General features: G+C 52.1%; 9 protein-coding genes across 14 annotated transcripts; 6 read left to right on the top strand and 3 right to left on the bottom strand.

The window, feature by feature from the left end:
- The first annotated feature begins 28383 nt into the window (after positions 1-28383).
- LOC114107430 (CD209 antigen-like protein C) lies at positions 28384-31603 on the top strand. Its single transcript, XM_027954841.2, has 8 exons — positions 28384-28436; positions 28584-28664; positions 28754-28852; positions 29235-29297; positions 29543-29620; positions 29839-29990; positions 30453-30565; positions 30917-31603. Exons 1-8 carry the CDS (start codon positions 28397-28399, stop codon positions 31056-31058), a joined length of 768 nt encoding a protein of 255 aa, XP_027810642.2. The 5' UTR covers positions 28384-28396; the 3' UTR covers positions 31059-31603.
- An 8067-nt stretch (positions 31604-39670) lies between these two features.
- Evi5l (ecotropic viral integration site 5 like) lies at positions 39671-66869 on the top strand. Of its 2 annotated transcripts, XM_071603251.1 has the most exons (20): positions 39671-39771; positions 51110-51293; positions 52489-52678; positions 53016-53240; positions 53344-53418; positions 54103-54228; positions 55603-55746; positions 55928-56017; positions 56850-56947; positions 57034-57094; positions 60095-60148; positions 61114-61146; positions 62188-62328; positions 62966-63094; positions 64191-64331; positions 64465-64620; positions 64726-64872; positions 64951-65046; positions 65138-65233; positions 65382-66869. In XM_071603251.1, the coding sequence occupies exons 2-20, from the start codon at positions 51157-51159 to the stop codon at positions 65658-65660; spliced, it is 2418 nt and encodes an 805-aa protein (XP_071459352.1). In that variant the 5' UTR covers positions 39671-39771; positions 51110-51156; the 3' UTR covers positions 65661-66869. The 2 variants fall into 2 exon arrangements, with proteins under 2 accessions (XP_071459352.1, XP_027810650.1); XM_027954849.3 differs by lacking the exon at positions 61114-61146.
- A 2437-nt stretch (positions 66870-69306) lies between these two features.
- Positions 69307-73458, bottom strand: Prr36 (proline rich 36). The gene is made up of 4 exons (XM_071604936.1): positions 73191-73458; positions 72201-72337; positions 70247-70640; positions 69307-70114 (listed from the first exon to the last, which is right to left on the bottom strand). The coding sequence occupies exons 1-4, from the start codon at positions 73456-73458 to the stop codon at positions 69603-69605; spliced, it is 1311 nt and encodes a 436-aa protein (XP_071461037.1). The 3' UTR covers positions 69307-69602.
- A 6500-nt stretch (positions 73459-79958) lies between these two features.
- On the top strand, positions 79959-87084 carry Lrrc8e (leucine rich repeat containing 8 VRAC subunit E). Its single transcript, XM_027954986.2, has 3 exons — positions 79959-80032; positions 83047-83189; positions 83898-87084. Exons 2-3 carry the CDS (start codon positions 83052-83054, stop codon positions 86145-86147), a joined length of 2388 nt encoding a protein of 795 aa, XP_027810787.1. The 5' UTR covers positions 79959-80032; positions 83047-83051; the 3' UTR covers positions 86148-87084.
- A 1720-nt stretch (positions 87085-88804) lies between these two features.
- On the top strand, positions 88805-98380 carry Map2k7 (mitogen-activated protein kinase kinase 7). 3 transcript variants are annotated; one of them, XM_027954845.2, is made up of 12 exons: positions 88806-89007; positions 90756-90803; positions 93676-93817; positions 93997-94063; positions 94181-94294; positions 94382-94501; positions 94654-94761; positions 94852-95031; positions 95125-95205; positions 95308-95450; positions 96041-96086; positions 96196-98380. In XM_027954845.2, the coding sequence occupies exons 1-12, from the start codon at positions 88884-88886 to the stop codon at positions 96328-96330; spliced, it is 1308 nt and encodes a 435-aa protein (XP_027810646.1). In that variant the 5' UTR covers positions 88806-88883; the 3' UTR covers positions 96331-98380. The 3 variants fall into 3 exon arrangements, with proteins under 3 accessions (XP_071459341.1, XP_027810646.1, XP_027810648.1); XM_027954847.2 differs by lacking the exon at positions 90756-90803 and having other exon boundaries at positions 88807-89007; XM_071603240.1 differs by lacking the exon at positions 90756-90803 and having other exon boundaries at positions 88805-89007; positions 93997-94294.
- A 548-nt stretch (positions 98381-98928) lies between these two features.
- Tgfbr3l (transforming growth factor beta receptor 3 like) lies at positions 98929-102122 on the top strand. Its single transcript, XM_071604891.1, has 7 exons — positions 98929-99035; positions 99520-99805; positions 99884-100192; positions 100936-101074; positions 101157-101315; positions 101455-101527; positions 101660-102122. Exons 1-6 carry the CDS (start codon positions 98929-98931, stop codon positions 101520-101522), a joined length of 1068 nt encoding a protein of 355 aa, XP_071460992.1. The 3' UTR covers positions 101523-101527; positions 101660-102122.
- An 815-nt stretch (positions 102123-102937) lies between these two features.
- On the top strand, positions 102938-105671 carry Snapc2 (small nuclear RNA activating complex polypeptide 2). 2 transcript variants are annotated; one of them, XM_027954956.3, is made up of 5 exons: positions 102938-103177; positions 103848-103958; positions 104091-104159; positions 104513-104783; positions 104879-105671. In XM_027954956.3, exons 1-5 carry the CDS (start codon positions 102995-102997, stop codon positions 105208-105210), a joined length of 966 nt encoding a protein of 321 aa, XP_027810757.1. In that variant the 5' UTR covers positions 102938-102994; the 3' UTR covers positions 105211-105671. The 2 variants fall into 2 exon arrangements, with proteins under 2 accessions (XP_027810757.1, XP_027810758.1); XM_027954957.2 differs by lacking the exon at positions 102938-103177 and adding an exon at positions 103424-103589.
- Positions 105672-106951: 1280 nt separating this feature from the next.
- Positions 106952-108521, bottom strand: Ctxn1 (cortexin 1). 2 transcript variants are annotated; one of them, XM_027954911.2, is made up of 2 exons: positions 108396-108521; positions 106952-107985 (listed from the first exon to the last, which is right to left on the bottom strand). In XM_027954911.2, exon 2 carries the CDS (start codon positions 107963-107965, stop codon positions 107717-107719), a length of 249 nt encoding a protein of 82 aa, XP_027810712.1. In that variant the 5' UTR covers positions 107966-107985; positions 108396-108521; the 3' UTR covers positions 106952-107716. The 2 variants fall into 2 exon arrangements, with proteins under 2 accessions (XP_027810712.1, XP_027810713.1); XM_027954912.2 differs by having other exon boundaries at positions 108408-108521.
- A 624-nt stretch (positions 108522-109145) lies between these two features.
- Positions 109146-123699, bottom strand: Timm44 (translocase of inner mitochondrial membrane 44). The gene is made up of 13 exons (XM_027954909.2): positions 123590-123699; positions 121781-121876; positions 118399-118569; positions 116932-117012; positions 116219-116368; positions 115982-116121; positions 115636-115721; positions 114892-114984; positions 114672-114796; positions 113526-113576; positions 111184-111273; positions 110034-110144; positions 109146-109702 (listed from the first exon to the last, which is right to left on the bottom strand). The coding sequence occupies exons 1-13, from the start codon at positions 123632-123634 to the stop codon at positions 109583-109585; spliced, it is 1359 nt and encodes a 452-aa protein (XP_027810710.1). The 5' UTR covers positions 123635-123699; the 3' UTR covers positions 109146-109582.
- Positions 123700-137105: the final 13406 nt, after the last annotated feature.

The following is a 137105-nucleotide window of genomic DNA, read 5'->3' as shown; positions in this document are numbered from 1 at the left end:
GCCCTGGATTCAATCCCCAATGCCACAAAAGTAAATAAATAAAATAAATCACAGTGGCAGAAAGGAAAGGGCTATATTAAAAGCATAAATTGGACCACTGTTACATGGTGACTCCTGGAGTGGAATGATTGTATTTTTTATTGTGAGAAAGATATGAGTTTGGGGGTGGGGGGCAAAGCAAAATGCTATGATTTGAATATGGTTTGTTCCCTCCAAAATTCATACTGAAATCTGATTGCAGGTAGCAGTGTTGGGAAGCAGGATCTTCCAGAGAAAACACTAGAAATGCTGCATGTGTCTTTTGGCAATAGTAAGATTACCCATCTGTACCATAATATCCATGAAAATCTCAAAGCTCCCCACAATGGGAATGGATGTGGTTGTTACCAAACCAGGCCCATTTTGCCCACCAAGCAGTATGCTGATAATTGAAATGTGGAATTTTGCAAGAAAGGATTTATTCATGAGGCTGCCAAGCATGGAGATGGGAGGAAAAAATCTCAACTCCGCCTCCTCATGCAAGCAGTTTGGGGATATTTATGGTCTGAGAAGCAGGGAAAGGCGGTTGGAGCAGGCATCATCCGACTGCATCAGCTGCTACCATCATGACCCACACGTCGGCAGTGTGGTCCATGCCTCTAAAACTCGAGATGGTTCAAGTCAAGTAAAAACAAGTAGCTAAGAACAGGTGAGGTGGGTTAAATCTAGAGAGTTTATGCGGGTTAGTTTTCCTTGGTTTCATTAATGCCACTCTTGAGGGACTGGTTGATTCTTCTGGGACTGAGTTCTCTCATGGGGCTGGATTCGTTACTGAGAAGTCAAGTTATTATACAGCAAGGTCACCCTTGCATTTTGCCTCTTCTACACACTGCTACACATCCACTTGTCCGTCATGTTCTGAGGCCTCAGGAGGCCCTTGTCGAATGCTACCTTCTTATCTTGGACTTCCAACCTCCAGAACCATTAGCTTAAATAAACTCCTTTACTTTGTAAATCACCCAGTCTTTGATATCCTGTAATAGCAACAGAAAGTGAACAAAAATGATGTTTGAATCAATGAGACTGTCTTGGGGCTAGGATGTAGCTCAGTGGTAGAGCACTTGGCTCGCATGCATGAGACCTTGGTTTCCTCCCCAGCAACACACACACACACACACACACACACATATACACAGAGCCAATCTTTAAAATGCACAGCTCCTAAGAAAGGTAAAAACAGAAAGAAAGAAAGAGATCTAGAAGCATATAGGGGAAACTCAGCACCCTTTAAGACAAAAGAGGATCACAAAATTGGATGTTGTTCAACTCATCCCACCACTAATAAAACATTCATCCTACTACCAATGAAACATAATCCACTAAAATAAGTTGATGCTGTATTGACAGTAGAGGGCGCCATGAAACCAGGTATCTTACATAACACCCAGGTTTTTAAAAATTAACATAAGAAAAATGGTAGGACTGGGGGTATAGCTCAGTGTTAAGCACTTGCCCAGCCTGTAAGAGGCCCTAGGTTTGATGCCAGGGGTAGGGGGATCCATAGAGAGTCACTGCAGAAATTCAGTAAAAAAAAAAAAGTCCACACCAATCAACTAAAGGAAAGTACCCCACCTCCACCCCAAAAGGAATCATAAAACAGAACACTGTAAGTCAACAAACAAATTATAGTCAAACAACCTGATAAACTAAGTACTGAAGTGAGCAGAAAAGAAAAGTACTGAGGAATGAGAGAGTTGAATCAATTCAGTAAAGAAATGAAAGAAAAAGACAAAATTATCTGAGATGCAGAATAAAAGGTAGAGGTTCCATATCACTCATGCAACACCCCCCAATGCTCTGTTTAAAACTTTCCAATATGTTGAAAGGTTATATCCACACAGAGACCATCACATGGATGTGTTTATAGCAGCTTTATTCATAACTTCCCAAAGTTGGAAGCAACCAAAATGTCCTTCATTTTGTGATTCTGTTTGTTTCGTTGGTAGCAGGATGGAAAAGAAACTCTTATTTCATTATTTTCTTTCCAGAAAATTAAAAAGAACAGGTTTCAGACTATGGATAGACATAGAGGAGCTTAAATGCATATTATTAACTGGGAAAAAACAATCTGAAAAGGCTACATCCTATGATTCCAACAGGGAATTTTCAATATGTTGTATGATGCCATTCTGCGAAAAAAAAAAAAAAACAACTGTGGAGATAGTAAAAATATCAATGGTTTTTAGAGGCTAGTGGGCAGAGCACAGAGGATTTTTAGGGTAGTGAAAATATATTATTACACATTTGTTCAAAGCCACAAAATGTGCAACACCAGGAGTGAGCCTGATGTGAACTGTAGACTTGGGGTGATAATGATGTGTCAATGGAGGTTCGTTGATTGTAACATACCTGACAATCTAAGGTGGGATGCTGAAAAAGGTGAATGCTATGTCTGTGTGGAGGCACAGAGCATATGAGAAATTTTTGTATCTTCCATCCCATTTTTATGTAAAATCTTCATTTATAAGTACTATTCTCTAATAAAGTAAATGAGAGCTCATTGGAAATACGATATAGCCAGACTTCAGGATGAGGGCCAGGAGCAGTGGTGACCCCCTCCCTGACCACCTAATGGGATGGCAGAGATCAAGGAGCAGAGCCGGGGCAGAGAAAATACAAGATGAATCTAGCGTGTTAGAAGGACACAGGAAATGATGGTGGAATGTAATGGACATTGTTATCCAAAATACCTGTGTGAAGACATGAGTCGGTGTGAATATGCTGTTTATATAATCAGAGATATGAAAATTGTGCTCTATATGTGTAATTAGAATTGTAATGCATTCCTCTGTCACATTAATTTAAAATTAATTAAAAACAAAAGAAGAATGCATGAGCCAACCTGATGGAGTTCCCAATGGCCAAAGCTGGAATATTTGAGCAAGAAAATAATGTTGTATTGGATTATAAGCCATGGGATAAAATGAATATCTTGAGTACACATTGATCTAAATAAATAAGTAAATACATATATATATTATTATATAAATAGTATATATATATGAATTATTATATATATATATATATATATATATATATATATATATATATATATATGAATGCCTGGATCATTAACTTATTTCATTACTCACCATTATTTCTTGTCATTCATCAAATGATTCAAATTTCTAAGTAGAAAGTCATGCTAACTGAAAAATAATGACTGATTTATCTTTTCCTTTTCTTTCCTTTTATTGTATTGTGTTGGGTTTTCTTACTTTATTGAATAGTCTGACACACTAAGAAAAGTTCTCAAACACATTTCTTCTAATTCTTAGATACTTTTTCCAAATTAACTCACTGATATGATACATCTATAAAAATCACCATGAATGAGGGAGTTCTAGCAGTGTGGGCATGAGCAGTAAGACCCAAAGGAAGATCAGACAGACCAAGGTTTCTGGGTTCAGGGGAAACCTATCCTTGATCATTCCCAGTCTTACATTGTAGGAGTTAGAAACAAGGCAAAAAAAAAACCTATCTCAATAGAGAAACCTCCACTTGAAAGAGGAACAGAAGGCATTGCCCTGCCAGATATATGTCTGCAGCTACCTGAAGAAGACACAGGGTGGGAGCAGGGGCTATCAGAGAGGAGCACAGAGCTGCTGCCAGGAACAAACCCAACCCCTCTGCAGAGTGCTCATTGGGACATGACCTTAAGGGTCTTGGGAATACACATGTAAGCATCTGGGGAAAACATTTCAAGGGAAAGACTAAGATAAGTAAGTGGATGCCACAGTCTGGCTGGGCACAAATGCCGCAGTCTGGCTGGGCACACAATCACGAGCCACCACACAGCTTGTAGATTCAAACAGCAACTCTTTATTCCCGAACTCACACCAGCCGTCTACAATCACGTTCTGGGGAAATCCACGTTCTCTGCCCAAATCCACGTTCTCTGCCCAAATCCACTCCACTGGGCTTCTGTCTCCCAAAAATACTGTCTAAATCCCGTGAGAACTCAAGGGGAACTCAGGCAGCAGGATACGCCCTATTCCCAGGAGGAATAATCTTAAACCTTAAACCTGGAACCTAAACTGGGAACGCCCTAAACACGATTATCTTAAACCCGGAACACCCTAATCCTCCCTGGTCCTTGAGCAAGGTCACCTACATTCAATGTCACTGCAACATGGGGTACGCTGGCAAGGAAATTGTCATACCTACTTACTTGGCTAATGGCTCCCAGCAAGTGGAAGCTCAAAGATGTGAGATTTGGTGTGAATAAGACCAGTTTAGGTTCACCGGCAGGAGTAAACTGTACCTTCCTCCAGCCAGCCCCAAACCCTTGGTCATGCCCATCTGGTTAGGAATGGAGATATCAAGGATCTCCATAGCCACTGAAGCAATACAAGAACATGTTTGCAAAACGTTAGGTCAGCAACGTTCTCAGTGTTCTCATACTTCTTGTTGATCTAGTCTCTCATGTGAACATCTTCTGCCACCTGTCTCCACAGACTCACACTCACCAGATAGGTGAGTTTTCTGCTCTGCTACAGGACCCATCAGTCCTCACAGGTAAAGACCCAGGGCCATTTGGGGGACCTTGGTGCCCTGGAGAACTGGAGCATAACTCAAGTGGAGGTCCTGGATGCCGAGGTGCTAGATATGAGAAGTCTCCAAAGCTGTCAGAACTTGGATAAACCGTAACTTCTTGGAGTGCTGAGGTCATCAAAGGGTCAGGATTCTGGTCCTATCAGTCCTACCAGACTTCAGAATCAGGGCCAGGAATGGTCGGAACCCCCTCCCTCCTTACCAGGTGGGATGGCACAGATCAGAGAATGGGCAGAGTTTCCTCGGAACATTTGGTATAAGAGAAAGGTAAGTTCCTTCCCTTTGCAAAGGGAAATCTTGGAGAGGAGGAGAGGGGAAGATGCCTGCGCAGGGCCGTGGGAGAATCTGGGACCTCAACACCCTCTGGGGCCCCAGTGAGGGTGCTGGTTCAGAGTCTGGGGTGGAGGGGCCAAGAGTCATCTCAAGTCTCCAAGAGCCTCTGCCTGAGCTGGGGGAGCTGTTGGGGATCTGAGAGGGCCTGGGCTCTCATATTTCTTGTTGATCTAATCTCTCATGTGAACATCTTCTGCCACCTGTCTGAGGAGGTGTGTAGAAGCACTGAGCAGTTTTGTGTGTGTGTGTGTGTGTGCACATGCATGTGTCTGTGTGTACCTGTGTAGGCGTGTGTATTGAAGGCTGAAGGGTGTTTTGGACTAAGAGGACGGGTTGCAAAGAAAATGCCTGAGATGGGAAATGATGAGGCTCAAGGATTTTTTGCAATGAGGAGTTGTTGGGATGTTCCAGGAGGCTTGGGGTGGGATGTCCATGGGTTTTAGGGAGTCCAAGGGGACAGGCTAGGTGGAAAAGGGGAAGCAGAGCCGGAAGTCCCAATGCCTTCAGAAAAGGTGACATGGGAGTTTCTCGGTTTTGCCTCGTTATTTCACGAAAGCACAATGCCTTCAAGTTTCATCTACGTTGTGCCATGAGCCAGGTCTGTGTTCCTCTTTAAGGCTGGATGACATTTCATTGTATGGGTGGACCCTGTGTTGCTTATCCATTCATCTTTTATTGGGAACTTGGGTTGCTTCTGCCTTTTGTCCATTATTAATGATGCTGGCACGAACCTAGGTAAACATCTGTTAGTGCTCCTGTTTTGGATTCTTTAGGTGAGGGTGGAATTGCTAGATCACATGGAAATCTCATGTTAGATAGGAGCCACCCACCTCTTTTCCATGGTGGCTGCCCCTTTTTACGTCCTCACAAACAGCACCAGTATTCCAGTGTCTCCACTTTCCCACCAACATTTGTCACTCTCCGTTTGTCAACTGATGGTCATCCTAGTGTCTTAGTAGGATTTCTGTTTGCGTTTTTGTGATAACTAGTGATGTTGAGCTCTCTTCATGTACTTACTGGCCATTTGTTTATCTTTTTTTTTTTTTTTTCAATCCTGGGGATTGAACCCAGGGGTGCTCTACCACGGAGCTACTTTCCAGCCCTTTTGATTTTTATTCTGAGACAGGGTCTCACTCAGTTGCTGGCCTCAGACTTGCCATCCTCCTGCCTCAGCCTCCCAAGTCTCTGGGATTTAAGGTGTGCACCACCACACCCTGTTTGTGTATCTTCTTCAGAGAAATGTCTATCCAAGTCCTTTGCCCACTTTTCAACTGGGCTTTTTATTGTGGAATTATAGGCCCTTGCCCTTCTGAGTTTGACTTATTTCTCTTAATCTTCTCAAGTTTCATTCATTTTCCTACAAATAACATAATTATATTTTTATTTTTGGCTGAATAAAACTCCACTGTGTATACATACCACATTTTCTTTATCCATTCATCCGTTGACAGACACCTAGGCTGGTTCCATAGTTTGGCTACTGTGAATTGGGCTGCTATAAACATGAGTAAGCATTTATTGCTATAGTATGATGGCTTTATATTTAATAATTCTTTAGTATAAACACCAAGGAATGATATAGTTAGGGCACATGGTGGTTCCATGCCTTGTCTTTTGAGTTGGGTTTTGTTTTTTAATCCATTCTGCCAGCCTACGTCTTCAGTTGAAGAGTTGAGACCATTTACATTCAATATTATTATAGAGAAGTTTATTAATTCCTGCCATTTTGATTTATTTTTAGTATTTAATTTGGTTGTTTCTCATTTGCTTAGTTACTCTTCAAATGATATTGGTTCATTTTTGAAGTCAAGTTTGTTTTTTTTTTTTTTTTTTTTTTTACTTCTATGTGGAGTATTTAAGTATTTTCTGTAGTGCTGGCTTGATAGTCATGAATTCTTTTAGTTTTTGCTTATCATGGAAGGTTTTTATTTTCTCTTCAATTCTGAAGGATATTTTGCTGGATATAGCAATCTTGGTTGATAGTTCTTTTCTTTCAGTGCTTGGAACCCATCAATCCAAGCCCTCCTGGGTTTAGAGTCTGGGCTGAGAAATTGAAAGTCATTCGGATTGACTTGTCCCTCAATATGACCTGATACATTTCTCTTGAGGCTTTTAAAATTCTACCCTTGTTCTTGTATGTTAGGCATTTTAATTATAATGTGTTGTGGGGAGATTTTTTTTTTATCTTGTCTATTTTGGATTCTGAATGCCTCATGCATTTAGATGTCCATCTCATTCTCAAGATTTGGAAATTTTGCTGTTATTATTTCCCTGAAAAAAGATATTCATTCCATTTGCCTGAGTGTCACAACCCTCCTCAATTCCAATGATTCTTACATATGGTCTCTTAATTGTCCCATAATTCTTGTCTCTTCTGATCACATTTACTTATTTTCTTTTTTTAAAAAATACTATCTGAATGTTCAAGGCTGTTCACTTTGTCTCCAGAGCTGAGATTCTGTCTTCAGCATGGTCTACTCTCTTAAAGAGACTTTCAAACTGAAATTTTATTTGATTTATTGCATTTTTTCATTTCCAAGATCTCTGTTTGCTTCTTTCCCAATATCTCTATCTCCTTATTGAATTTCTCTTTCATATCCTGTACTGACTTCCTTAATTCATTCTGTTGTATTTCTGTATTCTCTTGGAATTTGCTGATCGTTTTTATAATCATTCTTTTTAATTCTTTATCCGGTATTTCATTCATTTCAATATCTTTGGAGTCAGTTTGGACAACATAGTGAGACCCTGTCTCCAAATAAAATAAAAATGTCTGGGAATCTAGCTCAGTGATAGAGTGGTCCTGGGTTCAATCCCCAGTAACCAAAAAAAAAAAAAAAAAAAAGTGCTGGGCGCTTCAAATTAGGCTAATTAACATATTACCTCATGTACTTATCTCTTTGTAGTGGGAATATTTAAAACCTACTCTTGCAACAATTTGGAATCACAAAAGAAATGGGAAGGAAGATGAAGAAGAATCTACTAACTTTAAAAGCACCAGATGGTTTTATAGGTTTTAGTTTCAAGGACCAGTCTAGACCTTTACATTTGGCTGACTGGACTGTGGTTGGTTTCTCACTCAGTTCCTGGCCTGGCTCCTTCCCCTGACTGAGCTGCTCCTGCACCCTAGGGCTGGCTCCACCATCAATCTAATCCTGGCTGTTTTGGGGGGGCGGGGCAAACTATATGTGCCTTGACCAGACAAACTCCATTTTACCCCGAGACTCCATTCCATATAAGAAATGCTTCTCCCATGAGAAAATTCTGCCTCTGCCACCTCCTGCTAAGCACGCCCTGTTTGGCAAAATGCACGTTTGAAAAATGTGACTATTATCGTTATTCAATGGATTATTAAGAAACGCTTTTGTAAGATGTTCTTCATTTAGTTCCCATTTTTCTTGGGCAGTGTACTGTGCCCTGAACTGGGTCATTCTGACCCATTTCCTACTATGGTTTTGACTTACCGGTAGCTTGAGATTTTGGGCTATAAAAGAGATACCCTGCTTTCTTCAAGGGGTTGAAGTGTGCAGAGGTGACTTGCCTGCAGCCCTTTCGTCCCAAAGGCAAATAAAAGTTCCATGTCTTGCTCTAAGACTGACCCAGTGATTTATTTCAAACATGTCACAGCACTGCCTGTGCTCCTCGCCCTTCCAACAGCAGGAGATTTACATTGTAAAGACTCAAAAATGACAGCAGTTTTCAAGGTCAGGCAGAAGACCAAGAGTCCATGAGGGAGATGGGGTTGGCGGGGAGCATCCAGAGAGTTAGGAAGAGAAGCAGGAGGGGAGGACATCAGGGGAGTCCTGGGAGACAGGAGTTTCAAGCAGAGGGAGAGAGTAGCCACCCTGGACATGAAGGAAGACAGAAGAGAGACCAGGGTGTGTTGGTTTCCACAGGTGATGGTAGATATTACACTCTGTTGGTCATTTAGGAGAGTGATGGGTGGGAGAAGGTGTGGGGAACAGGTGCAGGCAGGAGTGAGGAACCCTTTTTCAGGAAGTTTGGCGACACCTAGAGGACTGAGAGAGGATTTCCCCTAAGAAGCAAAGAGCTCACCTGGGTTCCTAGAAGTCTCAGGAATGCCAAGAGGTGAGGCTCAGCCCTCTGCCTCAGCAGGGAGTGGGGCCTTTGGGGCTGTGGCCACAGCTGGCTCTGGAGCCAGTGTTCCTGCAGGGCGACGCTGTGCGGGACACACCCTCCTTCCCAGCACTCTCAGGGCTGCTGGGTCGAGGGGGGCTGAGGCTGGATGTGAGGGACGTGAGCAGATCTAGCTGACAAAGATGTGTCTCTCCAGACTATGGAAAGTGTTGGGCAGATGGGGAGGGGCACCCAGCTGGGCACAGGCCCAGATACTCCTGAGGCCGGGAGGCAGGAAGTGGGGTCTCTGCCCTGTCGGTGTGTGGCTGAAGTCACCTTGGGGGTCTGGTGGTGCTGTCCAGCCTGGTAAGAACCAGGGGGCTGCCCAAGGCCACCTCCTGCACATGGCCCGCCGTGGTCCGTGCTGAGAGCAAATGAGGGGCCAGGGAGCATCGGCATCTTGGCTGCACACAGATGTCTGGTACAAGCCCAGGGAACAGAGGACTCCTGTGCTTGGCACACCCGAAGCCCTCAGCCTCCTCCCCACACTGGGCCCCCGCAGGCTGCCCTGTGCCTGGTCTGTGGACATTAGCAGGAGAGTGGCGGGCGGCAGGACAGCCAGGAGAAGGTGGGGGGCAGGGGCAGGCAGGAAATCTGCTCTGGGCAAGTTCCTCGGATGCCCCCCCATCCTGTTCCACGTCCCAGAAGGAGAGGCTGAAGCCTCAAAGCAATTGACAGTGAGAGGCTGAGCCATGGACAGGTGACCTGAGACAGATCCTCGTGGGGAAATACACCTGTTCTGAGATCAAGTCTCACAGAGTGTGACAGGATCTGTGCCGCCCGAGAAGTTTGGAAGGGACTCCAGGTGGGAGGGGAAGGAAGGCTGCCTGGAAGAGGTGGGGTTATGTCAAGGTGTGGGATTTGTAGTGGCAGACGGAGTTGAGGCCGTGGGCAGGGATGCAGGCAGAGTAGACGAGTGTGTCTGTACGGTGCGCAAGTTGGACGGGCCACGGAGTGACCATTTTACTCTCTGGCTTCATTTTTTTTTATTGGACTTTTGCTGAACACCTACTGTGTACCAGGAACTGTGCTGGATATCAGGGCTACAGCATGAACCACCCCAGCGTCATCACCCATGTGGAGCCCAGGCTGGAGGGGGAGATGGTCCGAGAACAGGGAGGTTCTGGCCAGCCTCCGCACAAGTACTGACTGGCAGGGTCCCAAGGAGGCCCACGAGCCAGTAGCGTGGCATGTGGATGGGGACAGGGGACCCGGATGGTTACCTGAAGAAGGTTACAGCCTGCTTTGGGGGGAGAAAGAGGGTGGGGTTTTTTTATTTTGTTTTTGTAGAGTTTTTGTTGTGGTTGTTGTATTCATTTGTTCATTTTTGGTGTGTCTGACACGGTGGCTCTCAAACTCCTGGGCTCAAGCCTCCTCCTGCCTCAGCCTCCCGAGCAGCTGGGACCACAGGTGCACACCACACCCAGCTGGAGGGCACTTTCTGAAGGATGGTTGCAGGAGCGGAGATGGAACGGGATGGTGGAGGAGAGGATATTCCAGTTACAGGGATGAGCGAGCCAAGATCAAGAAGTGAAAAGACCATGACCTTCCAGAGGAACTGAAAGTCACTTGTCCAGACCCCAGGGCCCTGGGACGGAAGACTGGAGGGCTATTCCTGAATCCAACCACGAGACAGCCACTGCCAGGAGGAAGATTTAATGACTAGAAGGGTGAGGGGAACACCCCACCCAAGAGCAAGCATCCTGTTTGCTTTCCTGGGAGGGTGGCCATCTGGTTCTGTTGATGTGTCAGGGAAGTCCCACCCTTCAGGAAGCCCAGCTGAGCACAAAGGGCACATCAAGGCTGGAGGATCTGGTTTCCCACCCCTGCTCTGCCTCTCACCAGATCACGTGAGCAGGTCAATGCAATGCCACGCCTCAGCTTCCCCATCTGTGAAATGGGGGCACAGTTACCTCACAGGGCTGATGTGAGAAAAAACATTGCGTGGGTCTCTAGGCACCAAACAGCTGCCCCTCTCTTCACCCTTAGGGACCAAGAGCAGCGCCAGCAGATCTGCCACCCATTCCCAGGTCGGACCTCACGTGACTGTTCAGCCATTCCACCCAAATGGGTCACTGTGGATGTGACAACCGCTTCTCTATCATGAACACCCAAGCAATGATTATTTATTCATTCCTTAACTAACAAGGACCGAGAGCCTGCCACACGCTGGATGCTGTTCTCGACACTGGGGGTGTGGGAATGATGGGGGGGGGACTCCGTTTCTTCCCTGGAGACAGCCTGCCCCTGTTGTTTTTGTGGATGGTTTTTCAGTCGTGTGTTGCCTAATGATGAAGATAATGTTCTGAGAAATGCATCATTAGGTGATTTCATGGCCATGAGATCACAGGCTGCAGACACACAAACCAAGGCAGCAGTATGTCACTGGATGACATCATCTTAGGGGACCCAATGTCATCTATGTGGTCATCATTGACTAAAATGTCATTATGTGACATGTGACTGTATTTACAAATAATGGCAGTTTTAAGCCCATGCATTTACATACTGTCTGTAAAGCTTCCCTGCTCCAATGGTAGAGTTGTGCAGAGACCATAGGATCTGCAAGACCTAAACAGTTGTTATTATTTGGCCCTTTCCAGAAAATGTTTGTCAACCCTTGGTCTAGAAGGTCACACTCTGGGAGAGACAGATAAACAGATGGCTGAGGCTGAATCAGTCTCCACTCACCCTCCTTCTCATTTAGGAGAAGCAATGCCCTCCCCCCACACACCTTTTCTTTTTTGGCAGGGGATGAGGGAGCACTGGGGATTGAACTCAGGGGCATTTGGCCACTGAGCCACATCCCCGGCCCTATTTTGTATTTTATTTAGATCTGACTTTCTAAGTGCCTCGCTCTTTTGCTGAGGCTGGCTTTGAACTCGTGATCCTCCTGCCTCAGCCTCCTGAACCAACCGCTGGGATTACAGGCATGCGCTACCCTGCCCAGCCCCCCTTTTTTTTCTTGAGCTGGTTTGAGCCGGGAGCATGAGCTCAAATGAAAATGAAGTGCTTCTTTTTGCTTCCACAGTTTGGAACTCAGTTCCAGTGTTTTTAAGCTGATGGGCTGTGGACAGGTGACAGAATATTTGAGCTGCTGTTCATTCAGAGGTAAAAATGGAAACAACAGTAGCCGTGTCATGGGGATTTGTTGAGATACCTGCAAAAAGTACTCAGCACAAAATAGGTACTCAAGGCTGCTGGCAGGACTGCCACTTCTGGCTAGAATGCTCAAGAACTCCAAAGACTCGTTTCCTTGGTGACAACTAGAAAAACTTGGCCCCGTATCTTTCAACAGGGCTAATTAAGATATGGAGTCAATCAAGGTATCTGCCAATGATCGAATGGATAAAGGAAATGTCACACTCACTCACACACACACACACACACACACACACACACAGAGCTGTGTAAAAGAATAAAATATTGTCATTTGCGTCGACGCAATGGAACTGGAGGACTTCATGTTAGGTGAAATAAGCCAGGCGCAGAAAGACAAATTCTATATGCTCTCACTCATTTGTGGAAACTAAGACATTGGTCTCATAGAAGAAAAGAGTGGACATTAGAGACTAGGAAGGGTAGATCAACAAAAAAACACACAGGTACCAATGCTGCTGGGCAGGAGGATGTCCTGGTGTTCTGTAGAGCACAGCAGGGTGACCATAGTCTCCACCATCCAGGATATGTTCTCAAATAACCAGAGAGTCTGAAAGGCTCCCAACACAGGGAAGTGATAAAGGTTTGAGGAGACGGAAATGCTGGTTCCCCTGACCTGAGCTTTACACCTTTACTCGCCTCCAATTATACTGAGCCCCTTCGGTGTGCACGGACGTCGTGTGAACTTACGGGAAAGCGCGAGGAAGGCCAGCCCGTCTCTGGGCTGAGTTGCAGAGATAAAATGAGCCTTCCCAGGTGACTGCAGGTGACGAGCTGTTCCACCCAGGGTCGGGGTGGGCGGCAGGCAGGCATGGCTCTCAGTATGGGTGGGTTTGCACAGAGTCTGACAGGGACAGACTGAACCAACCAGTTTGGGGGTGACAGGGCAGGTGTTGAGAGGAGAGCATCTGCACGGAGGGGTGCCCCACACAGGATGTCGGAGCCCAGGGAAGCAAACGAGGACCACAGAACCAGGTCTGTCCGCCTGGTGTGAGGTGCAGATCTAAGCAGGTGAGAAAGGCATCCACAGGGTGGGAACAGAGGAAAAGGGAGCTGGTCCTGGCCAGCCGGGTGGGTGAAATTCATACACGTGTTAGGAAAAGTGGCAGCCAGGATTGTCACTGTCAGAGGAAGGCGTTACAAATATTAAAGGCAGAAAAACTAGACTGAGCCCTGTGGTACTGAGTTGGACATGTTGGTGTGGATTTTTGATTTTTGAAATGGGTAGATACAGAAGTGTGCATATGTGTGTCTGTATGGGTACGGGCATGTGTGCTGATTGTGTGTGTGTGTGTGTATGGGTACAAGCACTGTGTAAATGAATGTGTAAGCAAGTACACATGTATGTATTGATATGCATATACTGTATACATGTGTGTGTGGATACATGTGTATGTATATACATACGTGTATGTTTATGTGTGTGTGTGTGCACATATGTGTGGGGGTGAGTGTGTATGTGGTTGTCGTGTGTGTGTGTATACCTGTGTTCCTATGTGTATAAGAGAGTGTGTATGGACGTGTGTGGCTGTGTGGTGTGTGTGTGCTCCCATTTGTCCACCTGAATGCCTGGAAACTGCAAAGCCCCACTAACCATCAGTACACCTGACACCCAGGTTCAGAGAGCAAGAAAAACTGGTCAACAAAAAAACTGATAGGGATGTGTGTCGTGATGGGCTAAAGCTGCGACTTATGCCATCGAGGGGGAGAAATAAAGAATATCCTCACGCCTTTGCCCTTTTCAATGCTTTATTCATTCACTCAAATCACTCAACACAACTTCACTCTATAGGTTCTTAATCAAGAAAATGACAATCCTCAATGCTAGGCACTGCAATAGACCGAATCAACTTCACAGCAAACAATTCTAGATTAATTCTAAGCACTGCAGACACACTTAATCATGACAGGCTCATGACAGACATTCCCTCTGCATGCTAAGCTCAAGTGTCACGTCAAAAGTCTCAAGCCTTAGGCTCTGAGTCCAGCAGATGCACATACCCTCAGACCATGGTATTCAGATCAGGAACCAAGGCAGGCTTCTCCTGGGGTGGGGCTGACGGCCAGCAGAGGAGGTGGTCTTAGGGAGAAGTCCTGTTCTCACCAGAGTCCAGAGGCTGCTGTAGAGTTTGAGAGTGGTGAGAACAACACAGAGGATCAGGCAGAGGAGCAGAGTGGGATGTCGGTCCAGTCCCCATCAGGCTCTCTGGCTTATGTGCACCAATGTCAGCTGGCTGAATGTCGCTTCATTTGCTCCATCATGTATACAATTTTGGGGGCTTCTGGCCACCCTTTCAATCCCTATCAGCTGCTGCTACCGGATTCCTCAGTGACATCATTCGTCCTGAGTTAAAGCGTCTGGTCTGGTGTCCCCACCCTGACTTACTTGCCTTCCCCTCTTATCAGGGAGAGCAACATGCCAGAGACTTCACTCTGAGTTTGTCAGGGTGTGGAGAAGTTTGTGCCTGAGGGCCACACTGGAGGGCTCCTTAGTTGTGCCTGGTGAGACTGCAGGTTCCAAACTGGAGTTTTAAAATGGAGTTGCCTAGGCTCAGGCCTAAGGCCATCCGGACAATAGGTCAAAAGGACACAAAAAAACAGCATGAAAGGTTTCCCCTGTCCAAATTAGTCAATAAGTGTATCAAAAAAAAAAAAAAGGGAGGAAAAGAGAAATGTCAGCAAAATGGCGGGGTCAAATTTGCCTTTCTACACAAATGAAGGAAAAAAAAAAATGGCAAGATTTGACAGAATCAGCATTTTTCAGAATGCTGGAAATTAACCAAAACTTACAGAAGTTTTAGGAGCATTTAGTAAAAAAACAAACGAACAAACAAAAGCTCCATGGAATTTTAACTAACCCTCATTCTCTTCTCTGAGCCCCTGGAGCTGAAGAAGCCTTTACAAAGAGCAGGGCTGGGTGCAGCGGACCCACGTGGAGATCCAGGGACCTGGGAAGCTGAGGCAGGAGGATGGCTTAAGCCCAAAGCCCAGGCGTTCAAGGCCATCCTGGGCGAGACCCAGTCTCAAACAAACAAAAGAAGCAGTCTGTTTCCTAGATACCAGAGGGAGAGCAGAACTGCGGCCCACAGGGACTCCTACCCAAGAGCAGTTAGGATTGGACCGGTCCATGCTCACCTGGAAACCCTGCTCTGAAGGTTCGTCTTCCTTTGAACTCACTGGGACTGGCCCCAGGCTAAAGGCCTCTCTGGTGGGCCCCCCCCCCCTTTCCAAATGCTTTACCCTGCACAAAAGCTAGCCTAAGCAGAAATCTTCTTTTCTTTTCTTAACACATTTTAATTATACGTATCAGTGAGTTCTGTGGGACACTTCCCTACACAGGCAGCTTGCAGTGACCAAATCCAGCCTTTATCTCCACTTCCCCTGCAGACGCGTCTCCAATGATCAACTAAAAAAACGTGTCTCTAATGATCAACTAACTATTCTGCTTTCAAGTTCACTTTTTTCACTTCCACATACGAGAAAGAACATGTGCTGTCTTACTGATTTAACGTGATGTCTTCCAGTTCCCTCCATTTTTACGACAAGATTCAATTCTTCTTTTTTTTTTTTTAATGTTTATTTTTTAGTGGACACAATACATTTATTTATTTATTTTTATGTGGTGCTGAGGATTGAACCCAGGGCCTCCCATGTGCTAGGCAAGCTCTCTACTGCTGAGCCACAACTCCAGCCCCCAAGATTCAATTCTTCTTTATGGCTGAATAATATTCTATTGTTTTATATGTACCCCATTTTCTTTCTCCATTCAACAGTTGATGAGCACCTAGACTGGTTCCATATCTTAGTTATCGTGAATACTGCTGAGATGAGGATTCAGGATAAAGAGAGAGAGAGAGAGAGAGAGAGAGAGAGAGAGAGAGAGAGAGATTGAATCTAAAGGAAATTTCCCAAGCCATTGAGATGCAGAAAGCACAGTTGTAAATCTTGAGCAACATGCCCTTGGCCCATGCCCTTGGAAAATGGAGTAAATACGCCAAGTACAGGGAAAACTGGTTAGAAATTATGCACCTCCACCTCCAGTCTGGCCCCCTTCTATGAACATCGGACCCCCAGCCCAAGGCAGGGCTGCTCCCCACTCTCGAGATAGCCTGCATTCTCCCTTGAATGGGTATAACCTTCCTAAATAAACCTCTGCCTGTGCCTCTGTCTGACTGTGCTGAAACTCTTTTCCATCACATATGCCAAGAATCCCACTGGTCCCCAGTCAAGTTCCCGCTCTCCTCTGGGAACTCCAGGATCCATCCCTGGAGACATTGACAGTGCCACACTAAACATGGGCCTGCAGGTATCATTTTTGTAGGCTGATTTCATTTTCATTCTAGCCAAAAATCTTAAAAAGGAAAAATGAAGGAATGAGATGTCTTTAGAGATTTTGAAAAGTTCTGACAAATTCTTGGGAATCTTGGAAATCACTGGTGTGCATGTTCTAGAAAGATCTTAGAAAGCCAAAGCTCTCAGCTCTGGCTCACTTTGAGGTTCTGACCTAGCAGGAAGTGAAGGCTAAGACAGAGTTGCGAGCCCCCTTAGTGGGAGGTAAAGGTGTGCTCCAATAGGCACACACCACACCTTAGCAAACAGCCAGAGAGACTTTTGCTTTTGGCACTCAGGGAAATTTCTGTCCAATCATTAGCTAATCACTAAGGGAATCAAGTACAGACTTCAGTGACTCTGATGGGAAACATATATTTACAGAGTTCATTTAAAAGTCTTTTAACTGTACCAATCAGCAGCAACAACAGGGTGGAGAATGTGATTTTCATAATTGTTATGTTGGGGGGGGGGCTGGGGTTGTGACTCAGTGGTAGAGTGCTCACCTAGCATATGCAAGGCGCTGGGTTTGATCGTAGGCACCACATAAAAATAAATAAATAAATAAAATAAAGGTATTGTGTCCAAATACAACTAAAAACAATTTAAATAAATAAAGCAAAGTTTAAAAAAAATAATTGTTATTTTTTATTGTTTGAAATATCCAGTTTTCAGGAAAAAAAAAATATGAAACATGCCAAGAAACAGGCAAAAATTGCCCAAACACAGGGGAAAAAATTACATGGCAACTATCCAGGTATCTCTGAGAGAACACAGATGTTGGGCTTAACAAAGACTTTAAATCAACTAAACAGAGCTAACAGAGGTTTAGGTATGTAGTTCTGTGGTGGAGCACTTGCTTAGCATGTGCAGGACCTGGATTCACTCCCTAGTACCACACACACACACACACACACACACGCACACACACACGAACCTAACGAAAATTATATATAAAAACTAAAGGAAAGTATGAGAACAGCATTTCACTAAGTACACACTATCAATAAAGAGATAGGAATTACAAAAAGGAACCATAAAGAAATTCTGGAGCTTGAAAGTCTAATACATACACATATCATGAGCTCATAGCAGAGGTGAGCAGGCAGAAAACATATTCAGTGAATCTGAAGATAGATCAATTGAGCTTCTCCGGTCTGAGGAACAGGAAAAAAATAGAACAAAGAAAATTTAAAAGAGTCTCAGAAACTCTAGGACACCATTAAGAATGCCAACATACCCACATTAGAAGTGTCAGAAGGTAAAGAGGGAGGAGAAGGTGCAGAAAAGAATTTGAAGAAGTCATGACCAAGGGCTGGGGTTGTGGCTCAGTGGTAGAGCGCTCAACTCGCATATGGAAGGCACTGGGTTCGATCCTCAGTACCACATAAAAATAAAATAAAGGGATCCTGGGGTTGTGGCTCAGCGGTAGATCCCTTGCCTAGCATGTGTGAGGCACGGGGTTCAATTCTCAGCATCACATATAAGCAAATAAAGGTCCATCAATGACTAATAAAAATATCATTTTAAAAAATAAAATAAAGGTATTGTGATCATCTACAACCAAAAAAATATTTAAAAGAAAAGAAGTCATGACCAAGAACTTTGCATGTGTGATGGTAAGTTGCCGCAGTCTGGCTGGGCACAAAATCACGAGCCACCACACACCTTGTAGACTCAAACAGCAACTCTTTATTCTCGAACTGTCACCGGCACTTTACACACACGTTCTGGGGAAATTCACATTCTGGGCCAAATCCACGTTCTGGACCAAATCCCAAAAATCTCTGAATCCCAAGGAGCGGGCACACCTGAGGCAGCAGGATACGCCCTATTCCCAGCAGGGTACACCTTAAACCTGGAACTGCCCTAAACCCAAGGAGCGGGATACTCCCTAATCCCAGCAGGATACACCCTAAACCTGGATCCGCCCTGGTCCTTGAGCAAGGTCACCTTACATGCAATGTCACTGCAAATGACCTGGGTCCAATATGGAGAGTCCTTCCTCTAAGCAACATTGGGTAGGCTGACAAAGAAATTGCCATGGGTCATTCCTACTTGGCAATGGCTCTCAGCATCTCCCCCCTTCTGATTAATAAAACAACAAGCAATGTGGCTTAAGGACCATGCCTGGTAGGTTGTCCAATTCAACATATGGTCCTTACCCGTCATGGGAAAAACTGACCTCTAGGCGTCAGCCTCCTGTCTTAGGTTGGTACCACTGCAACTGGATCATACCCGTCACTGACTACCGGTCCAGCATACAGCCATACTTGTGGATAGGCCTATGCACCAGTGTGGGGGGGGTGAGGTTCTTGCCTCACCTCTGTTGGCCCCCAAATTTGGCCTTGGTGCCAGTGGGGGGGTGAGGTTCTTTGCCTCACCTCTGTTGGCCCCCAAATTTTAGACCATCACTAGCAGAAGGGAGGAAGATACAGAAATGCCACGACACCAAGCCAATTGACGGCTCCTTTGGAAAAATTGGATCACTGGTGACACCATCAGCAAAGATATGCCAGCACTATCACAATTTGCTGCACCAAACGATAGTTACATAGTCCAGGCAAGTTCTGCAAGCAGTTCAAAGCGGAGGAGTCTATCAATATGTCCATTTCCTCCCAAAGTAAATCGAGTCCTTGATTGAGCATTACTTGTTGAGTTATATTCATTGATGCATCAGTTTATACAGTTTACTGTGATAGCTATCATAGAAGCTGTAGTCTGGTTTTATCTTAGTCTTCACCGGCACTGGGATGGAGATGGGAATTCTGGCAATGATGCTAAAGAGACATTATCCTGAACAGAATTATTAAATATAATGAAAAGGAAAGGTGAAAGTAAACAAACAGATCTGTTTTAACCTCCTTTAAAAACAATCCTTAACAGCTGTTTACCTAATTTAAATTAAACCATTTAAATCACGTGAATAAAAAAAATTTGGATCCATTTTTTCATGAGCGCTCCTCATATATGATCTATGGACATACGCACATATAGACATACAACACAAAACAGAAGTGTGCACACATGACATACAACACATAAGACAATAGTAAAGGCCTTGTAGCTTTACCTAGGTGAAATCTCCATTGCAATGTTTAAAAACTCCACAGTCAAAAAATAAAACTGATCAGAAAAACATTAACCTAGGTTTGTATGAGCTCAAAAAATAAAATAGAACTTTATGATGTGGGAAAAGGCAATAATAAAATAGATATTGAAAAAAGCATCCTGGTTAATCACTGTCGCAGATGTAAGAATAGCCAAACTGGAGCTCTGGATATCAGCTGTTATGGATTTGAGTCAAATCATCTTCTTTTTGGTCTGTAGAAATTGTTTTGGTTAATCTCTCTGGAATCCAAATCGGCTGCTGTTCTCCCTGTGGAAATACACAAACAGAACCCCGACTCCAGACAATCACTGGGTCAGGACCTTTCCATTGTCCTGTTAGAATATCCTTCCAAAGTACCTTAGGCTTATGTACATTTTTTGGATACATATGTCTTTCCGCAGCACTAAGTCCTGATGAATCCAAATTTAAAAAGTTTAGAGTAAAAAGGGTTATTTTAAGTTTATCTTTGGGGGATATATACCCCTTTCCAATTCCCTCTTTTTGTTTTAATAAGTACGTTTTAATAGTTTGATGAGCTCTTTCAACTATGCCTTGTCCTTGTGGATTGTGTGGGATTCCTGTTATATGAGTAATACCAAATGATGAACAAAATTGTTTAAAAGAGGTAGAGGTATAGCCAGGACCATTATCAGTTTTTAACTGTTTAGGAACGCCCACAGTGGCAAAATTTTGTAAGCAATGAGCTATAACATCTTTAGTTTTTTCTCCAGTATGAAGGGAGCCCATCAAAAATCCGGAAGAAGTATCAACTGTAACATGTAAATATTTTAATTTTCCAAATTCTGGCAAGTGTGTGACGTCCATCTGCCAAATATGGTCAGGTATCAGTCCTCTAGGATTGACTCCAAGATTAACTTGTGGTAAAAAGGTCACACAATTTTGACATTGTTTTATTATTTGTCTAGCTTGTTCCTTAGTTATTTTAAAACGCTTTTGTAAAGTATTAGCATTGACATGGAACCTTTTATGAAAATGTGTAGCTTCTTCTAGTGTAGAGAAAATATGTATGTCATGTGTAGTTTTATCTGCTAAATTGTTGCCCAAACTAAGAGCTCCAGGCAATCCTGTATGTGCTCTGATATGTCCTATAAAGAATGGATCTTTTCTGTCCCAGATTAGACTTTGTATAGCAGAAAACAAAGAGAAAACAGTAGAGGAAGGGGAAATCCTGCCAGCATCTTCAAGGGATACTATAGCATTAACTATATACTGACTATCAGAGAATAAATTAAATACAGAATCTTTAAACATCACAAAAGCTTGTAAAACTGCATTAAGCTCTACCTTTTGAGCTGATTGTTTGGGTACTAAAAATGTAAAAGTTTGATCAGGGGTAACTACTGCAGCTGTACCATTATTTGACCCATCAGTGAATATATTTGAAGCATTCATGATAGGGGTTTTTCTTGTCATTTTTGGAAAAACTACAGGATGCTTAGACCAAAAAGACAACAAAGGATTAGATGGTAAGTGATTATCAAATGTAACATTAGATTTACACATGATTATTGCCCAAGTATTTAACTCATTAGCTAACTCATCAATTTGATCCATAGTATATGGAGTAATAATTTTATTGGGAGAAATTCCAAACACTCCCTTCACTGCTTTTATTCCTTTGAGTATTAATTGTCCTACAGCCTCAGGATACCTAGTAAGAATAGTGTTAGGAGAATAAGATAAATGTATCCACAATAATGGACCTTCTTGCCAAAATACTCCTGTAGGAATATTTTTTGTTGGTAGTACAATAAATAATAAAGGCAAACTTATATCAATTCTATCCAAATGCATATTTTCCATATATGTTTCAATAATTTTTAATGCCTTTCTTGCTTTAGGAGTTAACATGTGGGGTGAATTTGGATCTGATGGACCTTTTAGAATATCAAATAAAGGTCCCAACTCTCCTGTTGGTATGCCTAGATAAGGCCTTATCCAATTTATGTCTCCCAATAACTTTTGAAAGTCGTTAAGTGATTTGAGTTGATCTACTTGTATTTGAATTTTTGGTGGACGGACCATGGTTGAGGATAATAGAACTCCTAAATAATTAATTGGAAATTTTAATTGTACTTTATCTATTGCTATCTCTAGATTATAATTTTTTAATAAGTTTGTAAGTGTGGCATAACATTCCAGCAATGTGTTTTTATCTTTATGTGCTAATAACACATCATCCATATAGTGAAATATTTGTAGTTCAGGATTTTGATTTCTAAGTGGCTGGATGGCTTTGTTAACATAGATTTGACACATAGTTGGACTGTTAGCCATCCCTTGAGGGAGTACTTTCCATTCATATCTCTGATCAGGACCTTCATGATTTAATGCAGGGATAGTAAATGCAAAACGTGGACTATCCTCGGGATGAATTGAAATCGAAAAAAAAAAACAATCTTTAATATCTATAGCTAAAACATGCCAGGTTTTTGGCAAAGCAGACAATTGAGGAATCCCCGATTGAGCAGGTCCCATAATAACCATCTCATTATTAATGGCTCTTAAATCTTGCAATAATCTCCATTTACCAGATTTCTTTTTTACAAAAATGGGAGTATTATGGGGAGATACGGAAGGTTGTATATGTCTCTCTGCTAATTGTTGTTTGACCAGATCATGGGCTACTTGTACCTTTTCTTTAGTCAGGGGCCACTGAGGAACCCACACTGGTCTTTCTGATTTCCAAGTAATTTTGATTGTCTCAGTGGCCCTTTCTGAAAATCCAACCCATGTCTGTATGTTCCTTGATCTATTTGTATTGGTGCTGCTATACCTTGTTCTTGTTCTCCTAATCTTTTTTCTTTCCTAAAACCTTGTCTAGCCCTAGTAGTGGGCGCATTAGGATTGATGTTATTTGTTAACGTCAAACCTAATTGATCTAGGACATCTCGTCCCCATAAATTTATAGGAAGATGATCCAATACATATGGCTGTATAGTTCCTTCACATCCTTCAGGATCCTTCCAATCTAATATCATTGCACTTCTATGGGGATTAGTCGCCACTCCTAGGCCTCGAAGCGTTTGAGTGGCTTGTTGTAATGGCCAATGTTTTGGCCATTCTTGACGAGATATGATGCTAAGGTCAGCACCTGTGTCCAGTAGCCCATTAAACTCATGTCCTTGAATATTTAGTTTTAGCATTGGGCGAGAATCTAAATTTAAAGACAGCATAGCCCAATCTACACCTTGGAGCCTAATCCCCTGGAACCTCTTTCTACACTACGACTAGAAAATTTATTATGTAGGCTGGGTATTATTAACAACTGTGCTATTCTATCTCCAGGTGAAATTACTGATATACCTCTTGGAGAACTAGCTATAATTTTTATTTCACCTACATAATCGGGATCAATTACCCCAGGACTTATCATAAGTCCTTTTAGTGTAGATGAACTACGTCCCAATAATAAGCCTACTGTTCCTTGGGGAAGAGGTCCTTTTACTCCTGTGGGAATGATTTGAACTCCCATCTCTGGAGTTAGTACTGCTCTGGCAGAGGCGCAGATGTCCAACCCTGCGCTCCCTCGGGTTTGTCTGATGAGGGATTTAAAGGACAATGTGTCCTGGGCACTACCCTGATGGTGTTGCTGGGTTCCTCCACTGCCCCGTATATTTGTGGTTGTGGGCCCCAGAGCATTGGGCCCCCCAGTCCGTTTTTTGGCAATGGAGCCTGATGCCTTTCTCCACAATATCGTGGGTAAATACCTGGTCCTTGTCCGTTTTCTGATAAGGGAGTACCCTCTATGGTGGTTTGAGAACGGCATTCATTAGCCCAATGTCTCCCTCTACGGCATCGTGGGCAAATACCCGGTATTCTATTCCTTTGATACCTAGTTTTGTTAAACCCTCCTCCTATGGGGCAACTCCTTTTAAAATGTCCTGTTTGTTCACAATTATAGCATGTTTTTGGCCTGGCATCTAAAGCCTGTTGTACTGCAGCTGCCAAGACTTGCCCTTGTTCATTAATGTCTCTACATAATTTAATATATGTGTTTAAATCTTCATGTCTCCATGGTCTAATGACCTCTCTGCAGCAACGATTTGCTTGGTCATAAGCCAGTTGTTTTATTAATGGCATTGCCTGTTCTGTATCCCCAAAAATTCTGGAAGCTGTTTGAAGAAGCCTATCTACAAATTCAGCGTAAGGTTCATTAGTTCTCTGTATTACCTTAGATAGCTGACCTTGTAAATCTCCATGTCCTTGTAAAGTCTTCCATGCCCTAACTGCATCTGCAGCAATTTGTGCATATATAGCAGGATCATATTCAATTTGTTGCCATTGACCCTCATAAGGTCCTTTTCCTAACAACATATCTAGATTTCTTTGAGGGTAACCGGCTGCTGCATTTCGCCCAGCTGTCTCCGTGCAAAATTCCTCATTGGCAACCTTCCATAACAAATATTGTCCTCTATTTAGCACAGATTTACACATGCTAGCCCAATCTGCTGGCGTCACGTCCAAGTTAGTAATGGACTCGACCATGCTGACCGTGAAGGGTGCTTGGGGACCATAGGTTGTTACAGCCTCCTTTAACTGCTTCACTGTTTTAAAATCTAAAGCACGGTGAATTCGCTGCCCTCCTACCTGTTCAAGTACAGGGCATGCTAATTTTGAGGTCCTAATCTCAGGATCCCATTTATCAACTACGGGGTTTGAGGGCCACTCAGCTGTCTCCATAGGTGGGGCTATTGGTTGAATTATGCCCTCTGGTGATAAAACAGAGTTAGTAACAGCCTCCTGTTGTAGCCTTTTTCCTAATAACCCCTTTTCCTTTAAATTTTCTTCCTCTGTCTGACTAGCTCGAGAGACCTTCTCTTTTGCTTGATCTAAAATGTCTTTCTCCATGGTCTGAACCTCTAACAATTTACTTAACACCTTTTCGGTTTGTTTTTTACTAATTTCTAATCTACTATAAAGATAACGCAACCCAATAAGATAACACAAAACAAAACCGAAACTGAATGAAACAAAAACGGAATAAAAAATCGTTGTATCAATTTTCTCTTCCTCAGGGCCGACAAACTTCAAACCTTTAGCCAACCATTTTTCCCAGTTTGCCCGAGAAATTTCTAGGGATAGGCAGCTTGAAACAAAAACAAAATAAATCAAAACAAGAACACATTGTTTTTTGAAATGGTCACCCATTCTCTCGCCTTCCCTCAGGGACGAGCAATTTCACTTACCTCCAAGTTTTAGACGTTCCACGTACAGGCCACCAAATGCTTCAGTCTGGCTGGGCACAAAATCACAAGCCACCACACACCTTGTAGATTCAAACAGCAACTCTTTATTCTCGAACTGTCACCGGCACTTTACACACACGTTCTGGGGAAATCCACGTTCTGGGCAAAATCCCCAAAATCTCTGAATCCCGCGAGAACTCAACGGGAACTCAAGGAGTGGGCACGCCTGAGGCAGCAGGATATGCCCTATTCCCAGAGGGTACACCTTAAACCTGGATCCGCCCTGGTCCTTGAGCAAGGTCACCTTACATGCAATGTCACTGCAAATGACCTGGGTCCAATATGGAGAGTCCTTCCTCTAAGCAACATTGGGTAGGCTGACAAAGAAATTGCCATGGGTCATTCCTACTTGGCAATGGCTCTCAGCAGTTAGTATTGAGTTTACAAATCCAGACACTCAGAGAACTCTAAGTAGAATAACCTGAGGGACAGTCACACTCAGACACATCAAACCAAAAGGATGAGAGAGAGACTCTGGGCAAGCATCTGACCATGCCCCAAACCCTTCCCTAAGGCCATTATAGTAACCATCACGTATAATCCTATTGCTAAAGACTACTGTTATTTTTATAAGCTGATTTCTCTTCAAAAACCATGGAGGTGGGAAACATGGAGGTAAGATGACATATTCAAAATAGTAAAAAAAAAAAAAAAAAAGAACATCAACCAAGAATCCTAAATCCAGCAAAGGTATTTTCAGAGAAGAATAAATTACTGATACACACCCCATGTGGATAAAGTGGAAAACTACTCTGTCAGTAAGAGCAAACAAAAGGTTGCTTACTGTGTAATCCACTGATAGGAAATCTCCAGAACAGGCAGACCCACAGACCCAGAGAGCTCTGTGTTCTGAGGCCTGGGAGGAGGTCATATTCCTATTGGTGAGATGAGAATGACCTGAACTAGGTAGTGACGACATTTGCATAACTCGGTGAAGGTCCTGAGTGCCCTCAGTGGCCCACTTTTAATGGTTAATAGCGTAAATTTTATATGATGGGTTTTTTTTATGAGAATAAAAGAAATGATGGTTCTCCTTCAGGAGAAAGTGAAAGAACAGCAGAAGGTAACTCAAGTGGAGGAAAGAAAGCCCCTCCCACTGCTGCAACTCCTGTTCTGGCCCTGATGAGTGCCTTTTCCCCTCGCACCCGTGTTTCAGGGTCTGCTTAGTGGCATGGCTAAGCGTGAACTCAGGGGGACCCTGCCTGGGTTCAGTGCCAGCCTCCCACTGCAACTGTGTAACCACAGACAGTTATGACCCTCTGTGCCTCGGTTTCCTCATCTGCAAATCAGGGCAACATCTGCATCTGTCCCATAGGGTTATTGTAAAGAATGTTATTGTCCTGCCCCCACTGAAGACCACCAGGAGCATACCTGTGCCAAACAAATTCCAGGATGTCACTCGTCCCATGCAGCGAGGGAGTGCACACAACAGGTAACCAGAGGGCACTGAGGCAGAGGCAAGAAGAAGTACTGGGAGGACTAGCCTTTTATTTTTTTTTTTAAGATTTTTTTTTAAGAGAGAGAGAGAGAGAATTTTTTAAATATTTATTTATTTATTTATTTATTTTTTAGTTTTCGGCAGACACAACATCTTCGTTTGTGGTGCTGAAGATCGAACCCGGGCCGCACGCATGCCAGGCAAGCGCGCTACCGCTTGAGCCACATCCCCAGCCCAGGACTAGCCTTTTAAAGGTGCTTTGGGGAGGGCCCTGGGTTAGATGCCATCAGGAAGAGGATGACCCTTGCTCATCCTCTTTCGTAAAAGAAGTGGGACCAGACCAAGGCTAAAGCCATGGTTTGTGGAATGATTGTTCACCCTAAAATCCATTCATTGAAATCCTGGCCCTCAACCAAATTGATAGTATGAGGAGGTGGGGCCCTTTGATGGGAAATTGGGTCACAAGGACAGAGTCCTCATGGTGGAATTCTACCCTTACCAAAGTGACCCCAGGATTTCACCAAGATGGCGCCCAGGGCGATGAAGGAAACTCCTGCCCCTCCCCACACTGCAGCCAGTACAAAGGCTCTGCAGGCCCACGGCAGGGCTGAAAGGAGTCCACAGCCAGGAAAGGAAGAAGGAAAGAGGGGAAGGTCGCTCCACTTTGGGCAGCGCAAGACCCTATAGCTCCAGAGGCAGCCAAAATATCCTGGACAAGAGACTCCCAAGAGACACACTTGACTCCAAGCCATCACCCAGCTCACGAGGAAGCCGGACAGCAGCATGCTGGTGTCCACTGTGCCTATCAAGCATAGAGCACGAGGCTGGGACAGAGCTCTGGAACATGGACGTGGCCAAGGTCCCATGCCCTGCTCCAGCCTGATGGTCCCAGCCGCGCTCTCCTGGCTGATGCTCTGGGGCCTTGCGGCTGCCACAGGAGGACGTGGTCCAGCGGAGGGTAGGGAGCGCGCTGTGCTGGGCTCGCCCCGCCCTCCTTCCCTCGCGTGTGCAGGTCTGGATTTCAGTGCCAGGAACTGAGCGGAGGATCACGCGCACCCTAGACAGGAGCTCTCCCCTGAGCTACACCCCGGCCCTAAAAGACACTTCTCACCTCAAAGAAATACATTAATTATAACAAAGACGAGACCATGACCCACCCCGACACACCTAGACACAGTGACAAGATGCCATCTGCCGACCAGAGGACAGCCCGCCTCACACCTCGATCTTGGGCTTGCTCATAAGCCGGCCAGGCTGGGGTGCTCGGTCAGGGCAGCCCAACAGACCATCGGGGGCGGTTGCTGCTGTCGATCAGGGTGTGGGGGTCGGGTCGTGTGTGGCTGGACTGTGCCGGCTCTGCCTGTGCTCAGCCCGCTCCAAAGCGCTGCCCAGCAGGCTCCATCACAGGTACCGGGATGAGTCTTCTGCGATTTGTGGACATCCAGCCGACACAAGGCACAGCCCAGCAGGGAGCACCAGGGGAAGTGCCACAGTACCTTGTCATCTGGGAGGGCCAGACGAGCTTCCCAAGCACTCTGGCCCCTGGGAAGGCCCTCGCAGCACCCACAAAGCCAGATCCCACAGTGGCCCTGGACGTCAGGGCTCCCCTGCCCCAGCTGGAGCTGGCCACGTCCTGGGCCCCCTGAGAAGCAGTGTCTGTAGATCTTAAGGCCGGAGATGGCCAGGACCCTCCACTGGAGCAGGAGATTTCCACCCTCACCTGTGCCCAGGAAGAAGCACCCACCCAGGTCCCGGCCAGGAGACCCAGCTGCCCTGAGGTGAGGCCCAAGGTTCCAGTGCTGATGGGGGTTGAAACAGTGCCACTGGCAGCTCCTGTCCCCACCCAGAGCCCCCTCTCCTCGCTGTGTCAGGCGCTTCATCTCTCCCCACACTTTTCCGGGGTGAGGGTGCCTCCACCCTTTTCCTTTTTTCCTGAGTCAGGGAGGCTGGACCAGCTGGTGGTGGTGGCACTATAAGAACCTCAGGGCAGAGGGAGGTCAGAGGGGGAGTGGACACAAGCAGAAGATGGCAGGAGAACATGATCCCAGGGTGCTGGGCCTCCCGGGTGAGGCTGGACCTCCCTGGGTGCTGCAGGGGAGGCAGAGCCTCAGGTGGGGGGGGTGAGTGGGGCCTCCAGCTTGGGCTGGGGGAGGTGGCTGAGTTTCCAGCCCTGGCCCTCCACGCTCAGCTCAGAGTGTTGTGCCCCCTTCAGAGGAGAAGGCAACATTCGGAGGCCAGAGATTCACTGAGAAAGACCCCGAGATGCTCACTCAGAGCCCAAAGAGCTTTCCAGGTACTGGGGTGGCAGGTTCAGGGGTGGGGTGGCAGGGGGTCCTCTCCAGCAGAGAGCTGTCCCTCAAGCCCAGCTCTGCCCATCTGCAGGTCCTGCAGGCTGGCTGACCCGAGTCCCCTGGATTCTGTTGCTGCTTCTCAGCTCTTTGGGCCTCTGCTTTGTGCTCTTGGTGACCACCCTGGTTCAAGGTGAGTCAGGGAGGGGGCTCTATCTGCTGGGCTTGGGAGTGGAACTCTGGGCTCCTTTTAGATGTGTCTTTGGCTCCCCCCATTTCCCTTCCCCAGTGCCCAGAAAATGCTGGGACCAATCCCTCGGTCTTGCACATGCTAGGCAGGTGCTCAATCACTGAGCTACACCCCAGCCCCTGGGGGTTCCCTCTGGGATAATTCTTGGGCTGGGACATCAGAGCTACACATCCTTTCCAGTGTGGCTATGGGCAGCTTAATGTCCCTCTCTGAGCCTGTTTCTTCATCTGGGCTATGGAGCTTATCCTCCCCTGTGTGCAGCTTAGGCACAGGGACAGGCATACAGTCGGTGCTCATAGGAGGGGTATGCTCTTCTCTCTTGCAGTTTCCAGGACCCCCGAATCCCCGCAGGCAAAGGTCCAGGATCATCAGAACAACTTCAGCTTGGGTGAGGGGCTGGAGTCAGGGTCCTGAGCAGGAGAGGGCTTCATGGCTGTGTGACATGGGCAAGCCACTGCTGTGGGGGGGACCCAGGTGTGATGGCAATGTTGGGCAAGTCTCTGAGGCTCAGTGTTCTGGCCTGCAAAGTGGGGCTCCTGTGGTCACTGTGAGATCCACAGAGATCATCTGCGTGGGGCCCTCTCTGCAGAAACACACAGCAGGTGATGGATAACAGAACCCCTTTTGTTGCAGGGGCTGCTTCTCAGGAGCAGGTACTCTTGGGCCTGGAGCAGGTCCGTCAGCAGCTGACCTGGATCAACACCTCCCTGGGTAGGTGTCGGGGGCCTGGGTCAGCAGGGAGCTGGGGGTCTGAGGAGGGACTGGCTACAGTGTGAGGAGGGCAGGGCAGGGCTGGGACCTTGCTCCTGGGACTCTCGCAGACTGAGCGGACAGCTGAATGTAAGGGCCAGGCCCTGGGCCAGGGCTGGGGCAGGGCAGGGAGTCCCAGGAGCCCAGCCTCGTGTCCCAGCCACACTCCTCCTCCCCAGCTGCCCTGTGCCGACCCTGCCCCTGGGGCTGGGAGGCATTCCAGGGAAACTGCTACCTCTTCTCTCGGACCCTGGGCAGCTGGGAGAATTCCGTCTCCTCCTGCCGGGACATGGGGGCCCACCTGGTGATCATCAACAACGCTGCAGAGCAGGTAGCTGCCTGAGCTTCTGGCCTGGGGCTGGGCTACCAACGGGTCCAGGAGAGGCCTCCCGCACCCTCCTTGGCCCTCAGGGTTGGAGGCCTGGTGGGCAGCTGGGCAGGGTTGGAGGAGATGCAGTCAGGGAAGGCTTCCAGGGGGAGGTGTCCTAATGGTCTTGGGAAGTCTTGAAGGAGAAGGGAGCACAGGAGAGGTGAGCATGGACAGAAGGGAAGCTCAGAGCACCCCTGAGACCAAGCTCAATCCCTTCCTGCACTGAACTGAGACATGTCAGCACATTTCCACGCGTGTGTGCATATCGATACACACCCACAGCCTGCACATACATTCCAGTGCCTGCAACTTGACTAGGGGCTCTGGGCTAGACTGCAGGAAGAACTTCCATGGAAACAGAGCACAGTGTGAATGTAGACAGACAGGGAAAGGGGTCCTCCTCCTGATGCTCCCCCTCTACAGAGATTCCTGAGGTACTGGGACATCAGAAAGAGCCAGCGTACCTGGATCGGCCTCAGTGACCACAACAATGAAGGTTCCTGGTACTGGGTGGACAATACCCCTCTCCAGCTCAGGTGACGCTCCCCAGAGACAATGGTGCAGAGTGGGCAGGGGAAGGACCCCACCCCTAACTCACGCTTTGGTGGAAAGCATTCAAGAGACTTGGTGTAGTGCACCGTCCTTCCCCGGGGGGTCCTTGTCCCAGCAGCCTCCCCTGGGGCCCCAGAACCTGCACTTTTCCTTTGCTGGAGGTGATTTCCACGAAGGTGAGGTTGGCGCTCACCTTTTGGAAAACCTGTCCCTGGATTCCTCGTCACTGTCTGGCCCGAGCCTGGGCTTCCTGCGCTGAATTCATGGAGCAGCTCTGGGGTGGCCGGGCTGGGCTCTGGTGCCTGGGCTCATGGATCTCTTGATGGGATTTGCAGCTACTGGAAAGAGGGGGAGCCCAACAATGCCGGAGACGAGGACTGCGTGGAGCTCTTCGTGGAGGACTGGAACGACAGCAAGTGTACCGCCCAGAACTTCTGGATCTGCGAGCGGCCCTCCGCCCGCTGCCCTGGCGCCTGAGCGCCCTGCTCCCAGTCCACGGAGATGGAGCCAGTCGGGGGCGCTCTGCTGGCTGTTCTCCAGCCCTGTCCCTTCGCTGCCCGCTGGTCCTGCTGATGCCTTTGCATCTGACAGAGAGCCCTGAGACTCCCTCCCTGCAGCCCGGCCCTCCACAGGGCACCGCTCAGGCCTCTGCTTGCAGGGAAGGCCTGGGCACCTCCGTCCAGCCGTGACACCACTTAGCTAAGTCACACGCGGGCGGAGGTGCGGCTCAAGGGGAAGCGCTTGCCTGGCATCAGGGAAGCCCTGTGTCCCAGCCCCGGCTCTGCAAAAACTGAAATAAAGCAAGTTCACACGATGTGCTCCGTCCAACGCATGCTCTGTCCCCTCGCCACCCCTCCAAACACCACAGTGTGAAATGTGTGTGACATTAACTAGGTGTTGCCCTCTCAGGCCCCCGTGCTCTGCTACTGTGTTTCACTTATTCCTCCCTCTGCTCCGCATTGGTTGGTTTGTTTGACAATGTCCCCTCTCCATCCACCGCACGTTCATGTACCAGTTACTCATTCAGGTCCCTTAAAATGCCTTTTGGTAAAATTTTATGGTTTTCTTCATATGCACTTATTTTAAAAAAAAAATCACTCTTTGCAGGTGTGTGTGTGTGCGTGCGTGCGTGCATGTGTGTGTGTGTGTGTGTGTGTGTGTTGGTTTCCTGCGGCTACTCCAACAAGCTCCATAAGCCTAGTGGGTTAAAACACAGACCTTTTCTCTTACAGCTCTGGAGCCTGGAGCTCCCTGGCCCCTCACTTGCTCTCAGCACGGACCACGGCGGGCCATCTGCAGGAGGTGGCCTTGGGCAGCCCCCTGGTTCTTACCAGGCTGGACAGCACCACCAGACCCCCAAGGTGACTTCAGCCACACACCGACAGGGCAGAGACCCCACTTCCTGCCTCCCGGCCTCAGGAGTGTCTGGGCCTGTGCCCAGCTGGGTGCCCCTCCCCATCTGCCCAACACTTTCCATAGTCTGGAGAGACACATCATTGTCAGCTAGATCTGCTCATGTCCCTCACATCCAGCCTCAGCCCCCCTCGACCCAGCAGCCCTGAGAGTGCTGGGAATGAGGGTGTGTCCCGCACAGCGTCGCCCTGCAGGAACACTGGCTCCAGAGCCAGCTGTGGCCACAGCCCCAAAGGCCCCACTCCCTGCTGAGGCAGAGGGCTGAGCCTCACCTCTTGGCATTCCTGAGACTTCTAGGAACCCAGGTGAGCTCTTTGCTTCTTAGGGGAAATCCTCTCTCAGTCCTCTAGGTGTCGCCAAACTTCCTGAAAAAGGGTTCCTCACTCCTGCCTGCACCTGTTCCCCACACCTTCTCCCACCCATCACTCTCCTAAATGACCAACAGAGTGTAATATCTACCATCACCTGTGGAAACCAACACACCCTGGTCTGTCTTCTGTCTTCCTCCACGTTCAGGGTGGCTACTCTCTCCCTCTGCTTGAAACTCCTGTCTCCAAGGACTCCCCAGATGTCTTCACCTCCTGCTTCTCTTCCTACTCTCTGGATGTTCCCCCACCCCCACCCCCGTCTCCCTCATAGACTCTTGGTCTTCTGCCTGACCTTGAAAACTACTGTCATTCATGAGTCTTTGCAATCTCCTGCTGTTGGGAGGTGAGGAGCACAGGCAGCTGGGATTAGATTGGTGGTTGAGTTTCTCCAGAAGTGGAGCCATCCTGAGGGTACAGGAGGCAGCTTGGTCAAAGGAAGGAGCCAAGGTAGGAAATGAGTGGGAAACCAACCAAGGTCTAGTCAACCAAATCGGAAAGCCCAAACTGTTTGTAGAAACTTAGGGCCACAAGTTGAGTGTACTGTCAGTATTTTCAAAGATGCAGAACCAATAGGATACATTGGGGGATATTTTAATGGGGTTGGCTATATGATCATGGAGGCTGAGAAGTCCCACACCAGACCATCTGCAAACTGGAGAGCTGGGGAATTGTGCCGAAGTGCAATCACAAAAAAAAAGAAGTGTCATCCAAACTTGAAAGGAAAATGCTAAAGTGTCTCAACTTGCATGACACTATACATAGAAAACCCTAAGGAATCCTCAAGAAACCTATAGAGCTGTAAACAAGTTCATCAAAGTTGCAGGACACAATATCAACAGCAAAAACATCAGCTGAATTTCCATACACCTGCAACAAACAATCCAAAAGGTAACTAAGAAAACAATTTTTTAAATCAATTTAGTTAAAGTAGGGTGTGGTGAGACTGGAGGATCAGTGGTTCAAGGCCAGTCTGGGAAACTTAGCAAGATCTTGTCTTGAAATGAAATAAAAAACACTGAAGATGTAGGTCAGTGGTAAAATACTTGCCTAGGGGCTGGGGATGTGGCTCAAGCGGTAGCGCGCTCGCCTGGCATGTGTGTGGTCCGGGTTCGATCCTCAGCATCACATACAAACAAAGATGTTGTGTCCGCCGAAAACTAAAAAATAAATATTAAAAAAAATTCTCTCTCTCTCTCTCTCTCTCTCTCTCTCTCTCTCTCTCTCCCTCTCTCTCTCTCTCTCTCCCTCTCTTTACTTGCCTAGTATGTACTTGGGCCCTGGGTTCCATCCCCATGACTGCAGATAAATTTTTTAGTTAAGCGAAATAAATAAATGCAGTTCCATTTGCAATAGTTTCTAGTAAATCTAGGAATAAACTTAAACATGGAGGTAAACACTAAAACCACAACACTGAAAATTACAAAAAAAAAAATATTTCTGGAAGAAATGAAAGAGCACCTAAAGGGAATTCCATATACATCTGGATGAAGAACAGGAAAACTTATTTTCTTTAGATACTACCCAAAGCTATTGACAGATTTAGTACAAACCCTATCAAAATTCCAGCTGTCTTTTTTTTTTTTTTTTTTGCAAAAACGAAGCAGCCAATCTTTAAATTCACATAAAATTACAAGAGGCATCCCACGGTTGGAAGACTCACACTTTCTCAACTTAATACAAAGGAGTTGTGGGTGTAGCTCAATTGGTAGAGTGCTTGCCTGACGCGAATGAGGCTCTGAGTTTGATCCTCAGCACCACCACCAAAAAAAAAAAAAAAAAAAATCATCATCAGCCTAAACTTAATATAAGGCTACAATAACCAAGTCATGTGGTTCTGCTGTAGGAGAAACATAAATCAGTAGGCAAGGATTCAGGGTCCAGAAATGAATGACCCGATATGTAAAAATTAACTCAAAGATGAAACCCTAACTCCAAAATGACAGTGTTCGGAAGTTCAGCTTTTGGAAGGAGCTTAGCTTTTGAGGCTGAGTCCTTATCAGTGATCAATGGGATTGGTGCCAGAGAGCTCCCTTACACCCAGTCCACCTCATAAGAACAGAGCTAGACAATGTCATCTGTGAACCAGAGAGCAGGTCCTCACTGATACTCAAACCACCTTGATCTTGGACTTCCCGACCTCCAAACTGTGAATAAATGAAATAAATGTCTGTCATTTATAAGATACTCCGTGTATCATATTTTGTTATATCTTCCTTGACAGACTCAATTGGAGCATTGTTATTGTTTGTTTGTTTGTTTTGAGACAGGGTCTCACTAAGTTGCCAAGGCTGGCCTTCAACTTGCCTGGGTAGCTGGGATTACAGGCTCACCCCACTATGCCCAGTTTAGATACAATTTTTTTAAATGAGGAAGAACAGGTATTGGCGAGGTTGTGGAGAAATTGGAACCCTCAGGCATTGCTGGTGGGGTCATGTAAAATGGCAAGACCACTGTGGAATATGGTTCTGCGGTTGATCAAAAAAACTAAACAGAGAGTTACCATATGACCATAAATACTCCTCCGTGGTGTCTACCCCAAAAGAACTGAAAACCCAGAGTCAAAGAAATACTTGTGTGTCATTGTTCATCACAGCACTATTCCCAAGAGGCAAGGCGCAAAAACAACCCAAGTGTCCATTAGCAGATGAATGAACACACAAAATGCGGTTTATACATACAACAAAGTGTTATTCAGCCATAAAAAGAAATGCAGTTCTGATAACATGCTACAGTATGGACGAATCTTGATGACATTGTGGCCAGTGAATCAAGCTACACACAGAAAGACGATATCGGTTGATTCTACTTGTATGTGTGCTATAGTTTGGATCTTGAAATGTCCCCCAAAGGCCCAGGTGCTGAAGGCTGAAACCTGAGAAACTAGAAGCCAAACTAAAACTTTTTTCCTTATAAGATAATTTTCTCAGATATTTTGTCACAGTGACGAAATACTGACTAACAAAGAGATATCTAGAATAGGCAAGCTGGTAGAGAGGGAAAGTAGAACAGAGGTTACCAGGGCTGAGGGAAAGTGTGTATGTTACAGGGTTCTGTTTTCATAGTGGTTGTGATTACGCAACTTGTAAACCCAACCAGAGCCATTGAACTGTAGGCTTAAAAAAGGGTTAATGGTGGTGGGGGGGGGCCCAGCTGTAGAACGCTTGCCTGGCACATGCGAGGCCCTGAGTTCAATCCTCAGCATCACATAAAAATAAATAAATAAAATAAAGGTATTGTGTTCAACTACAACTAAAAAATAAGCTAAAAAAAGGATTAATGGCAAATTTGATATTATACATATTTTACTACAGTTAAACTTTTTGAAATAACAGCAGCAAGAGCAAAAAGCCACCAATACTTTCTAAGGCCCTGGCCCAGAATGAGACAGCATCATTTCTGAGGCAATCTGTTGATTAGAATAAGACTCAAGGCTAGTTCAGGTTCAAGTATAGGGAAAGAGACTCCATATCTTAAGAGGAGTTTGTGGGAGGTTTTGCCAACTGTAGGAAAGTAAGAGCTCCATGTCCACATTTGTCAGCAATCATGAAAAGAGAATTTGGATCCAAAGTTTAACCCAGAAAAAAAAATTTGACTGTAGTAAAATTTGATACTACCAAACCCCTCATACAAGAGTTTTAATAAAGTTAAATATGTGGGCTGGGGTTTTGGCTCAGTAATAGAGTGTTTGCCTAGCATTGTGAGGCACTGAGTTCAATTCTCAACACCACATAAAAAAATAAATAAAATACTGTGTCCATCTACAGCTAAAAATATTATTTTTAAAAAAGTTAAATAAGCAAAATTTGACTCCAAAGTGACACATACATACACCCAGAAAAAGCCACAATAGTAGAATTAACGGTTCATAAAAACTGGAACAAAGCATCCCAATTAAGGGAAGCGAGATAGAAATAAGTTGGATAAGGGCTGGGGCTGTGGCTCAGCAGTACAGCGCTCACCTAGCATGTGCGAGGCCCTGGGTTCGTCCACAGCACCACATAAAGATAAATAAAATAAAGATATTGTGTCCAACTACAACTAAAAAATAAATATTAAAAAAAAGAAATAAGTTGGATAACAGGTACCAAAATACAGTTAGATAGGTGGAATGAGTTCTAGTGTGTTCTATAGTACAGTAGAAAATTAACAACAAACTGTTATATATTTTATGAGGAACTAGAAGAGAGGAGTTTGAAAGATCCCAACACAGAGAAATGATAAATATTTGAGGAAATTAAATGCTATTTACCCTGACTTGATCATGACATATGATCCTATATCAAATTATCATACCATACCCCATAAACAAGTACAACTGTATGTTGATCTATTTAATTTATTTATTTATTTATTTTGGTACTTGGGATTGAACCAAGGGGTGCTTAACCACTGAGCCACATCTTCAGTCCTTCTTTATATTTTATTTTGAGACAATGTCTTACTAAGTTGCTTAGAGCCCCGCTAAATTGCTTAGGCTGGTTTTGAAATTGCAGTCCTCCTGCCTCAGCCTCCCAAGCCGTTGGGATTACAGGCATGTGCCACTGCACCAGGCTTCAATTTAATTTTCTTTTAAGCAATGATTTTAGAAAAAGTTAAGTTAGTAAAATGAAACACTGCCTCCACAGTATAAGAGCTTAATAAAATACAAATATACCAAGCTTTCTAAAAAAGATCAACTAATGCATCAAAAGTTTACTAAACATTGCATTTTCCCATTGCATGCTCATGGGGAAAAAAAATGACTTCTGTAGACAAGCTGAGCTCACCAGCAGTCACCTGTAGCCCCAACTATTTAGGAGGCTTAAGCAAGAGGATTGTTTGAGCCCAGGAACTCCAGCCAACCTGGGCAATATAGCAAGATCCCATCATTTGTGGTGCTAGAGATTGAACCCATGGTCACTTGCCTAGTGTGACTTAGACCACTGAGCTAATCCCCAGTCTCACCCCAGCAAAATGACTTCTATCAACTGAAAATGAAACTTGAAAATGTTTCAAAATGGTTTCACCGTACTAACTAGAAAAGTAATCCAGGAATCTAATGAGCTAAATACAGTTTATGATTGAAAAATCTTTTCAACAAATTCATTGGATTTTTTTTCCCACTCATGCTAATTTAAATGGAACCAAAGTATCCCCAAAATAAAACCACCGTAGAGTGAGGAGAGGGCCAAATGTCTTGTGTGTCCTCCTTGTGTTGGGTTTTATTTCCCAGGCACCAACTGCTTCTTGTCTTCCAGGCAAGGCCCTAAAAACTAACTGGCCACGACCTCTTTCTGGGGGCCCTACACCCTCTCCAGACCTGAGCCTCTGCACACCCCTCCATCTCCACATCCTGGTTAGTACCAGAGGTCCCAGGCTTTTCTGTTCCTGGGAAGCTGTGGCTCACACCAAACTATTCTTTCCTGGCACATCACTGCTGGGAAGAATTTCTCGTACTGGTGGCCCTTGAGATGGCTCCTCTGACCCCCACACTAAGGCACCACTGACAACCAGCTCAGGAACTGTTCCCTTGCAGCTCCTTGGCACCCACCGAATCCTGGCTTCATTCTTGCCCTCCCAACTTAATACCATGAGGATCACTAACCTATCCATGGGGTCCACAGTCCCTGCCCAGGTCCACTCAGGAATCAGGGGACAATGCCATTGAGATTCACTTCAACTTGGTACTCTGCATTAGAAGCCCAGTACCTAATCTGGCTTGAACAGGAGGTAGATACAGATTTTTTTTTTTTTAATTGGAGAAGGGGATTTGGGAATGTGAAGGAGATAAGGAATGCATTATATTTATTTTTACCACCAGAGTTTTTAGAAATGTTTTGGCTTTTCTTAACAGTTCTAGACTTTTAATAGGTACAACATATACAAGAAGAGGGAGGAAGGGAGGGAAAGTTTTTGGAGGTAAAGGAGAAAAGCCAAGAGTGGGTGTGGATATCAGACTTTGCTCTCGAGACCAGAGAGACCCCTGACTATACAGAAGGTTGAAACCTCAGATCACAGAAGGTCCTGACACATCCCCCACCCTGGAAAAAGGATGGTTCCCATTTCTATCTTCCCATTTGCATCTCCCATTCCTAATTTATAATGTCACCCTCTCTTCTATGACATAGTCCTCCCCTGCCCCACCCTGCATTTTGGAGTGGAAACTTATCCATTTTGATAAGTCTAGACCGCTGTCATTAACTATATGATCCCACCTTCCAGCCTTCCCTTCCTTGTTCATTGGATATTTTTTTCCCTGTTAAAAGAATCATAAGCCCATTTATACATTCACTCATCAAACGTTTATAAGCAGTTCCTAGGTACAGGACCCGGGAAAACCTGACCTACGTCCTACCTCCCCCTGGGGGTGGGGAGCTATCATCTAGGAGTGTGGGGGATGGGAGGGCCGTGTAAAGTGATCACACAGCCATTGGAACTTTGATGGAGCAACACGCTGCACGCCTGAGCTTCAGAGAAGATATTTAACTGGTCTTGGACTAAGGCATGGATCGGGTGTGACTATTTATGCAATTCTCCCCAAACCAATCACCCCACCCACAGCACAGAGAAGGGTTCAAAAGATGCGCTTTCTGGCAACAGCCCTTCTGAGATCCAACTCCAGAGCAGGTCCCTTATCTGATCCCGCCCTATCGCTGACTCGAGCCCCGCCCACCTTTAGCCACGCCCCCATTTCATTCAACCTAGTCCTCAAGCTTCACAGCCCTGGACACCAACCTCACTACAGTCTCACAATCCTATTGGTCAAAGAGTGTCACTTCCCCGCCCTCCTTGAGTATCATTGGCTCCCTAAATGTCAATCTTCATAGCGCCCCAAACAGTTGCCAGGGCCGAGATTTGAGGGGTAGATAATAATGGACATCGCAGGACGTCTCGTTATTGGGCAGAAAGCTCGGCTCTGGGCGGGGCTTAGTGCCTAACGCTTGGCGGCCTCTGCCTAGAGCTCCTCGGGGCCGCAGCCTTCCCTAAGAGACACACCCCCTTGTACTCGCTATTGGCCCCTTCAAGTGTTGATCAACTGGATTTCTCATTTCAATAGGCAAAAACACTCGTCCTTCACCGCTCCCCTTATTTCAATTCGCTTCTCTCCTCAGAGGGGTCAACCTTCTGACCGTAGCCAGGGCCCTCCTCACGGAATGGCCACGGATTGGTCAGATACCCCGTCACTCCTGGACGGTGGGCGGAGCCAGAATACCTGGGGGCGGCGAATTGGTTGACTCGGCTTTCAGGGGCGGGGCAGCGGCTCCTGTCAGCGGGTGAAATGGCAGCGCCGGAGCCGGCGGCGGCCGCGGTCCCGGGGGGCGGCTGAGGGGGCCGGGCCGGGGCTGCAGGGCGAGCGGCGCGGCAGGGATCCGGCGGCGCGGCCCGGGACGGCGAAGCTCGGCACGGCGATGGCGGCGCGCTCAGCGCAGGTAGGGCGGCGCGGGCCGGGCCTCCCGGGCGCCTGCTCAGGCCGGCGGCTCTGAGCTGCGGCCCGCGGGGGCCGGGCCGAACCACGATTCCGACCATCTTGCCCGGGAACCCGCGCTGGGAACCTCGGCATCCCCAGCCCCAGCCCCTCGGGGCCCAGCCCCCGCCCACCCTCGTTCCCGATCCCTCCGGATCCCTCCCCGGGAGCCCCTGCAGGGCTCCCCCTCCCCCACCCTGTCCCCTCCTCGTGGGGTCCCCGCAGACCGAGGACCCCCACCCACTCTTTCCACAGGCCCTCAGGACCTCTCCCAGGAGCCCCTTCAGGGTATCCCCATCCCCCACTCCGCAGACCCGCCCCCCACCACCGCCCCCACAAGCCCAGGACCCCTGCCCACCCTCTCCCCATCCCTCAGGACCCCTCCTATCTGCACGACCCTTGCCTCCGTGTCCCCCAGCCCCTCCACTTGACATCCTATCTTCTGCCCCTGGCCTGCCCCCCTCTTCTCCCCAAGGAGACCAGCCTCAGGGCCCTGTCCCTCCCTTTTGACCCTACAGAATCCTTGCTTCGACTGAATTGAGATTTCTACCCCTACCCATAGGCCTCAGGTTAACTTGCTGGTCCAGCTCCCCCTAAAGTCCCCTATGTCCAAGGGCACCCCTAAAAATCACTCCTTAAGGTCCTCCCAGCACACTCTGATAGCTCCACACACTGCCACTGATCTTGACCCATCTATATCCCAGCTTCCTGAGAAATCCACCCTCCCCTCATGCTCAGAACCTCCCAATAGATATCCTGAACCAGCCCCCCTCCCCACCCATAGACACACCCTCTCCACCCATCTTTCTGGGAGCCCCAAACACACGGAGGGTCACAGATTCCCCAACACACACAGAGAAACTTAGGAGCTCCAACACAGACCCAGGCATTTGGGGTCACACACACATGAGACTGCTCAGTGCTTTTACACACCTTTTGTATCCCCCCAGCCCAGAACCCCCAACAGCTCCTCCAGCTCAGGCAGACTTGGGAGACTGTGAAGTGATGTCCTGGCCTTCCACATCAGCTTCCCTGAACCAGCACCCACACTGGGGCCTCAAGGGTATCAGGATCCCAGAGTCTCCTGGGACCCTTGAGAGCACCTACCCCAGTCCTTTTCCTCCTATCCATCTCTCTCATATTTTCCCTTTACCAAGAGAAGGAGGCTCACTGTCTCTTACAACAGAGTGCCCCAAAAGGAACCACTGCCCACCCCCAGTGGGGAGGGAAGGGGTTCCAACTGCTTCTGACCCTGATCCTGAAGGTCTGACCAGACTGGTAGGACCAGCATCCTGACCCCATTGGGCCTGCTGACCTCATATGGCAGAGCCAGCACAGCCATCCAGGCCGCTCATCAGGGCTAGCCTGACAACCCTCATGAGTTCTTTCACCCACCACCAGTGTGTTTGACCAAAACAGAACAGCTTCCTGCTATCCTGACATTTGGGATCTGCCGGGGCTGGGTTGGGACCTGCCAGAAGCAGAAAGCTCTTTGTGAAGGAATATTTTCAGAAGGGAAAAATGTGCTGAAGAGGCTGGGGTGGAGCATAAGGGAGAGCTCTACGCGGTCTTCTCCGCTGCAATTGAGATCTCCCCATGTTCCTGCCTCTTTCTAGGTTGTATTGGCTCTTCCTGCCCAGCCTGCTGCCTCACGGCTCTTGTCCTGGGGTCCCACCTGTGGGTTCCCCTGGGCTTCTGCGGTTGACTGCGGGTGGTTTGGAAGGAATCACAGGTGGCTTGGCCCTGGCACAAGGGATGAGGCAAGACAAAGAGGAGAGGAGATCACAGAACTGGCAAGATGCTGTGGTTTAGGACTGCAGGGAATTAGGAGGAATCCAGATCAATCCAGCCCCAGCACAGCCTGGTCACCAAGTGTTTAGGATCCTTCTAACAACATAAATATGCCCAGAAGTTCCCTCTCCACCAGCCTCTTTGTGGATATTCACAAGCAGATTCTGGACAGCCTAGGAAAAAGCTCATCTTGGCTCAGAGACTCAACTTCCCCATCTGAAAAATGGGTAGTTAAGTGCTTAGAACAGTATTTTGTACTTCAGGGGAGCCAGGGAGGTTAAGGTGCGGTGTTTTGTGGTGTTTTGTGGAAGGAGACAGTAGGGCCTTTGAAGATAGTCACCCACCTGTGGGTGTTAGCGCAGGCCTCCCTGGTCCCTGGCCTCACTGGATAATGGCTCTCTCTCTAGGGCTAAGCTATATTTTGGGGAGTCTCTTGAATAAGAGCTGAAAGAATGAGAATGAGAGATAATTAGCTATGGGATTTGTGACCATGCAGAGACCCTCAGGGAGGACTGAGGGGAGTAGAGTGGAGATGGGGGCTGCTGACAGGTCATCCTAATGTTCCACATAGACCCTTGACCTTGGGTTGGAAGAGGTTTGTCCTCTCCACTTGCTGAAGGCAGGAGTGGATGAAAAGACTCTTGAAGGTCACATGGCACCTGGGAAACAAACTCCAGAGCCTCCCCAGGGTGGGACTTTGTACAAATGCAGTAGGGTAGGAAGGCTTCCCACCTTGGACCGTGAACTCTGTAGGAAAACATAAGAAGGCTCCCAAAGAGAGCCTGTGAGTTGTGCAAAATCAGCTTTACCCTCTCCTGAGGGTATGGATCTGTGTCTTTGTCTGTGCTTAGATTGGACAAGGAAGGACGAGGAAGACGAGGAGGAACATATGTTTCAATTTCCTCTTGCAGAATGTAGATGCCAGTCGTTATGGGTGAAGCCCCACCCCCTTCAGAGAATTGAATCAGGTGCTGGGGTACAAAGGAATGTAAATGTGGCCCCTGGCCTACATCTGAAGCTGTGCTAGCCAGCATGAGAGCTGAAACCAGAAACACACATTGATCAAGCCTGTGCCATGTGCTCGGCCCTGTGCCAAGCATCATTTGCATATTATCTCATTTAATCCTCCGAACAACCTGGAGGAGCCAGGATTCCAGCGGGTACCCTTGCCATCACGTCCAACTGCTGTGGTAGAAAGGCATGAGACAGATTATGTGCAGAGTGCTGCCGCAAGAGCCCAGAAAAAGGGCCTGGCACATCCCCGGAGCACAGCAAGGCGCGGCAGGGGTGACGTGTGGATGCAGTCACCAGGCAGGCGTGGCAGAGAAGGGTGTTCCAAGCAACGGAAGTGCTTGGACAGAGGCCCAGGAGGCAGGAGCTAGCGTGGTTCATTCAGAGATGTGTGACTTCCTGCATGCCGTGTTGAATGGGCTTCATCAAATGGGCCTTGGTGTCACCAATGCCATCCACACAATGGGCGCACACTGTGGGGCACTCCCTGGCAAAAGGGACCCGAGGTTGGAAGAACTTAGAGAAGGCAGCAAACCTCACTCCCTTGAGGAAAGTTTCTAGCAAGCATCTCTGGAAGCCAAACACAGGCTGTAGGAGGGAGGGAGGTCAGAACTAACAAGCCCCCCAGGTTAGGGAAGGCATCCAACCCTTCGAAGGGGATTTGAAAGTCACGTTTAGCACAATTCACTTGCTCTTTAGCTCCATTTCTAAGCATACCATAGTGTGCTTGTGAGACCACTTCACTGAGATCTGTCTCCACACAACTCCCAGGAGGGCAGGGTGCTTGTCTGCTTTTTCACAGTTGAGTCCCAAGCGAGTACAAGGATGTAGAGGGTGCTCAGCAGAGACTTGTTCGGTTTTAGTAATTAATGGGCTTCCCTACTCAACTGTTTCTGAAAGAGAAGAGAGGTGGTATCTGTCTGCTTCTGAGGGCTCCTAAAAGCAGGGCAGCCCACCTCACTCCTTCCCTCCGGTCTGCCCAGTGAGCATCCATAGGTGGTACTGGAAACAACAACCAAAAACACCATCTTGGCCTCAAAGAGCCAAGAACCTTTACAAGATGCCACTTCTCTTATTTACCTGCCCCTGGAAGACCTGATGAGAGCCTTAATTTTCTTCCTTTGTCATTCTTAGGGACACTAAGATATAGAGAAATGAGAAATTTATGGTAGCATAAAATAAACTGGTGAGGATACAGGATAGTCAGCTTATTATTATTACTATTATTATTAATTTAGATCTAAAAGAATTCCACAGGTCATAATGGTTCACCCCTCAGGTTTTAGCCTGAAGGTTTGTGCTACTGCTGCTGCTGTTATTACGAATAATAAATGATTGCAGTTTTGCTGTATTTAATCCTTAACAGGGTCACCACATGAGGGACAGGCCTGCCAAGCAGGAGAAGGTTATTTATTCATCCTGCAAATGTTGCAAATAGCTCCAGTCCCTGCCCTCATGGAACTTTCCATCTAGAGGGAACAAAAATCGTGGGCCACGCCCTGTCCTAAACACAAGACAAGTTAAAACCCATTTATTCTATCAGCAAAACTTGTGAGGCAGCTACCAGCATTAGCTCTATTTTAAGATTTTAAAAACTGAGGCCAACCACATGGTACCCAAGATCACAGAGGGGTTAGGGAAGGAAGGGTTAGCTGCTGGCTCTGGAGGCCTCATGTGAAGCCAAGAGAGCCACACTCCAAGGGCAAGGATGTATAAATTCTCAGAGCAGCATGGAGCAGCAGCAGAACTGGGATGAGAGGAGGGCAGACAGTGACCTCCGAATTCCAGCTGCCATCCTTATTATTCCTGGGGTCACTCAGCCTTTGGCAGTTCACCCCTGGCCAAGGAAGAGGACCCAGAACACTAGAGCAGGCCATTTCCCCAGGGATTGGAGCCAGCCAGGACATGGTGGTCTGCTTGCTGGTCAGGTTGGGCACACATGGCATCTTTCAGAGCTTCAGATCCAGAATTGAGTCTGTGTGCCCAGTAGTCACTGGAGAAGAAGGATCAGAAATGAGAGGGAGGGAAGGAAGGGAGCCAAAACTGAAAGGGAATTTGAGGTCTTTATTCCTGCCTCTGAAAATGCCAAATGCTTTGTGAAAGATGGCTCATGAACACTCGCTCACTCTCCCTGTTGAAAAATAATGACTGATTTACTAAGTGCCCACTGCACTCTGTTTTACGTATATAATTTCTAAAATAAAAATGTGGAGAGAGCGGCAACATGGTGGGTGGGTTTAGGACAAAGGCTCTGGAGTGAAAAATCCAATTTCAAATCCTCCTTCCCCTGCGGCCTAGTCAAGGCACCAGCAAGTGGCCCCTGTTCAGTATGGCACTTCTCATGCATTATAGCCCTTGTTTACTAGCCACACTGGTACAAAACCTTTTTTATTATTATTTTTAGAATGGGATGTGGCTCAATGTGACTTCAGCACATGCACAGTGTGGTACAATCATCATCGTTATCTAATTCTAGATATAGCATGTATAAGGTGTCCTAGGTCTGATCCCCAGAACCGCAAAAAATATATATATATACATACACACACACACATACACACACACATATATGTGTGTGTGTGTGTGTGTGTATATAGTTTAAAATGGAGTTTATTTGAATAGTTTTATATTTATAGAAAAACTGAAATGATCGTAGAGTACCCATATATCCCATAACCAGTTTCCCATTATTGATATTGTATATTAATATCGTACATTTATTATAATTAATGGACTAGTGTTGATATATAATTATTCATCAAAGTCCATATTTTATAGATTTCCTCAATTTACCTAATATCTTTTTCTATCCTAAGAGTCCTCCAGGATCCCAGATAATATTTAGTAATCACGTCTCCTTACACATCTCTGGGCTGAGACAGTTTCTCAGGCTTTCTTTGTTTTTGATGACCTTGACAGTTTGGAAGAGGGCTGGTTGGTGTTTTGTAGAGCGTCCCCTAATCTGGATCTGCCCACTGTTTTTCTCATGGCCAGAGTCGGGTGATAGGTTTGGGGGAGGAAGAGCACTAAGGTGAATGTCCTTCCCATGCATCCTATCAAGGGCACATGATATCCTCATGACTGGTCACTGTTGACGTTGACCTTGATCACCTATCTGAACAGCACAGAAATTTTGGTCTTCATTTATTCAACAGATGTTTACTAGTGAATGCCAAATAGTGTATTAGGGGCTTGAAGTAGAAAATTAAGATAGCTCTTTGTCCTCAAAACATTTATGACCCCATAGGGCAGGAAGGCAGGTATAGAAGTCATTGCCACCAAACACGAGTCGGGCTGGGTGGAGGTGGGGTGGATGTCTACAGGGAGAGAGCGAAGTGATCCAGGACCCTGGAGGGAACAGGGTTGACAGGTAAGCATGCTTGAACCAGGTCTTGGGAATGCCTTTCCAGTCCGAGGGAGCAGTGTGCAAGAACAGGCAGGAGCAAACCAGAGTGCCCAGGGGGTGGAGCTGGAGTATGAGCAGGGCTGCAGGAGGCTGTGGCTGGGAAGGTCACTGGCCTGTATAAAAAGGTCCAGGTTCCACCTTGCCATCAGGGAGCCACTAAAGGTTTGGGTCAAGTGAGTGACACAGCTAGTACTGTTTTTCCACATTGCCCTAGTGGCCCATCTGGATGCAACAGATAGGACAGAGCCCCAACAAGGAGGGTGTTTCCCGGGCCCAGGCAGGAGGTGGCAGGGCTAGAGAGAGGGAGCCAATGAGATCCACTGTGGCCTTTGACTACTCTGCAACCTGACAGGGAAGGAGGGGAATACCCAGGCCCAGCCCGGCCTGGTGGGTGGGTAGACAGATGTGGCCCTGCTGCCCAGGTGAAAGGAGGAGCCCGCTTTCCTTCCCTCAGGAATGTTGGGTTCAAAGAGCATGCCCATGTGGGGGTCCAGAGATTCTTCCTAAAATGCAAACCCAGCAGGTTCCTGCCCCAGCCCACAGACCAGTCAGGGGAGGCTCTGGCCCCTGCAGAATTTTCCAGCCTCTTCTGGAGTCACTCCACTTTGCTTTTACCCAATGGGCCCTCTGCCAGCCCACCTCATCCTTTATCTTTTTAATTGAGATATAATTCACATAACATAAAACCCAAGTCCTCAAAGCATGTAACTTATATGACTTCAGCACATGCACAGTGTTGTACAACTATCATCGTTATCTTATTCTAGAACATTTCCATCATCCCAAAGGGAAGCCTCAAACCCATTAAGTAGTCATTTCCCTTTCCCTTCTCCCAGCCCCTGGCAAGCACCAATCGACTTTCTGTCTCTATGGATTTGCCTATTCTGGATATTTCATTTAAGTGGAAACATACAATTTGTGACCGTTTGTGCCTGGCTTTCTTTCACTAAGTGTAATGTCTTGAAGGTCCACCCATGTTGTAACTGGTGTCAGCGCTCCATTCTTTTTTGTGGCTGACTAAGATTTCGTTGTGCAAAGGATCACATTTTGTTGACGCGTTCATCCAGTGATGGACATTTGGGGTGTGTACCCTATTTGGCTGTGGTGAATGTACTGCTGTGAACATTCATGTACAGGCTTCTGTATAGTAACAGGTTTTTCCATTATCTTGGGTAGGCCTCTGGCGGGGAACTGCTGGATCATATGGGAACTCTGTGTTTAAGTATTTGAGGAACTGCTTGCTATTTTCCATCCTTCCATACTTCTAGCGTTTATCTCAACCTGTGATAGAAAGTTTGGGTGATTATCTCTTGATCTCTTCCCTCTGTCACTCTGGAAGGGCAGGGGTGATTCTTGCTCTGGTGGGGAAAACAGAAACATATGAAGGAGGGGTGTGATGGAGCTTTTAGGAGGTGGGCTGGCAATCTTTGCCGATGCTTAGTGGAAAGGAAAAACTGGAAATGAGGGGTTCATAATTGTGGATATATATTTAATCATTTAAGCTCCAAGAGTGAGATCCCTAAGGATGTGAAGGGACAGGGCCCACGCAGGAACTGTGGAAGAAGAGATGCCACACGGGAGCCTAAGAAACCCTGGCCAGAGAGGTGGGAGGAAAAGCAGGAGCACTGTCTCTTTAACCAGGTGGGAGAGCAACTTCAGGAAGGAGGAAGTGGGACCGGCAGCATCCAAATGCCCTGGACAGGGAAAGGGAACTTGAAGGTCCCTCCCATCTGGCCTTCTCAGCACCATCTCTTCCTGCCCTCTGTCCTGGTTCAGCTTCAGAAGCCACGGACTGCCCTCTGGAGGTGTGGCAGGTGGTAGTGCTGCCAGGGACAGGGTCTGGAGGCCCACTGCCACTCTGCAACCAAGATCCACCTTTCAGGCACCTGAAGTGGCACAGGTGAAGCACTGGGGTTAAGGGCACGCAGACTCTGAGACTCCAGACTCAGAGGCGGGCAGGCAGGGAAGAGGGAATGGCTTCAGGTCCTTGGAGATGGGCCTCATGCACCTTGCTCCACTCCATGTCCCCTGCCTACAACAGTGCCAGGCCCTCAGATAGCCCCAGTTAGTGCCAGAAACAAGGGCTTGTGCCACATGACTGGGACAACAGAAGCCATCCCCCAAGCCAAACCTACTCAGCTCCCAGGGTGGCAAAGTCTGGATGATGCAGGAAGTGTGTTCATGTGTGTGTGAGTGTGGGTGGGTGTGAGAGTGCTGTGTGTGCACGTGTAAGAGTGTGAGTGTGAAAATGTGTAGGAGTGTGTATAAGTGTGAATGTGAATGAGTACGTGTATACCTGAGAGTATGTGTGCATGTGCATGTGGGGGGAGGTGAATGGCATATGTGGACAGATGTGAGTGTGTGAATGTGAATGTGCGTGCGTGTGTGTGTGTGTGTGCGTGTGTGCTCAGCACTTCTTGTCCACAGCCCTGTCTAAGGCCCCACTTGGAGGGACAACCCCCCCCTCCAATGCTGAATATATGCATCTTCGGCCCCCAGACAGAGCTGTGACATTGCACCACTCTCAACTCTGTGTACTTGAGTACTTGTGTATGCCTAAGTGTATGTATCTGTTGTGTGTGTGTGAGTAGATGTGCCTCCCAGTGTCTATGTGTGTGTGAGAAAGAGAGTTTGTGGGTGTGAATGAATATGGATGTGAGTGGGTGTGGGTGGTGTGAGAGAGAGTACGTGCGTGTGTCAGCATGTGTGTATCTGTGTGCACACTCAGGCTTCAGGAGGATGGTTTCCGGGGCTGGGTGGTTTTAAAGAGTCTGAAGATGAGTCAAGAAAAGTTCCGGAGAGATCAGAAGTTCCTGCCTCTCAGGCTGTAAATTTCATCCCTGTGTATTTAATACATTTTATTTCCTGTATGAAACACATTAATATGTGATAAACAGCTGAACAAATTCTGCCAGTGGGTGGTCCCTGGGCTTTGGGGTTTTTTATCAGAAACACAGAGCTAAACCATTTTCTCTGGGAGGGAAGGTAGGACCAACCCGCTCTGAGTCTGGATCCCTTCTGCTCAGCAGGGATAGGTGGGCCCAGACCACCACTCTGACACCACCACCCCAGCCACCTCTGCTCTTTCCCTGAGCTCTCACTGCTTCCTAAGTCCAGCCCTGATCCTCACCTCTACCACCTCGTCCCCATTCCCCCAGCTCTGGTGCTGCCTTCCCAGTCTCTTCCTGCCTGGAAAGTTCCTTCTGTTCAGCACTTCTTGTCCACAGCCCTGTCTAAGGCCCCACTTGCCACAGACTTTGACTCTGCAGGAGGCCCCAGGACAGCACGCACTGCCCCCTCTGAGGAATGATTAACTCTTGGTTAGGCGGTACACCGTGGCTTGGTCTTTGGGGCAAGTGGACCCTGGCCAGCCAGGAGATGGAAGGGTTCCTACCACTTATCAAAATCCAGAGTTAGCACCCAACAGACTAGGGGGGCTGTCAGGGACAGGGCTTAGGACAAATAGCCCTGGGAAGCCACAGTCCTGAGGAAGGAGGATTCTGGGCTCCCTACAAGCTGAAAAAAAGAATGGTGCACCCCACCCCCGTGACAGGGCAACATGGCAGGAGGACGGAAACAAGTACATGACCAGGGTGAAGTCCAGCCCAACACGGTCCCCAAACATTGGTCCGGGGCTGAATCTGGGCTATGGGAAGGTGCCCAGTGACCTGAGGATGGCCAGCAGGTGTAAAGTGATCTTCTCTAATCCTCTTAGTACCCCATTGCTCCCCAGGGACCCCATGGGGCCCCTTCTGTGGCCTAGCTGTCAGAGCCTGGTCAGGTGACATCCCTAGGCAGCAGACTCAGGACAAAGCACACAGGAAGGTGTGTGGGCATGAAGCTGCCATGCAAAGAGTGAGGCAGGAGCAGAGATTTTGTCTTGCCTCCACCACCCTGGCACCCTTATCTTCTCAGACCCTGGGTACTGGACTGGCTCAACAGAAAGAAACATGGCTGGACAGAAGGAACACCATTCCCAGCCTCTGCCTTCCATACCAGGGCCATTTCTGACCCTGGGAACTTCCTATTGGGAGATACCAACTTTGCCAGCATCCCCCACACAGTCCATGGCAAAACCCAGGAGCCTGGCTCCCAGTGAAACCTGGCCCTGGCCCCAGGATGGATAGTACTGACTGACATTTATGGGGTGAACGCTGAGTGTTGGGCACTGTTCTAACACTTCATGTGCCATAGCACGCTTGGTTTTCACAGACACCCTCTGAGGGAGGTCTTGTAGGATCTTGGGCTTTGCAGGCCACAGAAGAGGAATGGCTGGCCAAAGGTCACACCGCTGGTAAAGGGGGACCCAGGCTTCAGACACAGGTCCATTTGAACCCAGAGCCTTGGTTTTCAGCACAGTGCTAATTTGCCTCCCACCAGGTTGACAGAAGGTAAAAGGCCAGTGTCCTTGAAACCCCAGAAGGGCCAAGCAGACCACCCCAGGAAGATGGCAGGCCAAGATCAGGATCCCCATCAGAGCTTGTGTGTGCTGCTGTGTGGCTGCCAGGACACAGTTTCCCAGCACTTTGACGGTCACTGGCTTCCTAGCCCTGAGGGAGTCAACTCTTCCGGCCATCAGCAGCGCCAGACAATTAACAGTGGAGAATAAATGTTGTGGCTGTGCCAGCAGCCCACTTTGGTTGATGAGATGGGGAAGGTCAGATGCTGATGCAGGGCTCCCAGTGCAGGCACAGCAGGGGACAGAGACCACTGTCAAGAAGGGCTGCCAAAGCAATGTCTTCTGTTCCCCAAGCTTCCTGCAGGGTCCTTGGGACCTCAAATATGAAACCTGCCCCAGGCCCTGCCACAGACTCAGGGTACTAAGTTGAGGCTCCGACTTCATGCGTAGGATCAGCAGGACAGCTCCGGTTTGGCAGGGATCCCTGTAGCCAAGGTCCGAAAGAGAAGGAACCACCCTGGCCATCAGCTGGGCTGGGGCATCTAGGGGCCAGGGGTGCACCAAGTGGCAGGTCAGAGTAGGAAGGCAGAGATGAGGAAGTGTTCTGAAGGGGAGCACAGGCTCACCTGGCCCAGAGCCAGCATGCAGTGTGGACACCCCCCTCCAATGCCGACTGTATGCATCTTCGGCCCCCAGACAGAGCTGTGACGTGGCACCACTCTCAACTGCTGAGCCTGCCCACCATGGCGAGCCCCACTCTGAGCCCCGACTCCTCATCCCAGGAGGCCCTGTCAGCCCCCACTTGCTCTCCCACCTCCGATTCCGAGAACCTCAGCCCTGATGAGCTGGAGCTGCTGGCCAAGCTTGAAGAGCAAAACCGGTGAGTAGGGGCCTGTAGGCCAAGGTGGGGCCTCGGGACCCCTCACATTCGGAGCTGGGCCCATGCTGTGCAAGGTAACAGCTACAACCAGACACAGTGTGTGTCTCCTTTCATCCTCCCAACCCCAATGTCCCCCTGTTCAGATGAGGAGACCAAGGTTTTGAGAGATCACATGAGTTTGGCTCATTAACCGAGCCATTTTTAGAAGAGCTTAAAGCTGTACTCGTCTCCCCCATCCTTCCCCTGTCTTAGAATGTGGGGACTTTTTGGGGTGGGGTTTGTGTGTGTGTGATGCTGGGAATGGAACCCAGGGCTTCACACATGCTGGGAACGTACTCTGTCACTGAGCTACAGTTCCTGCCCAGAATGCCCACTTTGTCATTGTTCAGGTATAGTCATTAGGACCTCGTGGCCACTGAAAGGGTACTTTGGAACTCACAGTTCCCAAGAGGAGGGGGCACACCGAACCATTCAGGGAAAGTACTAGGGCCCATCAGCAGGAGGCAGAGAGAGCTGGGGTGGCAGAGAATGTGGGCCCTGGGCCTCTATGGTGGTCTCCATGGGAAGGACAGGCGAGGCTGTCCCTGGTTGTCTAGCACCTGGCGTGGAGGTGCTGTGGGCAGGTGAACCGTGGACAGAGTGAGAGCCTCATGGAGGAAGTGGTCGGGGTGTGGGCTCTGGGTTGGTTGGTTTGCATAGGAAATCCGCATGCTTGGTTTGCCAGCTGTCAGGTCATTTTCTATCTCTAGGAACTGCTATCCCTGGGAGGGACCATCCCTCTCTCCCTCCAGGGTACACAAGGCCCAGCTGTCAAAGCACCAGAAACGCAGAGTTAATACAGCTCCTCAATGGCTGGGTGCCCTCAGCCAGGGCTCGCTGTCTACACCCCACTCTAAAGTGGAGATCATCCCCAAGTCTGCTCCACAGGGTTGGTCTGAGAGTTAATGAAACACACTCACATGATGCTCAGCCGGTGCCTGTCATCGAATAAGAACCCGCAAATGGAAGTCTCTCTGGGGCTAGTGCTTGAGGACCATGGCTCAGATAGGTTGGGTCACTGGCCAAGGTTGCTCAGCAACAATGACATGGACTGAGTCCCTGGTGTCCTCTGAGACCTGCCCCCAGGGGAGGGTGTGAGTTCCCCAGAGGACCCCTGTCTCCAGGGAGTCACTTACCACTGGCCCTTCCTGCTCAGGCTCCTGGAAGCCGACTCCAAGTCCATGCGCTCCATGAATGGCTCGCGGCGGAACAGTGGCTCCTCACTGGTGTCCAGCTCCTCAGCCTCCTCCAACCTGAGCCACCTAGAGGAGGACACATGGATCCTGTGGGGCCGTATTGCCAACGAGTGGGAAGAGTGGCGGCGCCGGAAAGAGAAGCTGCTCAAGGTGGCGGGGGGCGGGGGGTGGCTGGGCTCCTGGGCAGATAGGCAGTGAGGGCAGTGAGGTCATTCAGCTATGAGGTAGTACCAGGGGGCCAAATCCTGGCAAAGGGGCAGAAATAGAGATGTATAGACTGGGCGTGAGGACAGGGAGGCCTCAGTGCTTCAGGAGGCTGTTTGCTTGCTGTTCTTAGTATCCACGACTGGGCGAGGGCAGACTGTCTGTGCACAGGGCCCAGCAACCTCTGTGCCATGGGAGGAGGTGTGGGCAAGCCAACAGCTGAGGAGCTGGACTGGGATTGAGTCTAGCCCAGCCTCCCCTTCCCGGCCATTCTCTGTGGCAGGAGCTGATCCGCAAGGGCATCCCACACCACTTCCGGGCCATTGTGTGGCAGCTCCTATGCAGTGCCACGGACATGCCAGTCAAGAACCAATACTCAGAGCTGCTCAAGATGTCCTCACCGTGCGAGAAGCTGATCCGCAGGGACATTGCACGTACTTACCCAGAGCATGAGTTCTTCAAGGGCCAAGACAGCCTCGGCCAGGAGGTCCTCTTTAACGTCATGAAGGTGAGGCCCAGCAGCCCGCAGCCACCTGAGGGGCAGTCCCCACATGGACCCATTTTGCCAGACCAGAGGTACTCTGCACTCACCCCACATTGTTCCCTTCCAGGCATACTCCCTGGTGGACCGAGAGGTGGGCTACTGCCAGGGCAGCGCCTTTATTGTAGGCCTGCTCCTCATGCAGGTAGGTAGCCTGGGACCAGGCCCTCCCCGGGCTGCACTTCCAGGAGGTGGACACAAGCAGGCTTTTCTCTCTATCCACCGACCTCCTAGGTCAGAACCTTCCTTTCCAGCCACCCAAGAACCCTGACAGTTCCCAAGCCAAAACTCCTGTGGGTTGACACAGAGCTTCCAGGCACTTGCCCTGGCTATGTCCTGACACTGCACAGTCCAGGATAGAGAAAGGGGCCTGAGAAGCAGCCTCCAGGTTTGGACCAGGAGAGACCTCAGACCAGGAATTTAGATCAGCCATTGTGGTGTTTATGGGGCCTGGGGATTTCCTCCAGAGAAACCAGAGGCCTAGGACGAGGGGAAGGGGAGACAGCTGGGAGTAGACAGAAGGGTGTCTCCACCCGGTGGGTGAGACATGGGCTCTGGCAGCTGCCCGATCTGGGTCAGCTCCACTGTTTCTAGCAGGGCCACTCTGCTGAGGCTTGAGACTGCAGCCTCGAGTTTCCCCTCCATAAAACAACAGTGACCCTGTTTACCAGTGGCTTGTGTGGCAGGTCCAGATAGCTGGGTATCAGTGTCCACTAAATGTAAGTGGAACAGAAACAGGCCCCAGGTACACCAGGGCTCTGCCAAGAGCCACAAGCATGCCCCTGCTGCTACCCTGCCCACCTTCAGAGCCCCCCGCCCAAACCCCCAGATGCCTGAGGAGGAGGCCTTCTGCGTGTTCGTGCGGCTGATGCAGGAATACCGGCTGCGGGAGCTCTTCAAGCCCAGCATGGCCGAGCTGGGGCTGTGCATCTACCAGTTTGAATACATGCTGCAGGTGAGGAGGACGGGGAACCCCAGCCAGGTGGCCATCCTAGGCTGTCCCAGGGAATTTCTTAGACTGAAAATTCTAAGCCTGAGAAATCATGCCCAGAAGTCGCAGAATGAGGACCAGGGGCTCCAAAGGCACTGCCCTGAAAGATGCTTGGAGGGACAAAGAAGGGACCTTCCACTCACACCAGGGACTCCCAGAGGTGCCGAGGCCCAAGGAGACACTAGGTTCAACAGACACACGGGGCCCGTGGGCCCATGCCTGTGTACTCTGGGAGTGGTAGAGGGAGGGAAAGTGTCGTCTGCCTGCCGCTGCTGATTACCAGGAGCTGCAGACAACTCTGTTTATAAATAGCAGTCCCCGAAGGGCCCACTCCTGGTCGGCAGACAGAGCTGCTGTGTTCACGCATGCAAGTGCGCTCTCTCCCTCCCTCCCTGTCTCTCTCTCTCTCACACACACACACACATACACACCTGCTCTGGAAGCCCATGGCAGGGGGACTGTGCAATAGGTGAGCTGAGCACCCCATTTCTGGGGCCTGGAGGACCAGGGAGCCTGGTGGTATCCCAGGTAGGGGGCCCAGGCTCACTGAGAAGCAGCCCCCACCCTAGAATGAGTAACTGAGCCTTCCCACAGCCAAGCAGAAGTCTAAATCCTGGGCTCAGAGACCCCCTGCTCTAGGACGAAGCCCAGGGTCCTCGTCCGGCCTCAGTTTCCTCAGGGTCTGCCACTATCTACAGTCTGAAACTGGGCGAATCCAACAGGCATTCCCTGAGCATTCTGCACACAGAGCTGCATGCTGGGGGCCATGGGTGGACACAGCGACCAGCAAGTCACCTTCCACAATGTGAGCTATGACAGCTCTGACCAGGGGCCATGGGCTTCACCTCTTTTTTTTTAATGTATTTTTTATACATTTATTTTATTTATTTTCATGTGGTTCTGAGGATCGAACCCAGTGGCTCACACATGCTAGACAAGCACTCCACCACTGAGCTAGAACCACAGCCCCTCCACGTCTGGATGACCTTAGGAAGTGACCTAACCTAACCTCCTGAGTCCCAGAAGCTCCCTCTGTGGTGGTCAAGAGACCCCATGAGCTGCTGTTGAGCAGTCAGGTCCCACGTGTTGTAGCTTTTGCCGCTTTGGCCACCCCTGCCTTTGACCCTACCTCATGCTATTCAAACTCTGGGTGGGTTTGGCCACCCCCAAACACAGTGGCCAGGGAGTACTGAAGAGGGGAGCCACAGGCTGCCTAGGCTGGTCATGGAAGTTTCCTAGAAGCCAGGAACAGAAGCCCAGCAGCCCTGAGTGGGAGGGAGCCAGGTGGGTGTGGACAGCACCCATTCACCATGCCCTCTGGGCCTCCCCACCGTGTAGGAGCAGCTCCCGGACCTGAACACCCACTTCCGCTCACAGAGTTTCCACACGTCCATGTACGCCTCGTCCTGGTTCCTCACGCTCTTCCTCACCACCTTCCCCCTGCCCGTTGCCACTCGTGTCTTCGACATCTTCATGTACGAGGTGAGGGCCCTGCAGGTTACTCCACCCAGGCCACTCAGGATGCAGCAAGTCACACCCCACCCTGGAAACAAACCCCAAGCAGCCCACAGACCGGGCAGAGGAAGGGCCAGAGCCTGGGGAGGGGACTGAGCTTCCTGTGGGCCAGGACAAGAGGCTCACAGCCACAGCGGCCACATTGCAGGGCCTGGAGATCGTGTTCCGGGTGGGCCTTGCCCTGCTGCAGGTGAACCAGACGGAGCTGATGCAGCTGGACATGGAGGGCATGTCCCAGGTAGGCCAGGAGGGCAGGTGGGTAGGAGGGGTCAGACACATGGGAGGGTCAGACACCATCTAGCACCAGCAGCCTGGCAGCAGGGAGAGAGGAAGGTACAGGCCCAGGCTGAACCCTGGGAGGTCCCTCCCTCTCCCTCCTGCTACTCCAGGTCCCCAAAGCTTGCTGGCAAAGTAACCCTGGCCAAACCACAAGGCTTTGGTTCCCAGCCCCTTGGCCAGCCAAGGGCACAGGAAGAGGCAAGACACCTGGAGCAGCCTTCTGCCCTGCCCTGCCCCAGCCTGCCCTGGTGGCCCTGCCTGCTAGAGAATGGCTGACCTGCCTCTCATGGCCATTTCCCCATCATGCAGGCCCCTGCCCCCTCCCAGCATCCTCCAGCTGGTGCTTCAGGGAAGAATGCACAAAGGCCACGGTTGTGTCCAGGAACACGAGCGTCCATTGTCCGCAACTGCCAGAAGGGGCCAGCTGGGCTGGGGAGCAGGAGCCGTGTCCACTGAGGCTTACCTTAACCCTTTGCAGAGGCTCCAGGGGCCCCAGCATGCCTACCCACTTCCTCCATTAATGTCCCTGTGCTCAGACTGCCCCCGCCCCCCAGCCTTCACCCTTAGGCACTTCCCAAGTCTGATTTTCTCTGGAAACTGAAGCCCTGGCTGCAGGCAGTGGGGGAAGGCCAGCCCTCCCTTCTTAGCCTCTGGTTTGCTCCACAAACACTGATTGAGCGGCTACAACAGGACAGGCCTGTGCTGAGGACACGGTGATGCCTCACGCAGCAGGACGCAACAAGGGCTCAGAGGCAGGGCCTGTGTGGCGGTGACCGCCTGTGTCCCCACAGTACTTCCAGAGGGTGATCCCCCACCAGTTTGACAGCTGCCCAGACAAGCTGGTCCTCAAGGCCTACCAGGTCAAGTACAACCCCAAGAAGATGAAGAGGTCGGTGCAGGACTTTGGGGTGCTGGAGGGGAAGGGAAAGTCCCTGGGGGGTGGAGCAGTGATCACACTGGCCTCGCCCTCTGCAGGCTGGAGAAGGAGTATGCAGCCATGAAGAGCAAGGAGATGGAGGAGCAGATCGAGATCAAAGTGAGGCCCGGGCCCGGGGGGAGGGGCAGGGCCGCGTCCTTGGGGGCTCCCCTCCTACCTCCAGAGCTGGCCGCTAGAGGGCGGCCCTGCCCAGTGCACTGGAGGATCAGGCCGTCCTTGGCAGACGGCCGCAGGCTCTGATGATCCTTCCTCTGCCCACCTGCCCCTTCCTTCACCCGCCAGGCCGGCGTGGGAGCGCCTGCCCCAGCCGGCACGTTCTCATCACTGGTGACACAAGAGTAAACAAGACAGTCAAGGTCCGTGCCATCGTGGGGCCCCTGTGTCGTGGGGAGACCATCAATAAATCACGAAAATAGTGTGAACTCTACAGAGTGCTCTGGATGCAAATGTGCAGGGGAGGAGGGGCAAGGGGTCCCAGGGGAGCCATCCAGGGAGTCCAGTGCAGAAGGCCTGTTGGCAGAATCTCACCTGGTGGGCAGGGGGATCATCCTGAGGGAGCAGTGAGGGATCCTCTGAGGGCTGGGGACAGTGAAAAGAGCCAAGGAAGGCAGGGACCAGATGCTAGGGTGTGTAGGCCAGGGTGTGTGTGGGTGCCCACACAGGGAACTCGTACCCTGGTGTCCAGCCCACCAGCCCCTTCAAGGTCAGTGAGTTCCCTGAGCATGCAAAACCTCTGAGCCCAGGCTGCCCCCTCTTGCCTTTTTCTGCTTCATCCTCACACCCATGATTTTAGTTATTCACTCAACAAGCATTTATTGAGTATCTGCTGTATACCAGAGTCACAACCAGGAGTGAGAGCCCCCTGGCCCAATGCTAGGGACAGACAGGGATACAAATTCCCACACAGACTGGCTCTGCCCTCTTCAGGGGCAGAACTATGCAGTGATTGAGACGGGAGTCCTGCGGAACCAAGTTCAAATCCCTGCTCACCAGGGACCAACTGTGTGACCCCAGCAGGTGAATTCATCTCTCTGAGTCTCTGTGGCCCTATCTGCAAGATAGGGCAGGGGCAGACCTAGATCAGACTCCAGGTCACCTGCCACCCATCCCTGAGAAGCAGTGAAGGCATCATTGTTCCAGCCTGTTCCTATGGTTTCCAGAAATATTTCAGTATGTGGGGTTTGGGGCATCCCCCTTTCTTGGTTATGGCAGCTTGACTGATGCACCAGTCCAAACGTGTTTTGGTCTTGGTCATGTACAGAAAAGAGCCAACTCCCATCAGGTGACTGACTGAGAGCCCAGCAGTGAACAAGGACACAACAGACCCTTGAGCCATTTGCCAGGCTGGAAAAATCTCCTGAGAGGCCTTCTCATGGGGGCCTGCCCTCCATTCTTTCACCTTTAGCTGTTTTGAAATGTCTCAGGGATTTGTTTGAACTGGATAAGGCAGTACAGCAGACAGAGACAAGCGCTTTTAGAAGAAGCTCCAAAAGAGGAGGGGGCAGGCCATGCCAGATTGGGCTCATAAGGACAAGAACCAGGGTCTGTCAGGAAGCACAGAGAGTGAGGGGGACAGCGTGACTTAGAGTGTTGGATGTGGTTTCTGCAGGAGGACCACAGGGTAGGACAGGCCAGTGTGAGCAGCCTCAGCATTAGGCAGTTTGAATGATCTCTGCAGCTCTATCCTGCAGGTGTGATCCCTCTTGTTCCCATTCTTGCCCTGGGGTAATTTAGGATGGGGAAATACTAGCTTGGTGTGTGTGTGTGTGCACGTGTATGTGTAAAGGAGGTGACTTCAGGTTTGGCTCTGGATTGGGTGGTTTTATGTGGAAGATGCAATCTGTTTAGGACTTAACTAGTCCTGGAGGGGACAATCTCTGGAATTAGCAAGGTTTCAGATGTCAAAGCATCATGAAATACAGAAAAGAAAAAAACGTAAACCCATGATTAGGAGATAGCTTCACATACTGCTCACTCATTCTTCTGCTCATTTTTACCTTGGAGGAAGCAGAAAAGAGGAGTTATAGATCAAGCCTGCCCACCCCCACCCCCACCCCAAGGATGACTCTGCTTGGTGCAGTGCCAGGCTGAGGCCAGAGAAAGCAGAGCAAGCCAGGGCCCAGAGGTCCTGACCCTATGCCTGAAACATCTCTGGCCTGGCCATGCTGGTAGGCGTGAGCAAGACCCTGCCCTCTCTGACTCAGTTTCCCCACCATGACATAAGTCAGGAACATCAAGTCCATGAATTATTGATTGCAGTTGCTTCCTGGAAATGTTCTAGGTATTTCCATTACCATTTCTCCCCAAAAGCAACCCAGAAAAATGTTCTGTGTGACCCACAACAAGGCAGGACCCTCCTTCATCTACAGATCCAAATGATTTCTTCACCACATTGCAGGGGAGACTAGATACAACATGTATGTCAATATCACCTGCTTCCCAGAGGGTCATGGGGGAACCTAAAACTACAAATATCTACTCAGGATCCTTCAGCATAGAATGGAAAGCAAAAGCAAGGGCAGGTCTCCAAAAAGATCTTGGAAATGTAGCCATGGAGCTGAAGGAAGCCTGCGTGTTCAGCACACAGGATCCAAATTGTGAGAGGATCTTGTCCCAGAGAACTTAGCTCAGGGGTAAAGCAGGGAGGATGGGGCTGTCTCAACAGCTTCACCCAACAGCTCCAAGGCTCTGTCCTTGACAGATCCAAGCATGGGCTGGGAATAGGCTTCTGAAGAGAATGTGGGTGCTGACTACCCCACAAACACAGTTACTGAAGTGCTCAGGTTGTTTTTACTGAAGAGTTGTTTAAAAAAAAAAACAATCCCCCAGTGCTGGGGTTCGAATGCACACATCATAGGCAAGCCCTCTACCACTGGTTACATCCCCAGCCCCTAAAATGTTTTCTAAATGGACCATTCTGAATAAGAATGGACCCTGTTTTCTGAAATTGCTGACCAGAACATAAGATGCTGGCTCTGTCCTGCCTGGAGGTGGCTTGGCCCCCAACAGGCCTGACCTCAACCTCCTCCATAGTTGAATGGGGGTATATGTGTAGGAATGGGAGGCAGGTTCTGATGTGCTTTCCCTCCCCTTCCACAGAGACTTCGGACAGAGAACCGGCTCCTGAAACAGCGGATTGAGACCCTGGAGAAGGTGAGAGGCGCAGACTCCAGCTGGGACTCTAAACCCTCCAGGACTTTTACAGGGCACAGCAGACTTTAGGCCCAAGCCCAGGTTCTGCTCCAATAAGAGTGGCTTAAAACTCCCTAACCTTGAGCTGCCCTAACACTGGGATCTCTGGGGAAACCTCACCTTGGATCCTAATTCATGATTAACCCTGGGGTTGGAGCTGAGTTACGACTTGGTGGACTATAAACACAGCAATCCTGGGCAGCTTGGGTGGGGGAGAGGAGGCAGAACTGTGGGGCTAAGGAAGGAGCCCTATCCCTGGGCCACAAGATACCCCATCCTGTAATTTGGAAGTCTCGCCCTTGAAAGAAAGGAAGGAAAAGAGATGGAACGGAGGAGGGGGCAGTCTTGCCACTTGTGATGGAGAGCCTTGGCCTTGACCCTGGCCCCTGACACATTAAAGATGCGGGTGGAATGGGCAGCTTACCCGAGCCCCAGAACCAGGGCCCCCACTTCCTGCTCCTCCCTTGTCCTCACTTGACCCTCCACTGACCACAGGGAGTGAATTGGTGGCAGACAGGACTGTATTGCTCTTGCCCCACAGCCTCCATTCTTGCTCTCCCTCAAAATGAAAATGCATTTCCCGTCCCAGACCTCTCTGGAGGACACCTCACTCATAGTGAGGCCGACATCGCCAGCATTGAGGTTCCTGTCGGCCTCAGCCCTGTAGCCCCCACAGCGTGGCTAGCCCTGGCCTTCCTGTTCATACAAACCCTCTCCAGGATGGAGCTGGCTCTGGCTTTGGTCTTCCTCTGGTCCTCTCCTGCTGGTTCTCTGGTCTTCACTCCTCTCTCCCCTGCTTCTAGAGATAGTCCATGGCATTAGTGACAAGTGGTTCTTGTGTGTCTCTCCCCTCTCCTGTCCCTGTGCCTTCCGCTCTGCCTCCTCCCCCTGTCGCTCGGAACCCCCTTCGCCCGCCCGCCGGGTAGGAGAGCGCTGCTCTGGCTGATAGGTTAATCCAGGTACTGTAGCTTTTTGTCTCCCTCTCCAGTTTCCTTCCTGGTCCCTTCCCTGGTCCTTGCACATGACAGCCAGTAACCACCTTTTCCCTGGCTGCTGCCATTTCTGGGGGCAAGGGGGCAGGCGTGGCACAGTGCATGGGGGCAGCTGGGGCTCACTTCTAGGAAGACAGGCTTTCCTGGATGGGGGCTTGTGAAGTGAGAGAAACACGGGTGTGGGGGAGAGTCTGAGTATGTTTGGCATGAACTTACACACACAGGGATAGAAAGTTCCCTCCCGGAGGGACACAATAGGGGCCCATGAGGGCTCGGGACTTTAAGAGCGTATCAGCTTCAGGCCTGGTGCGTCACTGAGCTGAGCTTACCATACACCCTCTGTGCTCTCACGCTGCTCCTCTCTCCTCCTACCTGCCAAGCCTACTACCTTCTCTCATTTGCCTGCTTTCGTTGCCACTTCATCTCGAATGGCTTTATCTGGAAGCTTCCGCACAGCCTGGAATGGGGGGCCCAAATTGGTTGGGGGAAAGTATAAAGTGGGGGTCTTTGCCCCAGGCAAGCAGAGGCCCCCAGGTCTTGACCCTGGCCTATCCCACATCCCAGCCCAGTGAAGGCTCTGGGGAGCTGAATTCTGAGCCACTGGGGCTTTGACTGTCCCCAGAATACCACCCTCACCACCAGGGCTCAGCATGAACTGGTAGAGCTCCTGCTGTGCCCTTGACCCTGGATAAGGGCTACTTTCTCCTCACCTGGGACAGAGGCCAAGAGTCAGAATTGGGAAGGAGAAGAGAATGTTGGCACTTTCAGCTGGCAGATCCTGACAAGTAGAGGGTGAATCTGTTCCTCCCAGGTTCCTCCTGGTATCCTCTCTGGGCCTCTGCCTATCCCTAGGCCACAGTGGACACCCCATCCCAGGCTCCAAGTGTGGGAAGCGTTGCCCCTCTCACTTCCCCCCTCCTTCACCCTCTCTGGGCCTCTCTCTGTGGCCCGAGGCAGGGTCTGGGATGGAAACAGAAGATCACCGTCCTCCATCCTCACTGTGCTCAGGGGCAGGTGACACGGGCGCAGGAGGCTGAGGAGAACTATGTCATCAAGCGGGAGCTGGCAGTGGTGCGGCAGCAGTGCAGCTCAGCAGCGGAGGACCTGCAGAAGGCTCAGAGCACTATCAGGCAGCTTCAGGAGCAGCAGGTAGCTGCAGGAGCCAAGGGTGGGTGGTGCCTGTCCAGACCACGCCCTCACCCGCCACTTTGCAGGGCTTTCAGGACTCAAATCAGCCCTGCCTCAGCCCCTGGCCTTCCTGTATAAAGAGTGGGGGTACCCAGAGGCCAGTACTGATTCCTCCCCAGCCCCCCTCTTATAGGAGCTGCCCAGACTTGGGGGCATCCTGAGATTTTCTAGGGACCCCAGCACCAAGGCTTCTGAGAACCAGACGGCCCCAGCCAGACTCTCTAAGCTCCCACTTTGTCGGGGATGAAGAGATGAGTGAGGACCAGGGCCATGGCTCCAGACCCAAAGAGAAGCAAGAGGAAGTAGCCCAGATGAGGCACTTCACAGCCTGGCAGGGGCACCACTTGGGGCTTGGAGTCCATCAGGCCAAGGAAGGGCCACTGGTACTTAAGGATATCAGAGCCCCATGGTGTCAAGGGATCCTGAAGCAATGTAAAGCCCCTTCAGAGCACCCCCTGTGTAGCTTTCCTGGGAATGTGATGGGCCAGTTTGCTACCCCAGGGACAGGATTCCTAGTCATAGGGCATTAGAGTTCCAGCCAGGATGCCCCACCCCCCAGTTGCAGCTGGGGACCAACACAGCCCTCTGCCTCCCTCAGGAGAACCCACGCCTCACTGAGGACTTTGTGGCCCACCTGGAGACAGAGCTGGAGCAGTCACGGCTGCGGGAGACAGAGACACTGGGGGCCCTGCGGGAGATGCAGGACAAGGTTCTGGACATGGAGAAGGTGCGACTGGGTGGGAAGGGGCTGAAGGTCCTGAGTAAGCTTTGGGGGACACACAAAAGACCTTATCCAAGGAAAGGGGCAGCCTGCGTGCTCCCCCACACCAACCATCAGACCCTAGGAGGAGGCAGCTTCTGCCTCTTTTGAACCCAGGGTCCTCTGGGCCCACTGGACACCTGCCCCTTCACCATGGTCTCCACATGAGGGCCTGGAGACACTATCCTGGAGGCACACTGGGGCCCTGGTTCTCCTATCTGCAGCCCTATCTGATGGGGGCATCAGGCCTCCTGCACCTCCTCAACTGCTTTCTGAATTGACTCAACTCTCCCACAAGCTGCCAGAGGAAGGGAAGAGGCCCAGGATCCACTCACATGGTGCAGGAGCTGTGCCCGCCCCCTGCAGCCTGCACTGTTGAGCCCCCCACACACACATGTCTCTGCCACCGCTGTGTGAGGAGCCATCAGCCTCTCAGCCCCCATCTCCAGCCCAGAGCAGGGCTTCCCCTCCTACCTCACTCCACATGGGAGGGAAACCTGCATCTCATAGATCCTGCTGCCCTGCCTCCCACCCAGACACAAACAAGGGCCAGAGAGGATGTGGTCCAGGATTTTGGCCCAAGATGCTGGGGCACAAATCCCCATCACTGAGCCCTGGGGATGCTGGGACAGGATGTAGGCTGGCCCTCAGCCCATTTATTCCCAAGTAGAGGGTCTGTTTATTCCCCCTGGCCTGGCCTGGGGAGCACAGGGTACTGCCCACCCAATCTTCTCAGCCCCTGCTGGGGCAGATTCCAGGTCTGGTCATAGGCCCTGAAGTGGGCTCCCTGAGTCTACACCGCTGTGTTCAGTAATAACATTAAGGAGACTCCACAATTTATGGGGGCAGAGGACAGCCCCACGAGAGAGCAGGTACTCTTATGGCAGCCATTTTAGGGGTGATGATACCTGACCCGGGTTAGATAGGTCTGTTCCCATCCACCTGATTCCTACTCCGGGAGTATCCTGTGGTCCAGGGTGCCACCCTTCCCCCAGCTGAGTCCAGAGGCCGGCAGTCCCCTGGGCTCAGCTGCCTGAGGCTCTGATGGCCTCTCTCCCCGCAGAGGAACAGCTCCCTGCCTGACGAGAACAACGTGGCGCGGCTGCAGGAGGAGTTGAAGGCGCTCAAGGTGCGGGAGGGCGAGGCAGTGGCCTCTGCGCGAGAGCTGAAACTGCAGCTGCAGGAGCTATCGGACACCTGGCAGGTGGGAGTTCAGTGAGCGGGGAGCGGCCAGGCGCCCCCTCTGGCAGCCCTTGGAGGAAGGCCACGACCCAGGCCTGTGGTCTCCTCTGAGCACAGACTGAACACGGACACCCCTACCCTCCACCCCGCTCCAGGCGCATCTGTCCCGAGGCGGCCGCTGGAAGGAGTCCCCGCGGAAGCTGGTCTTGGGCGAACTCCAGGACGAGCTGATGAGCGTGCGTCTGCGTGAGGCCCAGGCCCTGGCCGAGGGTCGCGAGCTACGGCAGCGTGTGGTGGAACTTGAAACCCAGGTGGGCGCTCGGCCCCAAAGCCCGCCTGCGTGGGGGAGGGTGCTTGGTGTTGGCGCCATTGGCCAGGCAGTGATCCCCCTGGCCCGCCTGCTGTCCCACCCTTAGGACCACATCCACCGCAACCTGCTGAACCGCGTGGAGGCCGAGCGCGCCGCGCTGCAGGAGAAGCTGCAGTACCTGGGCGCGCAGAACAAGGGGCTGCAGACGCAGCTCAGCGAGAGCCGCCGCAAGCAGGCCGAGGCGGAGTGCAAGGTGCCGTCCCTTGCCCAGCCCTCCCGGCCCTGCCCCAGCCCTCGCCGCCCCCTGACAGCCCCTTCTCTCCCATCCCAGAGTAAGGAAGAGGTGATGGCCGTGCGTCTGCGGGAGGCGGACAGCATGGCTGCGGTGGCTGAGATGAGGCAGCGCATCGCCGAGCTGGAGATCCAGGTGAGCGGGGTTCGGGGCGGGGATGTGGAGGTCAGACTTGGGGGCCGGGCCCTGCCTGCTCTGACCGCAGGTGCCCTGGCCCTCCCCGCAGAGGGAGGAGGGCCGCATTCAGGGCCAACTGAACCACTCAGACTCGTCGCAGTACATCCGTGAGCTCAAGGACCAGATTGAGGAGCTGAAGGCGGAGGTGAGCGTTCGGGAATACCGGTGACAGGCCAGGCGTCGGTGCAGTAAGAAGGATGCTTCTAGGAGGGCGGGGGAGGAGGGTGCCTGGCAGCTGGACTCCGGCGTGGGTACATCGGCCCACCCCTCCAGCGCGCCGGTCCCCGCCCCAGGTGCGGCTGCTGAAGGGCCCGCCACCCTTCGAGGATCCACTGGCTTTCGATGGACTGAGCCTGGCCCGGCACCTGGATGAGGACTCGCTGCCGTCGTCAGACGAGGAGCTGCTCGGCGTGGGCGTGGGCGCTGCTCTACAGGACGCGCTCTACCCTCTGTCCCCGCGCGATGCGCGCTTCTTCCGACGTCTGGAGCGACCCGCCAAGGACAGCGAGGGCAGCTCAGACAGTGACGCAGATGAGCTGGCCGCGCCCTATAGCCAGGGCCTGGACAACTAAGACCCGGTTCCCCGCGGCGGAGCCGGGAAGCCACAGCCTCGGTACGCGGGGCAGTCAACCGCCTGCTGCTCTGCACACGCACTTAAGAACTCCACGCCTCGGCGGCTCCGCCTACCCCAGGGCCGAGTCAGCGAGGCAGCACGTAGAGGGCAGGGCCCCGGCAGGCCCTCCCTCCCCAGCAGTGTTTACCCTTCTTGGTGGTACCTCTCCGGCCCTCTCGTGTCCCACGGGTGGTGCCTGAGCAGTTGCCTGGAAGGTCTGCCCTCCACACTGAGGGCAGGGGCGGCGATGAAGAGACGGCAGGACTGGATGAGTGGGCTTCCTTCAGAAACAAGGGCGGCCCTGCTGGGAAGGGCCCAGGAGCTAGAAGAGGCCTGAGGAAGAGGGGCAGCTCTGGGCTGGACATTAGCACCCCATGAGGATGCCCTCAGGACACAGTGACCCTTGATCAGCCAGCTCCTGGCTGCCAGGGACAGATGACCAGGCTAGGCTTTCCTGCCTGGTGCAGGCATTGTGGCCCCCGTAGCAGAAACCAAAGTCCCCCCTTATGTAAAGGACCACCTGGGGTGTGAGTGGCCAGCAGGGGCCAGCTCAAGCCTGGGCAGTATTTCCCTGCTTCTCTGGGGCCAGAGAAGCTATAAGGAAGCAAAGAGATCCCTCTCCCCAGCCCCCCATCATCTGCTGGGAATTACTGGCATCACCTATCTTGGCCAGTGAAGGAAGGGGACTCTTTCCTTGAGATTCCTCAGCCTCATCCACTTTTCTTCCTTCCTGTGGCCCTAGCCCCACCCTCAGGCTAGGGTCAGGCCCATGGGTGGAGTTTCCCAGCAGAGTTGCCTCCTCCAGTCTCTGCTGAACCCCAGTTGAGAACGGTGCCAAAGCCCAATGATGCCCCCCCAGACCCTTTCCAAGTCCCACCCGGGGCCTCCTGACTGTCAGGGCTGACCCCCTCGGTGCTCCTGGAGCCTCGAGTACAGTACCATCACAAGCAATCTCCCTGGCACATCCTGGGGTGGGGACCCCTGCTCAGTATCCCCTTCCTGGTCACCCACTCTTCAGTGTTACCAAGCCTGGGGACCAGGGCAGGCACCTGCGGGGCTGTCCCACATGCCACCCACACTGCCCACCACCATTTTGCACACTGCCTGTTCACACTCCACATGTCGCCCAGGCGAGAAAGATGGAAAATAAAGTGTATTTACACAGTCATGGACAAGGGGCTCTGAGTGGGGCAGGCCTGAGGTGGAGAGGATTACAGCAGCAACAGGTGCCCTGTCCCTGGCCAGCAACAGAGCTGAGAGGCAGTGCTGTCCTTGCCCTCCAGAGCCTCCTGCAGTCTAACACAGTTGCCAGGAGAGGAAAGGGCATCATCTGTGGTCGCTGGTTGGTGTGAGCAAGGCTGTGGGAGAGGTGGAAGACAGGATATGACCCCCACTGAGGCCTCCCCTGGGACACAAGCAGAAAGCCCAGCTTCCAGAAGAGCAGGATCTGGTTGCCTTCATTCAGCACACACTTCAAGAAGCTTTCTAGGGTGCTCTGTCCTGTGCCTTATTCAAGTATGGTGAAGATTGAACTGCCACTAATGTGGTAAGTGCCAAACAGACACCAGTTTGAGGAAATCAAGGAAGGCTTCCTGGAGGAGACAATGTCAGAGCTTTCTTCAAGGGCAAAAGCATGAAGGCTAGATGTCACTGGGACCAGCAAGGAAGGGACAGGATACCCAGGAAGAAGAGGAAAACTTGGGTGTGGCCAGAAAAGGAAGGAGTTACTTGGGTTAGGATGGAGAATTTGGGCTTTGAACTGAAGGTAGTGGGAGCCAATTGAGGGCATAGGGGAGAAGGACACCATCAGATAGACGACGGCGTGTTTGGAGGTCAGTGAAGAAGCTGATGCAGAGACCACGCCAAGCCAGGCAGTAGGGACAGTGGGTGGAAGCACCCTGGGAGAAGAGGACCCAAGGAGGCAAGAGTCCTTTGTGGGGCTTCCTATGAAGCTGAGCTGGAGTCCCAGCTGGTGTGTGGAGGGACAAAGCGGGGATCACAAAGGAAGGCTGCAGAGGGCAGAATCTTATTTGGTCTGGGCAGATGACAACCAGGCCCTGCCCTCTGCACCAGTATGGACCCCAAAATGGCCCCCTCTGCTACCTGATGACTGCTGGGCAGCCAGACATGACAGTCTTTGCATGCCAGGATAACCAAGTTCACATATTGTCCCATCACGCGGGATGCCTCTGGGGCAACACCCATCATTACCAGATTTACCCACAGTCCCTGTGCCTTCTGCTTCCCTGGGGCAACTGGCTCCACCCCAGTCATTTCCCCGGGCTAGAGCAGGGCTCCTGAGGAGCCATCTGAGCTTCTCCCCTGCCTTTTCCTGGGGCTGGCCTTCAGGTCCTGGCTGCCCAGCATATCAAGAGTCAGCCTCTCCTGGGCTTGTCTCAATGTCTGAGAACAAGAAACTCTGGTTTCCCACCAGGGCCCAGTTGGAGAGGAAACTCTATCTGGGAGGCTGAATGAGGGAGCTGGCTGGCCTTCCATTCTACTCACTATTGGCTCCCCAGGGTGGAGATAACACAGCCCCTCTGAGCCCATTTATCTTTGGACCCCAGGCTGGGAGGTAGCTGTTTTGAGGTGGGGACAGACACAACTTGGTGATCTTTTCTGACAAGGGCCTGGTCACTGGGTGGAGTAAGGGGACCAGGTCCAAAGGTCCCTTTGCCCCATCATTCTCAGTGTCCAGCAGAGGCCCTTGAGGAGGAAAAGCCTGGGGGGGAACTCCTTGCAGAGGTGTTTGGGAAGGTGGGAGGGCCTGGAGTGGAGCTAGAAGGGATCTGGCATGGGAGTGTCTGGGCTGGGTGCAGGGCAGGAAGCGCAAGGAAAGATGTGGGGACAGGGGATGTCGCAGGTAGGGCACAGGGCAAGAATGTTTGTGGGGTTATGATGCACAAAATGGCCCAGTGAGGACTGCCCATCTCCCACCCAGCCCTGGCAGAGGCCACTTCTTCCTTGCAGGCTCCGACCAGGTCAGTCAGCCCAACATCTTACATCCAAGAAGTGTCCTTTAAGCCCCTGGCCCGGCTGCTGGTTTGCCTTCTGCACTACAGTCACGGAGGGCGGAGTGCCCAGGGTCAGGAAGGTGGCAGGGGAACAGAGGACACCAATGGACCCCTTCCTCGGCCTCCAGGCCCTACTCTGGGTAGGAGAGTCCCTACCCAGAGGACGCATAAGGTAAGGGGATGTGCGCTGTGGGAAGAGGGCCAACCCTTCTCGCTTTTAACCCAGGAATGGGGAGAGCTCAGTCGCTTCTCCACTACAGATGCGCATTGCATTCGCTCATCTGTTCGCTCCCCTCTTGAGCCTAATGTTTCCACTAGAAGTAGGACCTAAAGAACTACAAATTCATGGACTTGGGTAGGCATGTACCGCGGGGCGACCAGGGCTCCTCTGCGGCAGCCCCACCTCTCCTGCCCCTTTTTTCCTCCGGTGAAGAGGTTCAGCCAGAATTCCCACCTGTCCCCCGCAGCTGCCAGAACCCCTCGCGCTGGTCAGCTGCCCACTGGTTCTGTGGAGGTCCCCCAAGTCCCGACCCTGCGGCGAGATCGAGGGCACACAAACTCCAGCGTCCCGGTTTTATTGCAAACTCGGGCTGCACCGGGTAGACAATGCACAGGACGTGGGACGGGAGCAAAGCAGGACTCACGGAGGGCAGAGGCGCGTCTTAGATTAAATGGGTAGCCTCGAGGGGAGGTCCTAGGCCAAGGGTGTGGGTGGGCCCCAAAGGTAGAGGTGGAGCTTGGTCCCAAAGACTGCCACACTAGGGGCTACTAAAAACAATCTAACGACAGAGGGGCTCCAGGGCAATGGGGGCGGGGTCTAAGACAAAGAGGTGTCACCGGAGGAGCGGACCCTAAAACAGGGGTGGTTGGCGGGGCTACCGTCTGGCTTAGTGGAAAGTCTCCACTTCCACCACAGTCCAGTCACCCTGCGGGGAGGCCACGTCATCTGGAGAGAAGCTGGTGACCGAAGTGATGCTGGCACGGGATTCGTCCAGAGGAGACAACAGTTCGGCCCAGCGGCCCAGTTCGGCGTCGCTGAGCGGAGCTCGGGAGCTCCCGGTGACACCACCACCTCCCGCACCCCCTGGACCACTGCCGCTGCCTCCCGCACTACCCTCGGCCGCCGCCAGCAGCAGCGTCCGGCTCAGCAGGTGCTGCACGACGCTAGCCTGCAGCGCCCCCAGCGGCAGCTCGCCCAGGCGCGCAAGCTTTGGGCTCCGCGAGGACACCCCAGTCCCGGGCCCGGTCGCAGCCTTCCCACCACCAGCGCCGGACTCGGGCCCCTGATCCAGTGCTCCTGGTGTGGGAGTCGCCGACTCGGGCCCTTCCGCCTCATAGATGGTGCACAGACCATCAGTTGAGCCAGGCCCGGCAACTGGAGGCCACGGCAGGGCCGATCCTGCCGGGAAAGATTAGACCTTGAGCAGAGAGAGCTGGAAATTCGGTCCCCAATCCAACTGGCCCTCCCACAAGCTGCGAGCCCCGCCCCCTGCCCCACCCACAGCCCGGTCCGGCCCACAACCTCCCTTACCTGGCGCGCCGCGGATTGCCAGTGGTGGAGCCGAACTTCGGCTCCAGGCGGCCGGGTGGCAGGCTGCGAGCTCCGCGTCTGCAGGTGGGGAGGCTGCGGCGCCACCTTCGGGCCCGCTGTCGTAGCCGCGCAGCTCCTCGGGCGTGCTTGTGGCGCTGCTACTGTGGCCGGCCAGGTCCGGGCCGCTCAATGTACTAGACGGGCTGCGCGAAGGTGGCGGCGGCGCGGCGGGGGCCAGTGCCAGGGTCAGCCGTGGACCCGAAATGGAAGCATCTGGACCTGGGGTCGGGGGGCGGCGTGGAACCTGCGGAGGGGGCGAGGCAGGGGTCTGCAGAATGGGTGAGGACAGTGAGGGCGGAGCCTGTGGAGGCGTGGCCACGGGAGAGGGAGGAGCCTGAAGAGGGGACAAGGCCAGAGGTGGGGCATGCTGAGGGGGGGTGGTTGTGGGAGGGGCCTGCAGAGTGGGCAAGACTGAAGGAGAGAGAGGGGGAGAGTCCAGAGGTGGAACCTGTGGAGGGGGCGGGGCAGAGAGAGACAGAGGAACCTGCCGAGGAGGTGAGGCGGGAGGAGAGAGAAGAGCCTGCAGAGGTGAGGCAGGAGGAGAGGGAGAGAGAAGAGCCTTCAGAGGAGGTGAGGAAGGAGGAGAGGGAAGGGGCAAATGGTATGTGGTAGGGGGAGAAGGGGCCTGCAGAGGGGGCGAAGTCAGAGAAGGTTGGGTTTGTATCAGGGAAATGGGCAGGAAAGAAGGTGTGGCTTGCAGAAGAGGGGAGCCCAGAGAAAGTGAGGCCTGCGGAAAGGAGGAAGCCAAAGGAGGAGTGGACTGCAGAGGTGGTGAGGCCAGAGAAGTTGAGGCCTGTATGGGTGGCATGGTCAAGAGAGAGGGAGAGGGCTGTAAAGGGGGCGTGATCAGAGAGGATGGGGCCTGCACAGGGGGCGTGCCCAGGGGAAAGGAAGGGGACTGCAGAGGCTGTGAGGCCAAAGGAGAGGGAGAAACTAGGGGAGCATCCTGCAGAGGGGATGTGACCGGAAGAGAAGGGTCTTGTGAGGGAGGCATGGCCAAAGTACAGGGGTTGGCCTGAAGAGAGGGCGGAGACAAGACAGGACTGACCAGTGGAGGGCTCACAGTCAGAGTGGAAAGGGCTGGCAGAGAGGGCATGGTCAAGGGAGAGGAGGGATTCTGTGGAGATACTGGCGGAGAAATAGGGGTTTGTAGAGGGGCCGTAGCTAAAGGTTGAGGAGCGGACAAAGGAGGTGTGGCCAAGGGAGTCTGAAGAGGGGACCAAGCCGAAGCCTGGGTGGAAAGCACATTCTGCAGAGGAGGTGAAACTGATGTAGCCATGGGCAACGGGGAGACCGAAGCCTCTTGAGGAAAGGCTATATCCTGGCATGTGGGTGGAGCTTGCAGGGGAGGCGTGGCCGGTGGAGAGGGGAGAGTCTGCAAAGAGAGTGGAGCGACTGGGGCTAAAGAAAGGGGCGTGGCTGTCGGGCCAGTTAGTGTCTGTGAATGGGGCGTGACCTGTGGGGAGGATGTGGCAGGAAGATTCAGCAATGCAGGTGGAGGTGGTGTGGTGGGTGGAGAGGGAGGGAGTGTGGCCAGCAGGGGAGCCCCGGAGACTTGGGGAAGTGGTGCCTGTTGTACTGTGGAACCAGGTGGCGAGGACGTGGCCAAAGGAGGAGGAGATACCAGGCCCTGCACTGAGGCTGCGTCCTTTCTTGCTGATGTGGCCTGCAGAGGGCGTAGAGTGTGCAGTCCTTTGGACTTGGGCTGCGAGGTATGTGCAGGAGCTCGCGGAGTTCCACGGGCCAAAGCCCCAGAACGAGCTGGGGAGGACAGTGGAGTAGCATTGGAGCCCAGGGGACGAGAGGCCGGCTTTTGGAGGCTCCCGCCAGCATTGGGGCGCCTCCTGGCGGCTGGGCTGGCCTCTGTGGTACTGTGTTCTGTTGCACTGCTCACTGATTTCCTGGGCAACTCAGTAGGGGGACGTGGCCGGGCACTTGCAGCTGGTCGGGGGAGTCCTGCTTCTGTGCCCATAGCCTTAGACCTCCGGGCAATGGCTGGGGAGGAGGCTCCTGAGGTGGGCCCTGAAGAGTCTGGAGACAAAGCAGAAAATCGAAAGTGCCAGATACCTCCTGGCTAGTCCCCCTCACATCCAGGAACCACCTCATCCCAGATCACATACCCTTTCGTGCTCCAGAGCTCAGGACACTTTTTTTGGGTGCCTCTGGGGTTTTTCCTCTGGCCACAGGTTCCTCAGCTGGAGGCCTGAGCCCCTTCTGTCCAACAGGGCCTGGCCTGGGGACAGGAGGGACCAGCTCTTTATTAGACCTCCCAATTTTACATTTTCCCATATGTAAAATGGGGCACATACCCTCTCTGCCATCCCCAAATGACTTTCACCCAATTTGCACCTATTTATATGCAAAAGTTCCTAAGCCCCTAACTCATGTGTAACATTAGAAAGTTCAGCCCAGCAAAGTGACACAGCCTAATCCCAGCAACTTGGTAAATTGAGGTAGGAGGATCACAAGATCCAGGCCATCCTCAGCAATTTGGCAAGACCCTGTCTCAAAATGAAAAATAAAAAGGGCTGGGGATGTAGCTCAGTGGCAGAGTGCTTGACTAGCATGTGTGAGTCCCTGGGTTCCATCCCCAGTACTGTAGAGACAAAAGAAATTAATAGCAGTTTAGACTGTGACGCTAACCCTTGCTTAGGGAACTAAGGAGGTGGGGCAAATTACCTGGCAGTCCCGCTGGCACGCCCTGGGCTGGAGATAGAGCCCTGGCCTGGGGTCTTGGCAGAGGCCCTTTCCCCTCTCCCAGCCGCTGCGGGCCTGGAGGCTGCAGGGAGAAATTTTTAGTTAAGGTGCCCCGGAAGGGAGTCTCAGAAGCAAGAGGAATGGGTCGGGGTGGGGTTATGGGCTCAGAACTGAGGGAGCTGGGTACCTGGACTCCGCGGACCTGCTCCAGCGCTCCGAGTCGGTGCCACTCGGGCTGCAGCCTCGGGAACAGCGGCTCCGCTGACGCCCCCACCTCGTTCCGCCAGGGGCCTTCTTCCCATAGCTCCGGTTGCTCCCAAAACTCGAAGGGCTGCGGCGGTTACTGGGGGAGGAGGTCGAGGAGACCCTGGGGGCCTGGGGGTCGCAAGACCGGGAGGACGAGAAGCCGGCGTCCGCACGGCAGCCCCTGTCTTGGCCTTGTCCTTCTTGTCCATCCCGCACCTGATGAGGAGACCGTCGGATCAGTATCCCAGCTCCTGACCCCCTGCGTTGCCTGTTGGGATCTAGACCCCGGCACCTCGCTGCCCTTTCCCCAGCATCGCCACCCATGGGTGTGCAGACCTCCGCCCGGGCCTGGTTTCCCTTCCTTCCCACACACCCACACCGGCTCACGAGCCGGTCTGCTCATCCGAGCGCTCGAGTCCCACCCCAGCCCCCTCCCCTCCCTCGCATAGACATCCACGCCCTACCCTTCGCCCCACGGGAACCCCGAAGATCAGCCTCGGCGAGAGAGGGCAGCCAAAGGGTCCAGATGCGGGGGTCCCGAACGCACGCCCTTGTCTCCCCACCGTCCCCCAGCGCCATCCCCCATCCTCCCCAAGGGATGCCAGCACCTGCCACGAGACAGAGCGGCCCCTCGGCCCCGCGAACTGGCTACCGGAGACAAAGAGCCGCGTCCCGGGCCCGCCCCCTCCCCCAGCCCGGCCCCGGCCCGCGCCCGGCCCCTCCACCTGCTCGCGGCTCGCTCACCTCCGGCTCCGGCCTCCCGCCGCTCCACCGAGGGTCGCCTGGGGTGGGGCGGGGCCGGAGCACCGCGAGCGGCGGGAAGGCCAGCGGAGGGGGCTGCAGGCGGCGGCGCCGGGGGAGCCTGGCGGGCCCCGCCCCTCGGCCGCGGGCGGGGAGCCCGGGGCGCGCGCTGGATCCCAACCCGGGAGCGCGCCGAGGGGTGGGGAGAGGCTCGCGTCGGAGGAAGGGGCCGCCTCTCGTTGGTCAGAGGGAGGCCTATTTCCGCGACTCCGCCTAAAGACCCCAAAGACTCAACGAGAGGGACTCGGCGGGGAAATCACTTGGGGACCCCCAGTCCTCCCCACATGCACTCACGCACCTGCTCCGACCAGCACCCCAACCACCTGGAGACCAAGGCCCGCCTGGACGCGGATAGGCTGAGCCCTGGCAACAAGGGGGCGGGACCACCGCGCCTCTGGCCCGCCGACCAATCCAGACACTGTGTCCCTCGTCCCTGTCGTGGCCTTCGTGACTGTGGAAGCCTGGCCGCCCAGGGGTGTCTGGGGGAATCTACCCCAAGGCTTTTCTCAGACCCTATGAAAGCCCTTAGCTAAGGTGGGCTAGGTCTTGTTGCTAGGAGACCACGGCCCTGGGAAACTAGAGGATGCTAGGCAGACCCCAGATTTTTGGGAAGAGGAGGAAGGGAAGGATGGGAAAGAGACAAGAAAAACAGTATGGTGAGAGTATGGTATGGTGACAGTATGGTGACCCAGTCTTCTGTAGGGCAGAGCTCTTCCACTTCCACACCCTCCCAGCTCTAGGTCACAGCAGCGAAGGTTTCCCGCCAGATTTGGGCTTTGGGGAGACAGACTACCAGGGGCTGGGTGGTATCAAAACAAGTGCATGAAGGATCTGAGGACACCTTTTCCGACTGCCTGAATCTAGCTTGAGCAAGTGGGAGGTGTCCTTTCAGATATCTTCACCTGACATCAGGGGGCCTCAGCAGAGATTGACATGAAGGGTGTTCAACCAAAACTCTGGAGGTCTAGTGGCCTCCGAAATAAAAGGATTCTTGAGCCATTACAGTTGCTAGACAGAAAAAGGACAAGGTCCTGGAACAAGTTCCCATAACTTTCAGAAGCAGAGCTGGATAGAAGTCGGCAGTATGTCCACTGGGCCTAGAGATAAAAGCATTTTTATAACAAAAATTTGGGGAAGGCAGGCATGAATTGTTTCACTGAACTTTCATGGCTATAGATAAAAGGAACAGGGTAACAAAATCATGCAGAGTTTTCCGATAGGAAACCTACATTCAGGAACATGGTTTTGTTGTTTGGGGACCACTTTTAACTTACTAACTCCCTTATCTCTCCTCCTCCTCCACTCTCTGGCCCTTACAATTAAATTGAGGATATCTCCGAATTTTTCTCTGATCAAGGGGGTGTAGACTAAAGCAGGCAATGGCCATTCTCAGGTGCCCTGTGCTGACCTCCTGATGAACCTCCCCTTGTATCTGAGGCTTTGTCTCCTCTATCAGCCAAGTTCTCTCTCCATGTTGTGCTTTCTGCCTTGGTGCCTCCTGACTCCCGGCTCACAGTCCCTCTTCACCCCATCCCAAAGAATCAGCTCCCTGTCACATGTGCACACATGCATGCTCACACATGCACCACTGCACACGGGTATGCACGCATGCACAGAGACATGAGCAATCCATCTTCTGGAACTCAGAGGGCTTCTTGATGAGGGTGTGGCTAGAAGTAGGAGACTGAGCTTTCTCCATCCAAGCTTGGTGCCCATCTGAATTTCCAAAGATGGAAGAAAGAGAAAGATGGCAAGCTCAAAACTGAATGCCCTTAGCCGGGTGTGGTGGCGCATGCCTGTAATTCCAGCGACTCAGGAGACTGAGATAGGAAGATCCCGAGTTCAAAGCCAGCCTCAGCAACTTAGCAAGGCACTTGCAACTCAGTGAGACCCTGTCTTTAAATAAAACATAAAAAAGAGCTGGGGAGGGATGTGGCTCAGTGACTAAGCCCCTCTTAGTTCAATTCCCAGTATGGGGCGGGGACGGGGGTGGGGGTGGGGTGGGGGTGGAATTGAATGCCTTGCCTTATCCTCCTGATTGGATCATTCTAGGCCTTACCCCCTCCCCAGGTCTCCTGATTGTCACCTATGTCAGCCACTTGTGGCATGACAGCAGCTTGGCTCCCCTGCCTGCCTGTTCACCCATCTCCAACAGCACTCCCCTTCTGGGTCACTGCCACCTGCCAGAGGCTTGATCTCCTGCCTTCTGACCGTGATGCAGGGGATCCTCCAAGGCTACATTGACCCCACCCTGTATTCAGTTGGGATCTGGACTCTGTTCTCCTATAAAAACACTCCCCAAATGTCGATGAACAGGGGAATGGAGCCAGGTGCAGCGGCATGTACCTGTAGACCCAACTACCTGGGAGGCTGATACAGGAGGATCACTTGAGCCCAGAAGATCTGGGTCAACCTGGGCAGCATAGGAAGACCCAGTCTCAACACAGCCAAGGGAATAAACAACACAAATAAAGTATGCCTGCAAGAGAATAGGACTGAACAATTAAACAAAGACAACAACACAGAATACTGGCACACTGAAAATAGTAACTGATCTGAAAAGCATGACAAAGAAGACACATACACACACACACACACACACACACACACTATAATTTCATTTATAGAACATTCTAGAAAATGCAAACTAACCTATAGTGACAGAAAGCAAATCATGGCTTGCTTAAGGATGGTTGTGGGGGAGGAGGTTAAATGAACCGCCTAGTACAGCCACTCTCAGGTTACTGACCCTCAGAAATTATGTGAAATAATAAACACTTGTTATAAACTGTTAAATTTAAGGGAAATTTGTTACTCAGCAACAGATCTGTGAAATTCACATTTACAAAATCTTAGGGTATTAAATAACAAGTATTCGTGAGAATGTGGAAATATTGGAATCTTTGTGTGCTCTTGGTGGGAGAGTAAAATGGTGCGGCCCCTGTGGAAGACAGTATAGAGGTTCTTCAAAACATTAAATAGATACCACATGATTCAGCAATTCCAATCCAGGACTTACACAAAAGAATTGCAAATGACAATTTAAGGAGATTGTACCCCCCACCATAAGCATAGCAGCATTATTCACAATAGCCAAGTGTAAACAGAATAATCAGAATGTGGTCCATCCATACAATGGGATTTTATTCAGTTTTAAAGAAAATTCTGCCAGGCATGATGGTGCACACCTGTAATCCTAGCTGCTTTGGGGAGGCCAACTCTAGAGGATCACAAATTTGAGGCCAGCCTCAGCAATTTAGCAAGACCCTGTCTCAAAATCTAAAAGTTTTTTGGGTTTTTTTGCCAGGCATAGTGACACACACCTGTAATCCCAGTGGCTCAGGAAGCTGAGGCAGGAGGATTGTGAGTTCTAAGCCAGCTTTAGCAAAATCGAGGTGCTAAGCAACTCAGTTGAGACCCTGTTTTTAAATAAGATACAAAATAGTGCTGGGGTGTGGCTCAGTGGTTGAGTACTCTTGAGTTCAATCCCCCCCACCCCCCCGTACCAAAAAAAATTTTAAAGTTTTTTTAAAAAGGGACCATAGTAAAGTGTGGCTGGATTCAATATTTAGTACCAGAGACAGGGAAGGAGATAAAAATAAATAAATAAATAAAATTTTAAAAAGATGGAAATTCTGATACATGTTACAATGTGGATGAACCCTGAGAACATTGTGCTCAGTGAAATCGGTCACAAAAGGACAAATACTGTATGATTCCACTTCTATGAGGTCCCTAAAATAGACACATTCATAGAAACAAAAAGTAGAATGGCGGGTATGAAGGCTCGGGGAGGGGAGGGAGAGTTAATTTCAAAATGAACAAGAGTCTGGCAATGGATGGTGGGGACGGATGCACAAGAACATAAATGTCTTCCATGCCCCTGAGCTGTGCACTTAGAAACTGGAGCTGGTAAATTCCACGTTATGTGTATTTTACCAATTTTTTAAAAGCTGGATATTACCATTAGGTAAATTGCCATAGGAATGGGATTGCGAAGTGGGAGCTTCCCATAGAACACTTGGAAGGCATTTTCAGGATTTGAGCTACAACCCAGCCATTCCATTCAGACATCTGCAACTGCAGCAGGTCCCCTGCAGTCCTATCAGTGTCCCTGAGCACTCTCAGTGCCCATGCCCAGGGAGGGCCAAAGGGCCAGAGAGCCGCCCCTCCATTCCCCTTCTCCAGAACAGCTCTCAATGACAGATGGGCTGGTGGCTAGATACTTCCAATTCCCTCACGTCTTTGGTGGAAGAACCTGGAGGTGTCTCCATCATCTCCTAGATTTCCCCCAGCAGAGTGGACTTCAGACTGCCCACAGCACTAACCTGCCTTTTATCCTCATTAACAATAAACTGGCTTCTTGCTCCTCCTAGTCTCACTTCCTCATTTCCCTACTGCTTTATCCCCAGGATCACCTGCCAGATAAACTATTTGCATCAAATTCCTCCTCTCCGCGGGTGAGGTTGGAGGAGATCAAACCAAGACAACCTTCCATTAATCACACATCCATCAATCAATTATTAATGCCTGCTGTGTCAGGCACCGTTCCAAGGGCCAGCAGGAAGCAAAAGCCAAGTGACTAGGGCTGGTACTCCACTGACTAGGATTCTTGCACAAGGAGACTAGCATTTGCATAGATTGCAAACAAACCTCCGGGGCATGGATCCCAAGGACAACCTTTCTGAAAGGTCTGAGCCTCCGGGAGGTCCTCGGAACACTTTTTCCGGGGCCACTGATTCAGCCTGATTTGTTATAACTACAGCACTTGTCGGAATCTGGTACTATCTTATTCCCGCAATTGTTTGTGTACTTAATGTCTGTCTAGAAAAGAAACTCTGGGTCTAGGATGTAGCTCAGCAGAAGAGTGGCTTGAGTAGCACAGGTGAGATCCTGGGTTGCATCACCAGCACCAAAAACAAAACAAAACAAAACAAAAAAACAAAGAATCTAATGAACACCCAAGAAGTTTCTGGACTGCCTGCGGTAGTACCCAGAGGGCCTTTGATTAGGCGAGCCCAGCTCTAAATGCCTCAGGCTGTCTCAGACATTTTCTTTTCCTCCATGGGGGAGGGGGCTATTGGGCTTTCCCTTGTGAAGGGATTTTTAAGACCAAGAGTAGATCAAAGTTCAGACCTGGCCGCCTCCAGGTCTAAGAGAGAGGTCTGCTTGATTTGCTATTCTGTGACCCAGGCCAGGCTCCCCACTAGGTGACAGCAAGGTTAGGGTGGTGGTGGGAAGGCAAAGTCTTGGTTTCCAGAAGTGGGGTTCCCAGACTAGAACTCCATTCCCAGCTACCAGAGTTCTCTGGCCCCTCCCTGCAGCCCCCAGGATCTGGGAGCAGCCTGCCCCAACTTCCCCGAGGGTGGGCCACAAGTCTGGACAAGGACAGTCAGGCTAGGACCCCCACTGGGCTGGCTGCTTTGGGCTAGGCCCAACTCCTACCCCAAAGCCAGAACAGTAGAGGGAAGCCCCCCCCCCTCCCCTGCTCCTCAAAAAGGAGCCATCTTCCATCTGAAGACTCTGGTCACCTGTGTCTTGGTCGGCTTCGAGGCCAACTGGCAGTGCCTCAAGTAAGGGTTGGGGGAAACATTTCCACCCATTGCTGACACCTGTCCAGAAAGACGACCATAATATAGTTTTGAGAGCCCAGGACTTCCCGTTTCCTCAGTTTCCCCCCTTGCAGCTGGACTGCAGACTCCTAAAGCCCCTCCGCTGGGGCCGGCTCTGCGCCCACCTGGGCAGAGCAGGATGGCGACCCCTCGCCTGTCGGCGATCGTGTGGCGCCCAGAGCCGGGTGGACCAGCGAGGCGGGCCGAGCTGTCCGGGGGCGGGGCGGGGCGGGGCGGGGCGGCTCTCCGGCTCCTGGCCCGCCCGCTCGCCCTGACTCACCCTGGCGAACCCGCCCGGGAACTCTGCGGGAGTCCGGGCTGCTCCGCTCCCAGAGACCTAGGAGTTGGGCCCAGCGTCCACCCCGGAGCTGTGAGTAAGGGGCTCTCCGCCCGCGGGCGTGGGATGACCAGGTGGGGGTCGGACTGGCGCTGGAATCCCGCGGAGGGAGGATCGCTCAGGTGCTGCAGACTCTGTGGCCTGGGCGGGACGTCCGGGACACACCGGGAGCTGGCGGGTGGGTGCGCAAACAGAGGCAGGCCCCAAGGTCGCCTGTCCTGGGAACCAGGCAGACCCAGCCAAGTAAGGAAACCTTCAACCGTCAGGGGTGGACCTTGGGGGTCGCGATCTCCATATCCTGTACTGGGGCTGGTGACTGAGAGGTCAGACAACTTGTCCCAGCGAGTTTCTCAAAGCCCCAGAGCCTTTCCACTGGGGGTCCGCACCAGCTGCTTTCTGAGATTTTTGAACTTCAACACTCCCCAGACCCCAAGTTCCTGCAAGGGAAGCTTGGAAACTGTGCTGGTGGGCTGAGTCCACAGGCTGGTCAGAGATCTGCTAAGTGGGCTATGCTCCCCCATTCCCCACCTCAAGTTCCCCTTGTGAAAAAAGCAGGAGTTGAACTTTGTGCTCTTCAAGGCTGAAAGCCTGCTGTTTCTTCCGGGCTGTGGGTGAGGAGGGGTCTGCCTCCCGCACCCCCCACCTCTACTCCAGCAGTAGGAAACTAAACACCACATCATGAGGAGCAAGAGGCCTGAGGGGCCCAGAGACAGGGAGCAGGAGTGAGGCCCAGGAGAGGGGCCTGGTGGTCCTAGATGGTGAGACCCCCATCCTGACCTTCTGGAACACCCCTTCAGGGTTCTTTTTGTGGAGATGCCATATCACTGTGGGAGGTGCCTTCCTGAGACAGAGCATTAAGGGCCGTCAAACAGACAGGTGAGGGGACTGGGATGGAAACCTTGACAAGTCACATCTCTCCTCCAAGTCTGGAAAACAAGAGCCCAGCACCCAAGCTCTCCAAGTTGGGAGAAATGACACATTGAGAACATCTAATGGCACACATTGAGTGTGGTCCCCATTGCCATTTTTTTCTGCCCCTACCCAAGTTCCATCAGCCCCTCTTTCTGGACTCTGCCACCAGCTCTGCTCAGACATGGGGGGGGGGGCACCCTTGTGTCTGCGGAAATTTAATGGCAGGTTTGGGACCAACAGGTTTGAGTCATGGAGACGGATAATGATAATCCCCTGCATCCGCCTCCGATTTATCCGCCTCCCCTGGAGTCACTGAGAAGTCCAAGGGGACCCTGAGGGTTTCTGTCTTTTTGCCTGTGGTTGTACACCCAGGAGGGTGGGCAGGCAGGGGGTGAAATTTACATCAATGTGAGATGGGTCCTGAATGGTGACCAGGACAAGGAGTTGGTTCCTACCAGCGTATGTGGGTGGCATTGCTGCCACTGTCCCCTGCAAAGAAACAGCATTCCTCAAAGGCCACCCTGAGCGAGTGGCTGAAACTCAACACAGACGTTATAGCTCCCTTGTTCTGGGTCTTCCTTCTGCTCAGTGTGTACCCTCATACACAAATGTGTGTGCTCCAAAATGTCCCCAGGTGTCCCTTTTGAATGGCCACCATGTACAGTCATCCCCTGGGGTTGCTGAGCTGCTTGGGCTTTTCTCTGGATTAGATGCTACTGATGAAGGCTGGAAATATTCTTCCTTGGCTTTTGGTGTAGGCCTGGGAGTGTTAGTGAGCGTGGGGGATGGGCCACTGTGAGAGGATCCTGCACTCTGGGTGAATGGGGCGGACATGAGTGTCCATCATGTGCGGGAAGACCCTGGGCGCCTCCTTGCCTGCAGATCCCCCATATGAAGGTGGGAGCCTCAGAGGAAAGTGGTGAGGGACAGCCTGAGGGCTGGTGGGCAAACCTGCATTCTGTGTCACCATCCCCACCCTGACTTTATCACTCAGGAGTCATTACAAAACCTTTGGGGACTAAAAAGGGAGGCAGAGATGTGAGCACAGTTGGCTGAGGGATGAGACAAGAGCCAGGGCTTCCCTTCTCTACCTAATCCAGCCTTTGCCCAGTGACAGGATGGGGACAGGAGACTCTTAGAAGCCTGCTTAAGAGAGAGGTGATGGAGATGGGTAAGCTCCGAAGCTGGCAAGGGTGAGCTGCCTAGGGACCCCTGCGCTTCCCCGCCCCCCCCAGCCGTGGCAAGTGGCTGCCTGCCTCAGAGGGTGACGTCCCAGCTTTGTGCCCCTCGCCCCCGTCTGTGACTTGGGCTGGCCAGACTGTATTGCAGTAATGATACCTTGGTCAAAAAGGAAGCCAGGGACAGAGGAGTGGGCCGGAAGCCAGGAGCCTGGCAGTGCAGCTCCCTGCCAGTTGTAGGTGTCACCCGGGAGCATTCCACTTGTGGTCCTCCACCCTTGGCCAAGCCAACACTCCCCTCCCTCACAGAGCCCAGTCTCTAGTTTGTACCTCAGGCGCTGGGTACAGCCCCCTTGGAAACTCTGGTGTCTAGGTCACACACCACCCCCAGGGCTGACTACCTTGGCTGGGCCACTCCCTAACCCCGGGGGCCCTGGTAACCAGAGCAGAGCCAGGTTCCAGCCAGGTTCCAGCCAGGCTGCCAGCCGGCTTTTCAGGTTAGAGGTTGGAGGTGGTGCCCAGGAGCACCCCTGGAGGGGGTGGGGGACCCACACCCCGGAAGTCCTGAGCTGTGGGGCACTCTCCTGCCCGGTGGCAGTGAGATTCTAGGCTGGAGTCAGGCAGCCCCAAGTGGGTGTTTTGGGGCTTCCAGCATCAAGGGTGGGAGGGGCATGCTGGGTTTGGGGAGAAGGCCACATGGGAAGGCCGGGGGACAGGAACCCTGTGGACTGTCCCTATTGAGCTCTGAGAGGGCAGACAGAGTCAGATCAGGGCAGGAGAAACAGCAAGATCTGGAGCCCTGGCTCTGGGAAGGAGGTGGGGTCTGGCAGGGGGGAGCCTAAGAGGAGAAGCTGGGCACATGGCTCCTGTCAGGGAGCACAGGCTGTGTCTGCCCCCCTGCCAGGAAGGCACCCCTTCCTCATGATCTCTCTATACCTGTCTCCTTGTTTGCTGTAGGCAAGATGATCCCCGTGGCTGAGTTCAAGCAATTTACCGAACAGCAGCCAGCATTCAAGGTGCTCAAACCCTGGTGGGACGTGCTGGCCGAGTACCTCACCATAGCGATGCTCATGATTGGGGTCTTTGGCTGTACCCTCCAGGTAAAGGACCGGGCCATCGAGGGGCAAGGCCGCACTAGAAGCCTTCCTGTCAAGCCCTTGCCCGCCTGCAGACCGATTCTGGCCCCTTACCTCCCTTCCACCACTGGGGGTGGCCTCTGAGTCCTCCTGTGGTGTTCCCTGCTTTCACAACACTCTGTCTATCCCTGGAATCTAGAAAGAACTGCGGTTGCTGACTTTGGTAAGACTGTTGACATCAAGCAGCACAGACCAAGTGGCTTAAACACCAGAAACTTATTACGGTGCAGTTGGTTCTAGAGGGCAGTGGAGATCAAGGTGCTGAGGCAGCGGGGTTCCTCCAAGGACTGTGAGGGAGAATCTGTGCCCATCTTTCTCCTAGGCTTTGGCAGCCCCGAAATCTTGTGGCATTCTCCTTGTGTCTATGTCCAAATGTCCCCTTTCTATAAGGACACGGTCCTACTGGATTAGGGTTCGCTCTCATGGCCTCATCTTGATTACTTCTGCAAAGACCCTTTTCCAAAGAAGGCCACATTCACAAGGGATTGGAGGTTGAGGACTTCAACATCTTTTTTTCAGACAAGGACCGATGTGGAGGTTTAGCACCCACCCCCCACAGTCAGCCAGCTGGTAAGGGTCTAGGACCAGGGTCTCTCACCTTCAGCCTGCTTCTGTCCCCTGCCCCCTGCTTCATGATCCCAACACTCTGCTTTGCCACCTCCTCATTCTCAGGTGACACAGGACAAGATCATCTGTCTGCCCAGTCATGAACCCCGGGAGAACCTATCAGAGGCTCCGTGCCGGCAACTATTGCCTCGGGGGGTCTCTGAGCAGATGGGAGGTCTCCGGCAGCTCAGCGGCCTCAAGAACAACCTGGACCTGCAGCAGTACAGCTTCATCAACCAGCTGTGCTACGAGACCGCCCTCCACTGGTACGCCAAGTACTTTCCCTACCTCGTGGTCATCCACACACTCATCTTCATGGTCTGCACCAGCTTCTGGTTCAAGTTTCCTGGCACCAGCTCCAAGATCGAACACTTCATCTCCATCCTGGGCAAGTGTTTTGATTCACCGTGGACCACACGGGCCTTGTCTGAGGTCTCTGGAGAGAACCACAAGGGCCCGGCTGCCGGACGGGCTGCAGCGATCGTGGTGACCACAGCGGGGACAGGGACAGGGAAGACAGGTGAGGGAGAGAAGGAAAAGGTGCTGGCAGAGCCTGAGAAGGTGGTGACTGAACCTCCTGCCGTCACCCTGCTGGACAAAAAGGAGGGCGAGCAGGCAAAAGCCCTGTTTGAGAAGGTCAAGAAATTCCGAGTGCACGTGGAAGAGGGTGACATCCTCTACACCATGTACATCCGGCAGACGGTGCTCAAAGTCTGCAAGTTCTTAGCCATCCTGGTTTACAACCTGGTTTATGTGGAGAAGATCAGTTTTCTGGTGGCCTGTCGGGTGGAGACCTCAGAAGTCACCGGCTATGCCAGCTTCTGCTGCAACCACACCAAGGCCCACCTCTTCTCCAAGCTGGCCTTCTGTTACATCTCCTTCGTGTGCGTCTATGGCATCACCTGCCTGTACACCCTCTATTGGCTGTTCCACCGGCCCCTCAAGGAGTACTCCTTCCGTTCTGTGCGGGAAGAGACAGGCATGAACGACATCCCTGACGTCAAGAACGACTTTGCCTTCATGCTGCACCTCATAGACCAGTATGACTCGCTCTACTCCAAGCGCTTCGCTGTCTTCCTCTCAGAGGTCAGTGAGAGCCGCCTGAAGCAACTCAACCTCAACCACGAGTGGACACCTGAGAAGCTTCGGCAGAAGCTGCAGCGCAATGCGTGGGGCCGGCTGGAGCTGGCCCTCTGCATGCTCCCTGGGCTGCCGGACACTGTCTTTGAGCTCAGTGAGGTGGAGGCGCTCCGGCTGGAGGCCATCTGTGATATCACCTTCCCCCCGGGCCTCTCGCAGCTGGTTCACCTTCAGGAGCTCAGCTTGCTCCACTCACCTGCCCGGCTGCCCTTCTCCTCACAGATCTTCCTGCGGGACCGCCTGAAGGTGATCCGCGTCAAATGTGAAGAGCTCCGCGAAGTGCCCCTTTGGGTGTTCGGGCTGCGTGGCTTGGAGGAGCTGCACCTAGAGGGCCTGTTTCCTCCAGAGCTGGCTCGGGCTGCCACCCTGGAGAGCCTCCGGGAGCTGAAGCAGCTCAAAGCGTTGTCCCTCCGCAGCAATGCCGGGAAGGTGCCAGCCAGCGTGGCTGATGTGGCAGGGCACCTGCAGCGGCTCAGTCTGCACAATGACGGGGCCCGCCTGCTTGCCCTCAACAGCCTCAAGAAGCTGGTGGTACTGCGGGAGCTGGAGCTGGTGGCCTGCGGGCTGGAGCGCATCCCCCATGCCATCTTCAGCCTAGGTGCACTGCAGGAGCTGGACCTCAAAGACAACCATCTGCGGTCCATCGAGGAGATCCTCAGCTTCCAGCACTGTCGGAAGCTGGTCACACTCAGGCTGTGGCACAACCAGATTGCCTATATCCCCGAGCATGTGCGGAAGCTCAGGAGCCTGGAGCAGCTCTATCTCAGCCACAATAAGCTTGAGACCCTGCCGACTCAGCTCGGCCTGTGCTTGGGCCTCCGGTTGCTGGATGTGGCGCACAATGGGCTGCGTTCCCTGCCACCCGAGGTGGGTCTCCTCCAGAACCTGCAGCACCTGGCTCTCTCCTACAATGCCCTCGAGGCCTTGCCAGAGGAGCTGTTCTTCTGCCGAAAGCTTCGGACATTGCTTCTGGGGTATAACCACCTGAGCCACCTCTCACCCCACATTGCTGCCCTCAGGGCCCTCAGCCGCCTGGAGCTCAAGGGCAACCGTTTGGAGGCACTGCCAGGAGAACTCGGCAGCTGCACGGGACTCAAGAAGGCGGGACTGCTGGTGGAGGATACCCTTTATGAGGGTCTTCCTGCAGAGGTGCGGGAGAGGATGGAGGAGGAATGAAGACAGGGTGGAGAAGGTGGAGGTAGAGGCCTTTGGATGCTTCTGCCCCAGCAGTGTCTTCCATGAGAAAGGGCCACTGGGTCCAGCCAGGAGAGGAGAGGCAGACATGTCAGCTTTGTGGGGTCCAGGAAAGATCCTGGGACTGGTTTGTCTAGAGAGACACAGGAAGTTGTGGATTTGGGGTGGAACCCCATACAGAAGGATTAACTCAAGAATTCTCAGACAAAAGCCACACCTGTGTCTTTGGCTGTTTGGCATGCCCTCCCTCTGGACATTCCAGCTCAATTAGTGTCACATATGGGAGTGGGGACACATCCCGATGGGATTTCCAACCCTCCCACCACCAACAAAGCAGCTTACATCTGGGGTTCTCTCCCAAGGAGAGGACACAGACACAAGGACCAGCTCCCCAACCTCCACGCCAACTTTGATGCTAAGTCTTTATTTATGAGTCCTTTGCTACAGACATGTGTACCAAGAACAATCGTCCTCCTATCTGGCTATGTGCCAGAATCAACTGAGGGGCTAGGACAAAACAGAACATCTCAGGCCCCACCCTTGAAAGACTCATTCAGGAGCTTGGGTGGGGGCCAGGGACCTGCTAATAAATAAGCATGCTAGGTAATTATGATGCAGGTAGTCCTAAGCCTCTATGATGGAAACACTAACCTAAAGAATAGCTACCTGAATGTCTAGATTCTGTGCCACTTTTAGATTCTGGCCCTTTGAGAACCCAGTGAAAGCTGGGCATCTCCTTCCTTAGGAAAAAAACGCTCCTATCACGCACATGCAAAACTCTGCAAGCCACCTCAGGCAGTTGACAGTTTCCCCCAGAGGACTATTCATGGACTTCCTAAGGTTGGCCAACACCTGCTGTGGCGTCTACATTTTTCTGAGGACAGGCAAGGGCTTTGTTTTTTGGATGTTCCCTGGGTGGGGGGACATGTACCTTTGGATGCTTAATAAATAATCATGATTCTGATCTTTTATGTACACTCCTGTTATTGTCTATATCAGATCAGGCGAGGTGGGCAGCGACCAAAGGAGGCAGATTTTAAAAGGCTGCTGAAAGAGGCTTTATTGAGATATCACTCCGGGGCAGGAGAAGGGTCTGAGGAGAAACCGCCTGGAAGCTTGATCAGACTGGACTTTTATGGGGCTTACAGCAGGAAGGGAAGGGCTTGGGACAGGAAAAGGTGTTTTTAGGGTCCCTTGCCCCCTTGGAGTTGGTCAGGGGAGTTGGCTGAACTCCAGGATTGGCCAGGGGATCCTGCTGATTGACAGGTGTTAGTCAGGAGATCTGGCTGATTGACAGGCGTTTCCGCCAGCAGGCATCTGATTGATGTTCCTTTCTGCACGGGCTACTTTGTTCCAAGTCACCACCACGACCTAAGTCTAGACCTATTTCACAGAACTAAGTGGCTACACCTATCTGCCAGAATCAAGGATGCCTCTGTCCTAGGAGAGAGGCACCAAAGGGGCTCAGGAGGGCAAGGTAAAGACCTCCTCCCATTAGAAGAAAAAATCTGGTGGTGTCTTCTGCCTGGATGTTTTCCCAGAGAATCCCTTTCCTCTCCCTTCCCTTTTATCCTCTTAAATCCACATTTGAGTGACTGCTCCACCCTCAAGTCGTCACCAGGAGTCCGAAGCCTTCAAAGCCCATCCCAAGGTGTTCCCCGTGTTGGACTCCAGAATGAGTAGGGCACTTGGCACAACTTCACCTCGTGGGTTTGGCCACTTGCCAAGTGTCTGCAAAGATGCAGATTTTCCCCTGGCACCTTAGAGCAGACACAAGCTGCTATTGAGGGACCCAGGGCTTCAGACAGGGGCATTTCCCCAGCACCCACCTTACCCCTTAAAAGGATCTATTTAGGCTGGGGGGCGGGGGGGCATCAGACAGAAGCACGTAACCCCAGGGCCCACACTAATTCTGGAGGTCCTGAAGCGGGACAGATGGGGGTGGGACTTCTGAAGGTCCCACGCTAGTGTGGCCAGGAATTTTGGCCTTGACCTTGGCCCTGTCATCGAGGTGAGAAGTCACAAGGCTGGATTTCCAGAGCCCTTGTCTCCCGCCAGGTCTTGTCCAACCCTGAGCTTGCTGGGACTAGTTGAAATGGAAAGGGCTTCCCACGGATGCATAATTATGGTGAGGAGGCCGCACCGCACGCCAACGGGCGTTCAGTCAGCAATTAAGCATAACAGGATCCTAATGAAGCACTGAGGAGGAAGCCAGTTCCGTGAGGGTGCGGCTGCCAGGACCCGACTCGGGGCGGGAAGAGCGAGGAGATGAAAACGCACTGCTACGGCAACCACAGGAGACAGACAGCTGGTGCACTCGCTCAGTAGAAGCCAAGCGCGCGACCGCGTCTCCACCTCTTTACGCATGTGCGCCGTTTACCCCACACACCGTTCACTAAATAAACGTGGGTTTACACACAGCGCCTCTTGGCGGAGCGCTCGGGAATTTACGCATGCGCACCCCAGTGGTAGTGGTGCGCGGGTGTGTTGCACGTTGCCCGCCGCGAGCTCTAGGAGGCGTTCTCCCTGGGTTGAGACTAAATACGCACGCGCGGAGTTTCGCACGCGGGCAGGGCGGGTGCGCGCCGCGGGCATGCGCCATCCAGGGAGAGACGGCGGCTCGGCGGGGTCATCCGGGCGCAGGCGCAGTGCGGTGTTTGTCTGCCGGACTGACGGGCGGCCCGGCAGTGCGCGGCGGCGGCGGCGGCGGCGGGGAAGATGGCGGCGTCCTCCCTGGAGCAAAAGCTGTCCCGCCTGGAAGCAAAGCTGAAGCAGGAGAACCGCGAGGCCCGGAGGAGGATCGACCTCAACCTGGATATCAGCCCCCAGCGGCCCAGGCCCAGTAAGCACGGAGGCGTGGGGGAGGGGCAGGTGGGGCGGGGCGCGCGCCGCGGGAGGCCCCGCCCCCGGGACCAGGCCCCGCCCCCGCTTCCGGGGCGCTCGCTGTGCTCCTCCCCGCCCCCGCTGTCAGCCCGCAGGGAGAGGGTCACGGTGACCCGGGGGGCGTGGGGCCGGCGGGTTCCCGAGCGGCCGTTCCCAGGGCCTGGGGGTTCCTTCTTTGGGGGTCTGGGAGCTAGTTACCAGGCCGCAGGCCAGGCCTCCGTACCCATTGACCCGCCCCCATCGCCGCGGTCACCGGAGCATCTGTCACCTGCACTGAACTACACCCGTACCCACGCGACTGTTATCCCATCTGGGCCCCCGGCAAACGTGGTCATGTCCCAAAAGGATTCCCGTCAGTCCCTCTGTAGCAGTGACTGTCAAGAGTTCCACTGTCCAGCCTTGCGTTTAGCTGACAATCCTTTAACACTCATAGTCACACAGCTGGCCTGGGAACACCCGAGGTCATCCCACACACACACATATAATCCTTCTAACTCCATTCTCCCATTTGACACCATGACTATATCAGGTGGTCCTTTCTTCCCAGCCTGGGGTGACCTTGTCATTGGGCTCAGTGACCCCCTCCCACATAAAACAGGCCTCCCCATGCCCCTGTGACTAACTTCAGTGCCACTCTCTTGGTGAGATGTCTAGCCCTCTGGAAATACACACCATCTCCTAGGGTGGTGACTGTCTTCTGGATTCAAATGACTGTTTCCCTCAAAACACACACACACACACACACACACACACACACACACACATACACCAGGCCTGGACAACTGGGTAGGTCTAGCTCCCCAGTACACAAATGCCTCCTTTCTGATCTATGCCTTCCTCCCTGGCATCTTGTCCTGGATCAACAGCTGTCTTCCCAACCCTTCACACACACCTGGCCTGGGATAGTATAGCCTTCTCATTGTGTTTCACAAATACCCATCTCCCAAGTCTTTTCAGCTGGAAGGAATTGGATTTTTCTCCCTCCCCATGGACTCTGTGACTGGCCCCCTCCTCATGATGACCCTTTCTGTCTCTCTTTTGACCTAGCAAAAAAAAAAAAGTTGTCATATTCTCTTTGGTATGACCCTGGAAGTTATATAATTCCTTGTCAGGTTGACAGGAGGAGGAAGGCACCCCCTGATATCTCAGAATTCTGTCTACTACCTGGTCACTGTCGCTTGACCTTCAAGTCTTACCCTCCCTCAGTCCCTATTTAGAGTCCATCCATCTCTCTTTAGACATGGGTTGGTTCAGTTTCCTCCCTGGGGAATCTCTTGGGGGCCCAGAGAAATCCCAGAGGTGAACATACTGTCTTTGGATGTTATTGGGGACTGGAAGCCTGGCCAAGACCAGTAAGGTCCCTGCTAGGTCCTGCAGGACTGTTGTATCCAGCCCCAGCATAAATGAGACAGGATTGGTTATGGGTTCCAGGGTACCTTAAGAGTGGCTGTTCCCAGTGCAGAGCAAGGCCCAGTGAGGCCCATGGCGGGCAGGTCCCAAGGAGTCCCCCCCAGGTGTCTGTGTCTGTCAGCTCCATCCCATCCTCCCCACCTTCCCATCTCTGTCAGTTTCTACCCATCTCTGCAGTTTGGTGCCTCGCGTCTCCCCTCCTCCTCATTATGATTTGATTTCTTTTCTTTTGGACAAATCGGCCATTTCTGTTGTGATTTATCGTGGTGTTGTTTTTTTTCTTCCTTTCCCATCCAGTTATTGTGATCACTCTAAGCCCTGCTCCTGCCCCGTCCCAGCGAGCAGGTACCAGCCTTTTTATCATCGCCGCTTGGACATCTGCACCATTGACCTAACCGCTGCCCTGGCCGCAGAATGCCATCCCCCTAGCCCCATGCTTCATGTGTATGTTCTGTCTCCTCTTCTCACTCTTACTTTCTCTGAGTCCACCAGAGCAGTGTGGGCCCAGCCCCATCTTCCTCTGTCCTCTCATCCCTCCCTCCTTCCTCTTGAGCTCAGGTTTGGACTCCCTAGAGGAGGAAATGGGCTCCCCTAATGAGTGGAAGTCTGTTGCCCACTGAGGGGGTGAGTGTGTGTGTGCGCGTGCGCGTGTGCGTATAATGGAGAATGTGAGACCAGGTGAGTGCTTTATGCCTGTTTGGTCCATCTCAATAATTGGATGAATGAGTATTGCCCCTGTGTGCTGTGCCTGCTCTCAGTACCAGGGATACAGCAGTGAACAGAACAGACCCAGTCCCTGTCCTGTGGAACTGAGGATGCAGTGGAGAGCCATCAGTGGACAATGAGCACATTCCTGGTTAGGGAGAACATTCTAGCTGGGAGACAGGCTCTGCATGGGCTGGCTCAGGAAAAGCTGCTGGAGAAGATAGGATTTAAGCAAGGTGTCAGGGAAAGAGGCAGAAGGGGACAGCCCTGCAGATGTCCCTGCTCTGGTGCCAGCATGTTTGGGAGTAGACATAATGGGCAGTTGGGCTGTGCTGGTTCCTGGGTATGGTGTGGCCCTGTGTGTAGGAGAAGGCACCTGTGTTGGCAGAGGTGGGGTCTGCTTTGTAGGTGGGTGTGTGCGTGTGGCTGGTGGGACTGTTGTATGTTCTCAATGTTGTGTGTGTGTGTGTGTGCAGATGTGTCAGAGGAAAGGGGGTGCTGGCTCTGCCTGTCTGCATGTGGTGGGGAGGTCATGCCATGCTGTGTTGTGTGTGTGTTCGTGTGCACGTGTGTGCACTTGCATGTGAGTGTGCGTGCATATTGTGCTGATGGCTTGCACATCTAAGGCTCCTCTTGGTTTTCTGTCACTCATTCTCACCGTCCCTCTCCCTCTCACCCTCTTGCATTTACTCTGTCCACATCACCACGTGGCACCCCCTCTGTGATCTCTATTCTCGGGCCTTCGTGTGTCTTCCTTCCCCACTCCAGCCCACCTCAGATTCCTACCATGCTGCATTTTCTGGGGCTGGCAGCCCTGGAGGGCTGGTGGACTGTTCAGGGAAGGGGACTGCTTAGGGCACCTGGGGGCGTGGTCCTCACCCCAGAGAGCTGATGATACTGGACAAAGGGGGCCCAAATAGCTCTAGGGGCAAGACCTGTGTGGTTCCTAGAGTGACCGCTCATGGGGTTGAGAGCCGAATGTGAGGGAACACAGGTACCCTCAGGTGCCACCAAGGAATCAGGACTGTGACAGGACGGAGCAGAGGCACAGGGACATCAGAGTCTGTGCAGTCATGAGCAATGGGAGGTGAGGATAGTGAGTGCTGCCCCAGCAATGCCCGCACGGCCCTTTCTTGACTCCAGCCCGGCTCTGGCAGGACTTGCATCCTTTGGTGGACTTTGAGTCAGGGTCCTCTGCATGCCCTCTCACTGGCTAAGGTCAAGGTCCCGGGCCAGCCGGGTCAGGAAAGGGCCTCGTTGACAACTGGAGCATATTTGTCTTTCTCTGCCCATTGGTCACTGGGCCCAAATGGCAAGGCAGGGGATATGAAGAGGGGAGGGGACATCTGTGGCGGGTTTTGGGAGAGTGGCAGGTTCTGGGATTTCCTGGGAAGGTGACCCTTGGAGGGTTCTTATAGCCAGTTGCCAGAGGTAAGCAAGCTTGTTACCCTTCTGGGGCACCAGGTCCTCTGGAGTGTGAAGGGTCCAGGAGCCACACTGGCCTCCCAACCCCTGCTTCCCACCCCTTGACAGACCAGGCAGGGAGACCCTTATCCTCAGGGAACCTGCTCTGCTGTCCTGGGCCCCTCTCTGGCCTGTCTCTGCAGTGCCTCCTCTATACAGCTGGGCCCTAAGTCTTGGCTCCTGTCTGTCTATCTGTCTCCTGCCCTCCCACCTCGTAATGCCGCCTGCCCGTCCTGGGTGCCTGCTGCCTACCTACCTGCCTGCCTGCCTGCCTGCCTGTAGCATGCCCCAGCTGTCCGCATGCAGGCCACTGGACAGCACCAAATCCCCTCCCTGACCCTGTCCCCAACCCTGCCCAGCCTTACCAGCCTCTGGAGGAGCTGTGCCACCCAGATCTCCTTACCTGAGGGTACAGGCCTACAGGCCCAGCTTGGAGTTCTGCCCCTGGCCCCTTGGCCTCAGCTCTGTAGGCTTGACTGGGAGGCACCTGCTGGCCAGAGGGTGGCTCTCCCTAACCCTGGAGCAGAACATGGGGCAAGGCAGCAAGAAGCCAGGGGCCTGTGCCCACTGTCTCACCAGGGTGGTCTACCTCATTCTTGTTTGGCTGCCTAATGCAGTGCTGGTGGCAGGGCCAGGGCCCAGGCTGGTCCTGGGGAGTAGTCCATCCTCGCATGAGCCACTGTGGGCACTGTGACTCTGGGCCCGTTTCCTGGCAGAGGGGAGAAAGGGATGTGTCAGGGAGGTTGCCTGGCCACAGGTCCCTACCAGGTCCCCACCTCACTTCTTCGTTATCATAGACTTTGGAAAAAACCCCAGCCTCTGGGGACCACCCTCTCCCACTAGCCTACCCCATCCTTCTAGGACAGGGGGCAGGAGAAGGCACCCTAAGGATGGCCCCAGCCAGCAGGGCAGGTGGCTGTGTCAGCCTGGCTGAAGAGTACGAGGGAGGGGAAGATGAGGGTCCCTACCTATCCCCAGAATGTCAGGCCTGGAGCTGAGACCAGCTGGGTGCTGACCCCCTCCCTGCTTCTGGTTCTCAACCCCCCAGCCCTGCAGCTCCCGCTGGCCAACGATGGGGGCAGCCGCTCACCGTCCTCAGAGAGCTCCCCGCAGCACCCCACGCCCCCTGCCCGACCCCGCCACATGCTGGGGCTCCCGTCAACCTTGTTCACACCACGCAGCATGGAGAGGTGAGCTGTCAGAGCAGGCTGGCAGGAGGTCAGGGCCCATTCAGCAGGGCAGCATGGGGAGTGTTGCTGTGCCAGCCCCGGTGAGAGGGTGGTGAAGTCTGGGGAACACTGGTGTGCGGGCTTGGGTTGCTTCGGGTTGGTTAGGAACCCCTTCACCAACTCCTGCTCCCTGTCCCCAGCATCGAGATTGACCAGAAGCTGCAGGAGATCATGAAGCAGACGGGCTACCTGACCATTGGGGGCCAGGTACCTCCCTTGCTCAGCATCTGGGCGGAGGAGGGCAGGATACGGCTGGGCCAGGGGGTGGGGGTGGGAGGACAAGCCCTGGGACCCTCCAGCCTTGTTCCCTCTCCCACCTGCCAGCGCTATCAGGCAGAGATCAACGACCTAGAGAACCTGGGCGAGATGGGCAGTGGCACCTGCGGCCAGGTGTGGAAGATGCGTTTCCGGAAGACAGGCCACATTATTGCTGTCAAGGTGAGTGCAGTCCTTGCCTTTTGGATCTCTGTCTCATTCTCTGCGTCCCTGGTGCTAAGGTTCCCTCCTGGCCATCCCTTCTTGCAGCAAATGCGACGATCGGGAAACAAGGAAGAGAACAAGCGCATCCTTATGGACCTGGACGTGGTGCTCAAGAGCCACGACTGCCCCTACATTGTGCAGTGCTTCGGCACCTTCATCACCAATGTGAGCAGGTTCTTGACTGGCCCGGCCCATGGGGAAGCCTCAGGGTGCCCTTTGCCCCCACAGGGTCCTCTTCCCTGGGGATCAGAGCATGACTGGGGTGGACAGGAAGGCACAGTCACCCCAAGCCACATGTGCCACCCCTCCCTCTGCAGACAGATGTCTTCATCGCCATGGAGCTTATGGGCACATGTGCCGAGAAGCTTAAGAAGCGGATGCAGGGCCCCATCCCTGAGCGGATCCTGGGCAAGATGACAGTGGCGGTGAGCTGCAGGCCAGGGCTCATGTGACTGGGTTGACGGCCCCAGGCCATGTCCCCCCTTCACAGGAGTCTTCTGCTGTCCATGCTGCAGATCGTAAAGGCACTGTTCTACCTGAAGGAGAAGCATGGCGTGATCCACCGCGATGTTAAGCCTTCAAACATCCTGCTGGATGAGCGGGGCCAGATTAAGCTCTGTGACTTCGGCATCAGCGGCCGCCTGGTGGACTCCAAGGCCAAAACACGGAGTGCCGGCTGTGCTGCCTACATGGCGGTGAGTTGGGAGCCTGTGGAGCTGGGAAGGTGGAATGGGGTCTGAGACACTGGCCCCTGTCCTGAAGGTGCATCCTTTTCTCCCTCCTGGTAGCCTGAGCGCATTGACCCCCCGGACCCCACCAAGCCTGACTATGACATCCGAGCAGATGTATGGAGCCTGGGCATCTCATTGGTGAGCTGGGACCCTGCCTCCACCCTCAGGCTGGGAGTAAGGAAGCAAAGGAGGGCAGGATCTCCTTCCCCGCCAGTCCAGCCCTGCCTGTCTCCCTGTCAGGTGGAGCTGGCAACTGGACAGTTCCCCTACAAGAATTGCAAGACGGACTTTGAGGTCCTCACCAAAGTCCTACAGGAAGAGCCCCCACTCCTGCCGGGTCACATGGGCTTCTCGGGGGACTTTCAGTCCTTCGTCAAAGACTGGTGAGCATCCCTACTTGCCCTGCTCTTCTGCTCTGGGAGGCCTCAGGAAGCCAGGTGTGGCCCATTGCTCAGGGCTGCTAGAGAAGGCTGGCGTAGGAAGAGGAGGGAGAGGCCACCCAGGGATGGTACTTTGGCAGCTTCAGGCCGGCTACAACCAGGGGCTGTGCCAGGAGTTGAAGCTGGTACAGAACCATGAGCTGGGTTTGGACCTGTTGATACCTGGCCCAATGGGTATTTGGTGGTCAGTGGGCTTTGCCACAGGATATTGTGAATGAATGGTGCTGCTTCGGGGCCAGCAGCCCTAAACACTGTACCTTAGCAAGGAGAGTAAAGTCTTCAGGAAATCATGTACCAGTCTCCTGGGAGCCCACCCAACTCTCTAGTAGGAACCTCCCATTCTAATTCTAGGTCCCAGGCCAGGCCTTACAATATGTCCTGGCTGGGAGACTTCAGGGATACACAGCTTGGCAGGTCCCAGCCACGAACAGATCTGGAAGACCCCTGGCTCACCAGAGAGGGCTTACGCGGGGAGGCAGCCCAGCCTGCCCCACCAGACTCTCACCTCCCTCCCCTTCCTCCTCTTCCTCCAGCCTTACTAAAGATCACAGGAAGAGACCAAAGTATAATAAGCTACTTGTAAGTACGGTGGCCCTGCCCTGCCCTGCCATTTGGGAACCCAGCCCCCCCCAAGCCGAGGCCTGGAGGAAAAACCCCTCATCCTAAGCCCCGCCCCTCGGGTCCACAGGAACACAACTTCATCAAGCGCTATGAGACGCTCGAGGTAGATGTGGCATCCTGGTTCAAGGATGTCATGGCGAAGACAGAGTCACCGCGGACTAGTGGAGTCCTGAGCCAACATCACCTGCCCTTCTTCAGGTAGCCACACGGTGGCTGCCAGCCCCACAGGGGCCAGGGGCATGGCTATAGGCCCCCCTTCCCCACTTGGCCACCCAGCTGCCCGCCAGGGGAAACCTGGGTTCTGGACGGCCACTGAGGGCTGAGGACAGAAAGTAGGGGACACCCATCACCCCTGACTCCCTGCCCACCAGCCGTGGACAGATGGGCCTACTGGTCCCCAGCCCTCCCCACCCTGGGGTCAGCCGGCTATGTGCGTCCGGTGACAGACACTGTGAATGGAAGACAGCAGGCCGCCAGCAGACTCGCTATTTATTCAGTCGAAACCTCTGGGCTGGGCAGTCCCCAGGGGCCAGGAGAGAGCTCCCACATCTGCACCCCACACTTCCAGCACCTGCCCTCCCTCTCCCTGACATGTGCTTGCTCTCCATGTCCCTCTGCCCTGTTCCTCTCTACCCCTCTGTCCCTGTCTGGCTTTCCCCAGTTCCTTCTAGTCCCCTGCTTCTCTCCTGGCTCAAGCCTGGGCTCGGACACCCCACCCCTCTGTGGGAGCTCTGGGTCTACCTAGGCCTCCTTGAGTCCTCACCCCAGGATGGCGGAGTGGTCATTGTGACTGCAGCCGGACCAGGACTGGTTTCTCTCTCTCTTTTCTCTTTCTCTCTCTCTCTCTTTGATCTCAGGGGGTCCTTTTTGGAGTTTATTGTATTTTATTGTACTTGGTGGGGTGTTGGGGGGAGGGGGATGAGGAGAGTGTGTCCTCATGGGGTGTGTCGGTACCTTCAGAAACTTTTACCAAAGTCATGTTTAGCTGCTTGTGCTGGGGCCTCCAACTGCTCTCTGGCACTGGGGGGGCTGGGACTGGGGGCTGAGCCAAAGGGGCCTGGGCTACTGCTCCTGGTGGGTCCCAGGCCCAAAGAGGCCAAATACGGGCTCTGGGGGTTCCTCCACCCTTGAGGCTGGAGGCTGGCCGCAGCTTGGGGGTAACTTGAGAGCTTAGGCAGTGGAGGGAGCCCAAGGGGCCTCGGCCATGCAGGATGGCCTTCAGGGAAGGTGGTGAAGGGTGTAGTAGGGAGCAGCGGGCATCAGGGAGGTGGCTGGAAGGCAGGAGTGGGGCCAGGGAGCTGGGGGAGGGCAGGAGGAAGTCAGGATTGAGGGCAGAGGGAGCGGATGTGGAGGTTTGAGGACGTGACAGGGACAGGGATAGGCTTGGCTGGAGTGTCAGGGGAGAGCAGGCCAGGGTGTGGGAGTGTCGAGCCCCTGAGCAACCCTCAGCTTGCCCGCTGGAGCTGGCCAGCCCCCAGGCCACCTTGAGGCCTGGGATGGGGAAGGACTGGGCCAGCGTGCCCTGCCCCCAGCCCACTGCAGCAGCCAGAGCAGGATGGGTGTGTTTCCTTTTTGTTGATGATGCATGCAAATCAAGTGGACAAGAAAACAAACAAAAAAGAAAAAAAAATTAAATCACAAACATAAACCAACCAACACCAAAGGTGAGGAACCTGGCTGTGCGCAGCTGAAGCAGCATAGGCCTAGACAGCCGAGCCTCTGACCTGTCTGTTGACTCATTACACTATTATATTCACACATGCCGCATGTTTAAAACGAAATAGAAGTCACCTTCTCTCTGCCCCCCAGGGAAGGCACCTTCATCTCCTTTGTGAGGGGATGGGGGCGCGGGTCAACAGGCCTGGCCCCTGCCTTTTCGGGCAGCTGGGCAGCTGGAAGGGCCCTTGGCTGGTCCCACAGCCAGCACAGGCCTGAGGCTGGGCTGCCTGGGTTTGTTTTTATTTAACTTTATTTTCTGTTTTGTGTGTGTCCACCCATGCCCTCCCTTCAGTGTTGAGTGGGAGCTCCGGGGAGTCGCTCCTGCCTCCCTGCCTCCCAAGACTTCCCCTCCGTCACCAGCCGTCCCTCTGGACCAGAGGACAGTCGGGTGGGCAGGGTCCTGGGGTGGCCTGGCCCAGCCCACCGGCCCAAGAACCCCTTCTCAGGCCACCAGTATTGCCCTGTTCCTTTTTAAAATAAAATGCCCTCGTTTGTAAATCCTTAGACGCTTGAGAATAAAACCCTTCCCTTTTCTTCTGAGTCTGTCGTGTCATGGGGCTGGTAAGACCTGGGAAGGGGCCAGAGGAGGGGCGCCATTCAGGTGGATGAGACCCCTGCATTGGGGGAAACTGAGGCAAGCTTGGGAGGGGGTATTTGTAGTGACTCACTGAGTATCAAGTGGCCTTTGTGAGGTCCAGGTACCCCTTCTCCCCAGTGATCTGGAGCCAAGCAAGAGAGAAGCCCCTAATCCCTGTAGGCCTTGGACACCAGCTCTGGTATCAACCCTCAGTCCTCCACCCCCGCTCCCTGCTTTCCAGGGTGGCAGCCCATCCAAGGCCAGGGTTGCCTGCCCACCTGCTGACCTGAGAACAGCCCAAGTAGGGGCCACTGCTGCTGGCCCTGCAGTGCTCCCACCTCAACCAGTGCAGCATGCTGGGCACCAGACTCCTGCTGCTGGCTCTGCTCCCAGGGACCTCCCCCTTGCCTGGTGGGCCGATTGGTATGTAGAGGCTCCGGGCATCCTGGGTGGGTCACGCTCTCATTCCCCTGTTGTTACTTTTCAAGACCTCTGCTTCTGGCGATGGGGGGTCTGGCTCTATCCAGGCTGGCCATCTTCACAAGCCCCAGGAGCCACTATGAGGATCAGGGCTGGGGGAGTGGAACCTTCTTTACAAATGCTTTTTGGAAGTGGGTGTGCAGATTGTATTTGACAGGGACCCCACAGAACGTTGTGAAGGTACTGAGTGTGTGCAGGGTCGCAGGATAGGAGACCCCTTTCTGCTGTCCTGTGCTGCTGCTGCCTTCAGCCTGGGAGCAAAGAGCCAGAAGCAACAAACAAAACCCCAGACTCTGGCCGTCTGGCCGGACTGTGTGCCCTGAAAAGCCTCGGGAAGGGCACCCCTGTCACCACTTTCCCGTTGGCGACTGCACCGACCTTTTGGGGAACAATACGACCGACATCTCTAACGAGCTGCCTGGGTGAAGGGAGAGACCTCTGACTTCACCCAGTTGACCCTCCGCCACCAGGCGCTCCTTGTCCCTCCTCCACCCCGCTCTGCAGAGGGAGAGAAAGAGGTCTCCCCAGGGGCGCGCAGCCCTGCGCCCTGCCTGGACGGCTGGCTGTTAAGCTCCGGGGCTCACGGGGGCTGTCTTAGTAACTCCCCGCTGTCAGAGAACTTAGGGAAATCCGGAACCAGAGCCGCGCAGGTCCCTATTCGGAAGAAGGCAGTGGGTGGGGGGCAGGAGGTCGGGACACTTTCCTGGAGGGTTTAAGGGAATGCGTCTTCCTCCTCTGTGCTGCCCTTTTCCCGCTCCCGCCAGCGCCCGCGTTCCCCGGGGGACCTGGCCCCTGGCTGCGCAGGCCCCTTTTCAGCCTGGAGCTGTCTGACGCAGAGGACGCCTTCCCGCGCCGCGCGGGGCCGCTCGAGGTCCCGGCAGATAGCCGCGTGTTCGTGCAGGTGCGGACCTTGGTAGCACCCAGGGCAGGTGGGTACAGGCGGGAACCGGGCGACCCTGATGGCACCTCTGTCCCTCAGGCGGCCCTGGCCCGACCCTCCCCGCGCTGGGGCCTGTCCCTGCACCGCTGCTCAGTAACGCCGTCCTCACGCCCGGCCTCCGGGCCTGCTCTGGTGCTGCTAAGCGGGGGCTGCCCTGCTGACGCCTCGGTAGCTTTCCCGCCACCGTCGCACCCCGATGCGACCCGCCCCGCACGCTTCAGCTTCCGGCTGCGCCCAGTGTTCAACGCCTCGGTGCAGTTCTTGCATTGCCAGCTGAGCCGCTGCCGCCTCCTCCAGGGAGTCCGCCGGGCGCGGGAGGCTCTGACCTCGCCGCCGAAGAAACTGCGGGTGCGGAGAGTAAAGCCGGAAATTTGGGCGCTGGGGACCCTCTGGGAGCACAAGCGTCTCAGGCAGCCAGAGAGAAGCACCTCGGGGTTTGGGCATCTGGGTATTAGGGTCTCTTGGGATCTGGGGCAAGAATCCCTTGAGGGCAGGGGTTTGGAACTGGGGTCTCTCTCTGGCTGGGTGCGCTAGATGCGGAGACCCCCCCCCCGCCCCAGGGACCCGATGAATTCCTCGTGGGGGAAATGAAATGGACACCGAATCCCCTCTGGATTCAGACTGGATGCAGAAGCCTGCAAAGGGACCAATCTGTGGCCCTTGAGGTCGGGCTCCACAGGTTAGGTGCTGAGAGCCGGATCTTAAGACTAGAGCGCCTGACATCTGCCATCTTCTCCGGTGGGGCCTGGAACCCTAAGGCTGGATTTCTAGAGGGTCTAAAGGTGGCCTCCTGGCTGCGGTGGGGAACTGGATGCTTAGGGGCTACGCCCCCCCACCCCCGCAGGAGCGGTTACTGGGGATTGAATCCAAGGGTGCCTTACAACTGAGCTACATCCCCCCCCCCCTAAAATCTTGAGATAAGGTCTCCTCGCGGAGTTGCTGAGGTTGGCCTCAAACTTGCAATCCTCCCCGCTGAGTCTCCGTAGTCGCTGGGATTATTCCGTACCGGGCGCTTAGGTGTCTTCAGAGAGACTTGAGGACCAGACCCGGGATCGCCGACCTGACGTCCCTGTTTCTCTCCCTCCCGCCAGTGTCTGCCCCAGGATGAGGCATGCGCGGGCGTTGGCAGCGGCAGCGGCAGCGGCAGCGGCGAGAGCCTGGGCGCCGACAGCCCCCACCTGCACACGCTGACGCAGCCTATCGTGGTCACAGTGCCGCGGCCGCCCCCCAGTAAGCACGCCGGTGCCCTGGGGCCGGGCAGGGCAGCACAGCAGCGCCCCGGGCCCCGGCTTAGCGTTGCACTCTCCCACAGGGCCGCACAAGAGCCTCCCGGGCAGGGCCGTGCTCCCCCAGTCGCCCGCGCCGGCCCCGGGGGCCCTGGAGCCCGCGCCTGTGGTGGCGCTGGTGTTGGCGGCCTTCGTGCTGGGCGCCGCCCTGGCCGCCGGGCTGGGCCTCGTCTGCGCACACTCAGGTACTCCCAGCCTATTCCCAACGTCCAGACCTGGGATCCCAGCCTGCGAGGCCTCAGGCTTCCTAGATCTGTCTCCGCTATGCCCCAAGCACCCCCCAGGGGGCGCTCTTACCCTGGCTCAGGAGCCTCTTCCTTCCAGCGCCTCCACTCCCAAGCCAGCCAACTAGAGCTTCGCCCAGTGGCCCTCAGCCCCGGAGGCCCCAGTGAGGCAGGTAAGTGTGTGTGGGGCGATCTGGAGGAAGAGCTGGAGAAGGAAGGTGATAATGACCTTTCATAGAGCTAACTCTAGCGGCAGGCATGGCTCTGAATGTTTTACACACATTAATCTTTCAAATAACCTTCAGGTGGCTATTATAATCCCCACTAGAGAGGAGGAAAATGAGGCCCCGAGGTCTAGTAACTTGCCAAAGGTCATAATGTTTGGTGGAGCCGGGACTGGAATTCATGGACTGGGATCACTGAGGTGGACTGTGGGGTCTGGATGGAAAGGTCCTCAAGCCTTGGACAGGTACTAGGCAAGGGATTTGGGATTCAGACCCAGTTTCCACTCTCCCCGCCACACAAACTGATATAAGGCCAACGCCTGCTAGGAAGGGGGTGCGTAGTTTCCCCACCTTCGCTCAGCCTGCTCCACTCCTCCCCAGCGATGGAGCCTTGCCTGCAAGGGGCACCCAACCATGGGTTCAGGAGTAGGCTCTCCAGGACCTGATCCGCAGTTCTGGACACCACACTTTGGGGCCTCGATCCCTGTGCTTCTCTCCTTCCTTCCTCCCACCCCCGCTCCCATCTGAGCTCAAAATAAACTTCTGGACTGATCCGCTTGAGTTCTGGTGGGGTCAGTGTGTGTACGGCGCGGGGGACAGGCTTGGGCTTGTACCTGAGACTAGAATTTGCGGGGGAGGGGATTGGGCGGAATCCTATGCCCATACACACGTGTGCTGGGGAGTCAAGGGCGATTCGTTCTAAACAAAAAGTAACACTCAACACTGCCATCTTAAGTTTAACATAAACTCCGCCTTCTCCCACCCCCACTCTGCAATCCTTCGCTCTCCCCCAAACCGGACCGTCTCTGCTGTCCACTTGCACCGCCCGGATCCTGCCTTAGCTCCATCCTAGACCTTCTGCCGCTGCTCGGTTCTCCTGGCTGAGCTGGTCTCCATCCTCCTCCGAGGATCCATCAAGTCTAGAATTCCTTAAATTCCTTCTCTGAGTTCCTCCCTCCCCTGCGCAAAACAAAAGTAGGAATATTAGCCCCGGCTTAGAGAGGAGAAAACTGAGGCTCGGCAGCCTAAGCCACTCGCTCAAGGTTCCCAGGGCTACCCAACTCCACAGTGCAGGCTTTTGACCACGACCAGACAACTGCCTACCCATCTTCGGGAAGCAAAGCACACAAAGTAGGAGTTTTATAAGTTAGTTCAGGAATGTAGAGAGGACACGCCCATCCAAAGCGTAGGCTCCAGTTCGTGAATGAGATAAAACGCGGAATGTGGGTCTCAGTCGCCCCCGCCTCAATTCTGGTGCCAGTCTTATCATTCCCAAAGGAGATTCCCTTTGGCTTGCCAAGGTGAAGCCACGCCCCCATCTGCGCCCTTCCCGACGCGGGGCTTTCTGGTCTCAGCGGCTTCCGTAGTCCCGCCCTCCGGGCAAGCGGTCCTCGAGCGCCGGCGTCTCTCAGTAGCATGAAGCCACCGCAGCGGCGGCGAGCGGCCCCGGCACGCTATCTGGGAGAGGTGACCGGCCCCGCGGCCTGGAGCCCCCGCGAGAAGCGGAAGCTCCTACGACTACTGCAGGCGCGGCGGGGCCAACCAGAGCCAGACTCGGCCGAGCTGGCCCAGGAGCTACGGGGCCGGAGCGAGGCTGAAGTGAGTCCAGTGCGGGTATGGGCGTGGAAGCTAGATCATGGGCGGGGCCAGGGAGTGGGCGGGGCCGCGGTAGGCTGCCGCGGTCAGTGACGCGTCAACCACGGCTGGAAGTGTGAGCGTGGAGGCGTGAGGCTGAGGGGTGGGGCTAGGCTGGAAACCCCGTGGGTGCCCTTGGTGGGCGGGGCGTGAAGCTGAGGGGAGGAGCCGTGCCTGGGTGGGGGAATGGGCGAGCTTGTCCCTCTGGCTGGGACCTGGCGTGAGACTGAGGGGCGGGGCGAGGAGAGACGGAGATGGGCATGAACTCCGAGTGAGAAGCGCTGGAGACTGGGGACCTGGCAAAAGTCGCAGTTAGACGGAGTGGGAATGAGGATGAAGCAACAGTCAGGAAATGGGGTGGAGTGGACATGAAGAGGTGAGTTTCAGCGTCCGGGCACCTCTGGGCTGCAGGAGGAACCAGAACAAGCCTGGCCCTTACATCTTTATTGCCGCGCTGTTCCCACTCTGGGGCCTTCTTCCGGAGCCCCCGCGGAGCCTCGCGGATCCGAGGCCGGGCCACGCGCAGGCTAGGGAGCTGTGGCTGCGTGTGAAGTAGGCAAGGCTGTGGTCTTGGTTTCTCCTCTGCATCCCTGAACTCATAACAGGCCCGTTTGGCTTGCTCTTTTCCCCTCAGATCCGGGCCTTCCTCCAGCAGCTGAAAGACCGAGTGGTCCGGGAGGCCATTCAGAGGGTGCATCCAGGTGGCCCAAAACGCAGAGAGGCGGAGCCCCCAGCCCCCATAGAGGTGAGGCAGGTGGGCAGGGCAAGGCTTCTCAGGGCTGGCCTCTGTGGGAGCGGGGACCCCCAAGAGGGTCAGGTCTTGGGAGAGCCTTGCTGTCTGACGCCTGCTGACCATGTGCCTTTGGACTTCACCCAGGTATGGATGGATTTAGTTGAGAAGATAACAGGCCCACTGGAGGAAGCCCTGACAGCAGCTTTCTCCCAGGTACAGCTGGACCCCCAGGCCAGCAGGGTTGTCCCAGGAGACAGGTTGTACATATAAGCCCAAGTAAGGTGGGACTGGGGACGTGGTTTCAGTGGCAGAGCACTTGTCTAGCATGCAAGAGGACCTGGGTCCTGGGCCCTTCCTTTTGTCAGTTCTGTGCCCCTGACCAGGCACTAGACACCTTGATCTTTCCTGGTGGTCCTGTCTTGGAGGCCATCTTCTATCCGTTGCATTCCTCAGAGTTGTGGGGAGGATTTGGGAAGCTGGGGAGGTGGAGTGCTCAGCCCAGGCCCCACAGGGCAGAGGGAAATGGGGGACTTTCCTGTTTCCTCCCTGCTGGCTTCACCTGCCAGGTGCTCACCATCGCAGCCACAGAACCTGTCAGTCTCCTGCATTCCAAGCCCCCCAAGCCCACACAAGCCCGTGGAAAGTCACTGATCCTGAACAGCACTGGAGGGCAGGGGGACACCACCCCAGGGGCCCCTGGTCCTGCCTCTGAGACGCCTGCCAAATCCCCTAATGGCCCTGCTGTTGAGGGAGACATCACCATGGACTTTGAGAAGATTTACAAGTACCTGTCCTGCTGCTCCCGGAGTGGTCATGTCCCAGAGCTCTCAGCAGCTGGTGAGAGGAGTTGGGGAGGGCAGGGGGTATGGGACAGGGGTCCTAGGTGGCAGGTCTTGACTTCCCTTACTCCTTCCCTTTCCATCTATCACCAGAGTCAGCTGTGGTCCTTGACCTGCTCTTGTCGCTTCCTGAGGAGCTGCCCCGCCTGCCCTGCACAGCTTTGATTGAGCATATGACTAAAACATATGCTCACCTGATGGCCCCACAGCCCAGTCCCTCTGGTAGAAGCCCTGGACCTGGGGCTGAGGATGGAAGTGCTTGCTCCCAGGGGCCAGAGGAGCCCAGCCAGACCAGCCCCCATGCCCCTGAGCAAGCCACGCCAGGGGAACCGAGATCAGCCTGGCAAGCAGCTGGGATCTGCCCCTTGAACCCATTCCTGGTGCCCCTGGAGCTCCTAGGCCAGGCAGCCACCCCTACAAGGTGAGGGGCATAGCAGGTCGTAGAAACATCTGAACTAATCTGGCCCTTAGTGTTTTGTAGCCATCACTGGGTTGTCATGAGGATTATTTTAGAAGGTCCCTGACATGGTGCTCAATGTGGCCTAGTCTTTAGATGCTTTACATGTCAGGGATCTCAGAAACAGAACTAGAGTTGTGCAGGGATTAATGGAGAATAGGGATGCAAGACTCTACAGACAAGCATCCTGAACCCCTGGACAGACAGATGGAACTGACCTGCCAAGCCCAGCTTCCTTGTTCTCAGATAGCAGAGCCATGGCTGGTCCCCCATACTGTGACCTCCTCATATGCCCTCTCTTGTCCAGGTTTTCATTATTTTCATCCCTGAGCCCTCTTCACTCTCCTCTATTCAGTGCCCACCACTGCCGGCTCCTCATTTCTTCCTGGGGTGTCCTATGGCTTCTAATAAAGTTCTCATCTACCTGTCCTGCTCTTTTCCCCATGACTAAACAATGGGGTTGGGGCTCTGAGCCTGGGGTCATGTGTACTTTGGGGGCCACACCAGGGAGGAGGGTGCAGTCACCAGCACCAGTTGCTGCCTGGCATGACCTTAGTTTGGCCATGAGGATCCCCTTGGCAACTGGGTGGAGGTGGGTCTTGGACAGGTGTGGTTGAGTAGGGCTTATGGGGAGACAGGTGTCAGCCAGGTTTTCAGAGCAGGGCAATGTCACATCATACACGCGGAAGGTAGAAGGCAGCAGAGAATACGACGCCAACCTGGGGGCCCAAGGCCATGGGCTGTGGGAGGCTTAAGTTGGGGGTGATGTGCCCCAAGCGGCAGGAGGCCAGAGGAAGGGGAGTGGGTCCCCAGAAGTGGCCTTACACCTTCAGAAAACCCTAGGAGGGGAGGAGAGAGGCAGAGGGCCTTAGGAGGGGAGTGAGGAGCAAAGCTGAGTGGAGGAGTGGGATCAAGTCCTGGTCAATCCCCAAGATCCCACATTCCTGGGGGTGTTGCTGGGCTTCCATGCACCAACTACACCTGCCCTGCAGGCATGGAGTAGGGCCGGTCTGGGGTAGCCAGGTGTCCTCCCACAGCGCTCCCTCTCCCACGCCTGACTAGCTGCCGGGGAGGGGGCAGGTTGTCTGCTGGCAAGCCTGTGCCTGCACACAGCTTTCCTTTTATAGAAACGTTCATTTCTCCCCACACACTGCACACAGCTCCCCTGGGGCACACAACACATCTCCCGGGCCAGCAGTGGAGCGCAGCCAGCCTACTCGGTGGCCATAGCCTACAGTGCCAGGCCCACTGGTTCCAAGGCACACTTGATGATGGGGGAAGGAAGGACAAGGCCCAGAAGGTTTGGGGCTGCAGGTGTGGTTCCTGGGGATAATCCCCAAGGTTGGCTGAGGGTACCCCATCCCTGTTATCCACAGTTCCCAGCATCTCCCCAGATCGAGGGAAAGAGGTGTGTATTTATCTTAGCTGTGCCTGGCGCTGGGGGACAAGACAGTAAATGTCTCCCCCTGAAGCTAGAGAATTGGGTTAAGATTATGCAAAAGCCAGACCTGGGTTCCACTTCCAGCCCAGCTGAACATGAGGCAAGAAGCTAACGGCAAGCCCTTCTTAAGTGCCTGGACCTCAGTCCCCTGACCTGTAGAATGGGGATGCTAACAAAGCCCAGCTCATTCTCACCGTACCGAAGAGCAAATAGGCTAGGAAAAGGAGGCCCTGAATAAACAGCTGCTTACCACACAGTCAGCGCTCCATAGTATTTATTATCATCATCATCATCATCATCGTTCTGGCAGGGAGAAGTGAAAAGGCATGAGAGGTAGGGTAGGGTGGCAGCGGGGCCAGCGGGAGGAAGCAGGGGGGCCGATGGGGACGGACGGTGGCACGAGGAAGGGCGCGCTGACCTGTACTGGGGCCCAGGCTTGGGGCGGGGATGAGCCTGCCCCGCACTCCTCCTCCACCGAAGGCTCCACACATCCTGGACACAACAGCCACAATGGGTCGTCAAGGGTCCCTCTCCGGGGCAGGCCGCGCAGGATATTATTAGAAGCAACCATCCAACCCGTGGGCCCGAGAGAGCGCCATTAGGGCCGGAGCTCAAGGAGGGGCTCAGCACTTAATCACGGTGAAATTGAGGGTGGTCAGAAGACAGAGGTGTGGAGGACAAGGAGTGTCCCCACTTTCAGGAAAGAACACGACACTCATGCCCACAGGCAGGACAATAGCAGAGCCACTTACACGCTGGGAAAGACGGGGATCGGTGCGGGAATCCTTTTCCCACCTGGGATTCAGAGTGCAGCGGAGATGGGGCAGGGCAAATAAAGGCACGAGGCGCGACTCCGGCCAGGCCAAGGGGGAAAGATGGGCGGGGTTAAGGGAGGGCGGAGCTTCTCTTAACGCCCGGGCCCCGGGCTGGGGATTCCGGGCCAGGATCCGCAGTGCACTCCTGGCCAGGAGGTGCCCCTGCCCGGATGACCCTCGGAGGCACAGTTAAGGGCCGGCCCGGGACGCCGAGCCCCTCACACCAACGCGTAGTCAAACTGCCCACGCTCGAGCGCCTCCTTGTGGTCGGTCCAGGACGAGGCGGGCATGCGGCTGTAGGGGTCGAGCAAGATGCGCACGCAGCGCACCATCAGCAGCACCAGCACCACGAGCAGGCAGAGCACGAAGGCGAACACCGTGCGCTGCTCTGCGTCCAGGCCCGCACCCACTGGGGGTCCTGTCGATGGCGGCAGCGGCTCCGGTGACAAAGTCCACGTCGCGCTCATGGCTCACATAGCCGCACGCCCTGCGGAGGAGGGGGCCCGCCCAGGGCTCACGGATGAGGCTACGCCCTCCCGCGCCTCCGCGTTGCCCTCTCCCGCCGCCGCCGCCACCGCCGCCACCGCCCCCAGGTCGTGCCTCGCAAATCCCCCGCCCGCGTCGCCGTCCCCGGGCTACGCCCATGGCCGGACCGCGGCTTACCACCACCACCACGCGGGGACCCAACTCCGGCAGTGCGCGCAGGCGGGGGCGCTGAGAGCCGGGCCAGGAAGCCCCGACCGGCCCAGCCCGCGCACAACAGGTGCGAACGCGCGGCCAGTGCCCGAGCTACACCGCGGAGGCGAGTCCCCGCTTCCCCAGCCTCACTCCCTTTGTTCTCTGAGGCCGGGGACCCCTTCCCCCACCCACGCCGCCCTCTCCCCGCGCGCCCCTCACCCTGGCTTCAACCTGGACCCGGACGGGCCACCCGGCGGCCTCGCTCTCTCCAGGGACCTATACCAGCTCCGCTCTCGGTCTTTCCCCGGCGGCGGCAGCAGCAGCGACGGCGGCCCCGGCTCAGCCCACCCCACCCGCCCCTGGAGCGGCGGAGACCGAGGCAGGCGAGCCGCGCGCCAGCCGGGCCGCCGCGGCTGTTCCCATGGAGACGGGGGCGGGGCCGCCGCGGGGGGCGGGGCTGCGCAGCCAGCGGCGCGCGGGCTGGCTACTCCGTAGTGGCCTGCGCCGGGACGACGCCCCCACCCCAGGCCTGGACAGACACCCAGCTCCAGGACTCCGCGAGCACTTGGAACCTCACCCGGGAGTGAACAGCAGCCACTCCTCTCCCACCAACACCTCGGACCTCTCGAGCTCGGCGACTGCAGCTCCATCCTCCCCAACAGGCCCTTCAGCCAAGACCGGAGGGTCCTAATACCACCAATCACCACTCAGTATGGGCGGCCAAGTTACTCCATCCCTGAGGACCCCAACCCAGATGATCCCCTAGGGGAGTTGATCCCCCTACTTTTCCTAGCACTGGTCTTCCTGTCAACAAGCAGGTAGGGTCCCAGCCAGGGCAAGTCCCTCCTCTGGGGCTGCAGTTTCTTCTCTGACCTTGAACACCTGGCCTTTCCCTGACAAGCTGGCCGGCTCCCAGTCACCAGCCACCACCCCCCAACCCCAGAGAAGCACACAGACCATCCAAGCTGCTCTTCTGCACTTTGGTGTTTTATTATTTCCAAATCTCAGGCTTATGTACAGGAAATAAGAGCACTGATAAAAGACAGACCTAAAATGGCCTGGCTGGTGTGGCCAGCAGGCCCCTGGGAGCTGCAGCCTTTTTACCCCAGCACCCTGTCCCCAGGGGGAGTTCCCCTCCTGAGAGCCTGTTGGCACTGTGTGGCTGGTACACCCATGGTGACCCGCTATCAGCAGCCCCAGTCTGGTGCTGTGGGGCACATCTCCTGCCACCAGACACGTGGCACCTGCAACCCCTTCCTTGTCCAGCTGGTTCTCCACTCCCTGTCTGAGCTCCAGGCATAGACCAGAGTACTGTCCCCAGAGGTCTATAGTTGCCAGGGGTGATGCCCCTGTATATGTGACCGACATGATCCAGCCGCAGAGCTCCCTGGTCACTGCTGCCTTGCTCAGAGGATCTGCTCTGAGCTGGAGGCAGAGATGTCCAGGAGGCGCCAGGCTGCGTAGGGGTTGAGCTCGTCCTGATCTCGGCAGAGGGCCCACATGTACAGCATGCGCAGCACCTTGTCCTGTGGAGCAGAATGGGGCATGAGGGACTGGGGCTCAGGAGGCAAACAGGGTCAAGGGGCTATTGAGAGGCAGGGGAGGACACATGGATCAGGGAGGAATCAGAGTGCTGGGCTGGGTCCCCAGGGGTCACTGCTCAGGTCTTGGTAAAATTGGACAACAGATGATGCATCCTCTGATGACCAGGCCCAAACTCCTGTCCTGGGGTTTCTCCCCATTCCCACCAGGTCACAGAAATTACTGGTTCCAAGCTGGCATCTGTGCAGGGTGGCCACAGGCAGGGTCTTGGGGGTGGGAAGTTGTGCCCCCTCCCCCCAGAGTTCCCCCACTTACCGGGTCACCCTCAACCACCTCGCCTTTGGGATTTCTGATCACCATCACCAACTGGGCCTGGAAGGTGATGATCAGCACGGGACCCTGCTCCATCATCTTGCCCATGGCCAGCTGCAGGTAGCAGAGAGGGCAGCAAGCCTCAGAGAAGGGCCTAGCCCTTCCTGCTGCTCCTGGAGGTGGGAACCCCTGCTGTGGCCCTTCCTCCTGAAGCACTGCCACTCAGAACAGGACTGGTCCACTTCTAGGAGTGGGGGGACATTTCCCATGAGACTCTTCCCATATTTTCAAAGACCAGGACTTAGACTGTGAATGTGCATGAAGGCCACAGGGGGGAAGAGAGAAGGAGCTGGCTCTGACATTCCTACTGCTCCCCAGAGGAAGGAAATCGGGGGGGGGGCGGGCGGGGGACGTGGTAGACCAGTCATTGGGGGCTCTCAGGAATGCAATGTCTGGGCAGTGCCCCAAACCTGCCTAATGACACAGGTGCTCCTGGAAGCATGATGGAGTTGCATCCTGATAAAACCATCAGAAGTTAAAAATCGGGGCTGGGGATGTGGCTCAAGCAGTAACGCGCTTGCCTGGCATGCACGGGGTGCTGGGTTCGATCCTCAGCACCACATAAAATAAAATAAAGATGTTGTATCCACCGAAAACTAAAAAATAAATATTAAAAAAAAAATCTCTAAAAAAAAAAGTAGTTAAAAATATCACTGCTGAACACACACCGAATGCACCCAGCCTACTGCGCATCCTGGCGTAGCTCAGCCTGTCTCAGGCACACCATGACACCTACGTTAGCCTACATTTGGGCAAAATTCTAACACAAAGCCTATTTATAATGAAGTTATTACAAGGAATTTTAAATCAAAATTCTAAGTACAGTTTCTACTGAATGTGTATGCTTTTGCACCATCATAAAGCAAAAAAATCTGAAACCATGGAAGTGGGGGATCACCTGTATCCCAACCACAGGACTATGGAAGTCCCTTTCTGCAAAGGGACCCTGCAGCTCATTTAAACGCCTGCCTATACTGAGTGTCAGTGCTAACCAGCAGGGTGTCCCAGTCCAGGTGAAGCCGTCCCCTGTCCCCTGTCCCCTGTGTGGACCACAGCCCCCACCCCTCAGGGCTCCACCCTCAGAGGCACTTACGTCAATGTTGTCAATGTCTAGGACGCGTGAATGGAACTGGAGGCCCAGGGCCTTGGCCTGCTGGATCGGGTGGGCCAGCTGACTGTAGGTCTGCAATGAGAGGCCAACATGCTGGTGTGGACGGCCATCCAGGGCAGGTCACAGACTCAGTTCCACTTGGAACCAATGTCTACACACCCTGGCACCTGGGTGAACAGACAGTGGGAGCAGAGGCCAAGAGCATGGGTCCAAGAGGAGGTAGGTGCCACCAACCTGCTGGCCTGAATCACTTTCCTCTTTATGGGAAGAGTGCGTCTCCCAAGTGAAAGCTGTATTAATCAGCAAACGAGTAATTCTGCTGGAACGCCATCCAGAGCACTCCCAGGGCAAGGGGGCGGATCCTTGGCTGGTCTTTAACACTTGGTATTTACCTCCGCTGGACTCTTGGCCTGGAACCTGATGCCTTTTCTAGGATTTGTCCTAAACCTAAGGGTGCCTCTCTCATGGACCGGCCCCAAAAGACACCCTCACTGCTCTGTGCCTGCTCTCAGACTGCGGACACGGCCCTCAAGACACATGCAGTTATGGACATATTCACTAGAAGCTTCTCTGGGCTGGGCAGGCCCCTAGGATGCAAGACACTCTGAAGGCATATACTTTTTATGGAAATAAATGATTCTCAGAAGAAAAAAAAAAAATCGTGCCAATCCTGCTTTTGGGCTTTTTAGAGATGACATTTCAAAAACACCTCGGTGAGCAGCTAGAACTTCAGCTGTGTTTCCAGGAGCACCAGCAGCTCTCTGGCAAAGATGATCAGCCACAGCTTAATGGTCCCAAACTAAAAAAAAAGAAAACCCACAACTCATAAATGCCTGCTGGATTAGTCACGGTGCAGGGGAGTATTTAAAAGGGAAACCTGACAGAATCTTCTGCTTTTTCCAAGTTGTTTGTGAGCAGGGTGCAGAATAGAATGAGCCAAAAAAAAAAAAAAGTCCGAATTGCTTCAAAGAAGCTGGGGAGGAAAAACAAAGCATATGGCCAAAGAGGCAGCTCAGGGAGAGTGAGGAGGGTGAGGCAAGATGGCCTGAGCAGACAGGCGCTGGGAGGTCCACAGGCATGGGGAGGCTGCCAGGAGCGGGGCAGACAGTGTGTGCTCTGGGGATGCCTGCCCAGCCTCCTTGTGCTGACTCTGATGGTGGCCCCAAGGCCCCGAGCACCGACCCTGGGAAGCAGCCGGGCCTTGTCAGGACGTGCTGCTCCTCCCTGTGCAGTAGATATTGTAAGAACAGCCTTGTTCTTGTAAGATTGTAATCTTGTAAGATTGCCAGGTGCTTTGTACATCTAGGTTGGCAGTGTACCCTTGCACCCCAGTGAGGTAGGTGTGGTGATAAAGTCTGGCTCAGGGGACAGGTGAGCCAGGTTAGTGAGGTACCCGCCATGCGTAAAATTCAGGAGTGCCAAGGGAACATCTGGTTTCTTTACCCAGGGTAATTCACTGACCTTTTTCACCCTCTGCTTGACCCCTGGACTCCAAGCCTGTGCCCCAGGCCACCTTGGCCACAGGGTCCTGCATCATATCTTTACGGCCACCTGACCAGAGCAGGAAAAGATGCTCAACAGGCCATCCTGGAAACCTTACCTTTACTCCATAGCTTAAATCAATTATGGCTCTTTAATTTAAAAAAAAAAAAAAAAAAAAAAATTTGTGGTATTGGGACTTGAACCCAGTGGCACTCTACCATTGAATCACATCCCAGCCCTTTTAATTTTTGAGACAGGGTCTCATTGACTTGAGATCCTCCTGCCTCGGCCTCCAAAGCAGCTGTGATGACAGGCGTGCACCACATGCTTGGCTCTTAATCAAAATTAATTTAAGATGGGGGGGGTGGGCAGGAGGCCCAGGAAAACTGGCAGCTCTGTGACATCAGGTTGTCCCTTGGCACTGAGTAGGAGGAACCCTTTCTTACTGAGGAGCTTCTGTCTGCATGCAGAGGACCTGACGCCCACGGGCAAAGGGAGGGCTGGAAGGCCATGGGCTCTGCATGGGGAGAGCACCTCTGGTGTGGCACTCATGGGCACAGACACATTTGCTGAGGGAGAGATGGGGGGCGGGCTGTGGCTCTGTGCCAGTGAAGCATCTGACACAGACTCGCTCCCTTCCAGAGCCAGGGTCGTCCTGCTGTCCCATCCTCAAGCTAGCTAAGCAGGCCTTCTTCACACGTGGTCTTTTGGGGGGTGGGGAGCCTGGGGATGGAACCCAGGGCCTTGCTGGGCAAGCACTCTACCACTGAGCCACACCTAGCCTTTCTGTTTTTTGGGTTTTTTTTGGCAGAAAAAGAGAGAAAGAAAAAAACAGTACTCACAGCTTCATAGCACCAATCTTTGAGAATGTCGAGCTCTCCAGAAATCATGGCCTAAAAAGGGAAAAGAGAAAAAAAAAAGTGTTGAGAACTAAGTGGGCTTTTGAGGTAGAACTCTCGAGAACATTCTCTGGTGGGGGCCTTTCCTCAAAGACCCCTGGCCCCTCAGCCTGTGAGTGTGAGTCTAGAGAAGGACATTTCCACAGGAACCTGGCTACAGGGTTGGATCTAGGAAGGAAAGGGAAGTGCCGGGAGAGGGGCGAGGGGCAGGAAGGAGCCAAGCTCTGAAGGGGAAACTGTGGCCAGGCTAAGGCCCAGCACCCAACTCCCCCACCCACCTCCCTGCCTAAGTGGTGAAAAGGACATGGGAGCAGAAGGACTTCCTGTGGTCCCACAACAGGCCTGAAGAAAGCCTGGCCTGGCTGAGTGGGGGCTGCCCAGGCTCCTGTCACACCCCAAGGGCTACAAAGAGGCAGAGAAAGGCAACTGGCCTTGGCAGGTGGGTGGCTGCAGTCCGACTTAAGCAACACCCCCCTCCTCACTTACAGACGAACAGGGGAACAAGAGCAGCTCAATGTGGATTGTGGGATTGCCAGGGACAAGGCCCAGGAAATGTCCCTTGGTTATGGGTGTGGCTGGGGCACTCTGTTAGAGCGTGAGTGTGGTGGGTGCCTGCTTCTCCCTGACCCCGGAAGGCCACTCCCGGGCACCTGTAAGGAACAGCTTCAGGCAGGGAAAAGGGAAGTGACACTAGGAGACGCAGGACAGGGTTCCGGGGAGGCAGGGTGCTGCCTGACGACAAGGAGGAAGGAAGACTCATTCCTGGAGCAGCCAACTCTGGGCGAGGCACGACCCCCAACTGTCACCATCCCTGGAGCAGCGTGGACCACGGTAGGGTCAAGCCCCCTCCTGAGACCCTATCATGGGTGCACGTAGTTAGGCATCTGTACCCTGGACAAGGCAGAGGGCAGGCCTGTGGGGCAGCTGCAGCCAGGTAGGAGCCTAGAAGTATCTGCTCAGAAGACAGTTCCCCTGGGGCCACACTCCCCTGGGGACACTAGACTTGGACCCAGAGGCTGCCTGGGTAGGAAGAAGTTGGTCAGAGAACCAACCACCCCAGGAGGGGCCCTGCTAGGGCGTGGCAAGCACCTCCAGGACGTTGGGGATGATGTCATTCTCGCACTGCTTCAGAAACCGGTCCTTGTCGAAGGCCGGGTCCACCCGCAGGATCTCAGTGAGCACCTCTGACATTTCCGTCTTGGAGAACAGGCCTCCTATGGGAACCAGAGCCTGGGGTGAGTCAGGACCCTGGTTCCCTCCCCACTGCCTGCCAGGGTGTGGGGGACCCCTCCTGCAGCACAGCACTCACCCAGCAGGTCAGTGACCCTATCGGTCAGGGCCCGGGATGCTCGGATGAGCACGTTGTCACTCTCATCATACTTCATCTTCATCTCAAAGAACCCTGTGGGGGAGGGGGGTTGAGAAGGGCCCTTTCCAGAAAGCTGCCCAGCTCCACAGCTTCTGGGGACTCCCTACAGCCCCTGTGAGACCCACCCCGGACACGACTGTGCCCCAGAGGGGATCTCTGAGCCTGCCTCCTTATCTGTGCACAGGACTGCTGCCTGCTGACCTACCTGGCGAGGTCACGGAGACCCTCGGCTGGGGCCCTAGAGGGGCTGTGCAAGTTATGGGCTGCCACCCCTGCTGGCTGTGGCTTCCACTACAAAGGAAACAGAGGCCTCCAGTGGTCCTCCCAAGACAAGGGACAAGGGCAAGTGACCTGGTGGCTCTCTGGCTCAGCACCTGGGAAATCCCATGCCCAGCACAAGGCAACTCCAGCCCCAGTGGCTGCCACGGGGCCCTGGGCTGGCCCTGACCTCTGAAAGCACCAGGGTTCCTGGTGTCCTGACCATTCTATGAGGGAGCAATTGCCTGGCATCTTGGTAGCAGAATCTATAACTGAACCATCAGGTGGCCTCATAAAGATGACCAGCCCTTTGTAAACGGTCTCCATTTCTACAAAATGGGAATCTGTCCAGTGGCCAGAGTGGGCACACTGACCAGTGTCCACTACCATCACCCCGCCAGAACTCGACAGGAGGGCTGTACTCACGATTGAATACCACGTTGTTGTCTTTGAAGTCCTTCCACTGCTGGTACCACTTGGAGTCCTTGTGCAGCACGACTCCCAGAGCCTCCCTGGGCAGGACGCTGGTGTAAGCTGCAGCCCTGGTGCCGCTGGGCCCTCCCATTACCATGGGAGGGACAGCAGAGGGCGACCCCAGGCCCACAGCCACGATGACCCCATCCTCACCTCCTGCCCTCTCTTCTCCCTCTGTCCCACCCTTCTGGCTCCTTCCAATTTTCCTGAGGGAGCCAGAAAGCCCAAGTAGAGACCCGGCCGTGGCAGACCACAGGCATGATCCTGAGGATGGCAGTCAGGGCAGTCTGGGACCTACTCGTTGGGCTCAAAGACTTTCTCTTCTTTGAACTTCTCTCCTGAAAACTCTGTCCTTTTCCTCAGCCGTTCAGGCCTGCGGTAAGGCCCAGTCTGCCCCAGAACACTCTGGTCGATCTCCTTCTTCACAGACTCTACCCCCTGAAGGAGAGCAGCAGACCTGTGAATGCCTGGGTGACCACCAGCCTCACCCGGACGCCATCCTGGCTGCCATGCTGCCTGGCTCAGCTCCACTCACCTGGGAGAGGGCCTTGAAGGCCGCTGTCTTGCCCAGCTTCTCCCCTCCCTTGGACACAGTCTCAGCAGACTGCTTGGCTGTCTTGGCAGCTTCTTCCATCCCCTCCTTGATCTTTCGGCCAAGGTCACTCCTGCTGACTTCGTCAAGACTCTACTGAGACAGATGGAGAGATGGGCATTCACACAGCACCCACCCAGACCTGGACAGGTCCACCACTTAGAGCTGAGACCAGCAATACACACTCAAGAACACTGCATTCAATTTCTGGGGTACAGAACCCCTGGGCTCCAGGCCAAATACTGGGTTTAATGACCTCTCCCCCAAATAGGTAGGAGTCCTCCAGGGGGCAGGGAACCACCTGCAACAGGGACTCCAAGGAGCAGCAGTGCAGGGTGAGAGTGGCGGTGAGGGTGCCCGATGCCAGGTCCTCAGACCTGCACCCAGGCTGTCCCTCCTGGTGTCTCACATCCACCTCACCCTTAAATGGGGGCACGTCATCAGCGTCCAGCAGATGGGCCATAGTCCTGCCTCACCCCAGCTGACTTCCACTCCAGAAGCCTCCTGGACAGTGTGGCTGCCACCACAGTCCTCCGCACACTCACCACACCACTGCCAGGCCAGCCCGTCACAAGCCCGTTCCCCCTGCTGTCAACACCCCCTGGACCCAGGGTTACTGTGACCCCAGAGGACTCCTGGCCACATCTGCCCATTACCTCCTTCACTGTCCCCGTCAGCTCCCCCAGCTTCTTTTTTATCGCCTCGCTGGTTCGCACAGTCTCCGACTCGATGGTTTTCTGTGATAAAGAACATGGATTCTTTTTATTCCTACACAAGTGAGCTTTACCTTATGACCAAAGGCCCCAGGAGGCGCTTTCTCTGTAGCCCAAACTCCCCACAGAGGCACAGAGGCCTCCCCCTACAGGTTCCTCACAGCCCACAGCTGGGCTGGTGTCTCAGCAACTGCAGGCTCCTTGCCAAAGCCAGCAGCCTAGGTCCACCTGGCAGCCACCTCCAGAGCACGGGCACCCCAGCCCTGGGTAGTCCTCTGGGTGGCAGGAGGTAGTTCCCTATCCACTTGGCAGCAGTGTTATCTTGAAGGGCGGCTCTTGGCTTGATCTTATCTTACTCTGCCTTCCACCCTGGCCACCTCCCCCAACCTCAGCCTGCTGTCCCCAAATCAGCCCTTCCTAATGATTTGCCATCTAGCTGAACACTCAGTGAGGCATTCCATCCTAGTGAGCAACTTGGGGACACTCAGGGAAAAGGCCTCTTCCATGACCTGCTAGGGATCAATAGAATAAAATACCAAACCAGGTGTGATGGTGCAAGCCCATAATCCCAGCAACTTGGGAGACTGAGCCAGGAGGAACGCAAGTTCAAATAGTTTCAGCAATTTAGCAAGACCCTAAGAAACTCAGTGAAACCCTCTCTCTAAATAAAAACACTAAAAGAGCCGGGGATGCATCTTAGTGGTTAAGTGCCCCTGGGTTCAATCCCTGGTACATTAAAAAAATATATAAAAATAAAAATAAAATAAAATACCAAGCAACCTGGGGCAAGTATGCCCTGAGGCTCAGCCACTCATCTTTAGGATGGGTAAGCTGTCCTCCTGCAAAGCCCTTACATGGTGTTCACATAAAGGTTGCCGAGTCAAGTCCAGGCTGGTGCTTGGTAGCTGCTCAATAAAAGTCAGCAATGGTAATTGATAATGACCCTGGCATTGTAACCCAGTTTCTACCACTACAAACAAAAGCTCTCCGGAGCAGTACATCTAAAAGATCATGTGCCATAGATGACCCAATGTAGACCTGACCCAGCTGGTTAGGAGAGTGAGACTCCAAGACTGTCTCACAGTTCCCAGGAGAAGCTGATGCTGATGATCTGTGGACTGTGTGGGTGGGAGTGGGGGGTGGGGAAGGTGGCAGGGGGTGGAACCAGAGCCTCATGCATGTTAAGCACAACTCTACCACTGAGCTACACCCCAGCAACGACACAAAGTGCACTGCAGAGAAACCACAGAAACAAGAGACCTGGGCAACCCACTCCTGTCCCCTGGGAACTCCTCATCAGTGCAGCAGCCTTACCTCCTCACAAGCAACCCCTTCCTCAACCACAGGGCCCTGCCCTGGAAACAAGTGTGGAAGGGGGGCGGGGTGGGGGGACAGAGCAAAGGGACTCACATATTTCCTTCTGGCTTCCTGGAGCGCATCAGACTCTTCCAGCTTCTTGGCCTCATCCCGGAATTTTTTTATACTTTCTTTCATCTCTTTGTTTTTGGCCAATTCTTGTTTGATGTTATCTACCAAGCCAGACAGAAAACCCTTTCTGTTTCCAGAGGAATATGATTTGGACTAGAACAAATGTAAAAGAAAAAGTTAGAGACTGGAAGAACACATATGAAAACACCCAGTAACTACTGAGGGACTGGGAGGCATTCTAAAATTTTTTTATTGATTCAAGTTCAAAAATGAATCTCTTATCTATTTCCTCTCCTTTTTGCAGTGCTGGGGATCAAACCCAGGGCCTTGCACATGTCAGGAAGACACTCTACCATGGAGCCACATCCTCAGAAGATGAATTAAAGAAACACCTGATCATAAAGTGTGAGACAGTTAGCCCTTTGTATCCACAGGTTCCATATTTTGGAATTCAACCAAACACACATAAATACATTTTAAAAAAGAAGCTGGGTGCAGTGGCACATGCCTATGATCTCAGAGACTGGGGAAGCTGAAGCAGAAAGGTCACAAGTTCAAAGCCAGCCCAGGCAACTTAGCTATAACCTGTCTTAAAATAATAAAATAAAAAGAGCTGGTGGTAGAACACCTCTGAGTTTAATCCCCAGAAACTGCATCTGTAGTGAACATGTACAGACTTTCTCCTTATTATTCCATAAATAAATGCTATCTCCACAGCATTTACTTCACTAGATATTTTAAGTAATTTAGAGATATTTACAGTCTAGGGGAGGATTGTGCAGATTCTATGCAAATATTGTGCCATTTTATTGAGCTTACTTAGATTGTGTTATCTATAGGGGTCATGGAACCAATCCCTGGCAGATACCAAGGGAAACTGCACATCCAACAGTGGAATATTGAGAAATGAACTCTTAAGCCACAAGGAAACCTGAAATGTACACTACTAAGTGTTAATGAAGTAATCTACAGTGGCACATGTCTGTTAATCCCAATAGCTTAGGAGGCTAAGGCAGGAAGATTTTGAGTTCAAAGCCAGCAATGGCGAGGGCGCTAAGCAACTCAGTAAGATGTTGTCTCTAAATAAAATACAGAAAAGGGCTGGGGACGTGGCTCAGGGGTTGAGTGCCCCTGAGTTCAATACTCTGTACCAAAAAAAAAAAAAGAAGAAGCCAATCTGAAAAGGCTTCAGACTGCATAATTCCAACTCTATGACTCTCTGGAAAAACTGATCAGTGGTTGATGGGGATTGGGGGAAGGAGCGATGAACAGGCAGAGCACAGAGGATCTCTAGGAGTGAAACTACTGTGTATGAACCTGGACACATGTTGTGGTATAACAGTCAACAGGATTCATTTGTCAGGAGCCACAGAATGTACAACACAGAAGTGGTCCCAGCCAGGCAGGGGTGCACACACCTGCAATCCCCGCAATTTAGGAAGCTAAAGCAGGAGGATCACTTAGCAAAGCCCTAGACTTAGCAAGACCCTGTCTTTAAACATAAAAAGGGGGCTGAGATTGTGGCTCAGTGGTAGAGTGTTTGCCTAGCATATGGAATGCACTGGGTTCAACTCAGCACCACATAAAAATAAATAAACAAAGATATGATTCCATCTACAACTAAAAGATTTTTTTTAAAAATGAGGTAACTCTTTTTACAGCTTTATTTTATTCATTTATTTATTTTTTTATGTGGTGCTGAGTTTTGAACCCAGGGCCTCACATACGCAGGGCTAGCACTCTATCACTGAGCCACAACCCCAGCCCAAGATTTTAAAAAACATATATAAAAAGGGCTGCAGATGTAGTGATAAAGCACCCCTGGATTCAATCCCCAATGCCCTCCCCCCAAAAAAAATCCCAAAGGTAAACTATGGACTTCAGTAAATAACAATGTATCAAAACTAGATTATCAATTGTAACAGATACCCTCACATACTAGACTTGAATAACAAGGCAAACAATGTGCCCAGATAGTGGGGAGGAGGTAGATGGGAAGTCTCTATACTTTTTGTTCAGTTTTTCTATAAACCTAAAACTGTTTTAAAAGAAAGTCTATTTAAGGCAAAACAAAACACAGTCTCCTTCCTCACCAGAAGAAACAAAGGACAAATGGCTAGGCTAGGTCCTCATGAGCATTCAAATATCCTCACATGAACCCAAAGCAAAAGTCAACAACACAGAAGGGACTCTCATCCCAGGGATAAACTGTGAAGAACTCTGTAGGTCCTAATTCCAAAATCCAGCACAGGGCTTCTACTCTTCCTGGCCCCTCTAGGAAAACTTTGGCCATTTCTGGTATCCAGCTCTCATCCATGTCACCCAAGAGCCTGGTGACCATCACAAACCTCCCTTTCTTAGCCCATAGGAGAAGAGTCACAGAGAGCCTGCCTCTTGGGAAAACCCAACACATCCAGATGTAGAGAGAAACCAAGGTGCAGCTCCAAATACAGGAGCCAATGTCACACACTACTTAGAGGTACATGCTTCAGGTCAAAGCTGGACTTAAATTCTGCTTTGCTATATGTATAGCAACAAAAGGGCTCAATAAAAATAATTTTAAAAATGCTTAAAAAGTGATGTAAGAGAGTCAACACAGGGAAGTGGCCAGATGTGGTTACCTCATCTAGGATATGCCACAATAGCTGAGGGGCTGCTTTCCCAACATGCTGCAGCCTCATTCCCATCCCAGCCTTTCTCCAAAGGAAGCCCAGGTCCTAAGACCTTCAGGGATTCTGCCATCTTGCACCAGCCCTTCCATATATTCTAGGGCTGCAAACTGTGGGTGTAGGGGACTGCACAACTAAGGGAAAGAATCATGGGGCCTGTCCTATATCCGCAGATTCCAGAACAGAATCAGGGGGGTAATTAGCTGCCTGCAAGGAATTAGCTGAGTTGAGGCCTTGGGTGTAGGAAGAGAGGGTGTAGGTTGCCCCAGCATACATTGGGGCTTCCGGTCTCACTCATAGTTGTGACACTAACAGAAGCATGGGCAAAGAGAAGTGACCAGGACAAAGTGAAGTCCAGAAACATCAGAGTGATTCTGATTCAATGCCTAAAGGGCTGTCTCCCAAAAAAGGGGACAACTATGCCTGATGAGGGACCCAAGGGCAGAGGCAATGGGGAAGAAAAAATCTGGCACAACACAGGGGCCTTTTCTAGTCATCAGAGCACTCAGTGTGCTACTCTGTGAGGTACGAGTACCCGATCCCCAACAACATCAAGCAGGATGCTGCCCAAGCACTTCCTGGCATACTGAGAAGATCTGGCACACTGGGCTCTACATCTTCAAACAACCTGGGCACAGAGGCACACCACTGACATACCCCTGGTATCATGAGCATGGTATCGGGATGCCACTTACCAGTGGCAGCTCTCCACCTGGCCGGCATATCTGGTAGGCTGAACCATGGGGTAGATTGTGGCTGGAAAGAAACTGGACTCCATTGCCAAGGCATCTCTAATTGGAAGAAAAAGGAGAAAGGTCCATTCAAACAATAGTTTGTCTAGGAAGTAAGCAGACCACTCAAAAATGCTGGAGTCACCTGCAATGCATTTGCCAATTTTGATCAAGTGTTTGCTGTATGCTAGACAATCTGCAACCTTCCCAAGTCTGAGAAGCCAATGGAATCTGATAGAAAAGAGAAAATGCTACATCTGCACTTCCAAGGCATATTCCTGCCTCTGAAACTGGGAAGTAGGGACTGGGGGTCAGAGGTCCCAGGAAATGTCAACCTGTGGGGAAGAAGGCTAAATATATCAGTACAACTTAATCCCTTAGCCTGAAAGAGGACATGCTGAACTTCCATGCCAGTGGCAAGCAGTCTTCTGTCACAAGCCCACCCAACTTTTGCTAGCCTCCAAAGACAAGAGACCTGAATTTTCAGAGGCAAACTCATAACTTACTGCCCCAGACAATGCTGAAATAAACCTGCAATGTCCTGGTCAAAAGTTGGGCTGCAAGCAGAGCAATTTAGTGGAGTCATTCTGGGCAAAACCCCAGTCAACTTCATGTGAAAGGCACTTTCTTCTCTTGACAAATGATGAATGTTAAGCTGGATTCTATTCTACTCTGCACCCTAACATCAAACACTGAAGACTAGTGCACTAAAATCAAATGACCTAATAGAACCACTCTTCCATTTCCTGGGCCTTTTCTTTCTCTGTTCCCTACCAGTTCTGGCAACCACCCGCAACATCCCAAATTTACACAAGTACCGCTACTGCCTATGGTTAGTCAAGGATAACTCTTGGGAATGTAAATAACTTGTTTTACGTCTCTATATGCTTACACCCACTGATTCCAGAAGCAGTAACATCAGCAATCCTATGAAGTAAAAGAAGCTATTTAATCTGGGAGAGAAATTTCATGCTAGGATGAAACCTGAGTTTAGTTTCACCTAACCTCAAATTTGCCCAATCCAAACACGTGTAAATTCAACCTCTAAGGAGTAATCAATACTGATTCAAAGACACCTTTTATCCTGACATTCAGCTTCCTGTGAAACATTTTCCTTCCTCTTAATCCAAGGCTCTGTATTCAGGTTGATCCGTGTTTTGGACCTGTCAGTCACCTAATAGCTCTAGGACTGTGGGCAGGTGGTTTAACTCTTCTGAGTTTCTAGTTCCTTCAACTAATGAAACAGGACGAAAGGATCGCAACATGATACACTAGCTTCTGAGTGTGCATTACAAGCCCTGATTCCCATCGCCCTACAGACCCGAGAGTTCTCAATCTTAGGGCGAGAAATAAGTCCCGCACTTCCACGCTGGGAGTGAGGAGAGGCGATGTTGGAAATGCCCTCGGTAGAAGACCTGGCATTTGAACGCGAGCTGTGAACGTCACTTTCTTTGCTTTCACCTGGCTACTTTTTCTCCAAGGGGCACTGTCGCTCGGACCACTATTCACTTCCCCGTGCATATGGAGTCTGGTGAGCGAGAGGTGACTAGCTCCCCTTCAGGCTCTGCGCACAGCCGCCCCCAGCTTGGTGTGCTCGGTCCCCGCGCTCAGGCCTCGCTATGTGCTCTCTGGCCCGGCCTCAGGTGACCCAAAGACCCAACCCCAAGCCTCCACGGGAAAGGCTACAAGAGCCGAGGGCCTGAGGAGAAGGCCTCGGAGGCTGCGCACCCAGAGCCCCCTAAACCCACTCGCCAGCCCCGCAAGTCCGCTCACCCGCGGACAGCGGCACCAGCCACTCCGCAGCGCCGCCGCCGCCATGTTGGAAGATCCCGTGTGACCTTCTCGCGGCGCGGCCGGATGGCGTCAACCGCCGCGACCGCCTAGTGCACCGCGGTCCCGAGAAAAGCCAGCACAGCGGGCGGGGTTTCAGAGAGGGAGAGCTTTCTGATTGGGTATGACGTAATTGGGGGCGGAGAGAGAACGCGAGCGAGCAACAAAGCCGTCCATGGTAGGGGCGGGGCCTAATAGCGGTCCCCCGGGAATTTCTAAAGAGCTTGTCCTCTGATAGGGCAGGGTTTTGGAAAAACGGAGCATATGACTGGATGTGGAAGGCCTCGAAGGAAGCCCAGGGGGCGGGCACTCCTGTGAAGTTCAGACCTGTGGTTGGGCGAGATCGAGAAGGGGCGGAGCCTGAGGGCGAGGATTGGGTCAGTTCGGTGATTCCACTACAGTCCGTTCAGGGAGCTGAGAATGTTTGATTGACAGAGACTGACAGACCCGCAAACTATTTGCTCCAAGAACGAGAGCGAAGAAGCTCGCTCTTATACAGCACTTTGAGAAGACACCTATTGGTTCTGACCCAGAACAGGAGGGCGAAGCGATACCAGGCTGGGTGTGGCCTAGTCTTGCCCTGAAGTTTGTTTTTCATTTGGAGAATGCCGCCATCAAGTGGTGGCACATTGACATGGTTATTCGATCTTTGGAGAGGTGGAGGGATGATACCTTGGGGGAGAGAATGTATGTTGCCTGGTTGTCCTCTTGACGCTTTTTGCATTGTTAACCCCTGATGTGGACTTGTGGAGCTCAGTTCCTTGAAAAAGATGCCGCTTGTGCTGTAGAATATTGAGGCAGCATCCTACCATGAGGTTCTATTCTCAAATTCATCACTCCCTGGTTATTTTACTACATGTTATTATGATCTGCTCTCGTGAGGTTATTTACATGTAGTCACATGCCACATTATGCCACCTCGATTATGGACAGACCACAAATATGACAAACCATGGCCCCAGAAAATTATGACATTGTAATTGTATCACCTAATGACATTGTAACTATCCTAATAGCCCAATACATTACTCATCCTACTGTGCTGCCAGTTGTTTAAAAATATAGCACATACATTTGTGTACAGTACATAATACTTGATGATAATAAATGACTATATTATTGGCTTATTATTATTGAAGTGAACTCCTAATTATTGAATGTTTATTGTAATCCCAGTTCATTGGGAGGTTGAGGCAGAAAGATCACAAATTGGAGGCCAATCTCAGCAACTTAGCAAGTCTCTGGTTCAAAATAAAATAAAAAGAGCTAGGGATGTAGCTCAGTGGTAGAGTACTTGCCCAGCATAGTGGGAGGCACTGGATTCAATCCCCAGCATGATAAAAAATAATAAAACAGTTCACTGTAGAACAGTCAGCCATGTCACACCAGCAGCAGGTTCACACATCTCATGTTCACCGAGTGCTTGATCACATCAAGAGGCCAAGTTGAGTGATTGGCCTAACCATGTGGGTTTGTGTAAATGCACCCTGTCGTTCACTACAATGAGATCGCCTAATGTGTCTCCCTCATTAAGCAAGGCATGGTCACATGTTGTATCTGCATGCTGGAAACATGATGTATACAGCTACATCTCTTAAGAGTTCTTGGATGGTGCCCTATTATTAGTGGACTCAGTCACAGTGGGAGTATTTACACCACAGGAATTGGCAAACATTACAAATCAAAATTTTTTGGTTTGTTTATTAGGAGATCCAGTTACTAAACACAGCAGAGGATGAGAACGTGAAGGACAGTGAACATAGACTGTTCCCAAAAATCTGCTGTGCATAGAAAGTGAAATGATGACAGCTGGAGGAACATATGGAGAGGAGCAAGAGTGCCTTGTTTGTTTTCCCCAACTTCTTATTTTGCAGAATTTCAAAGCTGCAAAACTTGAAAGGATGGATGGTATGATGAAAACTCACAGGCCCTTCACCTAGATTCACTTATTCGTGTTTGCAATAGCATCCTCTCCCCACTCCCTGTGTTTGTTTGTTTTGTTTTGTTAACTTTTTAACAAATTTTTGCAGTGCTGGGGATGGAGCCCAGGGCTTCACTGCATGCTAGGCACGTGACTACCACAGAACCACACCCTCAGACCTGATTTTGTGTGTTTCTTTTGCTAACCCTTTTGAAGGAGAGTTACAGACATCCAGAGGTCTCGTCTTTCAATATTTAATCATGAATCTCTTCAGGACACTTTTTACAAGATGACAGCATCATTAACCCCCAAAATATTCATTAACATTGTATAACTAAAAGTAATTAAATAGCTCAATATGGTGGTGATTTCCAATAATTCCAGCTATTCAGTAAACTGAGGCAAGAGGATGGCAAATTTGTGGTAAGCCTCAGCAACCTAGGGAGGCCCTATCTCAAAAATTAAAAGGGCTGAGGGGTGTGGCTGTGTGGTAGAGAACCCCTTAATTCAACTCCCAGAATCCAATCCAGTTTCTCTTATTGCATTTGGTTTTCCTGTCTCTTGCGGTTTCTTTTCACCTAGAAGTTCCCTTTATTTTTTTCTTTCATGATTCTGGCAACTTGGAAGCCCTGTTGTGTAAAATGCTCCACATTCTAAATTTAACTGACTTATTAAAAATGATTGGTTTCCAGTTTGTCTAGAAGGTGGGAATGGGTCTTTCCTGATGCACTCTAACAGGAGGTCCATCATGTAAATGTGTTCCACTTTGAAGGATGCTAAATTCTGTGATTTGGTTAGGGTTTGTTTTTACCTTCACCTTTATTTTAATGTTCTTTCTAGTGCAGGGGTTGTTTTTATTTGTTTGTTGTTATGCTAGGGATAAAACTCAGGGTCGTACACAGGTTCATCCAGCTCTCTACCACTGTGCTACACCCCAGGCCTCGAGCAACATAGTTCCTTGTGGTTGTTGGACTGACAACCAGTTTCCTTGCTGCTTCTCAGCGGGCCACTCCCACCTCCTACAGGTGGCCTGAACTCCTTCTTATGTAGCCACCAGAGTCCCTTCCCAACTTTCCCAAGCTTGAAATCTGATGTCCTCTTTTGCCAGAGAAATAGTCTTTGCTTTTAAAAAAGGCTCTTGTGATCAGATTGGGCCCACCCAGATAATCTTCCTTTTATCATAAAACATTACCTCTGGAGTCTCTTCAGGGCTGCTCTGCTTCATAGATGATGACTTGTAAAGGTGCCCTCACCGGTGGAGGGAGTAAACTAGCTCTCTTGGCCCTGACAGCATTCAGGAAGATGGAGCCTCACTTCTAATCACCACAGCATTGCGGATCAGCTTTCAACATATGAATTTTAATGGACACAACTTCAGACCAGAGTGGTTTTGGCAGCCCAGGCTGACTGAGACATCAGTCAACCAACCATGCACCCCAGACTGCCTGGTGTTGTGGCTGGGGACAAGGGACCTTCCCCCAGGTATATGGTGAATGTGTGGTAGAATGGGACAAGGATGGTCAATGGCAAGGTCAGAAGTGGCTGAGGAAAAGAGGCAGTGAGGGAACCATCCTTTGAAGAAGTGTCTGGAAAGTCTATTCTTGGAATTATTTCCAAATTTGAGCAAGATTTTTTTTGGCATTATTTACCTGCTACTAGGTGACAAGTTACTCCAAAGCTTAGCAGAGAGTAGGAAGTGGTGGCCAGGGCTGGGGGAGAAATGGAGAGTTGCTGTTTAACATGTATAAAATTTTAGACGTGTAGACTAAAGCTCTGATTTGGATATGACTTGAGTCTGTCCCCCAAAGGGTCACGTGTGGGAGGCCTGGTCCTCAATGTGGCAATGTGAGAGGTGGTGGCACCTTTAAGAGGTGAAGTTCAGCAGGGCATAGTGCTGCATGCCTATAATCCTGAGGATGGGGGTGGGGACTGAGGCAAGAGGATCACAAGTTTGGGACCAGCCTCAGTAACTTAGTGAGACTCTATTTCAAAAAAATAAAAATAAAAAAGGACTTGGAATATAGCTCAGTGTTTTTGTAAAAGCACCCAGGGTTCAATCCCCAGTACCAAAATAAAAAAAGGGTTGGAGCCTGGTGGGAGATCCCTGGGGGTACTGCCCTCAGAGGGGATAGTTCTAGTCAGCCTCTGCTACTGTAACAAATACCCGACAATCAACTTATAAAGAGAATAGGGTTAGTCAGGTGCAGTAGTGCATACCTGTGATCCCAGCTACCTGGGAGGCTAAGGCAAGAGTATAGAAAGTTTGAGTCCAGTCTAATGAATTTAGCAAGTAAAATAAAAAGTAAATGGAGCTGGGAATATACTCAATAAGAGGCCCTGGGTTAAAAAAAAAAAAAAACATGCTGGGGATATAGCTCAGTGGGTAGAGTGTTTACCTTGCATGCACAAGGCTCTGGGTTCAATTCCCAGCACCACAAAAAAAAAAAAAAAAAAAAAAGGTTAATTTTGGCTCATGATTTTGAGCAGCCCAGTCCATGAACAGGCAGATCCGCTGCTTTTAGGATTCTGGGGGTGTCAAGATGGCAAGGAACAAAGCAAATTGCTCACTAGGGCCAGGGAGCAAAATAGAGTGAGGATTGGGGTCCCACAGTCCCTTCAAGGGCACACCCCCAGTTAAAGACCTCCCACTATGCCCCACCTCCAGGAGGCGCTGCCACCTCTGATAGCACCACTTCAGGGACTGAGCTTTCAGTGCATGGGCCTTTAGGGGAGACTGAAGATCCAAACTGCAGCAAGAACTATGGGAGTCTCACGGGACCCCAAGTTAGCTCTCAAAAGGGTCATCATGAAAAGAGCAAACTGTGCACACCTGTGATCCCTGCTACTCAGGAGACTGAGGCAGGAGGATTACAAGCCTGAGGCCAGGCTGGGCAACTTAACAACAGCCTCTCTCAAAAGGAAAAAATAAAAAGGGCTAGAGATGTGGCTCAGTGGGAGAGCACCCCTTGGTTCAATCCCTAGTCTCAATAAATACATACATACATAAATAAGGCATTAGAGCATCTCTAATCCAATATGGCTGGTGTCCTCCCAAAAAGAGAGTAGGACACACAGAAGGATGAAGAACAGGAAGACACCATCTGTAAGCCAAGGAGAGAGAGAGAGGCCTCAGTGGGAATCAAGCCTGCCCACACTGTGATCTGGGACTTCCAGACTCCAGAGCCATGAGAAGATGAGCCAGCCAGTCTGTGGCTCTTTATTACAGCAGCCCCTCTGCGTCTTCCCTCACAGCTCCTGCTGCCTAGAGGCCTCGCCATCTGCCTGCCTTCTCTCAGGCTCCTTCCATCTTCTGCGCCGCCTTCTCCCTGGCTGAAGCTCTCCTCCATCTCTGGCTCAGCTTCTTGAAGTATGATGGCTGCTGGCACCAGCTGTCTATCCCCTCTGTGCCAGAGCATGTGCTCAACCCACAGGAGCCAGATCTTATTTAAGGCCATCCCAACAAACCTTTAGGGGAAGGTGCAGTCGTGAGCCCTCTTATCCTGACAAGTCACTCAAAGCTTTCAGAGGGGAAGGAAGTTGCCTAGGGCCACAAAGCTAGGGTCAAAAAGATTCTAGCTGGTATGCAGCGCCTTTGTCCCAGGTTGTGGTGCAGATGCAAGGCTGCTGGGCCCTGTGTGGGCAAGGTGCTGTGGAAGCAAGTGTGGGACTCTATAGTGGGCCTTGATGCCTCAGAATCTGTGGTCCAGCAGTATTATTCTCTATGAGCCTAAAATTGCTATAATATTAATAAAACTGTACCTGTCATTCTGCATTTTGTAGGCAAGGAAACATAGGCCTCCAGATTTTAAATGAGTCAAGTGTTCTGATAGGAGAAATCCAAGGTGTCAAGAACCAAGGTATAGCTGAACTTGCAAAAAGAGTGTTTTGGCCAGTGTCATTGTTGGGAGAGCAAAGCTTGGCTGGAGAGCTTGGGAGGGAAACTGAGGGTACAGGGACAAGAAGTCATCTTAAGAGTCTGGGCTCTATACTGAGAGAGTGACCAGGAGCTATTGCAGGGTTCCGTGTGTGTTTTTTTAAAATACTTTATTTTAAAAATTATTTATTTTGTGCTGGAGATATAGCTCAGTTGGTAGAGTGCTTGCTTGAATGCATAAAGCCCTGGGTTTAAGCCCCACAAAAAAATTATTTATTTTGCAGTGCTGAGGAATGAACCCAGAGGCTTGCTCATGCTAGGAAAGTCTCTATCACCGAGCTACATCCCCTGCCCGTTTTGAGACAGCATCTTGCTAAATTGCCCAGGCTGGCTTCAAACTTTTGATGCTCTCTTCTCAGCCTCCCAAATAGCTGGGATTACAGGTATGCACCACTGCACCCATCCAAGTCTTTAAGAGAAATTTGGTTTCACAGCACAATTGAATGGAAGGTACAGAGATCCCATATCCTACCTGGCCCCCACTATCACCATCCCACCTGGGAGCAGCACACTTGTCACAATGGATTAATGGATTAATGTCTCCATGGACACATCACTATCATCGAAAGCCATTCACTTTAAGGCTCACTCTTGGTCTTGTTCATTCTATGGACTTAGAAAGTGTTCAAGGACATGTCTTTGCCATTATAGTACCATACAGAGTATTTTCACTGCTCTCAAAATCCTGTGCTCTGCTTATTAATCTCCCTTCCTCAGCAACTCCTGAACTTTTTACTCTCTCCAGTTTTGCCTTTTCCACAATATCATATAGTTGGAATAACACAGTATTGATCTTTGCAGACAGGCTTCTTTCCCTTACTCGTATGCATTTAAGGTCCCTGAGATTTTCATTGCTTGATGACTCATTTCTCTTCAGTGATAATCATCACTGGATGTACCAGAGTCTACCTAGTCATTCACCTACTGAGAGGGATATCTTGGTTGCTTCCAAAGCTGGGCAATTGTGAATCATCCTACCATGGACGTCCATGTGCGGGTTTCTGTGCAGACTTGTTGGAGAGCTTTAGGTGTGGTGTGTGTGTGTGGCGGGGTGTTGTGCAAGGGCCAGAGCCAGCTGTTTTGTGGAAAGATCCCTCTGGCTGCTGTAAGGAGCCTGCAGAAGTTCCCAGGGAGACAGGCGGACTGAATTTGGTGACTGATCTTGTGACTCCAGAGCCTGTCTTCCTACTGAAGGGGGGTGATATATCCTATTATGAAACCAGCAGCCCTCCAAGTCTACCCATGAGTATGGAACACCCACTTGTCTCCACCCAGGCAGGGTTCCTAGCTCCTTCAGATGGTCCACTGCTCCAGGCTCCTTGGAGGCATTTGTGGTCAGCAGGACTCTTCTCCCTCTGCAACCTTATCTCACTTCTTCCAATTACTTACACTTTTCAGAGTCAATTTAGGATATGAGTGGGAGGGTGGGAATAATCAGCAGGTGCCCAAAGCAGATCCTCTAAGACCATCAGCCCTTGTGAAGAACCCAGTCTGACCTCTTATTAGGCCTGGTTTGTCTCTTGTGTCTAAGGCCATGATACTTTTGGGGCCCTTGATGGTATTTTGATCTTGTGAAATTATAAGCAACCTTCATATTCCAGCCTGAATTATGCTGTTGTAAAATACAATAGATATGTTGTAAAATATGTATGTATGTGTATATATATATATATATATATATATATATATATATATATATATGTGTGTGTGTGTGTGTGTATATATATATATACATACATAGACACACACACTTTATGTGTGTGTGTGTGTCTGTGTATTTCCTGGCTATTGAACCCAGGTACATTCTACCACTGAACTACATTCTTAGACTTTTTTTTTTGTGGTGCTGGGGATTGAACCCAGGGCTTTGTGCATGAAAGGCAAGTACTCTATCAACTGAGCTATATCCCCAGTCCTACACTTTCACTAATTTTAAGACAGGTTCTCATTATTGAACCCAGGGCCAGACACAAAAGGTCAAATACTGCAGGATTCACTCACAGGGAGTCCCTATAGTAGTCAGATCCACAAAGACAGGAGGTGATGGTTATACCAATGACCTGATCATTACACACTGTGTGTGTGTTGATATCATACTGAGCCCTGTGAATAAATATATTATGTGTCAATTAATAAAAAACAGCACAAATCTGATGGCCTCACTTCCTACTTAAACCCACAGGGCTGGAGATGCAGCTCAGTGGTACAGTGCTTTGCCTGACATGTGCAAGGTCCTGGGTCCAATCCTCAGTTTAGTGAAAATAAAAATAAACTTAGGGAAAGGGGAGTCAGTGTTTAATGGGGACAGTTTCAGTTTGGGGAGATGAGGAGGTTGTGGGATGGATGGTGGCTATGACTGCACCACAATATGAATGTACTCAATGCCACTGGACTGCGTACTTCGTAATGGTTAGGAGTTAATTTTTATGTTCTATATATTCTGCCATAATAAAAACAATTGTGATCAACAACAACAACAAAAAAAAAAGATTCAGGAGTTAGACTGCTCCTCTAACTCTGGACAAGGCACTTTACTTTTCTGTGCCGTAGTTTGCCTGTATGTAAAATGGGGATAATATTAAATGCTTCATAGGGTTGTTGTAAGAAATGGAGGAGTCAGCCATCTTTGGTGACATTCATCTTTCAGGGACATGAGTACCACACTGCTGTGTTATTAAGACCTGAGGGAGAAGACAAATGAACGGAGAGCCTTGGAGCTCACCCATCAGCCTATTAGTTTCCAATTCTGCTGTTGACAAATTGTTGCAAACTTGGTGGCTTAAAACACAAATTTATCCTCTTACAGTTCTGGAGGTCAGTTTCAATGGCCTGAAATCATTATGTCAGCAGGACCCTGCTCTCTGAGGCTGAACATTCTGGAGAATAATCCATTTCTCACCTTTTCCAGCTTCTAGACTAGAGAGCTAAATTCCTGGATCCCATGTTGTGGACTCTTCCTACCAGTAGCACAGCCTGTGACCCCAGTGGTCACATGGTCTTTGGTCAAATCTTCCTCTACCTCTCTTTGGGACGATGTTGGGCCATCTGGATAATCCAGGACCATTATCCCTTCTCAAGACCCTTAACTTAATCCCATCTGCAAAGTCCCTTTGCCATGTTAGGGAACATATTCAGATTGAAGGCACTAGGGCCTGGATATCTTTGCGGACCATTATTCTACCAAAAATGTGGGTCAGAATCCACCTACACCTCCAGGATGGTCTCTTTTTTGTAAGCTCTGGTTTCCTAACCTGGGAAATAAAACCAGTAATCCCTGGCCACATGATTGCTGTGAGGACCCATCCTACCCCAGTACAAGGCCAGGCCGAGTGCCAACCTACTCCATCCAGGCCTTGCTCAGAGGACATGGAGGATTTGGCAGGCTGGTTTCAGGACTTTCCACTGTGAGCACCCATTCTGCACCCTGCAGTAGCCAGAAAAACCCCAAAGTTTCAGGAAGACAGAGCTGGGATGGGCAGCACTGTGCATTCGTGGATCACAGGCTGTCATCACGGTCGTCTGGGACACTGGGGTCACCTTGGCATTTGGAGCCTCCACCACCTACTTCAGCCCAAGAACCTTCAAGAGACTGACAGACCCCACTACCTCCCACCCCAAACAGACACATGTACATACCTACACTTGCTTTCAGGGCATCTGCCCCTGAGATTTTTGTTCAAGGCTCCATTTTTAATTTTTATTTATTTATTTGGTACTGGGGATTGAACTCAGGGGCACTCAACCACTGAGCCACATCCCCAGCCCTGTTTTGTATTTAGAGACAGGGTCTCACTGAGTTGCTTAGCACCTCACTTTTGCTGAGGCTGGCTTTGAACTCACAATCCTCCTGCCTCAGCCTCCTGAGCCGCTGGGATGACAGGCATGCACCACCATGCCTGGCAAGGCTCCATTTTTAAAAATCAGCCTTTATGTGTGGGTCTTGAGTGTGCCTGGACTAAGCTGTTGCTCTCTGAGGGGCCCTGGTGTGAATTTCTTGTTTGCCATGCATTCTGTACATCCAAACAGACCACCCCTAGCATACCATCCATACTTGGTGACAATCCAGCCAGCTGTCTTCCCAGAAGCGGCACTTTTATTATGTGGCGAAGGAGAAAGTTTATGTTAATCTGTAAGTAAAAACAGCAATCAAGTCCTCCCACCTGGATTCCAGACTTTCCTGAGGGTCCTCAGCCCTTGGTGGTTCTGACAACTTTTGGGCCTAACTCTCCCCAAGCCTTCTACACCGACCATGGCTGGCTATTTGGCTGGGGTTTGGGGTGTGCAGTTTACACATCTGACCCGTAAGGTCAGTCTCTAGGTCTGACCTGACAGAGAGAAAAGGACATTCATGTGTGCACCACCAAACTGGTCCCCCTTGTCATCTTCCCATTCCTATGCCTCGGCCCCCCATGCCCTGCCTCTTGTCCTGGGTTCCTTCAACTGATAAGGGCCCTTCAGTGGCCTGGTCCCTCTTACTCCCTCCATGCAGTGGCTCTGACTGCAATATTCTCTTCAGACTCGGACCCTAACTCCCAGGAGCTCTCTTCTTCCCTCTCCTCCACTTACTCTTAGGACCCTACATCAGAAGTCTTCCACTTGGAAAAAAAAAACAACAAAAAAAACAAAACGATTAGACAGCATGCAGCCTTTGGGAAGAAGGTGAAAGGCAGATTTTGAAACTCTATACATTCCATAAAAAGTACAAAAATAACCTGAAAACCCCTGAACAGAGACTAAGAGAGAATTCCCCAGCAAAGGCCATCAGCATCTGCTGGGAGGGGCCCTATGGGCAGAAAGCTGGCCAGGAGCACAGGGAGAACAGGGGATTGTGGGGGAAAGTTGGGGAGGGAGGGCTGGTGTGGAGAGTGGATGAACAGGCCACAAGCAGAAACCCCAAGGTAAACCCAAGGACTGTGAATATGAAGTGAAATGAAACAGATGAGAAATATCAACTTTGAGAAGCCGGGCCTCTGGGCTCAGAGGGGGAAAGCCTGGCTTGTGAACTCATCCATGAAAGGAAGATCTGGTTAGAACCAGGAGGGCCACGAGAGAGCTGGTCACGGAGCACACCTGGGCTGTCTGTGGGCTCCATCCCCCCCCCACACCCCCCACCCCCCGTATGGGTTGAGGCCGTGGCCGGCCCAGGCTTACCAAGGAAGGAGGACGTCACCTGGCGCTTTACTTGGCCATGGGCTGCTCACGAGTCACACACGATCACCCCTACACCATCACATCTCAATTATCCCACTTCATTTATTACCAAAATATCACAGAATTCCAATCATTGGTAACATACAGTGTTTGACACAGACCTGATACCTGCAGAATGAACTGAGTGTCGGACAGTTGAGTTGTTTGGAATCATCAGTAACACCCGAACCATCACTCCATACTTCAAAAATACGCTTTTGAGAGCTTTGGAAACTGAATTAAAATGTCTACACAGCTATGAACAATTGTTTAATAAAACTTTTTCATGTTTCCATTACATGTAAATATATCAATTTGGCATCTCTATAAAAACTCTGAAAATGGTGCAAAAGTTTCATTCTCTTTGAGAAAGCCATTGACAAAAAATATTCACACTTCACTAAAATTTTGAAAAATGGTCTTCTTTCAAAGCTTCTTTATTAATCTGAAATCTTCTGGATTATCAAAATCTAGGTTTGCTTTTTCCTCCTAAAACACTAAAGAACATTTATTCACAAGGATTTAAAGGAAAAAAAGAAAAAGGCAATGGGGAGATGGAAAACTGATAAGGGCTCCCCCCACCCTCTTCTTCTGAAAATAATTTTAAAAAGCTGGTTACATAAGCATCCTCAAAAGAACACAATGGGATTCATTTTATTGTTGACTTTTGGACAGCAGTGTCAGACTTTATTGAAAACAAACCCATGTAAAAACAAAGTTAAAATGAAAAATGGTACCTGAAAAATAAATTATTTCATATAAAACAAATCAATAACTTAAAACACACTAGTATACAAAATGTCTAGCCATCTACTGTACAACATGGGAATCAGTTGAGAAGCCCCCCTCCCCCAAAAGCAAGCCACTGTAAACGGAACATCACGTGGGAAAGGAGGTGGCCCCAACCAACGGACAGGCCTTCTCTTCTGGGGGAAGGAACACACAGTCCTCCCAAGTCTCCACCAACCTAACTTAGGTACTTGCAGTTGCTGACTTACAAGTTTTTTTCTTTTGTTTTGTTTTTAATGACCAAGAAAAAACTGAACTATATCGCAGAAAAGTTGTGGGAAAATGTACTATAATCATCAGAGGGCAGGGGAAAATCCCTGTTGGGATCAAGATTCACGTTCAACTGCTCTCATAAGAATGTGTCAAAAACTAATGCCACTCAACAGAAAGCACTTGTGACTTCAGGGCTGTCTTGGGAAGAGTGGGGACAGATCCCTGGGAGTAGGATGAACTCTGGGGGTCTCTCCTAAAGAGCCGCCTCAGGTCCCATAGGTGAGGCAGGTCCTGGGAAGATGGGAAAGATGGAGGTGGAGGGACGGAGTAAAAGCCCTTGCCGACTTAATTCTCACTCTCTTCCATCTAATGCAGGGAAGCCGGCTGCACAAAGCTTGCAGAAATAAAATCAGGCTGAATCTAATGAGAATCAGAATATCCAAGAGATGTCAACTCTGATTTGCAAAGTCATGGGGTAGGTCATGTCTTTAACACCCTATAGACGAGTGGCTCTCGTCTGCAGGCAATTCAGGGCAGGTAACCAACTGCCACTAACCTTCTTGGGGTTCATCCGCTTGTGTGACCCAGCAGGGACCCCCTGACTGCCAGCTCCGCGGCATAGGCCTTGGCTCCCTACAGCAGCACGGTTCAGTCCCTGGATACACAGGGTTTCCTGAACTAATGCCAAGTGCAGACTCTCAAAGGTTAAGGCAGCTGCCCTTGGCAAGGGGGAGGCTCACCTGCCAGGAGGAGGCAGAACCCACTTGGCACAGTCCATATCGGGCCCCAAGGAAGCCCAGCTTTCAGAAAGTCACGAGATGGTGGCTGTGGAGAGGGAATAAGTACCCCAGGAGGGAATCAGTCACAGTACTTCAACTAGAGGCACAGCCAGCACAGAAAGCCACTACTTGGCACGTTACAATGGAAAGACAGACCAGGCAGAGCCACGCGGGGAGACACAAATAATCCAACCAGAATCAGGTTCACAAAATTGGGGCTGTTGAGGGTATAAGAACTACCATGGGAAGTTACTAGGTCAAAAGAGAATTCAATCAAAGCCTCTTTGGTATTTATTAAACCAAATTTTTGATAAACTAACATTATCTTATTTTTTTCATCAAAATTCCCAAATTTCTCCCACAGAAGAGCACTCACTTTTGCTCCATGTAAATATGATGAATCTTTGTAAAGATTTTAATAAATGGTTTGTTTTGTGTTGGAACTTTTTCTTTTATGGCAGGGGGACTGGGGATGGAACTTGGGGCCTCACATATGCCAGGAGAGAGCTCTACCACTGAGCTATAGCCCAGCTCCTGGGTTGTGACTTTTAAAAAAGAGGGATTTTCCCTTTGAAAATGGGCCTAGATAAGACTCAAAGAACTCTCAGAGCCCAGGGCCAGCATCTAGTACCT

The sequence above is a fragment of the Marmota flaviventris genome, chromosome 1 (genome assembly GCF_047511675.1).
Source record: "Marmota flaviventris isolate mMarFla1 chromosome 1, mMarFla1.hap1, whole genome shotgun sequence".
In the NCBI taxonomy this organism is placed as follows: Eukaryota; Metazoa; Chordata; class Mammalia; order Rodentia; family Sciuridae; genus Marmota; species Marmota flaviventris.
This window is presented reverse-complemented; position numbering and strand designations above follow the sequence as displayed.

Coding starts and splice junctions, on each gene's coding strand:
- LOC114107430 (XM_027954841.2), top strand. CDS start 28,397: ATGGCAGGAGAACATGATCCCAGGGTGCTGGGCCTCCCGG. Junction 28,665..28,753: donor GAGCCCAAAGAGCTTTCCAG/GTACTGGGGTGG, acceptor GCCCATCTGCAG/GTCCTGCAGGCTGGCTGACC. Junction 28,853..29,234: donor GGTGACCACCCTGGTTCAAG/GTGAGTCAGGGA, acceptor TCTCTCTTGCAG/TTTCCAGGACCCCCGAATCC.
- Map2k7 (XM_071603240.1), top strand. CDS start 88,884: ATGGCGGCGTCCTCCCTGGAGCAAAAGCTGTCCCGCCTGGAAGCAAAG. Junction 93,818..93,996: donor ACACCACGCAGCATGGAGAG/GTGAGCTGTCAG, acceptor CCCTGTCCCCAG/CATCGAGATTGACCAGAAGC. Junction 94,762..94,851: donor TGGGCAAGATGACAGTGGCG/GTGAGCTGCAGG, acceptor TCCATGCTGCAG/ATCGTAAAGGCACTGTTCTA.
- Evi5l (XM_071603251.1), top strand. CDS start 51,157: ATGGCGAGCCCCACTCTGAGCCCCGACTCCTCATCCCAGGAGGCCCTG. Junction 57,095..60,094: donor AGGAGCAGATCGAGATCAAA/GTGAGGCCCGGG, acceptor CCCCTTCCACAG/AGACTTCGGACAGAGAACCG. Junction 64,621..64,725: donor TGGTGGAACTTGAAACCCAG/GTGGGCGCTCGG, acceptor TCCCACCCTTAG/GACCACATCCACCGCAACCT.
- Ctxn1 (XM_027954911.2), bottom strand. CDS start 107,965: ATGAGCGCGACGTGGACTTTGTCACCGGAGCCGCTGCCGCCATCGACA.
- Tgfbr3l (XM_071604891.1), top strand. CDS start 98,929: ATGGGGGGTCTGGCTCTATCCAGGCTGGCCATCTTCACAAGCCCCAGG. Junction 99,806..99,883: donor ATAGCCGCGTGTTCGTGCAG/GTGCGGACCTTG, acceptor TCTGTCCCTCAG/GCGGCCCTGGCCCGACCCTC. Junction 101,075..101,156: donor AGTGCCGCGGCCGCCCCCCA/GTAAGCACGCCG, acceptor ACTCTCCCACAG/GGCCGCACAAGAGCCTCCCG.
- Prr36 (XM_071604936.1), bottom strand. CDS start 73,458: ATGGACAAGAAGGACAAGGCCAAGACAGGGGCTGCCGTGCGGACGCCG. Junction 72,338..73,190: donor AGCAGGTCCGCGGAGTCCAG/GTACCCAGCTCC, acceptor CTTTGTCTCCAG/ACTCTTCAGGGCCCACCTCA. Junction 70,641..72,200: donor CTGAGTTGCCCAGGAAATCA/GTGAGCAGTGCA, acceptor TCCCCTCTTCAG/GCTCCTCCCTCTCCCGTGGC.
- Snapc2 (XM_027954956.3), top strand. CDS start 102,995: ATGAAGCCACCGCAGCGGCGGCGAGCGGCCCCGGCACGCTATCTGGGA. Junction 103,178..103,847: donor GGGGCCGGAGCGAGGCTGAA/GTGAGTCCAGTG, acceptor TTTTCCCCTCAG/ATCCGGGCCTTCCTCCAGCA. Junction 103,959..104,090: donor AGCCCCCAGCCCCCATAGAG/GTGAGGCAGGTG, acceptor GACTTCACCCAG/GTATGGATGGATTTAGTTGA.
- Timm44 (XM_027954909.2), bottom strand. CDS start 123,634: ATGGCGGCGGCGGCGCTGCGGAGTGGCTGGTGCCGCTGTCCGCGG. Junction 117,013..118,398: donor AGGAAGCCAGAAGGAAATAT/GTGAGTCCCTTT, acceptor TCTTTATCACAG/AAAACCATCGAGTCGGAGAC. Junction 116,369..116,931: donor TGACGGGGACAGTGAAGGAG/GTAATGGGCAGA, acceptor CTGTCTCAGTAG/AGTCTTGACGAAGTCAGCAG.
- Lrrc8e (XM_027954986.2), top strand. CDS start 83,052: ATGATCCCCGTGGCTGAGTTCAAGCAATTTACCGAACAGCAGCCAGCA. Junction 83,190..83,897: donor TCTTTGGCTGTACCCTCCAG/GTAAAGGACCGG, acceptor CCTCATTCTCAG/GTGACACAGGACAAGATCAT.